This window comes from Poecilia reticulata, chromosome 21, assembly GCF_904066995.2.
Source record: "Poecilia reticulata chromosome 21, P_reticulata-male-v2, whole genome shotgun sequence".
Classification (NCBI taxonomy): Eukaryota; Metazoa; Chordata; class Actinopteri; order Cyprinodontiformes; family Poeciliidae; genus Poecilia; species Poecilia reticulata.
This window is the reverse complement of record NC_088850.1, coordinates 13,672,805-13,793,265: the sequence shown is the minus strand read 5'-3', so window position 1 is coordinate 13,793,265 and position 120,461 is coordinate 13,672,805. Positions and strand designations below refer to the sequence as shown.

General features: G+C 39.1%; 4 protein-coding genes across 8 annotated transcripts; 3 read left to right on the top strand and 1 right to left on the bottom strand.

Moving 5' to 3' along the window:
* The first annotated feature begins 29,019 nt into the window (after nt 1-29,019).
* sgk1 (serum/glucocorticoid regulated kinase 1) lies at nt 29,020-61,879 on the top strand. 5 transcript variants are annotated; one of them, XM_008397959.3, is made up of 14 exons: nt 29,020-29,411; nt 29,841-30,024; nt 34,129-34,368; nt 46,415-46,630; nt 49,268-49,331; nt 57,329-57,404; nt 57,612-57,687; nt 57,792-57,980; nt 58,092-58,223; nt 58,960-59,196; nt 59,298-59,393; nt 59,501-59,656; nt 59,751-59,840; nt 60,462-61,879. In XM_008397959.3, the coding sequence occupies exons 2-14, from the start codon at nt 29,893-29,895 to the stop codon at nt 60,627-60,629; spliced, it is 1,872 nt and encodes a 623-aa protein (XP_008396181.1). In that variant the 5' UTR covers nt 29,020-29,411; nt 29,841-29,892; the 3' UTR covers nt 60,630-61,879. The 5 variants fall into 5 exon arrangements, with proteins under 5 accessions (XP_008396181.1, XP_081458697.1, XP_081458695.1 ...); XM_081602571.1 differs by lacking the exons at nt 29,020-29,411; nt 29,841-30,024; nt 34,129-34,368; nt 46,415-46,630; nt 49,268-49,331 and adding an exon at nt 52,093-52,858; XM_081602569.1 differs by lacking the exons at nt 29,020-29,411; nt 29,841-30,024; nt 34,129-34,368; nt 46,415-46,630; nt 49,268-49,331 and adding an exon at nt 55,529-55,726.
* Nucleotides 61,880-69,398: 7,519 nt separating this feature from the next.
* Nucleotides 69,399-79,904, top strand: slc2a12 (solute carrier family 2 member 12). Its single transcript, XM_008397957.2, has 6 exons — nt 69,399-69,583; nt 70,323-70,462; nt 75,091-76,386; nt 77,243-77,365; nt 78,392-78,524; nt 78,624-79,904. The coding sequence occupies exons 2-6, from the start codon at nt 70,351-70,353 to the stop codon at nt 78,715-78,717; spliced, it is 1,758 nt and encodes a 585-aa protein (XP_008396179.1). The 5' UTR covers nt 69,399-69,583; nt 70,323-70,350; the 3' UTR covers nt 78,718-79,904.
* On the bottom strand, nt 79,471-87,087 carry tbpl1 (TBP-like 1). The gene is made up of 7 exons (XM_008397958.3): nt 86,930-87,087; nt 84,775-84,990; nt 84,570-84,652; nt 82,433-82,496; nt 81,719-81,822; nt 81,304-81,398; nt 79,471-80,566 (listed from the first exon to the last, which is right to left on the bottom strand). The coding sequence occupies exons 2-7, from the start codon at nt 84,907-84,909 to the stop codon at nt 80,484-80,486; spliced, it is 564 nt and encodes a 187-aa protein (XP_008396180.1). The 5' UTR covers nt 84,910-84,990; nt 86,930-87,087; the 3' UTR covers nt 79,471-80,483.
* Nucleotides 87,088-103,983: 16,896 nt separating this feature from the next.
* tcf21 (transcription factor 21) lies at nt 103,984-106,398 on the top strand. Its single transcript, XM_008397956.2, has 2 exons — nt 103,984-105,385; nt 106,197-106,398. The coding sequence occupies exons 1-2, from the start codon at nt 104,948-104,950 to the stop codon at nt 106,284-106,286; spliced, it is 528 nt and encodes a 175-aa protein (XP_008396178.1). The 5' UTR covers nt 103,984-104,947; the 3' UTR covers nt 106,287-106,398.
* Nucleotides 106,399-120,461: the final 14,063 nt, after the last annotated feature.

The window sequence follows — 120,461 nt, the reverse complement described above, 5'->3', positions numbered from 1 at the left end:
GATGAAATGGCTGAGTGATGGATCGGGTCTGGTGTTTTACTTACTGGAGGATCAGGATCTTTCAGATCTCATCTACCTTCTGACCCGATAGAGCTGCTGCAGGAACACACTGATCCTCTAACAGGATCTGCAGATCCAGGCATCGATGTCTAGTGTCCTGCAACATTTAGATACGCCTTGGTCCAACACACCTGAATTAAATGGCTGCTTAGCACAGTCAAGTTCTCCCTATAAATAATTTTAGGATATTATAAGGAAGTGCTGAGATATACCGTTTTCCACCAAACTAGCGTATTTGCCACTTCGGCACAAGCACAGTGAGAAATGTTTAGAGGATTAAAACACTAGACTGAGAGCAAAAAGATGACCCAGCTTTTACTAGCATGTAAACGCAACATCTACACACAAATCTGGGAGCTCCTTGAAGCGTGAAATGAAGTCTCAAAAATACTTGTGTACTTGTAACCAGATCTGTGTGTAAATGCAGTTTTGTGTGTGTGTGTGTGGGTGTGTGTGTGTGTGTGTACCAGGTGACTTGTGCTTCCTTTTTCAACATTTATAGGCGTAGGAGAAGATTTATTTTATTTTTAAGGTTTACAAATCCAGTATTAAACATGCACAGATATTTTTACACACACACTTATCCTTTTACACGCGCACAAATCTTTTTACACACGCACATATATTTTGAGACTATTTTCACTCCATAATGCCAAGGCAACAAGTCTATATTTGTTGACTGATGAATCTTTCTTAGCTACTGGAATAAAGTGTGACATCTCTTGCACAGCACTTGAACTGGTTAAAGAGATGCTGCAGAGTTTTACCCTGCCATTCCACAAAAGCCTTTAGTGGCCTATTCCAGGCTGCTCAATGGACTTGCCACCTGCTCTGGTTAAAATGTCTTAGGCCACTTCTTTACCTGCACCTGAGAGACAGAAGGACGGGGAGGGAAGGCAGGTTGTGTACCAAAACGTCCTGATGTGGTTGGAGACAATGACTGAGGTGGAAGCAGAAACTACTTAAGGTGTAACAGGAAAGCTGAGGGTCAATGACTGAGCAACAGGAGCATCCTTGGCCGAAGTGTAAGATGAAAGAGTTGAGGTGTGGCAGGAAAGCTGTAGGTCAAAGGAGGGTGGAGAGTCAGTTTGATTAGGGGCAACGGAGGAGTTCGTACGTGAACTGAGCCTGTTAAAGAATGTGTTTAGTTAAGTCTGTCCAGACTTCATCCTGCTTGAAGTCTGTGATCTTCCTCGTCGCTGACCATACATCTGGAGCATTCATTGCTCTGCTGGAGCCTGCTCTCTAGCTTTTCCCTCCACGCCAACTTTTTGTTTCTTATCTTGACCATAAGATGCTTCATAATAATTCCTGTCTCTCTCCAAAAGTACATTTATTACTTTCTTTTCTGACTCTCAGTTAATGATAGGGAGTTCTAGTTTCTTCTGATCTGAGATGAATGTGTGTTTGTTTCCTGCAAATCTCTGCTGAGATAAATTAGATATTAACATTATTTCAACCCTTCCGTTTTCTTTTAAACATGGGCTTGACTTGCATCATTGGCTATTGGGCTCAAAATATGAAGAAATGAACAGCTTCAAATCACAACATAAGGGACTAAAGAAGCAAAACTTTCTTTTCTCTTCCATTATTTGTTGTATCTCTTTTTGTTTTTGTTCTACATTCGTACTCGCATCTATTTTTTCAATCTCGTTCACATTTTGTTTTAAAGAGCAGTATGGTTTCCTGGCACTCCATTGGCCAGCTGGTGACACACCACCTCTGAGTACACAGTCGCCCAAGATCAAACATGGCTAAAAACATGAGAGGCTGACCCTTCCTGGCACATGATAGAAAAGGCGCCATGTTACCTCTCTGTCTGTTGACATTTGTTGACCGACAGTCAGTCCAGGCCGCTGTCTGACAGCTCTGTCTGCAGCGCTGCAGCACACATACAAGGAAACCATGAGCGTTTCCAATGTAATCACTTGGAATCACTTAAGCCTTGAGTTTTATTGCGTGAATAAAATCAATGAATCGTAAATTATCCACAGACCCATATGTAGGTCATCAAAAGGCATTTCTGTTTTATCAAACTACCTACGTTATCATCGGTACAAAGTAAATTCAGCTAGTCGTCCCAGATTCCCTCCAGCCTGCATGACTAACAGTTCACTGACCTTACACACACACACACACTCATGCGCACGCACGCACACACACGCACACACACAAAGGCTCTCACACCCCTCACCTCCTGCTCGTTCAAGCTTTTCGTGACAATGGTCGCCTGTCGCAGCGTGTTTCCTGATCCGCTGCTCAGAGAAAGGGAAACTTTCCGGGGATTCTTCTACTTCTTCACCGACCTTGTCAATTAAACACAATAATGGATGCACGTGCACGCATCTGTGCACAATGTACAGCCAGTCTGTCCCGCAGGAAAATTGAAACCATTTGATTCGATTTCACAAATTGGCAGAACGCCGTCACCAGTGTGCGTCCTTTGTAGCCAAACAATAACCTTTCTCCACTCCCAGCGCTGCACGATGGGTTGAATATCTGACACGACCGAAGCGGCCTTTCCTTTTACGTAAAGCACCTCACCACTCCCCTGTGCAACTCATACAATTTTTTTTGTCCAGGAATTTCATATTATAAGCAAACAATGATTAACTGATTTCCATGAAATGGATCAAGCAGAAGCAACCCTCACTGATTTGTAGTAATTTTCCAAAACTCACTCACAGGCTGCCATAAGGGGCCTGTGAGTGAGCGGTTATGTGACTGCGATAAATACCAACAAGGGGACACTCACAGTTATTTTGCTCCGATATGTCATATTTCATTAAAAAAATGATTGAGGCAAATGGATTTTAAAATCACAGTCATTGAAGATAGGGTGTAATATCCAGTCTCTATCAAAAAAATACAGTTCATAAAATTTTTATATTTCATCAGAATATTGAAGAACAAAAACAAATGAATTTATTCAATGTTATTAAATCTCAAAGGTGCAAAAATTGCCAAACTGGCAAGCCTAGATTCTTTTCATATTATTGTATATAAAATCTGTAGCTTCTTTGTCAACACTGATCAACATTTATAATCTCTAAAGTAAAAAAAATATTGCCATATATTTTATTAATCTCATGCGTACATTTGATTGTTTCCAGCTGCTTTTCTTTGTTTTAGAAACCATTTTACATTTTATCACATGTGGCATTCAAAGTAAAAATTAACAAAGAATTTCCTGTCTTCATATATCAGAATAACTGCGGGAAAATGTTGCGACTTTTTTGTTTTTAAAACTATTCATACATTTTGTTTCAGGTTCCTTAGGTTAACTTAACAAATCTTTCTCCATACTATCTCCATACTATATCAAACTTATAAAACACACATTTACTGAGATACAATCTGAATGTTCTTTGGACTTAACGACTTTGTGACTTAGCACTGACTACATTCACAAATAATTTCTTTTATGAGATCTCATAGGTTTATTATTTTATCATTACTGTCCAGCAAACTGAAGCCTCAAGTATTGTTGCATAACACCAACCTTTCTATCTCTTCCCATCATCTTTCTCTGCCTGCAGCTAATTGGATGATTTGGCATAAAGCAAAGAAGTGTGTGTGCGTGTGTGTGTGTGCATGTTAGGGTAAGTGTGTGCATATTGCATAATCTCTTATTTGAGGAATGCTTGAAAAGGAAGTCAAGCACTCTTCCTACAGGGTGCTGTCAGTCATGCCACTGAATTTAGCAGCGGGACTAAAAACAGAGAATCGGAAAGACACGATCTAAAAGAAAAGTAAAAATGAAAGCGTGCTGTGCGGATGCACAACAGGGAATCACAACACCCGTAGGCCAGCCTCGGATCGGCCCACTGGGACACGGCTGTCAGGACACAACCAGAGCGGCTGTGGAGACGGGGAGAGAGAAGGGTAAGGTACGGGGGAGGAAAGGAAGAGGCAGAGCTGAGAATTGAGGCGTCTGAAGACCTCTGAGAATTAAGATTTAGCGAAAAAGAATAAGATGTGCAAAGGGAGCTGAAATATCTTTCAATGCAGTGAGTCAGCACCTTTCCCCCCCAGCAGGTCACCAACAAAATCAGATGTTGAACACCACCCCTACTGAGCTCACATCCTGATAAAAAAGTGGTGGCATTAAAGTTGTGCATGAATGCATTCAAAGTTTTTTTAATTTTTTTATTTTATGAAGGAATTTCCAAACTACACAAAAGTATCAAAAGTATATCAAGATGAAGGGAGACAAGTACTAAGAAACTAAAGTTTATCTGAAGTTTTTAGGGTTTAGAAGACAGTTGTACTGCAACTTTTATGCTCATACTTGACGAACATGAATAAAGTCACAAATGAATTCGTTCACATTATAATAACGTGAGCGACCAAAACCGTGGCACCTGAGTGACCTTATACAACTGGTGCTCTGTGCAGTTGTTGTCCACAACCTGCTGCTCATCAAATTCTGACATGGCATTAAACATGTTTTTCCCACAGAAATTTCAATAAATTGATCTTTTTCCCTTCAACTAACTCATCCGACACACACCCCCCTCACTCCTCTTATTTCATTGGCTGAGCTGCAAAAAACAGGTCCTTTCTCATGGTTTAAGTTATTGCTTAACAAATCAAGTATTGTTTGTCTATGTCAGCTGAGGTTAACATATCAAAATGTCTGGAATTTATTTGATCTTAACCTGGTCTTTAAGTCATGAATGTCCTCTCTCTCTCTCTCTCTCTCTCTCTGTCTTGATTTTGTATCTAACTTGGCAACATGTTACAATGCATATTGTTTGAAAGTGATGATTAATCTGCCAAGATTGATAATGATCCTCTCCTGTTTACACAGTATTATGTTTATAGAGTGCCTTACAAAAGTGTTCACACATTAAAAACACACTTCTAGTGTGATTTATTGGGAGTCTATGTGACAGATCAGCACAGAGCATAGTTGTAAAATGGAAGGAAAGAATCATTGCTTTTCAAGGTTTATTGCAAGTCAAAATCTGAAAGATGCATAAAATATCGAAATGTTTTAGATAATTTTATATGACATATCATTTTAATGCCGTTGCCTCCAGAAGTAACCTGAGTTGTACATGGAATCCATCTGTGTGTAATATGACCAGAGTGTAAGTTCAGCTATTTCGAGAAGGCTTCAGACATTTGTTAGGGAATATTAGTGAGCAAACCGGATCACAGCAGGCAGGTAAGAGATGAAGTTGTGGAGAAGCAAACAATTATAGTTGGGCTACAAAAGTACATATCAGCTTTGAGCACAACTTAATCCATCATCAGTAAAGGGGTATAGAATAAGGCACAACTGCAAAGCCTACCAAGAGGTCAGGCAAAACTAAAATGACAGGCTGGGCAGGGAAAGCTTTTATTAGAGAAGCAGCCAAGGTGCCCATGGCAAATCTGTAGGGACTGCAGAGCAGAGAGTGTGAGAATCAAATCTGGCCTTTTTTGAAAGACTAGCAAGAAGACCAGAGTTGACAGAAAGCCATGTTTAAATTGTGCTGCAAGCCATGTGGGAAGCACAGCAAATGTGAAAGAAGGTGCCCTGGTCGGATCGCACCAGAGATGATTCTTGTTTTTTTTTTGTTTTTTTTTACGTTTTGGATGTGACCAATACAAACAGAGTATCCCTGGACAGTTAAAGAGCTCACGCCACACTTTTTTCCGTCCATGTCATAATGAACGCTACGTTGTGCTAGTCTATCCTGAAAAATCTTGAGATTCAAGTATTCGTTTGAATCATAATACCTTTACAAAAAACTGTAAGTTGAGAAGGCGTCAGAGTACAAAAACTCCCACGTCATGGACTCTCCTTTCTCATGCTTGGATTATTAACTTCTTTTAACCAACCTCGGTTGCCTCAACCATAAAAAAAACAAAAACAAAAGAAACTCTGTAAAAGCCAGTGCTGATGTCACTATTGACTTTGATGACGGCTGTGTATGTTCGGCACTGTGTAAAGTTGAAGGGGGGTATTTGGTAACAAATACAAAGGTGGAGAAAAAAACATCAAATACGAGGAGGAGGAGGAGGAGGAGGAAAAAGGGGAGGAGGCCTGTGTTTTGGTTTTGACGAGCACAACAAAAGTGTGTAAAGGGTCCGGGCCAGGACGGAGCCAGAGTATAAACATGCAGGAGGAACTAATATGCGTACGCCCCTTAATGAGCATGAATGAACACCAGATTACTATAACACAAATACATTCACGGACAATGGGTCATACAGTGTGCTACGTGAGCTGCTTTGATTGCCCTTTCTGTGTTGTACTTTTTTTTTTCTTATTTCCCTTTACATAGAAAATCGAAAATTTTTTGTCATGTTTTGCTTTTTCGGACCTTTTCAGTTCTTTTATACCCAAGTGCACAATTTAATCATTATGAGTATTTCACGTCTTTTATTCATAGTGTCTGTATTATCTACTTTAGGTACAACCACAAGATTACTGTACTGCAGAAAACGCTTTCCTATTTTATAGATTATGGACCATTAACCAACAAGATCTTCTCTGTAAACACCACCAAAAGAAATCATTGTAAAAAAAAAAAACCACACACACAAAAAAACATGTAATCCAACAGAGATAGCAATGTCAAGGTTCGTAAAATAACATTTGCATGAAATTGGATTTGCTTCGGGGTCCTGTTTACGACTTGAGGTGACATGCTGAATCCCTCCTAAAAATAAAAATGTCCAAACTATCTCGTTCGAAAATATTTAAATCATATTATTTACTCTACTCCATAATTAAACCCAAGTAACTATGCAGACAGGTGATACATGCTAACTTTGGTTCTGTAGAAGAATTTACCTGCTGTTACTTTTCCTCAAATCATCTTTAAAATCAAGCTACGCAATACATTGCAATCAAAACGTACCAATGGAGCTCATTGTTTATAAAACAGGGATGTCCTACTTGGATTTAGCACTAGGGATGTTCATGCCATCCACTGTGTGATCGAGTTTCTAAAACCACACTCGCCAATAAAGAGGGACAAGTTACTTGTAGGTTTAGAGTTTCCATTCCAAACTGCTCCACTTGTAAAAGGAAACTCAGAAATGCTGGGTGCTGACCCTGTGGATAGCTGTGGGAGCCGGCCAATCAGCCAACGGAGGGATCTTGAAGCACTGCATTGCACAGTGGAAGACATACTGTAAGTTACCCATTGATATTCCTATGTAAAGTTTATTTTTCCATTAATTCTACACTAGCTGTATGAACAGTTTTGTCCTGCGCCATGCTTTTTTTTTTTTTTTTGTACTAAAAAAGCAAAAAAATAAATAAATAAAAACCGTGAGCCAGCATCAGAATTGACTAAAATCAGAAAGCACTGATGCAGGAAACATTAAAAGGAAACGCTGAGAAGAATAAAGAGCCATCGCCTCCTCACAGACCATCAGACGCTTTATGCTTCCTGTAGCTTTTAAAAGAGCCGCACTGACCGTAAGGTTGAAAGAGGGCTTGTGCGTTCAGCAACACACAAAGGTTACTGACAAAATAAACAACCTAAGAATTTTGTGCATCATTTCTTTTTAAAATCTTTTTTATTTTTTGGCTTTTTCAGACCTGCGCTTTCATGTATGGCATTACATGGCGTGTGTTTGGCTTTGACCTGCAGGACACCAGCTCAGACTGCTGTCTCCATGGCGAGGGGCTGTTTCCTGTCATCAAAAGGCCATATTTCTTGTGCTATGAACACAGTTACAGTATAGTACACTCAACACTTTTCTGCATGACACGTAAATCCTCTCACACTCCATAAATGACCTGCTGATGTGGAGTTTTTTTTTTTGCAACTGAAGTGCTAAAATGAAGATTAGACTTTAAAAAATAATAATAATAAAAAAATAATAAAAACAGTAAACGTGCAGGTTCATCCATTAGTGGGGCAGCATGTCATACACACATCAGGCAGGAAGCCGTCTTAGCTCTAAAGAGGTTGTATGACTCACTTTCTGATCCTGATTAGACAAAAAGGGTGGAGCAGAGCTGAAAACTGGAGGCTGAGTGAAGTTTCCAGCAAAACTATGTGAGGAGGAAGCTTCTCAAAATAGCAAAGGCAGGCTCGTACTATTGTCTGAACTGCTCCAGTGTCTTTTCTTTTCCTCTTGTACACTTCATCCCTCCCTGTTCACCCCACCCCTGCATTATACTGAGTGGACAGCAGACACGCAGGCACCAGGGGGGAAGCAGTTTCTCTGCACGCTACTCTTTTTGGGTAACTATTGTAATGTATTGACTCGGAGCCGGAGGAGGGCTCTCTAAATGAGGTGATCTTGCAGATCAGTTTGCCAAACGTGGAAACCAATATCAGTGATTGCACTGGGTTGTATTTCCCAGTGAGTTCATTTTAAACTTGGACTCCAAATGGGCTATTATCAACATTTACAGTACAAGTATGCTCTTTATAAGGTGAATATTTATTAGAAAATGTGTAAGGAGTCTGACAATGTCATTCGCTTGGATGTGAAAGCTTCACATTCTCTATATTTTAATCACCAAACGAAGCATCAAAGAACATCTCATGACATTTTGACCTCAGTCTGCAATAAAGCTGACTGATTGAAAATGGTCATTTCAAACGCAGAAATGCAAAGCAATTCTAGATACATGAAACGGATTTATTTGAAAATATATAACCTGTGGTCAGAAATCTTTGCGCAAGAGAAATGTTTTGTCTTTCTATCGTTGTCTGTGATTTATTGGCCAGTTAAAAGTCCCAAGGCGTCTCTCAATATGCAAGGACCATTTCTAAAGATTTCAGATTTAAGACTGGAAGTTGTAAAGCTTCAGGCCTTCCTGTGTATACCACCGCATCATCAACATACAATGGAATTTTGGTGTCATAAAATGATATTTAAGCATACCCGCACCCATACTCCACTCTCAGCTCAGTGGACCCCGTTGGAGCAAGCTGCTGTGCTTTGGGATGAAGGTGTTTAGTGATGAGGAATGGATCATTTGTTGACCAGAGCCACCTACGTCACAAGAGCAGTCCATCTTCAGACGATGAGTGGATCCATACGACTCTTTTGCTGGATCCCTTAGTAGCCACTGTAGGGAAGCCAGACTGCCACATCAAAGTCTTACATTACAGGGAAACCCTCACCCCGAACCTGAAACCAGAGCAGCAGCCAAAAGCAGCCTTATGACGCACCTGTATTTATTTAGAAGAGTATCCAGGGAGAATCTGAGAAGCAGAGGAAAATGAAGCTGGGTTTTCTAATTCAAATAGAAATGAGATGACCCATTTTGTTATGGTGCAAAAGTTCTCTTTACATTTTACACCTATGTAAGACCTACCGAGAATATTTGTTCAAATGCAGATACCCATCGTCTGTCCCGTACAAGATAAAAGCACACACTGACTCTTATTGAGCTACTCTAGACTCATGTATGATTGTGTTGGCAGTTCTGCAATATCTGCAAGATGAAACTGCTCTTGTGACGGCACTTGACATTTCAGTCGTCATGATGCTTCTCCCTGCACTGCGAGGCAGTCATCGTCCTTACATAAGAGCTGATATGGATCAAGCAGAGCTAGGAGAGCCACACAGAGCAGTGAAGGTTTGGAGAAGGCCCAAAACATGTCATGTGTGGAGTATGTTTGGGTGAGCTTTTCGCCAGGGGATGTTTTATTCCCACTGTAACAACTACTCATTAGAGGTAAGCTTCTAATCAGAGATTACTCAGCAAAAAATATGAAAAAAATAAATAAATACAATTGAATTCAAATGTATGTATGCAAGATTTAAGGATTTTTCTCATCATGGATCTCTTTAATTCAACAGGCATGCACTCACACACTAAGCCTGAGTTATGGGTACAGAATGTAACAAAACAGCAACATGTTGAGTTGCACAGAGCAATGACCTTACGGCCGCCTATGTATTTCCCCTCCAGCCCACATTTAAACATTTGAAACAACAAACATAGAGTAACAGCAAACAGTATAGTGTATTACTAATTAAAATGTATAGAGATACAGATGATAGGGATTCATGTACTGTTTGCATTAGAATCCTCAAGCTTTTGCCATTCACAGTGTTGCCTCTCACAGTGACTTCCGATTTAAATATTTAGTTCAAAGTATATTCTTCAACAGTCAGCAACAAAGCAAAGCAGCCCGTAAACAAATCTTTCAATAATTAAGCTAAATATTCAAATTGCGACAGGGCTTAGAAAATAATACCAAAAAAAATAAAAAATAAAAAATTGACCAAAAGGTCAATTTGCTCCTTGCACTTGGGGGCAAGGAGCAAAAGGGGCAGGGGCTCAAGCACCCCTAGCCCCCCCCTCTGCACGTGCCTGAATTGCGTGAGGTGTTCTGCTCACATTTCTGATTTCTAGACATACAGAACGTAAACATGTTGACATTTCACCCAACAGTGAACCCAGCAGCCCCGTCACCAGCTGATCTCCTCTCTATGTGGTTATGTAACAATGAAGGTTAGGTCTAAGTTTGCTCCAATGACAAATTCATTTTACTCCTACTGCAACCAAGACAGTGATGTAACATCCACGTAAAGTAAAAAAAAAATAGCCCTTGCGCACTCATGAGTGCATAAACAAAAGTCATACAATAGTTTGCATGGTAATTTGACAATAATAATACTGAAAACATTGAAAGAATTAGAGAAGTGGATTAAATATTAGTCATTTGACGTTCTTTGTCAATAGGAGGCAGTGTTTCTTCCTCATTATGTAACTCTTGTGCATGAAGCAACTTGACCATTGTAAACAGAAGTTTTTATTCAAACCAAAGGTCATAAAAAAAACATTTAAAATAAAGAAAAATAAAACATTGTTGCGCTTAAAAGTCTTTATCGCCTTTTAAGATTACCACAACACTGAAATGTTACAAATCATAAGGGTTAATGTAGACAGTTATTATTATTTTTTGAGTTTTTGTAAGTTTAATAACATTCATGTACTTAAATGTAAAATTAAATCAGTCAACATTAAGTTATTTTCAGAAGATATCTATTGCACACTTTAACTTCACTGGATGACTGACAGAATAACACATCGACCAAATCTGTTTCTCTGGAATCTGCAAGAGATCAGTGTGAAGAATGAATAAGTAGATAAAATACAAGATAGTTAAAAAAAAATTAAATAACTGTATAGGAGGAGTTTGGTATTTTAAAAACTTGAGGCAGAAAGCTGTTTATAAATCTAGTAGCTCTGCTTTTGATGTTTCAGTACTGTTTGCCTGATGACGGCAGTTCAAAGAGTTCATGAGGACATTTTTAGGAGTTTTTGAGAAAGATCAATTCCCTCTTACTGCAGTTGTTCTGAAATAGATCAGAGAGTATGGAGGCTGAAAGCAAACTTTCAACTCCCTTCGACATCGTCTGCAGAACCCTACAGACGACACTCTACCATGTTGCAGCTAAATGTAAGAGTTCAGATCCCATTTTTACCTTAACAATCATTACCTTAATTTTTGCATAGATTCAGCAAGGTGGGGGACACATTCCTCTGAGATTTTGATCCAGATGCTAGCATCATGAAGTAGCTGTTGATTTATCATCTGTGCATCTACGGTGCAAATCTATCATTCTCGAAAGGCTCTGTTGGATGGAGATCTGCTTAGATCTGATTTGAGATCAAAACTCACTAAGAGCATATGGCAACAGCCATAAACTGTAGCAGCAGTAGCTTGAACTGTTATTGCAAGACAGGATAGATTTATGCCATCATGATTGTTTTATAAATCTGACCCTAAAATCTGAATGATGTCAATTAGATCAAAACTCAAAGAACACAGCAATTTTCTAGTTCTTTGTTAACTTAACTTAATGATAGGAGCCATTGAGTGTCTACAAACAATAACTCTTCCATGTATTTCAGGTTTGCAGTAAAAAAGTATCCTCACTTCTACAGTTTTATGTAACTTTTATGAAAAAGAAACATGTTTTTTACATATTTGTTAAAACTATTACCATGTCGTGCCAGTATGGTATGAGACACGTTATCTGGAAGTAAGTTATTTTCTCAGCATGTACACAAGGATGATTGACAACACTAGAGCCTGCATATTCTGCAGACAGCAATAGTAGCTCAGGGTGGTAGAGCTTTATTTTTTTTTCACAATTTGTCTCGTAACATACTGTCACGACATTTTGACAGTTTAAAAAAGTCTATATATTTTTGTAAAAGTTACATTCTGTGGCCCTAAGCCAGCTGTTTTATCTTTTTTGAACACCAATTATGCTGCATTCAGTGTACACACGAATAGGAAAGTCTATGTTTTTGTCCCTGCAATTTACCCATATATTCCACTTCTGTTTTTGTGGCTTTTGCAGGCAGAAAGTTTTGAATAGCCAAGCTCATTGTCCTAGTTCACACTGCACATCCACTGACTTATGAATGGGTACGTATTTGTTGGACAGAATCGCAATTGGCCAGAGAAACACATTTTTCTGTTAGCTTCAAGCAACATGCATCTCCAGGGAGGAAGTGTAGACTGATGAGGAGAGGAAGCTGATTTATGAGAGAGGAGATGCACAAATCAGACGAACTCGAGAAAAAAGGGGGGATAAAATTGCTTCATCATCAAAAAGGCTAATTAGAAGAATGACAGAACCTGGTAAAAAAAAAAAAAATTCCTTGTCCCTGACCATAAATGAAGACATTCTGAGGGCAAATCAGGACAACAGTGGGAAATGTAGAGCCAGGAATAGAGAGTAAAAGAGATAATTGATTAAATGTGGGGAGTTTTAAACTTGTGAAAAAGAGAGAAGAGGGAGCGTAGATGAAAACCACCAGCAGCAAAACTGTGACATCCCATTTCCTGTCTGCTTTCCCAGTGTCTCTGACCAGCCTCTTTGAGACAGACTTCTCTGTTCTGTATGCAAGGCATGTCCCCATCCCCTCATCTGCCCCTTTGTGTTCATGTACATGCACAGGCACGGTGCACAGGCACATCAAAATTATTCAGTCACCAAGTAGTTTCACCGGGCTTACCGTCCTCAGACCTGTCCCCTGTGCTCATTGGCTCAGGAGATACTCTGCCTCAGCCAATAGCACAGCGGCAAGATTTTATGGTCATGGTGGTTTCAATGTCAGTGTGTGCGTGTGAAAATACTCAGCATGAGAGAGAGAGGGAGAGGGAAAAAGACAACAGGACAGATGGTCAGAACGGCACATTAATCAACACAAATATGTGCGCGACAATTTTTGTGTCACACTCAGAAATGAAGAACAGGCAGTGTAACGAAACGTAAGAGGAAACCAAGTTCTTTAACTGAAAAATACAATTAAAAGTCAGTACATGTCCGTTTTTCCCTTCTTGCACCAGTTTATAGGAGGAATCAACTGGCTGTACTGGATTTTATTTAGGGGTGTCAACAAACTAAACCTACCAATAAGCTTTACAGTTATGCATTGCTTTCTTTCAATCTAGCACATAAAATTCTAACATTTGTATTGTAATGTAAGAAACTGGAAAAAAAAAAAAAGTTAACATGTATGGATACTTTTTCAATGTTATTTCAACGTTAACTGTAAAATCAGAAGTTAAATGTTTGCAATACCTTTTGATTACCTTGAGTAGGACAAATAAAATACAAAGTTTAATACCGATCAAGTTTTTTGCTACACATAGCTGTAATATATAAAAGTTCTACTGCTAAACTGTTTGCTTTGGTTGTGAACTGAGGAGACATTTGAACGCGTTTTTCCATGTCAGCAAAAACAGGTTTATTCTCTAATGGCAGAAGCAGCCAATCATTTGTGGGTAACATGTCATCAAGTACGCAAGAGCTTTACACAATTTACTAATTTGGCTTAGATTTATAGAGTTTACAGATAATGGATGCTTTCTCCCACTTTAGGTCCGTACGGATGAACAGCTTATTAGATTGTGTGTGTTAAATAGACAATAAATCATTTAGCCAATAGAAAAACATATTCTTTACATGCAGTGTTAGAAACATTTGTGCAAAATGAAGAAGCTGTTTTTCTGACTTAAACATAACAAAAAAAAAAGTTACATCACAAGCATGCTGTTTGCTGTTTTAAAAGAGGTGAGCACACTGCCCACTCATCCGTTACAGTTGCAGGTAAAGCAAATGTCAGGTCTATTTGATGTTCAGCAGCTCATCATGAGTCACGTTGCTCTGCTTCGCGATGCTCATTTTTAAAGTGTTTATCATTTACACATAAAATTATTCCATCAATGATTCATCAAAAACTGTGCATGTTTTAATTTAAAAACATAAAATAAATCCTGACATGGTTCCTCTTGGGAACAAATACTGCAGAGTGATTTGTTTTGAGGTGGCACACATTTCTGTGTCGTCTTTTCATTTTTGGGGGAATTCATTTTCGTATTTTCTCTTTCGTCGGGAGAATTCATCTCTCTCCTGCAGCTCAGAGTTCCCTCGAACATGGCTGGAAGATTTCCATTTCAAAGCACCTCTGTAGTGTCTGAAGTCTGAGTCTGGGTGTATTCGCACGTGTCTGAGTCCCCGTGAGGGGATGTGCTCATCGACGTTGGAGTTTGTTGTAAGCGTTGGTCGGCTCAACACTTCGATAAAGGCAACTTTAAAAAGAAATGACGCTCAAGTGTTCAGTGATATTGCTGTTTCCCTCTTAATCAATCGTAAAAATGTAGACGTGTATTTACAACTCAGAGGCATAAAAATGAGTGGCTCTGACTTTTGTCAAAAAAAGTAAAAGAGATGAGAAGTAAATAAAATCAAAACCAATGTAATCCAATTGTACTGACATTTCTTGATCTTGTAACAACAGCTTATAACGTTAACACCTGTAAGAGATGTAAGTAGACAACTGATTTATTGTGATGTAATAAACAAAAGCAGATAATTTGAGATAATGATGTTTTCTTATGCTATGTAGTTTTGAAGTCTTAAAGAGTTAGTCACATTTTTTTAAGTGATTTTCTGCTAAGTAATGTTTTGTAACTGTTCCCTAACCCTTAGAAGAAAATTGTAGCATCACCAGTAGTTTTTTTTTTTTTTAATTAGCTAAATCTTCAAACTTGTGGTCTAGTAGAAACATGAACCAGTTGCTTTAGTCCTCTTTAAAATAACTCAAAATGAAAATATTATTATAAGTGTGAAACAATTATAAATGTTGCTGTATTTTAACAAATGCCAACAATCTGCAAGATATAATTTTTTACATTTGATGTTAATTTACTTGGTGTAACAATGGGTTTTTAACTGACATTATCTTGGTTGAGCCTGCCTGGAAAAAAATAAGTTATTTTTAGCAGCCTCTTCCTCATTCTGGAACACTTTTACACAATCACAGAACAGTAATGAACACAGACTTCACCAGCGTGATGGAAAGCAGTTCATATCATAAAATAGTCCATAAAACACACTGTTCCAGAGGGAGAAAAAAAAAAAAAAAGTGTGCATTGCGCAACATTCTTGGCCAAGTATTATGTGGGATTTCCAGCAATCGATTTTCATCACCAGCAAGGACAAGCTGTTTACTTGAGTCACTGAGTTAATTGATGTCACACAGATAACTGGAAGTTCAGGGGGGAGATAACTTAACCGGCAAGTACAAACATTATTTAAAAAAAATGCATGTACCAAATATATGTTGGGTGTAAACTCTTGTAATGAACAACTTGAGATCTGGACGAGGATGAGGGCTGTTAGATCGAATGCATCATACTTTACAGAATAAACAATCACATGTCCACATAAGGTGGTCATGCTTTTTCAAGCTCATCATCCATGACAAACTAGCTAAAACAGGGCGAATGTGTTTTTTTTGTTCTATCCTCTTGTAACCTTATGAATTTGTCACAGTGCAAAATGCTTTTTTTATTTCGACTGGAGCACAATCACCATATCCAAGATATTGATTTGATGATTTAAACGTTAACTCGGAACATCATCGAATTTTCTTTCTTCCACGAGAACATAAAATACTAAAACAAAAAAGTGTATACTAATCAAAAAGAAGGAGCCAATTCAGACGGCAGAAATCTAAACGACAACAACTGAAAACTGGAAATTGTTAGTCATAATTTTTGGGGACAATTTAATTTATATAACACGAATTAGAAAGTGCTGACAATGCTCACAGTATAAAAGACGAATGTGATCTGGAGGACTATCGGCAATATGGGAGTATATGTAGGGGAAAGGGAGAGAGTACGTTATAAGAACTCTCAACTCCTCTGGAGATAACAAATCCATGTAAAACGGAGTGAAAAACAAGCCTGAAAGAGAAACAGATGAAAGAGAATTGGAAAGTAGCAGAAGACGGTTATTCTCACAGGAATGACATCTCGTTCCACTCTCCCCATGCCTGGAATTGTACAACAGTTTTGAACTTATATATAGTATATTTATCATTGTTTATTTAATGCATTGGCGTAGAAGAGGCTGTGTACAGTATGTAACTAACCAGAGGGGAAAGAAGCTTCACAGTGACTAGAATAGTCTAAAGCTCATTTGGGTGAGAAAAATATTCCCATTTCTCAACAGTTTCTGCCAAAACTGAATATAAGTGAAGAAAAGACACAAACTTACCCGTGCTTTAATTATAGGTTTGGTAGAGAATATATTTATATTTATACCACCAAATTACATCCGTGAAAAGACGTTTAATGTTATTTAATTTTAAGAAGTACTCACTGAATGCAGAGACAGCTAGATAGTAACAATTGACAGCTTGTTAATGGACTTTATCAATGCACTAGGCTACAACTGGCTTTTTAAGAAAATTCATAATCTTGATGTGATCCAAAATGAAAATGAGTTTCACATAAAATTCCAGCAATAAAAAAAAAGATGAACACATCTTGTGTAAATGTGATAAAATGTAAAAGAAAAAAAATCCTAAGAGTTCTGAGCACTTTTGCAACACTCTGTGTGCTGAATATCACTCTTGCCTTTGCACATGTATTGCATTATTGCATGAGCAAATCCAAGGAGGACGCTCACATGAGTGTGCTCCTTGCTGTATCATTCTGTGGGACTTATAAAGTTCATGCATTTCATCAAACCCATTTTGAAAGCTCAGGGGCGATTTTCAATTCTGTCTTTCATCTTGAAAAAAATGGACGTTTTCCACTCGCTGCTTTTGTATTTGTGCAACGAGAAACAAGAGCAATGTCCTGCTCTATTCAATCCTTTCATTAGCTGCTATTTGTTTCCTTCTCTATCCTTTCCCTCCGCCCCCCGTTTTTTGTCCTCTGCTCAGACTTTGTTTGACCTAAAGCTGCCTCTTCCTGATTCTTTGTATTGTGACCTTGTTTCTTTCAAATACTAATGTTCTCTAAGAAGAAGGCTTGTGCTGAACTGAATCACTAATATAACCTTATAAATGAACTAAAGTAAGGACTGCATGTAATCCATTATGCCAGAAAGCTTTCACTTTTATGTTGGCGTCAGAGTCAGAAAATAAATGCACTGAAAGGATAGAGGAATTAAAATATGTCTACCAAAAATAATAATAATAAAAAAACTTGATGTATCCAGTAGCTATGGAGCTAGGTTAGCCTAACTTTTACTGACAACTCACTTTATGTGTTATGTTTATGAGTTTGTGTGTGTTGTGTACAAGAAAAAGCAGGCTACATTCCTGGGGGGAAAAGACCAAGACTCATATCAAATGCTCTTTATGAAAGAAAACTGTCACCCCCTGTCAGATCTCTCTTTCTCCCTTCATCGCTCTCTCTCTCCTCTTTATATTCGTCTTGCTCCGTTCGCTCACATCTACTCGCTCCCCCCTCCAGTTCGCCCTCTCTGTTTTTCATCTGGCTCTCTGTGTCTTTTTCTTACAATCCGTCAGGATTTCGCTTTGAACCCGCTTTTCCACTCGCTCAGTCCATGTCGAGGGCATTCATGATGAAACTGAAATTTTTGCCTTACATCTGCCAGCCGGCATTTCGCCTTACTCATGCGTTCTACTTCGCACTGAGAGATTCATTCATTCTTCCCTTGGAATCTGCTGCAAGGCTTGATAGGAAGATAAATCAATAAATTGCATTGTTTGCGTAAAATCAACAATTTCCAGCTTTCATTTTACTCGTGACTTTGAACGTGACAAAGTCCTGTGTCTTTACATCAGCCTTCCTCATCTTTGCTCCCTCTGTCCTTGACCCTGTTTCGTGAACCACGGGGGTTTGCGGCTGGTCACTGGTGTGGCGCCAGACAGGAAGCAGCTGACCGCATGCGCAGGAAGTTGGACAATAAAGGACGCTCTGAATCTCGGGCATGAAGTGCGGGACTCTAGGTATCCACCGTGTGTCTGTGTGTTTGTACATTTCTGTGAGGTGTACACCATTGTTTTCAGTGGTGCCATGTTGCAATGGGCAGGACAGCTGCTTGGTGCACTTATCACATATTTATTAGTCCCATTAAATACATAAATTAGTGTTTGAATGTTTCAGATCAATATTGTTAAATGCAATCAAGTTACAACTGTGTTATATCATATTAATTGTCATTAATTAATTAATCAGTCCTGAAACAAAGTCTAAGAAGTGAATTCATTCCTTTTCTTTTCCAGTATTCAAGATTTATTTAAAAAACATAAATGGCCCCTTGAGCTAAAAATGTAAAAACTTCAAATCAAATGTATTATCAGCCACCTAAAATTGTATCACTACCGATAAATAAAACAATAAAATCACTTTGAACAACAGAAATGCTAATTAAAACCTATGTGCTACTTATTCAAAGAGGATTTAATAATAATGTATGAACTCAGAAAATTATGACACTGGCTTCCATTCATGCAGTTGTGTATTATAAAAATAATGAAAACTTGTTCATTAAACTGTGATGAACAGGGATGGTTGACAACATACTAATAAGGCATTGCAGTTTGAGTCAAGAATATATATATATATATATAAACATATCTGATAAAAACATGTCAGAGGTGTGAATCTGATAGTTGTTACTATTCTCAGAATCACAGAATCGCACTTGACTAGGGAGTAATATGAACATAAAAGCATCAATCTTATGGAAGGAAATGATTGGCATGCCACAAGCCACCTCAGGAACAAAGGACAGAAACAAAGCAGGTCTGTAAATAGTGCCGCTGTATGTCTGTGTGCTCCCAGTGGCTCCTGCTCGCTTCCTTATCGCAGGACCATCGACTCCATCGCTCCTGTGAAGTCCACGCTTCCCATTGTTCTTGGAAAGAGTGGAATTTTGCCGCTGGTACAATGGGACAGCTGGAGCAAGGACAAAGAGCGAGGAAAAGTTCTGACATGGACGTATATGGAAGGAGAAACGACAACAGGAGAATATCTGAACCTGGTATATTTTCTGTTTTGATCTACACTGTGTTAGCAGTGGATCAAAGAAGCTCACTGCAGAGCCAGTCCGACAAAGAGAGGCTTCCTCTGTGTCAACTTGCTTGGTCAAACCAAAAAGAAAAAAATTCAGAGATAAATGGCTGTAATCAATCAATCAATCAATAAAATTTTATTTGTATAGCACATTTCAGCAGCAAGGCATTTCAAAGTGCTTTACATAATTAAAATAAAAACAGCATGTGACATTGAATAAAGAGTGAGAAAGAAATTTTGAAAAAAAAAAGATTAAAAAAGATAAAAACATTAAAACCCGCGCCCCTTTTAGGACTTCAGTTAAACGTCGTTTAACTGGGACTCTAACCCTCTGGCACTTTAGTCAAAAACACCGTTTGACAAGGACTCCAACCTCTAGGTTTTTAGTTGAAACGCTGTTAACTGGGACTCTAAACCCCGTAGGACTTTAGTTAAACGTCGTTTAACTGGGACGTTTTCCGGAGGGCTTTACATCATTAAAATGTAAACAGTGAGAAAGAGAAATAAAAAGAAATTAATTAATAAATAAATAAATAGTAAAGATAAAAGCATTAAAAACATCAAAGACATCAAAACCTGCACTCTAACCCAAATTTAGCCATAAGCAACTCCAAACAGGTGGGTTTTAAGTTGAGATTTAAAGGCACCCAGTGTTTCAGCTGTTTTACAGTTTTCTAGAAGTTTGTTCCAAATCTGTGGTGCATAGAAACTGAATGCTGCTTCTCCTCGTTTGGTTCTGGTTCTGGGGATGCAGAGCAGACCAGAACCAGAAGATCTGAGGGGTCTGGTTGGTACAGCAATAACTTAACATCATTAAGTATTGTCAAGTATTGCCGTACCAACAATACTTGACATCATTAATTAGGCTTTCAAATTTAAAGGAGCATTATAGGCATCATGTGACACATCATCCATAACACTGATTTTTCATCATTAAACTCATTAGCAGAATGGCTTCTTGACAAAAGAAGGAAGAACAATAAATTTGCACAGCAATTAAGATAATAATATGATAAAAGATAGCTGCTGAAATTAGGGAGTTACTAAAAGCTACTATGTAGGTCGTGACAGAAATGCAGATATTCTTAAAATACAGCACCCAGCAGTTTGTATGTGGCTGTCACCAGCGCTTTCATGGTGGAATATGGTTTACAGAGAAAAAAATAGTTTCTCAAATGCTTTCTAAAACTGAAAGCCTTTGAATATAATAAAATGCTCTTTGTAAAAAAATTAAAAATAAAATAAATAAATAAAAAGTTCCAGATTCAATGAAGACTAAAGTTCAGAGGCATCTGTACAGAGAAGAGTGATGGTTTTGATCTCTTCGAGAGCACAAGACTAAAGGAAGGAACATGAAGGTCTGTCGTAAGGACAAGCTCTCTTGAATGTGTAGTTCTTATTTCACCCTAAAATTTGAACAATGTTAAATCTGAAAGATATCTACAGGGCCTTCCTGCAAAGGAAGTCAACTAAATATAACACCTTAAGGAAGATTAAACTAAACCAACCAACCAACCCTAATGTTAGCCTAGCCTTAGCACAAGGTTTTAGGGAGGAATACTTAGGGGTAGCAAAACTTTTTAAAGTAATCATTTTTGAGAGAGGAGATAAAATTGCACATCATCACTCAGAGGAAACTGCTTACGTTTTGTAAGGCTTTTGAAAGGAGCACTCAGTTATGACCCGGGCAAGTATGCCGCATGACGCAAACCAAATGGATTAGTTTTGAGAATAACAGCTAAAGAAGAATGTCATGACATCTCTGCAGAAATTGTGCACGAGTATCTGCATTCCATGTAGGTCTTTCTTGTATGACAAATAACTTTAAAGTAAGGCATATATGATATGAAATTGATATGAAATTGCTTCTGAATTATCATTTCACTTCTAGTTTTTAAAGTCCTTTTCATCAGTCAACAGTGTGTACCTATGGCTCTGTTGCTGTTCTTGTGCTTTTCATTTTCATGACAGATTGAACATTAAGATGAAAAAATATGATAAATTGCCCTTTGAGGTTTGTCCTTGGAGACACACAACTCATTTGCTTCTGTGCATGTGTGTGTGCGTGTGTGTGTCTGTATGCATGCGTGTACAGGTGATATGTTGCAGAGTCTCCAGGCTTACCCTTGTCAATCTTCCAGGCCACGACTGCATCAGTGAAAAGGTCAGAAGACGTCTGCAAAACAAGCAGACAGACAAAGCTACTGGTGAATATTTCATACAGTTACTGACACACACACACACACACACACACACAACAAACCCCAAAGAGCAGCAACAAAAGACTGAAAAGAATTTGTCTGTGTTTTTTTTTACAGAGCTAAGAATAAGCAAAGTGTGAATTACTTTCATATTGAAAGCTTTTGTTTGTCTAATCTTCCATAACTGTGCCAACCTAGATCAGCAAAACTAGTGCACAGCTGGTATGTGAAAAGTTGCTGCTCCGCATTGTTGATCTGCGCACCATGAAATCTAGGGAACTGAATGTTCTGAATGCCACTCAGTCTGGCCAGTCTGAACATTGCAGCTTGAACCACATACCTCAACAGGTATCGACGGCCAGAATCTCTCCCTCCCTTGGGCATCTTATAAACTGTGGCTAATGCTGTTTGCCAGTGGCAGTATGCAGTGGAGGTAAATGGGTAAGGCGGGGTTGTTACACAACATCATGAAATAACATGAATCTGATATTGTAGATTTGAATATGGCTTTATAAAAATAAAAAATAAAAAAAACATATATTTTTTGGCAGCATTAATTTCATTGTTGACACTAGATGCTTGACATTGCATGTGACCGGAATCAAATAGAATATGGAAATTGGTTGCTTATACTTCCTGTATTTGAACATTTTCAGCTTATTAATCCTGTAATTTATTCTTTACTGTGAAAAGAAAATCTTCTAATAATAAGCTAAAAAGTAATGGCTTAAATGTAATAAAAAGGCCTCTCAGGGTATTAGAATATTTTAATAAAGTAAATTTAAGTAATTCAAATCAAATGTGAAACTTTTATATAATATAGATTCCAGTGAAATGCTAATGATGTCATCTTGTTCTTCCTTCTCTTGTCAAGAAGCCATTCTGCTAATGAGTTTAATGACGAGAAATCAGTCATCCATGGATTAAAAAATTCAAAAGATGCATGATAAAAAATGTTTTATCTGAGAAATGTTATATTGTGGCCAAAGCAATGTTGAAAAACATTGGTATTTGACTTGTGCGTCCAGCAAACAGTCAATGATACTCTACCAAGAGGGTGTGCCACAGGTTGTACTGCTAAAGAAGCCGGCTGTTCACTCATTGACTTTGAACTGAAAGTTGAGTGGAAGAAAAAGGTGCAATAAATGATGGTTTAAAAGCAAAAGTTGCGTCAACCCGAGACTTGTTGAGAAGAAATCAACAAGCCTCCAGAGTTTGGAGGAGGAATGGAGATGGACAGAATCCAAGCTGCTTGAGGTCCAGTGTGACGTTTCCACAGTCAGTGATCATTTGTGCGGCTGTCTAACGGGACATTTCAGAGCCCTAATTGCTTACGTCTGCTGGCAAGCTTTATGAAGACGTTCTTTAAATGTTTCAGTAGGTCTTGGCACCTGTCCACACTTGTAAATGAGCCAGTGACTCCTTTAATGAGAATATTGGTATTATGCTATCAAATTTAAGATTGTCAAGAGGAAGATGACAGACCATGCCGAGCCACAAAGACACATTTCTCCATGCAGAGGAAGCTTTGACCTATAGTGTATATATTACACACTATATACAGTAGATATGCTTTTCAGTAGACTGACATTCCACTGGTGTTATTCTTTATCTTAGTTTGATTATGGGAGAAACTGACATTTGGGTGTCCATTGGTTGTAAACCATAGACATCTTAATGAACACATTTTAAATCATTCACACAGCCTATTAGTAGCCATGTAGTGCTTTTTAAATGAATAAATATAACCACATTTTCACAGTAATCTAACATAATGTAGCCATATGTACATCTATTGTTTGAATTTGCTCATAAATGGTATATTCTCTCTGTAATTATTAAAAACTGTTAATAACTTACTGCTGTAGGTAAGCCATAAAATTATACCTTTAGATATAATAGGGAAGCATGACGTGTAGAGAAATGTAACCTAGATCCACAGAGTAGCTCCACAGATTTAATTGGGGTTGTTTTTCAGAGCTGCATTTCCTTCTGGGTTTTAACTCTGCATGTGTGTGCCTGGAAATAAATGAAAGTGAAAAAAGCTAAGACATTGGTATTTTAAAAACTCGAGCCAAGCCTTCGCAATCCTTTATCTTTAAAAAAAAAACATCAAATGAATTCATGTGATGTCAGGAACTTTCAATAGACTACAGATATGTGCTGCGTGTGCATTTAAGACAATTTTGCTAAATGCAATAGCAAAGATGTAGAATAAGTGTCCGATTCTCTGCGTGTGCGGTGATATCACCCCGGCGATAACTTTGCATATCTCACGGCACGCGTCATTTCTCCTTCTTTCGCACACAGGTTACACACACTGAGCACAAACACAGGCGACACGTCTGATCACACATCACATCCAGTCATCAGATGGTGAACATCAGGTGTGTGAGCATCAGGTGACTCAACCTTCACAACTCCCATGTGACACCTCACACCATATTCCTTCCACGTGATTTTCTTTTTTAAACCCGACTTGTCCCAGTTCCTATCCACAGCTACCAACTTCTAGAACACTGTCAATCATCTCAGATTAGAAATGTTGTCTCCTAATCTACTCCCCCCCCCCCTCTTCTGCTGCCAACCACATGACTTGGCTTTTAAGATAAACACATATAAATGAGATTTTCTTTTTACTTCTGTTTCATCAGATGAATCCACCAACGCCTAAAGGGGCTGTCATAATTTATTGTCTGCAGATTACATGGTATTAGTTTATGTTCAGCACTAATTTTCACAATACAGTAAGATCATTTTACCAACCAGAATCAAATAACCCTATTTTAGACAAGTTTTCTTTAAGAAAACAAACTTCTTTAAACTAAAGGAACATTTCAGCAAAAAAGGATTTCCATCCATCCATCCATCCATCCATCCATCCATCCATCCATCCATCCATCCATCCATCCATCCATCCATCCATCCATCCATCCATCCATCCATCCATCCATCCATCCATCCATCCATCCATCCATCCATCCATCCATCCATCCATCCATCCATCCATCCATTCATCCATCCATCCATCCATCCATCCATCCATCCATCCATCCATCCATCCATCCATCCATCCATCCATCCATCCATCCATTAAAATGTAAAGGAACCCTGCATATGCATTGGTATTTACTACGTGTTATTCTGCAGAAACAAACACCTTTTGTTTTGTGTCTTCATTTTTAGAGTGAAATTAATTTTAACAGGACTCCTCGCTCCCAATAAGTACAGAAGAAAAAGATTAAATTCATGAGTGTCATGCCAAATAAAAACCTCACAAATGTAAAAAAATAAAAATAAAAAAATAAAAACTTTGGGGGTGGGAGACTGTCACAAACGGAGCTTTGCAGTCGCTGCTCTGGTTTTAGCCGAGCGAGTTCTGGGATGATTGTCAGCTCGTGAACCAATCTAATTGGCTCTTCAGCTTTTTCCTTCTGTCTCCTTAGCTCAGCACTGCAGCATTGTCAGTCCCATCGGGAGATCGCGGCTGCACTTTCTCCCACACAAAACAACACACTCGCGCACCAACACAGCTTGGGAATGTGGCCAGTGAATAAAAACAATTCCCCACCACAACCCCTGGCACGTGCGAGTACCTCTCTCTTTCCCCACGAGACTCAGACCATTTCTGTTTTTGCAAGTAGGTTCTCTCCAAACTCCCACATATCTCATAGACACACACACACACACACGTCTGCACTTGTGGCTGTGTGTATAAAGCTCATTAGACAATGATAGATTCAGAAAGCTCGAGCTTACACCCTGAGAGAACCTTGAGGCAGATTACACCTAATTAAAAGGTATGACAGAGACTGAAAATCATATCCACACACACACACGCACGCACACGCACACACACACACACTTTAAGCAGATACTGACACACAAAATTGTGCTCATCGCCCTATTTATTATTCAGATGTAGTTGTCAAAGTGAATAAATATTGTTTACTTGCTTGACTCAGGAAATTCTGCACTTACTCGCATACTGATACCCTCACACGTTTTTTTTTTCCTCCCTATACAACATGCCTCCGCTTCCTGTGTCGTTTCAACACCTTTTCTTTCTGCAGATCATTCACACCCAACCGAGCACTGTGGGTTTGTGAGGAATATCTCCTGTGCAAACCGAGTACTTCTTTTTGAAAACATATGCGTTTTTATTTTTGTTGTTGTTTTTTTTTCCACAGTAAGTCACATCAGATGAAATCAGGTTCTTTTTTTTTTTCTTTGGTGCAAAAGCACAGAAAGTATTGCTTCTATTTTCAGTGAGGGGAGAAAAACTGTGTATGTAGACCTTTTTTTGGTGCAGAGTAAAACTATGGTTAATTTATGACATTCCCTTTAAAGTGGAAGACAGTGAGGGGGTGGGGGGGAGGAATGTGTTTCAGAGAACAGTACAAACGGTATACAGTTGGAGGAGAGGGGAGGAGGGGGAGGGGGTCACATGGTCTGGGCATCACTGCCAAATTATGAGCTCACCACCGCATGTCAGTGGTCAGCCGGTTCGTGCCCAGAAAAGATTCACCCTCTGTGAGACGGTGCTTTTCTAAGCAGATGAGCAGAAGTCAAGGAGGCGTGGGAATCAGCTCTGATCTACACACCGCAGACACCTCAGAGGCCAAAGACAAACATATGAGAAACAACGGAAAGAAAGAAGTTCACAAGTTTAATTAGGCTTGCACTTCAAATATTTTTGTTTTGTTTTTTTCTCTTAAAATGAAAACTGTTATCACTGTAAGCAGGAGTGCTGCTGAACTGGCACTAGAGGTGTGGCATCCTGTCAACATTGCTTGCGCAGAATTTTCAAAACGAAGATGAGTAGCGTCAAATGATCTGGGCGTGAGCCTCTCCTGAGCTAAAACACCAGGCTTTTATCCAGGCTAAGAGGAAAAATGACAGGACAGTTGCGCCGCTAAAAAAAACAGATTAAAGGGCATTCATCAACCAGTAACACAGTCTGATCGCTTCCATGTCGCCCTGCAATGATGCAGTAATTAACGCTAAGGCAGACCAATCACGAATTGAGTGTCTTTACCATAAAGAGGATACTTTTTAGTAGTCTAAAATAATTTTGTACTGGTTTCATGTTACATTTAAGCTTATGGTTAGAAATAATCATTATTTCTAGTGATTATTTTTCACTACTTTGTTTTCATTATTTTTTTTCATTGGAAATAACCAATAATAATTCAAATAACACCAGAAATGTATCACTTTATGCGTAACGAATTAGTTTTGCTTCCTCAATTAATTTGAGAAATGAATTAACTTGTGATATTGTTATTTTCATTTCAGACAACTGCTTTGACTCAAAATGCACCAGCTTCACAAAAACCTCACTTGACAAAGAGAACAATCCTAAACTTCACTTTTTTTTTTGTTTTTGAGTTTTAAAGTAAGAGCACCACATTATTTCAACAGACATGGTTGATCTGCCATTTGTTTGCGCAGTTATTGTTGTTAAGCCTTTAAGTTGATTTAGTTAATATTTTTTTCCCACCAAAAAGGCAAATGAAAATAAGCTGTATTGTTGTTGTTCATTACATGATAGGCACATACCCAGTGGAGCTCATTAGCCGCCTCAGATTACAGGTCTGTGCCATTTCTGGCCATCAAACAGCCTCAGCCTCACTTGGCTTCCCAGACTTAAAATGTCTGGACATCAGAGTGAATAAAGCATCAGACATTCACACAAATCAAAATCCTCTCACATGTAAATGTAGCTTTCAATTTGTACCCTTTATTTTTCATGAGGCTCCAGCTATTTATAACACTTTATCACACCTGTATGAGTTTGAAGAAAAGCTATGATTTATTGATTTTTCAACTGATGTGTAAAATTTAGCAGAATCTGTAGTTAATTATTCAGTAGCTACTTTTTTTTATTTCATAAGAGCTGCAATGAATCTTTTCTGAGATCACAGAATTATTCATGTGCAATGCAGCTAAACAGTTGAGAGAGAATCTGTTGCGGTTATGTAAGGCTGTGCTGCTGTCAGACTATGTAATAGCACCCCAGAGCCCTTAGAGCTCTATGAGGAGACGCTATGGCAAAGTAGGTTGTTGTCTTCATCCTCCTGACTGGATTCAGTGATTCCACTGGTGTTTTTATGTGAAGCATGCTGGGGTTTTTTTTCTCCTTTATTCAAGTGACTTCATGAAATGAGGCACAAATTTAAAGGTGTGATTTTTCTTTTATTATTACTTCCGCTGTGTGGAAATTCCTGAGCCAGGTTTATTTATCATTTTCTTTTGAAAAAGTCCATCACTTTGGTGGTGATAGCAGAATTTAATGAAGCTATATAACAGCAGCAGATGAAGCAAATGTTGATAGTAAATCATAAAATGGAAATAAAAACAATAGTTCTTCACAATAAGCTTATTTTTACATTTAAAGTTATACTACCAGAGCACTGCCCAGTCAATGTTTCCACTCAAAAGGCAGGAATATGTCTTTCATATGAAGCTAAAGGAGATTAACTCGCCTAGCGAGTATTAAATTTATTCCAGTTGAAAGGTCAACACATGCTGCAGACTACTATTTAATTTAGACTGAGCAGAGGGACAGTGATTGCATTTTATTATTCCCCCTATGTCATCAAATGCAGTAATTCAGTTTCAGATAGTGCTAATAAAACATATTACGCTAATGTGCTACAATAACACAACAAAATCATTAAAAAAAAAACACGTGATGGGAACAACCCCACAACAGGTATACATAAAAACAATAGCAAAGTAAAACTTTGTGTCATTTTGTGTCAAACACTTTTAAAATAATATCCATGTCTACATTATCAGAGACAGAGACGCACCGTGGTATTAAATAAAGCATAAAAACACACTGAAATGAACACTGAAGAATGGGCTAAACAATCAATCAATATAAAATATTGCATCTTTAATACAACTTGCAAATACTGCTGAGAGTTCTGGCAAAGTGTGAAGGGTTAAAAAAAAAAACTTTACTTTTTTTGTATATTATTTGATCCTCAGCCAAACACACCCAGCACTTCTTCTAACATGTACAACCAGAACAAGGAATCATGCTCGTGGGATGTCGAATGAGGGAAGTTAAGTGTTACGTTACGGGGCCGGCGGCGAGAGCTCAAGCCCAGCTGGAGCAAATCAGATGAAGCATGATTAAAATGTTCTCTCTGTGCGTTAAGCCTTTGTGGAGTTAGCATGAAGAGCGGGCAAAATACAGGTCTCACTGTTCTCTGTAGTCCTCGCCTGGGACAATTTTAGCCAAGAGGAAGAAGACCTCGGAAGAACAAGGTGTGACAGAGCGATGGATGGAGAGGAAACGGGAGGAGCTAACCTCAACTGCAGAGGAATGATGAGTGGGGGGTGGAGGGGGAGCGGGGAGGGCGAGGTGGAGATGAGGAACAGTGATGAGGCAGGATGGAGAGAGAGAGGAGAGAAGGAGGGGAGGGGAGGGGAGGGGAGGGGAGGCAGCAGCTTCTCACTGCAGAGCCTTTCATTGATAAAGTAGCAGCACTGCAACTGGACACATCATCCTCCCCTCATCATGCACCCACACACGCCTCCTGACTTCTCCTTCTCAGATCGTTCACCCACGGTGCATCTCAAGCTGTTGCACCGCTGATGACACACACACTCACGCACACACACATTCCACTCAGTGGCATGTTTTCGTTGAACAGCGACCTCATCTCGTCTCTCTCTTCTCTCTCTTGGTCTGTCTTTGGGAATGAAGACGTAGTTGAGGCAGGAAACTGAAGGGGACACCTGTAACCTGACGAGAGGACTCGCTTCTCCCCGTTTGAGACTCTCCACACCAAAACAAAACAAAAAAGGCTGCAGTGGGATCAGTGGAATCGGCAGAAACAACAGCAGAAAGGTACAGAGGGAGGCGGGCACGACGGCACACTCCTGAGTGATGCGCCGAGCAAAAAAGATGCATAAACTTTGCACATTAGAACAGTTCAGAGATGCTTTGAGTGTGTTTGTCTACTTCGGTAAACAACGCTGCTTCCTCTCCATCAATCTCCATGTGTCTGACCAGTTATCACCTTCCCTTCTTCTCTCTGTTCATCATTTATCCTTGTTTCTTCCCATCTTTGTTGCTTTTCGAGTAATAGAACACTAATTGCAGCTTCCTGCCCCCCCTCTCTTTCATTCTGCTCCATATGCCTTTTCCACCTTCTCCTGTCTCACTCTCTTGTTTTCTTGTTGTTGTTTGTTTTATTGCCACACAGAATCTCTCCCATGTTTTGTCCCTTGTTCTCTCTCTGGTGCTTTAAACATTCTCTCTCTTGCTCCCTGCCAGTCCTCCCGTCACCCTGGGATCTACGGAGACAAGCGGCGTGCCGGTGTCGGCCATGAAGATGGTTAACGGGGGAGGAGGAGGTGGTGGTGGTGGTGGAGGAGGAGGCGGTGGAGTTGGAGGAGGAGGAGAGAAAACAGCCTTCTCCTTTAAGAAATGTTCCGCTTTTCAGTTTGTCAAGAGAAAGGTGAGTCGTTTTTGGGGAAGATTTTTATAAGTTTGCTATTTCAGGCACATATACATGCAGCTGTTCCCAATCCATCTCTGTCTGCGTGCTTGTGTGTGTGTGCGTGTGTGTGTGTGTGTGTTTGTGTCTGCGTGCCAGAGATGATGTCATAGTCAGAGCTAAGCCACTCTAATCGGGCAAAAGATTGGATTCCCTCTGTGTCTGTGTGTACAGTGTGTGTGAGGGTGTGTGTGCACTCCACAGTCACCGTAGGATTAACAAGTGTGAAAATCCTTCAGTTCAGCCTGTTTTGGACCATCCAGAACATGATGCTGCCGTGTTGTCCCGGTTTCCTCAATGTTCCCAGTCTGCATGTAATGATGTTTTAGTTAGTTGTCGAGAAATAGCATTAGCAAAATGTAGAATTTCTTCACAGTTAAATGCTAAAAATGATGGTTTGTTGAGCCCTCTTTAATCTATTGCTGCTGCTAAATTGTGGAAGATACCAAAGTAATTAGTAGCATCCATCTGTCTGTTAATCTCAACACAGAGCACAGCACATATTAGGAAGAGAGTTGTGGAGTTTAAAATGTAAAACAGGAATAGATCATGAAACAATGTTCAAGCCTTGAGCATCTCACAGAGCTCTGTCCAGTTCCTCAAACAAAAAATGTGAACAGCACAAACAAAACCGAAGATAGAAACAGTACAAATGCTCATGGTGACTCTGGAGGAGTTGCAGGGATCTGGAGCTCACAGAAGAGAATCGGTCAACAAGAAAAAATATTTTTAGCGTAATCTACCAGTTTGGGATTTAAGAACGAGTAGTGATAAGAAAGCCAGAAGAAGTCCTGTTTCCAGTTTGCCACAAGCCAAGAAGGAGACAGAGCAAATCTATGAATGGTGCTCTGCTTAGATGACACCCTCATCTTAATGCAAAATGTTGTACAAGGCAGAACTAACACTGGCCATCAGTCCCAAGGAGCCATCCCTAATGTGAAACATGGTGGTGGCATAATTATGCTATGGGAATGATTTCTTTTGTAACAAACTTGAGGCAGGAACCAAAACCGTCAGAACTGCAATGGGGAAGCTTAGATCAAAGAATGAAATAAATAACTGAGAACCTGATTATAGACTCTTATTATGCAATTAAATTCCAGTCCCTACATGTGCAAAGATGGTGAAGACATGCCCTAAAAAAGTTAAACTCATAAATGTGGGAACTATTCCGGTACAAAGAAATAACTCAAGAAAATTTGAAAACAGTTTTCTTTCCTAGTATACAAAAACTGTATTTATTTTGTGTGCGTCTCTTATATAAAAGCTTAATAAAATACATTGAAGGGTGTGGTCACAATGTGACAAAATGTGGAACATTTCAAGTGGTGTGGATCACCCTTGTGATCCCTGCTTATGTAAGAGACCAAATAGGCTTAGATGAGAAACAAGTGTGATGGCCATGTCACAACTTAAACGGATATTCAGAGAAAACATCAAAAACTTAGAAAAAATAAGCTTCAAATTTATATGACAGAACCATCTCATAATTGAGGACGCATTCTCTCTTTGTTGTCACATGTTTTTTGTTTTTGTTTTAAAATGTTGCCAGTGGTAAAAAAAAAAAAAGTCTCCTCATTAAAAAGTGAACCCAACCGGCTGTCCTCTGGATCCTCCGGCCGTAGCAACAACAACAAAATTACATTCTTTAGCTCAGGGTTTCAGGAGGGAAAAGATTAACAATGTGAAACTCTTTTGCAAAACCAAGGAAACAAACACATAAGAAAACCTCCTCATTATGTATTTCAGCTGCCATGACCAAATGCAATGATAGCTCCTTTTTTTTTTCCTTTGAGTCTTTCTACATTTATGGGATTCTTCTGTCCTCTGTGCTGTTTCTTAAACCAGATGATAAAATTTAATAGCTTGTTTCGGCTCTGTTGTAAAGACTTCGTGCATTGTAGTTTCTCATAAAAGTTTCATTTTGTCAGGGAGGAATTTGTTAAGTCATGCCATGTAAAATCTTATACAAATTCATTAAATAAACAGCAGAAGTAGTGTCTTTATATTTGAGGGTTATATATATATATATATATATATATATATATATATATATATATATATATATATATATATATATATATATTATGAAATAAACAGTGTTGACTGTCGAAAAAGTGAGGTAACACATTGGTCGGCCGGAGGCTTGTTTAGCTGATGAGCTGAAGAGTGCTGCATGCTGTAATTATACCGGGCTTGACAAGCAGCGCAGCTCTTGCTTTCCCTAATCTGAATAATTTACTGCTGAGATCAAACAGAGCTTCTTGACCTCAAGTGGTAATAGGAAGGAAGCGACTAATATTACTCCAAGCTTGTGGAAAGTGCATGGACTTGATGCATTCACCCCATAATGTCTGTTCTCCCCTGAGCAAACAAGAAAGCATGTGTTTGTCTTGAACAAGATCCCAAAGTGCATCAGGTCTGTGTGTGTCTGTCTGGCTGTCTGTCATCTTGAGGACAAAGGTAAAAAAAAAAAAAAAAAAGCCTGGAAGCTTTCAGCCAAGCATGAGCTCATAACGCTAATTAGGCACAAGGATGTGAGCAGGAGTCCAGACTGGATCCTCTATGTCTCTGTTGCAACAAAAGAGGAAACTATAAAAAGAAATCTAAAATATCAATATATCTGATTGAATGAGAATGTTTTCATTGGTCATTTTTGGACCTGGACACTTCAACAGACAGGAGGATGATGATGCATGTAACGTTAGAAGCTCTAATGAAGGTGATCAAAATTGAGAAATACTCCTGTTGAGATGACATCAACGATTTTGTCTTTTTTTGTTGTGTGACTGTGGTTAATTTGTTAGGTTTAAAGGAGCTCTATGTTTTGTTTTTCAAAAGTAATCAAAAAGTAAACCTTTTTTCCACAATTTGTCATGGTACAAGAACAAACTTATATTTATTTGATTGGGATTTTGTGTGTGAAAACTGGCTGAACTTGAGCAATTTTGCCTCTAGATGATAAAACTGGCAAATACATACCCTGAAACACCTGAAGCTGCTAATGGTACCATGTGAGCTAGGTCCAAATACATGCCACACTTTTAAGATTTCCACATGTAAAATGTTTTAAAAGCTATGGTGAATTTTCCTTCTACTTTACAACAATGCACAGCTCTGTGCAAGGTAATGCAGATCACCTTCTTGTGTATGATATTTGAAATGAAGGTTCAGGACTCATGCTTATGTCTTTCTGGAGATTCTTACATCAGTTTGTTTTCCTCGCTGCTCTAGTTGTTTTTGCTTTCACCTGCTGGCTTGTTTTTTCAGGATTGTTCTTCTTCCTCCAGACCCAACAGGTCTTGACATGCTGTCTGGCTACCCTTGGCTTTGGGCACTTAATCTCAGTGCATTTTGTGCGTGCGTGTGCGTATGTGTGAGTCTCAGCTGTCTGAACTTGCTCCGTCACACAGGCCACAGCCCCACGGTGTGTGTTTACTCAGTGCTCAACACGCACAGCATGATGAGTTTTCTCAGAGCCTCTTTCTAAAAGGCCTTTCTCTCCTCTGTCAGTCATGTGCTTCTGTTTTTGTCTGGCTCCTCTTCACTTCCATTGTGTCTTTCCTTTAAAACTGCACACACTTGCCCACACTCAACTATGCACTTTTGTTGGGTTGTTTTTTTTTTTGCGAGAAGTGGCAGCAGTTCTGGGGAAAAAGCTGACTCACTGTGTACTATTTGCATTGTTTCTCAACGACCGACCTGCAACTGTGCTGGGTATATACAGTTTGCTGGCAGCGCATGCCTGCAGATCCATTTGTAGTGTGGACCCAACAGAAATAATATCTAATGATTGTCAGAGTATAATGGTTCAGTAATTCATGTGTGTTTTTCCATCTGGCAGGGCATAGTCGCACCTCTTTCAAGTATGTCTGTGTGACCCTCCTGAGCAAACGTGTAATTTGAAATAGCGACTCCTTTGACCTTGATCACACACTGCAGCTGGCTAGGCTGACTGCGTGTGTGTGTGTGTCTGTGTGTTTGGGTTTGTGTGCGACAGGAGAAGACAAGTAAAAGTAAAATCAAACAAACAAAGCTGAATTAATATTACCGTTTCCTGCGTAGGTACGGAGGTGGATGAGGAACCCCAAAGTGAGCGTGGAGAAAACCCAGGGGAAAAATCTTCTCTATCCGTGTCCAAGATGTCCCCTGGCTGAGGACCTGTGGTACACACACTTCCCCTCGCCGTACGGCTGCTGCCACTACGCAGGCCTGCAGGGATGCCATTATTACCACCAGGAGCTCTGCTCCCCCTGCACCAAAACTGGACAACCCAGCGGACATGAGAAAGGCAAAAGCTGCAAGGTAAAATATATACAAACAGTGGACAACATTTGTGTCACCACGACTCTGTAGGTGTCACCGCCATTTCGTGATGTCACTCTGACATGCTATCGCTAGCTTTTACTTTGCTGGGTCATTTCAAACCACAGCCCTGAAGGCAGAACAGGATGTAATGTTTTTAAACTTCTTCTGGGTTTTTTACCACAGCATACCTGAAAACTTTCTGTAGGCTTCCTCCAATTTTCCACTAACCTTAGTGTTCTCATTCGGCGAGTTCATGTTTTCAGAAGAGTTTTGCACAAAATCTTTCATCGGCTATAGCTTAGTTTTATTTATTTATTTAGCCTTTTCTGACTCTTAATACAGCATATAGTCATTTGAAGCAACAAGAAGACTGAACTGTGAGTTCTATAGAATCCTTCAACTCTCATTTTTCTTCAGTGCCAGTAAAAAAGAATATACCTGCAGTCAAACATGGTGGTGGTAGTGTGATGCTCGGGGACTATTTTGCTAATTATACAGGAGGACAGTTCTCCAAAGCACACCAGCAAGTACAACTCTGATTGGCTCAGAACATATCACAGTGAAAGTTTTACAGAGGTCTGGTCAAAAGCAATTTGGGTTGAATCCGTGGTCACAATCTTTCATGTCAACTGGGCCAAGTTGCCATTGGAATAATTGAAAAAGGATGTAAAATACAATTAAACTAAATGATGGAAAATAGTATTTAAAATTATGACTTTATATTCTTTGAAATACTGGTACACAAACGTCCTGTATTGTCTACAGCAAATCTTAAAGTTCTGTGGGATCGGATTGCCTCGTTACAGTGACAGAGTGTAGGAAAGTGCTTGAATAAATATTTGAACTATGAACAAACAGTTGCTTACATTACACAATTTAAAAAAAACATTCAAAACCACATGCATTTTGTATTTAAATGTGCAATTTCTTATTCTTCTTAATACAACTATATCAAATTATTTATGTGATGCAGATTCAAATAGTCTCTTCTGCATGCAGTCTCCATCAAGGAGGTGAGGAGGTGCATAGCAGACTGTTTAATGTGCTAAAAAAAAGTGTATAATCTCCATTTACTCCAGAATGCATGTTGTGAGACTGCGGGAGGCAACAGCAGGCACAGGAACAACATGCTAAGTCCTAAAGATCTCAGCCAAGACTCCAGCTGATTATGCTGCTTTTTTTTTTTTCCAAACATCCCACTCCTCATAGGTGAATTAATCTTTGATGATGCCTTCTGATAGCTTTAGTGACCGCAGAACCTGCTGTACTTACTTTTAAATAATATTTAAAGGTACAGTCTATCAAGGATTATCAGGACATCATGCCCTGATTCATTGTCTGTGATGCAACGGGAGCGGCTACCCACTCACCTGCTGTTTGAGCACACAATAATTTTCCGCCTCTGGTCTGCAGGTGGAAAAGTTTTTAGCGCCATAATTTCAGTCGTTTCACTTTAACATCAACATCGCAGAAAGAAGCCAGGGAAGGAGTGGGTAATAAAAGGATTCTAGAAATTGCTTTGTTTCTCTTGGTCCTGTCTTTAGGCGGCACCATGATTGCTGTTATGTAATGCAAAAAAAAAAAAAAACAAGAAAAAAACACAAAAGCAAACAAAATACTGAGGTTTACTGCTGCCCTTAGTTGGCGAGTGTATCTAAAGTGGACAGCGGGACGACTGAGTCCAGCCAAAAACGCTGTACCTGTCAACAAATGTCTTGCTTTAATACACGTTACCGTTATGTCACCGTATTGTGGCTGCAGCTAACCTTCTGTTTGTCACTCACTGCACCCGTCAGCTCACTCCGCCTTTGTGTCTGTGTGTGTTTTTCCAGTTTCCTGGGCTTTAAGAGGGAATGAGTCATCACCGTCCCATTGAGGCTATAAGCATAACTCTTTCGGACTAAATACGAGCTGTGTTGCATGAGACGGTGTCAAGGTGTTCGAGGAAATCAATTTTCATTCCATTTTACTCCATTTTCCATTTTCTTTTTGTGGCAAGTGGGTAGCTTCTTCTACATCACACAGTACCATGTGTTTTACCAAAATGACAGTCAAGCATTTTTTTTAATGGGGCTCTGAATGCTACTAGCAGGTATGCTTGTCTGGCCTGCTGTAGATTCATATTTGCTTTTTTTTCTCAATCCAGACCAGCTGAAGCTAATGACTACATTGAGAGAGGCCAAAATCCAGAGAGGAATTTTCCCATATCAAAACAATTTGAATATCAAAAATTGCAGTAGATTTTTATGAATCTTTAAACAGTCACCACATTTTGTGGTTATTTTATTATTTACCAACAAAAGAGGTTGGAGGTAGTGTGCCTCCAATGATCTTAACGTGTAAAACACCACACTGAGGGGAAAGAAAACATGCAAAATATTTCCAGAGTGACTTCCTAGTGTTCAAGTAAAGTATCATAAAAAAAAAAGAAACAATGCTAATTCGAGGGGGTAGGTTAAGGAGAACAAATTCTGCTGATTTCTACGCTCTCTTATTTTTCTGTTAGTTAATTACTCGGGTGTCTCCTCTGCTTGTACTGTTCTTAGTACATGTTTTACACAAAAAGCTTCCACGTAAATGACCACCCAAAGCAAAACCACAAGGACAATGCTGACATTCTTCAATCTGCATTTGGATAAACGGCAACAAAATTTTTGATCTCTTTGTGGTTTTAAGATGGCCCTCTTTGGTGTGATTTCTGATATGGCTTACTATCTAGAGTGCAGTAGCTACTCTGAGATTGTTTAAAATGACGATTCATTCAAAATTCACCACTGATGCAAACTCGTTTGGATTTGTATTAAATAATAAAGGCGTCAAGCGAGTTGGAGGAATTATATGAACCGCTCAGAGCCTTTTGACAGATACTCACTTCAAAAATCTTAATCTGTCCCTTCGAAATGGATGAATCTGTCCACAGCGTCTCTTATCTGAGAAAATAACTTATGGTTCTGCAGAAATGCGGGGCGTTGTGTTGAGGTTAGAACAGCATGCACAGAGAACACATAGAACAAATACTACACGTCATATGTTGTTATACATCAACAGAGTGTTTCGTGAACATGATATTGCATCTTTGAATGTTCTGTCCACAGAGTCTGCAAGTCAACCTCCCCCCTATAAATAGTTTAGTAAACACCCGAGGAGCCTGAAAGTAACTTTACTTACATGTAAGTTTCTGCTTTGCCCTGATGGAGGCCACCCGCATCCTGGCTCAGATGCAAATGAGCGAGGTTTCATCGTGTGATTTATCAGCCCATCAAAGTGAATTGTCGCTGTCAAAAAGTTGTAGATTCAACAATGTTTCTGATAGACACTTGGTGATGAAAGCACATTTTTCTTTTTGTTTTTTATTACCTTGCTTTGCTCGGTGTGGCTTTTCTGCTTGTGAGACAAGAATTAGTAATTTTTTAATCAGCACTTGGCAGCAGATGTGCTGTTGTTGTGGACGGCTGCCAGAGGACCTGGGACCTGCATATGAACTGGAATTTAATTTGCCTCGAATCCACAGAGAGGAAGAAAAGAACTGATTAAAAAAAAAAACTCACTGAAATCAGAATTTTGGTGAGTTTTAATAAGCTTTTCATTGTTTGGAGAAAAAAAAAATTCTATTTACTCATTAGAAAGCCAATACAGCATCTTTTTCTTCTAAATACAAAGTGTCAGCAACATTAAAAGTTCGGAAAAGAAAAAATAAAAAATAAAGCTTGACCCTCTTTGGCCTTCACCCCACTGACACGTTTTGTGACTGCAGGGAGAAAAGGTTTGCTGCAAGCAGAGGAGAGGGAATGGATCATGACAAATAGAGAATAAAGTCTGGTTGTATCGTTAGAGCTGATGTGGAAGACGCACAAAGAGAAAACAACAGAAGCTGAGAGGACAGTTAATTCCAAACCAGAAGACGAGGCCGTGCCATCTGCCCTGTTGCTGCTTGAGCATGAAGAGAAATAAAAGCTCAGTAAAGCCTCCTGAAAGGAACAACCTGTGGTGTTCGGTGTACGCAGCAGCCGGACTGCCATGCACACTCACACTGCAAGCGTAGCCATGACATTAATCTCTTGAGTCAAGCCTGCACTGTTCCTTATGAGGACTTGATCAAAACGTAAAAAGAACATGAAATCTCAGTGAGAGCCGCTTGTCCCGACTTGCTTTCCCATCTGCGAGGAGTTTTCCTCAATTTTCCACAAATCTAAAGGTGCTGCCAAGCTTCACGGTCGGTGGGGTATTTAAAAAGAAAAGAAAAGCAACATGGCAACAATATTTCCATGTGAATGAATAGCACTTGACACATGTTAACAAGCAGGAGCACACTGACAGCTTCCAGGGAAGTAGTCCTGTTAACCTGATAAACATGTTTTTAGATTGTGAAAGGAATCTGGAACAGTCAGAGGAAACTCAAACCCCGACGGCAACGTCCATGTCATTGGCTTTAACTGCAGAATGTTCCCAAATTCTACAGATATTTTTACTTATGTTATCAATGACAGAGCCCTATGTAACAACGATGACTGTATTCTCATATACACAACAACACATGGAGTGACATACCGCTTATTTACCTGCACTGAGCTATTAGTCACTGCTGTTTGTACTGTAGACAATCTACTCCTGTTTATTGTCTGTACGCTTATGCGTATGCTTACAGTTTTAGCAAATAAAAAAAAATATTGTACCACATATTTTTATTCTACTCTATTGAAAAAAACAATGAAGCATATGTAAAAGCAATTCAATACGAAGAGATATGATTTTGACACGCATCGTTGCTTTGATGGATTTTCATCACGTCAGAGAAGATTCATCCTTTTCTACTGTAAACATGGAAGATAATTATTTTTGCATGAAGCATTAAACCTTAAAATATGCACACATTATGTCTGACTGAATTAGAACTCCTTGTGAGAACTTTTTTTTTTCTTTTCAAAGAAATTGCAGCAACAGGATGCTTGAAGTGTTAATTATCTCGCACTTTCCCAAGTGTAGCTCCTAGCCTTTCGACTATTTCCTATTTATAAAGTAGAAAAGGCTGCATTTTATTATATAAAAGCCCAACTAAATCCACCTATCATGTAATATCTTATACTGTACGTTATGTAAGGCCATAACTATTACCTAAGCTATCCAGCAGTGCCATTTGTCAGGCCATGCCTTTATAGCCTGGTGTAATTATTGATGGAGTGATGGTGTTAATCAGTGAGAGTACTTGGAAAATCCTGAACTTCTCTGGCCCCATTTGAGTTTGCTGTCCAAAAGTCAGTCATGCAGGAGAACGGAAGGAAGGCAAGAAGTGAGGCAGAGAAGATGAAGGCTGGAGAAATCCAGAGAGAAATATGAACCCGAGTGTGTCCAAGAGAAACAGAGATTTTTATCTACTCCCACGAGTCCCTGTGAGATGTGGATGACTTTTGATTCATCCTCAGTCAAAAGCAGCGATAAAAGCTCGGGTCTAAACCTAAAGATTAGAAAGCCGTGCCTCGTTTGTCAGCGAAGTTAAGCTCAATTTTGTTAATGTTCTGTGCGAGTCGGCATGATGATTTTGTACTTTCGTCCTCGTGGACAGAAACTGCCAGCTCAGATGAGCTGGCAGATGATCAGTGGGTCATGTCCATTTGTGATAAGTATGTCAATGAGTCAGGTGGCCACGTGTCTCGCTCTCCGCAGAGATAAAGCAGCAGGAGTTGCTCGATGGCAGCCGCCTCTGTTCTCCATTGGGAGCCACTAAAATCTCACAAGCTGAATCTTCAATGGACTTATTTGAAACAGGTCTTTCTTAGGCGCTGATTAAAACAAAACGATTCGACTCTAAGACTTGGATCTGAGTCTTTGTTAAGTCACAAAACTTGAGACTTGACATAAAGACTCAACTCTCACTTGAGGTCTGGGACTTGAGTCTTGCTGCTACAGTCAGGAGGAAACCCATTTATATGAGCCTTTAAAATCTATTGTTCACAAACAAACCCGATTTATAAAGTAATTCCTGGGATTTAACTTGAATCAAAGCCCTAGAATCAAGTCTTTGAATTTCCACTTAAAGACTTGACTCTGGACTTTGACTCTTTGTTCTTCAAAGAGCCGATACTTGATTTGGATTGTCCCTCGAAGAATAGAGACAGGGGTTTGGACTTATCGATCTAATAACTCTGTGTTTACTCAAACTGGCTCTAAAAGACTTGAGACTGGACCTGCATTCGGAAAAAAAAAAAATCTTGTTAACATCTCTGGATTAAGCAGGCAATGCTAGGGAGCTGAAAAAAAATAGTCAGGTGTTAAATCAGTCTTTATGTGTAAATGAGACCACAGAAGTATAAATCCCCTAATTCTTGTCTTGCACCCTGATTGTAAAGTTTTCCCAGAAAAAAGTTCCATGTTTCTGCAGTGCATTAGACTATATTTCTATGCTGTCAAGATTTGGTTCTTGACGTCATGAAATTAATCTGCATGTCCGTATCAGCAAGGAAGTACTTCTAGATGGAGCAAATGATTGACGCGTTTAGCGTCAGATTTTAGATTGCGGAGCTTTACTAGTGACCAATTATTGGACATTATTCAGGTAAGGCCGTGAACTCTGTACTCCAGTCATCACCTGTTGTAGGCTGAACTTTAAAAGACTGGATGGAAAATCATGGCCGATGTAGTTTTTCTAAATACAGCCAAAAGGATCACAGCTAAAAACTCAGTGAGCTTAGAAACTTTTCAAATCAGTTTCTGAATCAGTTCTTCTTTTTTTCACCTATCAGGTCGTACAGCCCTGAGAGCCACTCAGTTGGATTCAAGCTTTAGCGGCGCTTGCCATGAATTGAATTACTGTCAAAAGGGGTTTTAGTAAGCCCTGGGAGCGAGATGGCATTAGGAGGTATACCCCTCAAGGTCCAATTAGAGTTACAGCAAGAGCACAGGGAGCCAAAAATCCCTTTCCAAGAAGTTGCCTCGCCATGCATACTGTATCAATATCGGGGCGAAATGCCTTTCATTCCCAAATTCTGTTTGTGCCTTTGTGAGTGGTTGATTTAATTGGCTCAGAACTTCCTTTTTTGCCTTGTTACAAACCTCAGCAGCCCCACTCTTTCAAATCCTTTGCTTGGTAATAAAACAGAGGAGGTGCCAGCCTAGCTTCAGCGTGAAGCAGGCTTGTGTCAGTTTGGCCCAACTCCAGCTTCTGGCAGTGCTTGTAGGAGTTTATTGTTCAAACCACAGGTCTAATCAAAATCCAACTTGTATGCATCACAACGTTTATATTTTTGTATCGCTACTTCTTTTCTCGTCTCATTCTAACTATATTCTTTCTCTATTGATTCAGAAACCGGCTTGAATGTCAATTAGATAACTCTCCCTAGACCTGGGGAACGGACTTGTTTAACATTCATTAAACATAACGTTCATCCTTCATCCAGTTAAGTTTTCTGGCAGTAAAACGAATGTGGTTTGAGCAGTAAACTGAAACTAGCATCGCATGACCTGTCATTTTTACCCCAAGCAGATAAATATACACCAGCTAAATAAGGAGAGGCCATTCATTTCCATTGCTACTGCGGCATTTTACAGACAGACCTATTCTGCACCAAAACAGCAAAATAGCTCAGCTGCAGCTACCAGGCATTCCTAGGATATGAATAGATGTTTGTTTTAGATTTGTTTTAATGAAACCTGTCTTCAAAAAAACTTGCAAATCTCATGACAAAGGCATTTGATAGACAGTATGTATTATTGCCTATTGTGCGTAAAGATTATACGTTACAACTAAAGCATCAAACGTGTTTGTGGAGCTATTGTTTTCGAAACGTGCAACCAATCAAAAGGTCCAGCGTCTGAATATGGGTCATTTCTGACGCTGTCCGTCATTGCTGTCAGCTTGAACACTTTCAAATTTGGTTTCAGGTTTAGCTGCTTTCTCAATCATCTGTGGGATTGAGTAAATGGTTTGCCAGATCCTTTAAAGAATTTAACATGCAAGCTTTCTTGTTTTCTGACAGCTTTTGAATGAAAATGTCTGAAACCCTTTGATTTCATCATCGTCTGTCGCAGTCAGGTGAACTTTTCTCCTCGGGAACTTTATACCTTTAAACCAATTCAGTGCTCTTCTTTCTAAAGAACTCTTCTTTGACTTCCTTGTCCAACTGTGGTGTTGACAGCATCCTAAACAGTTGAAACAGGAATTTCAAGATCTATGGCAATTACATTTTAACGATCTCAACGGTCCTGTTTGTGGACAATAACGTTTGAAATTCTCACAGAGGCTCCAGTGGTTGATTTGTTTTGATTGGGATGCTTACTTCGAATCAGTCAAACAGTTGTTGATGCCTACAGTGGTTCATATTTGTAAGTCTGTCATTTGTTTACGGATTTCAAAGTCTCGGTTCAGCATTGTTCATTTGCATCAATATGTAAAACTCTTTATGTCACAGATGACCTCTGACCATGTTCCCTTTTCCGTACATCGTTCATTCCTTCCTCATGTCTGTCCATCTGCCATAGCCAAATAAAAAAGACAAAATGACAAAGAGAAAGGGCAGGAAGAAAAGGAAAAAGCCTAAAAGTCTCTCTCTTTTTTTGACAGTTTTCATTATGAGGGATTTTGGAAATGATTGTTGTCCTAATCTCCTTTGGGAGCCTATCTCCCATCTCCATGCTTCGGAGATGAAGCCAAAACTACTGTATCACTAAAGTGCAGGCAACAGCGCCCTGATTACCCAGTAATAATTTTATTTTTGTACTCCCAGAGACAAATCTACATAAACCGCTTGTGTGGTTTGGGTTTATCAAGCAAACTTGACGGCTGAGCTTGAAATTGACCTAATTTGCTTCCTTGTGAATTGCATGCTGAGCAGTAATCTACTGTAGCCGATCATTGTTAGCAGGGATTTCACTCTGATTCACAATAACAAGTTGTCTCACGCCCAAACGTTACTTACATTTAAAACTGCTGCATCTGCTTTAACATCCAAATGACATGCAAAGAAACCAGCCCAGTGAATGATTGTTTAAACATGGTTACCATTAAACGCGTAAATGTTAAAGAATACGCAGCTTTTTCACCAAAGACTCAACTATTAAAAACTTCATCTTAGTGCTTCCTGAGATTTAAAGATGAAGGAAAGTAATCATGTCACAAAAACAACCAAAGTCAGAAGCAGTTTTGATGCAATTTTCCCATCTTGAATTCGGAATCCTGCTCATCTGGTTATCCCTCTTCATCTGTCGGATTACATTTCTTTTTCTTTCTTGTTTTTTTAAAATCGATTTTTTTTTTCCACTGGTTTTTACCAGCATCTCTGCTGCCTAATCTCCCACATTGCACATGGTGTATTCACTGTCGCTTCTCCATTTGGACCATCTAAATCAGAGCTTATGCTTCCTCGCTTATCCACAAGAGAGAGAATGAGAAAGAACACACTGAGGGATGGGAGGTTTCAAACGAAGAATGATGGGATGAGTAAATGAAGGTACGTTACAAGGACAAATGCAAGGACATAAAAAAGACACTACTACAGAATTGAGGTAGAATAAAGTAAGCAAGAAAGAATTTAGAAAAGAATTAAAGAAAGGAATGAGTCAAAGAAGAGAAAGGGTAGGTAGAACACAAGGAAGGAAAGAAAAAGGAATGAAGGAAGGGCACAAGGAAGGAAGAATATGGTTGGGAAAAAATCTTGGAAATAAAATTTAAATATTTTTTAGTCTTATGCAGTATAAAAAGTAATAAATGTTTATTATTCTTTTTCATTCTGTTAGATAAGTGATCAAGCACTGATTGCTGCTTTACCCTGCACTGTTTTTGACTCTGTGTCCAAAAGGAGGTAAAGGTCAGACTTTTTACGTCAAGTGCTTTTACATCTTATGAGCAATAAAGACAGATAGACCTTAAAGAGGCCAGGCTGGAGAGCGCTGAGGAAGATATTCTAACGAAGTGCGAGTGAAGGAAATGTTTTCATTCCCTGATTTGTGAAGCCATGGGTCTAACGTGGACATCCTGGCTGTAGTACGAGAATTTCCTCTGTGTGTGTTGCATCCTAAGCTTGTGAAGTTAAAGGACAGATCTTGAGGGTCTTATGCAACTTAATCACTGATGGTAGCAGAAAACAAGGTCAAAGGACAGGAAGAAGGGGCTGACAGAGAGGGGAGTCTGTCAAACATGTTCAGCTATTCTCTCGCTGTCTGTTTGTTTTCTTGGCTCCCATTAAGGAATGTTGAAAAGTTTCCCTGAAGATTGCGTCATAAGTAGCCAATTAATACACTACCCAATGATTAATTCACACTTAATGCAGGAAACCTCTGCGGAACATAATCACACACCTACACATCACTCTCTCTTTGACATCCAGTCCTGTCGTATTTGTGTGCACGAGGGAGAAAAAGGAAAGTTTATAGCTGAGCTGCAATTCTGGTCTGAAAGGCAGACAACACACTATTCTCTCTCACTCCTACAGTATGCCGAGGCTATTTTAGAGGTAATGTAGAGGGTCGCCGGGGCAGCAGCCTTGATAAGACTGCAGTCTCTGGAGCAGTTAGCTCGCTGTGCCAAGGACACACTTTACCAAACATAAGAGCTGCTCTGGGTCACCGGCACATCCAGCTATGTAATTTGGTTTCCTCCAGAGCCATTCACACCTTGACCTCGGCTTCCGTTCTCCCATATTGTCCGGCAGATTCGTCTAATCTCTATTCAGTGCATGTGTGCGTTTCAGTGTGTGCTTAAAGGACACATTCCGTTTCTGCTCGTGATATGTATTCAGTCAGCATTGCCAGACACATGCTAAATGGTGATTGTGGAAAAAAAAGAAGGCTTGTGGGAAGATTGTCCTCTGGAGAATGTGTCACTGCAGCTGTCACATAAGAGCAGATTACTGCTGAGCCTGACACTGACTCACTCACTGCCTCCTGTGCAAAACAAATGTTGCTGTAAGATGTCTTATTCATGAAGTGGGGACGTTGACTCTGCTGGTATCGGAGATTTAAGAAATACATACAAACTAGCGAAACATCCCCATGTAATTTAGTTTAATTCAGTTCATCTTACAGTAGCAACTCACGATGTATGTCACTGTAAGGCATTTTACGAGACAAGTCCAATTTATATCAATAATTTACATTATTCCAGTTCATTTCTGTACTTTCAAATAATATTCTTGCTGTACACAGATTGCTCTGTATATAGCACACTATTGTCAAATTCAATTAATCACTTAAAGCCGACTTGTAAAAAGTTTTTTTTTTGTTTTTTGTTTGTTTGAGAGTCACTGGCCAGGTGAGTTTTCTATTGAAGGAAAAATTATCAACAGTATTAACTGAAAAATATGTGAACAAATGTTTATTCATAGTCACTCTGAATACTAAGCTAATTAAAAAGGAAAGTTTTACAAATATTTAACAATTTAATAAAATTTTTGTTGCACATTTGATGATTAGCAGTCCTAACATTATGCAACAAGCTTCAGCAAACACATCTGCCTCGTTTTCAGCTCGATCAAGTATATTATATTATAACTACTGTGAAAGTCTGGGTCAGATTATGCCGCAGCAATGATTAACTTTTAATTTATTGTCAATATAATTAGACATTTGCCATCTGTCATGATGCGAAATAAAGAGCTAATGGAAAATTTAATGAAGAGCTCTACTGCTCTATCTGCTGCAGTATATTGCACCGAGCATGACTGGCTGATATCTGTACCTTCAATAAAAGAGCAGGTGGACTGACGTTAATGGTAGGATATTTGAAATTGGATGAAAAATCATCTACCACTTTCACATCTAGATTTGTCCAGGATTGCACATTAACCTTTTCTTTCCCCTCGAAACTATTACAATTTAGGTAAATATCGAAATCACAGTGGCTGTTATGTAATGGGCAAATAATCATTCTTACAATAATTTTTTGTTGGCTTTTTGTATCCTACAAAATTATAATTATTTACATTGACCAAAATTGAGACACTTGTAAATAAATATTCCAAATACACCCGTTTTGTATTTTCCCAAATTTTCCAAAATGTTTCTGTTCAAAGCATTACAGCACAAACAAAAAATATAATTCCCCACTAATTTGCAGGTGCGGAAATGGAGGATGCTCTCTCGCCACCACAACGAGAATGCAGGCAAACCCAAAGAGGCGGAGTCAGACGTTCACATGGACGGCTGTCAGTGCTGGGCGCTTCACACCTCGCCCCTCCTGGCCAGCCCGGTGATCCTGGAGTGCTCCATCTGCAGTGGACCCTACATCAGCTATGCCATGGAGGACAGCTGGCAGCCCCGTCAACGCACTCAGGTTCAAGACACTGATTAAGTCATCCAAACACAAAAGTAGAGACACTAAAGATGATTCTCGATGGTAATATTTGAGTAGGTGTTGCTCCATTACACTGGAACATCTGTGAATGAATGTATTCTGTAATTACTCCTGAGCAGGTGTAGATAGAAATTAAAGGTTTTCTAGTTGATATTGGCAGAGCACCAAAACATGAACAAAGCTAGATAACATAAATGTATTAATGAAGAATATTGACCATGATCACTGATGGCGAGGAAACTATTCTTTCTACATAAAACTTAATCTTATTCAATAAAACTCAATAAGAGCCTAATTATACCAAACAAGCCAAATACATAATTCCAGGACAGAAAGTGTTGACGTCATCAGTCAACACCTCTTCAGACATTTCTTTAAAGTTAAATGCATAGCAAGCCAACATAGTCAAAGTTCTCTGGTCCTTAAAGTCATTGTTTTTACACTTCATATGTTAAAATACCAAACAGTAATATATTGGAACCTTTTCAAACCCATCGATTTAAACTACAGCTGGTCACCATGGATACTAGGAATGAAGGTGGGAGGAGAGACATGTCCTAAAAAGAATACATTCAGCAGATTACTGCTGAACATATTCAGCGATATATATTCAGTTAAACAGAAAGAGTCTTCAGTGTTTCTCGGGAACAAGCCAGGTGGTCGACTCTGCTGCAAAATGCATAAAATCCATGTTTCTTATAAAAGTGGAAGAATCTGAAGGGGAACATACAGGATCTCTAATTACATGTGATTTATTTCTAAGAATCTTTGTTAAAAGAGATACTGTAAATAATCAACCAAACATTCATTTTTCTGAGTTTATTAGAAACTACATGAAATCCCTTATGAATCTCTTGCTATTTGTTTAAGATATTCTGGAAGTTACAGTGTTACATCATTGATGAAGAAGTCAAGTGTTTATCATATTATGATGTTAAGGAAAAATTATTCACCTGAGCTTTGACATCAAAATATGAAATTAATCATAATCATAAAGGCACATTTTTCATTTTCTTTTTCTGTCAATCTCGCCAAAGGAAAAGAACTGCACAGGAAAAACATTTTCATCTCCTTTAGTGTTTTGCAACTTTCCCGGCGTTTTCTTGAGCTCTACATTAATCCTCATGCAAACTCTAACATGCACGCTCTACTGGCTCAAAAAAGCCAAAGTTAGTCTTCTTTTAGAATAATAAATATGACATGAAATATTAATGATTAGAAACTCCTAACTCTCTATCGCTATCTCTATGGATACCGCTCCATCAGACCTCTGCTGAATTGATCAACAATAAAAGAAAGAGGGCATGAGAGAAACCTGGGGTGGGGGTAGAGATGGAAGATCGTTAGATTTTCATGTAAATTTAAGGAGAAGAAGGAAGGCATAGATGGCAGAAAAAGGAGATGTGAACCAAAAAAAACGATAAAGGAATGAGGCTACTGTTAGCTACAGAGCTTAAACGGAAATCGAGTGATTGGCGGCAAACCACTGAATAAGTGAACAAAGAGATGAAGCTGAAGTAAACCACATGCACATAAACAGACAATACACATGCCTCTTCTGAGATTGTCTCAGAAAAAAGCCCCAAGGGAAACCACACAGAGTTGCTGGGGAGAATCCCAAACTAGGCTAACACTGTTTTTAAAACAAACACAAGGCACTTTGGAAAGTTGTTGACTGGCAGCAACATCTTAAAAAAATAATAATAATGTGTTGTGTTGTGTTGTGTTGTGTTATCGTAACCCTAACAGGCCAGTTTTATGGAAATGCCACTGATAATTCCCTGAAGGGCGTTTAATCATGTTGATTAAAAGAGGAAAGTGGGGCAGGCCTCAGTAACAACTGCAGTACATTGCTTTACATTTTTAATTCTGTGACTTTCTGAGAGCCACTTTCAAACAAGTATGCTTTATGTTTTCATTAAAATGAGTAAAAGATAAATTAGCTGTCAGATGGCTAGAGTTTGAAAACGTCTTTCATTTGACCATTTACTTGCATTGGAAACCCCTGGAGAAGCATCTGTTTTCATCATACACCGTTTGATCACTGAGTCAGGCTGCCATGTTGTATTTTTGGGATTTTTTTTTTGAGAAATTCCACAGCTTGAGCCTCAAAGCTTTAGCTCACTGTGTGTACCAAATTTATACGGATACTCAAATATCACAGCAATGACCTAATAAGAATTAGCAAAAATGACGAAAATTCACTCACCTCAGGATGCAGGATGCCTGAAAATTTTCTGATTAATTTGGATAATAACTATGTAACAACTTAGTATAGGTATTAGGGGATAAGGGTTATCTTTCACACAAAAAAGTGTTTTGCAATGGCTATAAAAGGACTATAGTAAGGCTTTTTTATTCATCCCAAGCCAAAAGCTCTTTACTTTTTCTCAGAGGAATTCAAACATTCACAAAACCATCTGTGGAAAACAGGAAAAAAATGTTCCTGATGTGTCTGGTCTTATGCATTTTTTTTTAATCAAGGACTTTTTCTAAGCAGAAATTAGGTTACAGTTAAACACTAAAATGCATTATACTGGGATAAGTATATACATGGTTAGTGTTGAATACTTTGATGAATTGTTTTTCTGAGAGTTTCCTAATTTCTGTCCCCAGGCAATGGACCTGTACTACCACAATGAGTCAGAGCAGGACAGCTACTGTTGCCCTGGCGACAGCAGTGAGTATTCTACAACAAATCCTGTTGTTTTTGTTCTCTAATTCCTCCTTTTCCTCCCACCTCGTTCCTTCCATCTGTCTGAAAGCTGTGTGTGACTCTACAGCCGTTTCCATTCCCCAAGTTTAATTACTTTTTTGTTTTTGCCTTGAATTTTAAAAGGATCCATTTATTTTGTTTTGCTCTTGTAATGTTGTTAACTTCTCTTCCAAATCCGATGACTGGATCTTACTTCACCACTTGGTCTTCTGAGCCAACGTCCAAACTGCTGGGATAATTGCTGTTGTCAAAAAACCTCAGATTACTGTTTGTTTTGTTGAATGTGCCAAAGCAGTAGTTTCAGACAGAGTGCTGAGGACAGATCATCTTGCACAAAGCACAGTGACCTTCTCTGTTTACAACCCCAGTCCAGCTGTTGATAGCGTGTGAACTGGTGTCATTGCCACTTATCCTAGATATGAGCGACCAGGTGAGAGTCCATTTCTGTTTATTGCCATAATGGCAGTAAAATCACTGAACTTTAATTTTCCATGGCACTCTACTTTAGGAGTAAATGACAGTCCACCATAAAGGACAAGAACTAGAGTGAAACACATTGGTGCTTGTGAATGTGTGTGATTATGAGTGTACTTATACTGCATCAGACGACTACATATGTCCTTATGAGTATGAAAGTACATTTCTAATTGCTGACTTCATTCGTAAGTGAAATATGTGTGGAAACAGTAATTCCTCCTTGGTAAATTGTACATTTTGTGAAACACTGAGTTCAATTTTCCCGGCCACTCGTTTTGCCCTTTGATACTTTTACGAGGTATCACTAATGATGATTGCAATTAAGAATATATTTAATTTTGCTGTAAAGTAAAAGTGTTGGCTAGTTGGTGAATCGTGGTTTCAAAAATTCAGTTTGAGAACCAATAAGAAAAATTTTTTGTCGTGCCATTTCTGCAGTTTAAACTTGTTTTAATACATGCTGGAAACTGTGCCGAGATTAATATAGTTATGGAGTATAATATAGTTTCCCCCTCCCCTACTTGTTGCTGCAAGTTGTTAGCTAGTTGTTTCTGATGGCAAAAGGAAGAATATCAAGTTTTTAGACTTCTAAAGTTATTTTACAAAAACTAAACTGTCAGAGGAGAAAATATTGTGCAAATATAAGTTAATTGCTGCTAAATTTTGCTTCATTGTTGATTATTCATCATGAACTGTAACAGTCAGTCTCATACGTTGTGAGTGAATACTACATTAGCAATATACATTGAAATGCACAGCTGCATTTGTGTCAGTGTTGATAAGCAGAAAACTGGGCTAGTAGCTCTGTGCAACTGCAGCGATTTTAGTTTAAGATCTGTGTACTCCTCATGGAACATTCCTAGGAAGAAATGTGACAAGAGCCACTTTTTGATCAAAGTGCTTCAGATTGGCCGTGGACTGCCAGTCAGTAAAGAGAGGTTTTTATTTTTTGGAGCGCAGAGAGAAATCCAAGCAATTATAGAAGCTGCTGACAACCTGCTCCTGTGGCCTCTGCAGTCACACCGCTACACCCTGTCGACCCTAGTTCAGCAATTAGAGGCTTTAGGAGAGCTTAAAAGAGGTACGGTGTTGCACATTTGAGTCATTTACAACAAATTAGTCATGAGTGTGACAATATGAGCAAAACAGAAACATAAAAAAATAACAGGATTTATGTAATATTCATTACATAGTAGCAATGAATATAGGGGCAACACATGACTGTATAATCTTACAGAATATTTTTTTCTGTAAAAACAAATTCTGTTAAAAAAATTATATATATATATATATATATATATATATATATATATATATATATATATATATATATATATATATATATATATATATATATATATGTGTGTGTGTGTGTGTGTGTGTGTGTGTGTGTGTGTGTGTGTGCGCGTGTGTGTGTGTGTGTGTGTGTCTGTGTGGGGGTGGGGAGGTAACACAAAGCTTTTGGTTAAAAGAACCCTTGGTAAAAGCAGCAGTTTATCTTCCAGCTGCAGTGCAATGAATCAGCATTTATACTCCAAACCTTGGTGCTGCTCTTTATCAGGCACTATTATTTAACATGTAATTAAGCCTGCATTTGACAGTGTGTGTGAGTGTGTGAGCGTGTGCGTGCGTGTGTGTGCGCGCGTGTGCGTGAGTCGGCTCGTCAAATTTCTTCTTACAACATTAGGCCGTAAAACTCACTTGTACTAGCCTGCCTTAACAGCTTAGCAGGCACACCTACTCAAATGCACGCACATATTCACAAATAATAGGACAAACATGTACTTTATAAATCCTTTAAAGATACTTCATGCACAAGAACACTGAACATTCTGAGGTGAATGTTGCAACATGTTATATGCGGTTGTTTGTTTAATGATGACGTCATGACCTGCCTTTGGAAAAGAGGTAAGATGTCAGCAATTCTTTGCAGCATTTCAATCTGTCTCCATTCTTTGCTTAGAAATAATGATGAAAAGTGTGGTTGCACTAATCTTCGGGTCCCCCGGTTCCTGGACTTTGACTAGGCCATTCAAACTAATGAATATGCTTAAATATGGATTTCTCAAGTACAAATGGGTAGCACAGTTTTCAAATGTTACTTTGTCACTTTATTAAAAAAAAAAAGTCAAAACATAAAAACCATGGAGAAATTATTTACCACTTTATGTTGGTTTATCACATAAAAAAGTTATATATGTTAAACTTTGCGACTGTAATGTGACAAGATGTGATAAAGTTCACAAACATTAAAGCAGATTTACATCAATTCTGCTCCTTCAAGAAACATGCCAACAAATATTTCTTAAAGAACCTCAAACCTGAAAGCTCCGACCGGCACGACTTCCCATCGAAGGAGTCGAGATGATAAGTAGGCCACGTATATATGTCCATTTATACAATAAAGCCTAGCTGTCCCCCTTAGAATAAGAGGGTTTTATGTAACGCTATCACTGAGGCTTATTCACATTCATCAGCAGAGCGTCTGATTCCCAAACATCCTCTTTATTTTCGGCAGAAAAAGCGGTCATTACCACAAAGATTTGATGGACAGATGCCGTCTGACTCAGACAGGGTGAATACAAGGACATTCTGAGTGAGTATAGTGAGTGGGATTTTTACTACAGTTCTCATGTCCTGCACCAAAGCAAAGCCTTTATGTCCTTTCGCAAAATGGCCCACAGAGTGTTATGGAAAGTGTGTGAGTCAGTGCCTTTGGTGGGTTTGAACACACTGCCACAGCTACTTGGTTATATAACCCACTCGTGCCAAGAGCACACATAATGAGGGGTAACAAATAATACACAGATTGAGTGTTTGTGGAGCCTCCACTTGTTTGAGGCCTGGGCACTGAGCAGCCTGTGAATGCAGAAACAAATGAGAGCCAGAGAGGAAAAACACTGGGAGAAATCGCCCCCTCTCTTCTTCCGCCACCTCCTTCTCGTTTTATTCGGTTCTTTGGTATTTGAGCCTCACACGCAAAACCCAACAGAGGAACGTTTACTCCGAGAGAGGTAATGTAGAGTCTTCTTCAACATCCTGTTTAACCTTCAGCTACATTCTTCTAAAGGTTTTTGCCAAGAAAAAAGAAGCTTGTCACCGCTTATTTCTTTGCTTTCCAGGTAGTTTTATTATTCTTTTTCGAGAAAAGAGGAACACTTGATGCTCAGCACGTGTTGTTTACCCTTGCTGATCTCAGTTTGTGTCCCATGAGGATGATGTCTTTGTTCCTTGTGCTGTGAAAGATGGCACCGCTGCCACCTGTGCTGTCTCAAGGCAAAAAAACAAAAACAAAAAAAAAACGTCTTTGTCAAACCGAACAGTATAAAAGTGTAGCAAAGTTTCTGGCTGTGTAAAGAGAGAGAGACATGAAGGACACCTTGATAGGGTTTAGAAAGAATGCCCTTTCGCTGTCACCGCTTTGGAAAAATGTATTCTCGGTTGTCTCTGCAGGTGTGCTTTTGTCCTCCAGCTTCTCTTTGTGTGTGTGTGCTTTTGACTCCTTGCAGGCTTTATTTGCCCCCTCAGCTTTGTTCATTTGTGTCTATGTGCATCAGGTGGCTGCAGCGGACAGTTTAATGGCAGCTTTGACCTGAGTTATTGAATAAGAAAAAAAAAAAAAAGAATAAATTGAGGGTCATTTTTAAAAATCCATCCGCATTAGTTTCCTCTAAACTATAATTTAGCTTTGATGTCTTGCCTGTCTTTGGATCTCTTTGTCTGTCATTTAAATAATAACTGTACAGAGTGCAGCTGAGACACAAAAGCATGAATTTTCACCTCCAACTCTGTGAACAGTGGCTTTCATGAACTGCTTTTAATAAATCATCAGAGGGTGAAAGTCATCAACTGGGATTTTGGCATTTTCACTACATGGATTTTCTCTTGGCTCTAAAACTTTGAGGTTCAAATTGACACAAAAGAAGACACAAAAACAGGTCTGTTCTTGGCATCATACAAGTTTTATGTTTGTGATTATTACTGTCTTAAGAGCTAATTGAAGAGTGAAAAATAAACTAACAAGTGAGCAAAAACAAATGCTGGACAGTTATAAGGATTTCAATCATTTCAGTCAGATTGAAAATTCTGTCACTAAAATGTATGTAAGTATCACAACAAACATCATAAAAAAAAGGATGACGCATTTATTTTGAAAAAATATCTTCCAAACACTATTTTTAGAAAACATTTGGGCGTGTGCAAGTAGTCAAAATATTAAAATAGCACATTTATCAGGAGATGGGGTTAATAATTGTCGATGGTACTCCTTGTCAGCTGCCAAACCTGAACCGCAAACCCAGTAAATTTCCAAAGCAGAGTCCAGAGCATGTGTGAACAGTCTCAGCTGGGAATGGTGAGAAGAAACAAAGCTGGGTGAAAGATCTGTTTTTCTAAAGAGGAAAGATTTTTTTCTTTTTTTATTACACTGACAAACTGGGGGAGTTGAACAAAGTCAATTTGTGTGCAGGTTGCATGCATTTTATTTGAATAAGTTCATATTTCTGAGTAGAAAATTGCGAAGGTTTGACAACTAAAAGGGTTTTAAAGAGCAAAGTGAAATTTGAACTGATTAGTCTTTCCACCCATGTTATTGAAAAAAAACATAAATAAGAAGTGTTTATTGTATTAGGGCATAAGACTTTGATGAAAAATGAGTAGGCCCCCTAAACCTTTCTAGATAAGATGGCATGTAAACCGTCTCCCTGCCTACCAAGTCTATACTCTATAAAACACTGGGTCAGCACACACAGATCACTTTGCTCCCATTGACATGACCTCAATTAGCTTGGACTGTGTGCCTCTCCACTTCTAATCCACACTCTGTCACTCTCTGAACACAAATGGTTCAGGAATAGGAGTAGCTACTTCTGTGTGATTGCTTGTGCAATATTTTTTCAATCTCAGTTTTTTCTTCCACTCAACCTTACATTAATGTGCTTGGAAACAGCTCTCTCTGCAAACAACTAGTTTCTTCAGCATTGGCTTTATTCACATACGGTGTGCCCAACTTCCCAGTTATAAATACAACAATAACATACACTGAGTCTGGTAACCAAAATGGTTGTCATGGCGTGCATAGGATGTGATGAAACTAGCTCATATAAACTTTTATTGGCTCTTCTTTATCTGATTAAACCAGTATCACTCACTGCACTGCGAAATATCAGTTTGTGGACATGTTGTGTTAAGGTTTTTAAAGCATAAAATGGAAAGAAATATATTACATTGTTATTGATATGTATTGCGCATATCAACAAAACAAATCCGACATTCATTTTTGGGATAATAAGTAATACACTACACAATCCCTGTTTATAGGATTTAGTGTTGAGCAAACAATGTACTCCATTCTTTAGGCGACGGATGGGATTTGAAGTGCGATGCGGATGCTGAAGCTGGACTATTGATTTGGTTTAAACAAACCCCATCTCACACTGGCTGCTCTGCTCGCTCATTGTTTCTTGTCATTTTATTAAAAGAATGAGAAAAACAAAGGCTTCTAAATTGTTCTGTTGGCTTTCTAATGAAACAATTGTGGATGCTGCGGCTGTTATGAGGGTTGAACTTGACAGCTGATCTCACGGGAAGCATTTGAAGGCTCCATTCATTCATCGCCCCCCCCCCCCCGCCCCCTCCCCTCCCTTGCGAAAAGTCATGCAACCACCCGTGAAACACAAAACTTGGAATGCAAGGAAATAGAGGCGGTGCGTCTCCGCCCTGATTAAAATGAAGGAAAAAAAAATGCTGAAAGAAGCTCTCCAAGAAGAGGAATGCGCTGTAGTTTGATTACACCGCTGCCGAGGAGCCCGCAGCCTCTCTGCTTGTTGTGACCCGGGAGTTAAAAGGCATCCTTATGAAAGACAAAACGGCCTCTTTGACTTGTAAGTATATAAAAGCATTATTCCTGGGGAAAATCACCAATCTCTTCTCCTATGGAGTAGCTAACGGCTCCTAACCCACGTTCTGTGCCCGACTGAGAGAGGGAAAGCGCAAGCAGACGTGAGTTACGAAACATTATTCGGCGACTTGGATTTATGATGCACTTATGGAAACTCCTCGTTGATAGGGAGTCCCGTAGCTAGAAGTGCCTCTGCAGCCTTGACAGCCGTCTCCTGTGACTTGTTGAACTCTCAGGAGCTGCTGCAGGCAAAGCGTAATGAGAACTCGTTCGGAGCTTAAAGGTTTGTTTGCGGTTTTGTTTACCAAATGCGGGACTTTTATGCTTCACTGTAATACTCAAGGCTACGTCTGTCACCGCTGTTTGATGTGACAGCGGTGAATCCAGTTCACCGCCGGTTTCGACCTCTGGGTCTTTATCCATTTTACGCACGGCGATCTGGTCCTTTGGACGAAACTTGGCAGTCGACGGCGATATCTTCTTACATACAGTTCACTCTCAGAGGGATGTAGGTTAAACTTGAGCCAGGCGCTTCATATCCTCACTTGACGCTCCAAACATAGCGCAAAGTTGCGTTTCTCTCCCCTTTCAATCACATTCTAATTGACTTATCGGAGTGCTGTGGTTCTTTTCTGAGAGGCAGCTGTTGCAGATTGTTTTTTCTTTTTTCTTTCTTCCTCTCAGACGAGAGGTGTTCAGGAGTATCTCACTCTGTACTTTTCCACTTGCAGCGGCTTTTCTTGGCATGCGGCCTCCCCTCTGCTCATGCTCTCCCTCCCCCCTTCCCTTCTTTTGTGACTCTACGGCACTTCTCTGCTCTTTCAGTGAAGAGCCAGGCCCGCAAAACCGATCAAATTATTTATTTTTGTCTTACAATTAAAAGTGTATGCCAGTATTGTTGTCACCTTAGTATAGTGAACTTTTTTTTTTTTTAAAGCAATACTCAAAACTGATGGAAACACATATATTTATGCTGTAGTTTGTATTTTAAAACTGAAATGTTAGAGGAATATTTTATTTTGCATTTTCCGGTTTGTGCGGACTTAAGATGTTACAAAACCAGAGTAGTCACGGAATTGCACAACCTATGCGCAAGCAGAAAAGTCCCAGTTAACTGTGTTTAGAAAGTTTTGGGTTTTTTTTTTTTTCATAAACGCCAATGACGCAAGCGCACTAGAAGGTACGGCACTGACGCGTCAGCGCGCAGATGCCCTCTATTGGTCTAAAACGGATCGATCACCTCATAATGTATTTACCAAAGCTGAGTGTTTCCACGCCTTCCAGCAGGCGTGGCCAGCTCCTCCCTCTTCAGGCCTCCATATAAAACCGGGACTTGGCGTACAGTTACAACTTGTATTTTGGATTTTGATGAGCGCGGAGCGGCTCTTGACGCTCACCATGACGATCAAAACAGAAACAGAGAAGCCTGCCTTGACTTACTCAAAGACGAGAGGGCTTGTGGAATTAGTCACTGGTACGGACTAAGACTTGACGCGTTGAAGTGTTTCGTACCCTCGTCAGTTTTTATTCTTGGAGTCTTATGCATTTTTTTTCACTCTCCCTTCTTCTTGTTATTGTTTTGCAGCTTTTATGAAACAGAGGAGGATGGGTCTGAACGACTTCATTCAGAAGCTCTCCACCAACTCCTACGCCTGCAAGCAGTGAGTACCATCTGACTCATGTTATTGTTCTGCCTCCACCAGAGGACAAAACGTTGGGAAACCCAAAGCTGAAAAATCATGTGGTTTGTCCTCTGGCGGAACTTTCTGACCTAATCAGACTCCCAAATCAGCTGTTTGATGTCACTTCAGAACAACTGATTATTGTTTTCGTTTGTGCTCAAACTTTCTGTTTTGTTTTTCCTCCAGTCCTGAAGTGCAGTCGATCCTGAACTTGACTCCTCCACAGGACCCCGAGCTCATGAACTCAAACCCCTCTCCTCCTGTGAGTAGTACACTTCTTTTCTTTTCTTTTTTTTTTGCGGGCGTCTTCTTGCAGCGATGCGTTCTGACTTAACTTTTCATCTGTTCGCATTTGCATCCTCACAGCCCAGTCCATCCCAGCAGATCAACCTCGGCCCGTCATCCAATCCCTCAGCCAAGCCCAGCGACTTCCACTTCCTCAAAGTGATCGGCAAGGGCAGCTTCGGCAAGGTGCTGCTTGCTCGTCACCGCACAGACGACCAGTTTTTTGCAGTCAAAGTTTTACAGAAGAAGGCCATTCTCAAGAAAAAAGAGGTAGGCGATGACGTGCCCGCATCTAGAAATACGCGCATGTAAACAGCCTGGTGCGTCATTAGGTGTGTTTGTGGTGAAGCTCTCTAAGCACTTGTTTTGTCTTCGTTTCAGGAGAAGCACATCATGTCAGAGAGGAATGTATTGTTGAAGAATGTCAAGCATCCATTCTTGGTGGGCCTGCATTATTCTTTCCAAACGGCAGACAAACTTTACTTCGTCTTGGACTACATCAACGGAGGAGAGGTGAGTTGTTCTGCTTAAGTGTGTCTCTAAGGGAGACTGAATTAAAAGAAGCAAAGATGGTAGAGAAGGGTGTGTGCATGCATTTCATAGTGGAAGTTGAGAAGGAGCCATACAATGCAAAATCCCAATAAAGCAGGGAGAATATTTTTAAGGGTGAAGTCTGGCAACAGATTTTAGAGAATGACTCTTGTCCCGGTGAGGCGCAGGGGAAATCCGGCAGATATTTCTTTCCTTTTTTTTACTGGGGGGAACACCGCTCAGGAAACCGTGGGGTGGGCTTGGACAGCAGGGACAGAAACTCTGCTCCAAAATTAGCAGCGCCACAGAGACTGTGTGTGTCTAATGGAGCTAATTTCCTGTGATTGTTGCACAAGCAAAGACAGTGCTGATTAAATATGAACCTCATCAGGAAGTGGAGCACATTTACTCTTCCTTTTTTTTTTTTCTTCTCTTCCCCTTCATCCTGCTGCCCTAGCTCACTGTCTCTCTCTCTCTCTCTTTCTCTCCACCTTTGGCTTTGGTTTCATCTGTCAAACCTTTTTAAGCTAGTCACCTTCCTGCCTTTTCATTTCCTCTCATCCGGTTTCCTCTCTTCGCTCTGTCTTTTTTAAATTGGTCTATTCTCCTATCGATTTATTTCTTGTTCTTTCTCTTATTTCTACATTGCAATTTCAGGAAAGCAAAGATAAAACCTTTTTTTTTTTTTCTTTTTTCCTTGTGTGTCCTTTTGCTGCAGCTGTTCTACCACCTTCAGAGAGAGCGCTGCTTCCTGGAGCCCAGAGCCAGGTTCTATGCGGCAGAGATCGCGAGCGCACTGGGATACCTGCACTCCCTCAACATCGTCTACAGAGACCTGAAGCCAGAAAACATCCTGCTGGACTCGCAGGGTCACATCATCCTCACAGATTTTGGCCTGTGCAAGGAGAATATCGAACCCAATGGGACCACGTCGACATTCTGCGGTACGCCAGAGGTAAGGAGACATTTTTTTAATTTTTATTTTTTTTACTTGTAAGTCTTTATTGCTGCTTTATGCCAGTGGTTTGAGTTTAATTCCTTTGTTTTTCTTCATAGTATTTGGCTCCTGAGGTGCTACACAAGCAGCCATACGACAGGACAGTAGACTGGTGGTGCTTAGGAGCTGTTCTTTATGAGATGCTGTATGGCCTGGTAAGTAGCTCCTAATACTTGCAAAGTCTCCCCTTTAGATAATACACACTCAATGCACAAACAATATTTAGTTGGTATTGAATGTTTTCACCTTGCCACCTCTGCAGCCTCCGTTCTACAGCCGAAACACAGCAGAAATGTACGACAACATCCTGAACAAGCCTCTGCAGCTGAAACCCAACATCTCCAATGCAGCCAGACACTTGTTGGAGGGTCTGCTACAAAAAGACCGCACCAAGAGGCTGGGCTGCACAGAGGACTTTGTGAGTATTCACACATGCGTTTTACTGTCCGTGTGCTCATATGTGTTGATGGACAATTTTGAATGTATTTTTTTTTTCTGTATGTTTTCCTCAGATCGAAATCAAGAACCACATATTCTTCTCTCCTATCAACTGGGATGAGCTTAATGCCAAGAAGATGACGCCTCCCTTCAACCCTAATGTGGTAAGGTTCTTAAAATGCTTTTTGATTTAGCAGACTATTAGGCATGGGCTGTTTACTGGTATTGAGGTATTACTGAGGTGTTTAACAGTTATGGCTCCGATATAGCAAAATACATTTTCCTCATGGTGTTTCTATGGTTTAATGTCCTTTGAATTAGGTGTCAGAGTTATTGTCAGTGCATAGAGCAATGCAGCATTCCCCATCCTGCACATGCTGCTTTGCACTAATGACCAGCTGGCTGAAAGATGGCCGAAACTTTTGCTCTGCGCACAAGTAAAATTTCAAATTTCCCTGCTAGGTATTGCAACTCCTTACAGAAAACGCAGATGGATAAGCTGCGAGGCCGAGGCTGTCACACACTTATTTAAGTGCAAGTCAAAAAGCTGCTTTCCAAGCTGTTTTAAATTTTGTGTTATCACCTTGACACCATTGTGAAAATGTCATACCAGCCCAAACCTAGTTACTTTATTTACTCCCTTATTTATGCTTACGCAACAAGATCAAAGGCATGGAACATCTGCTGTGTGATTCTGAGGATGTCCAGTTATGGCAAAGTGCTGGAAAGCATCACTAATCCCCTCTCTCTCCCTCTCTCTCTTCCCTTCTCTCTCTCTCCCATAGACGGGACCTAACGACCTGCGGCACTTTGATCCGGAGTTCACGGACGAACCGGTTCCAAGCTCCATCGGTTGCTCCCCAGACTGTGTCCTCGCCACTGCCAGCATCAAAGAGGCAGCCGAGGCCTTCGAGGGATTTTCCTATGCCCCGTCCATGGACTCCTATCTATAGGACTCAAACACAGGCACTCGGTTCGGACACTGGTTTTCACTCACTGGACATAGATTCACTGTGCCATGTCGGTGGACTTGCGTCTCGATTCCCGCCTGTTGTTTCCCATCAGATTGATGGTTTACTCCCAAACCAGGTCCTGTGAGAGCCCATCAACAGCACGTGTACCTGTCATCTTCTCTCCAACACTTGAGTGCATTTCAGACACTCGCAAAGAGGGAATGTCTGCTGTAATTAATAGGTTGGGATCGTTTTCCTTCATTCCCGAGTCCCCTTTGAGTCTTAAATTCCCACGCTTTACCTGCTAACGGAGGATTTTTGCACAGAGTTCAGGCAGCTGAACGGCTTCCTCTATGTCCCAACTGACAAGCACACAACAAAACTTCCACCTTTTGTCATAAGATGAAGGCTGGACAGTAAAACGGTAAAAATAAAAAAACCTGGAATAAATTTCCATTCCGTGTAGTGAAAACATCTTCCCTCCACTAGAGGGAGCTACATCCTTAGCTTGACCAGAGATGTTATACATTTTTGGTGCTTTTGTTTCTTCTCTTGTACTTTTTTTTTTATTATTATTTAAAAAAGGGAGTAAGAAGAAGCTAAATGTTACAGAGGGGGGCGTTCCATTTCTCTTAGAGGTGCCTGTATTTTCTCTCTCTCCATCAGAAGTCAAGTCATTTGGGGTTTTTTCTGTGTGGGCGCTGCAGTTTCATCTACTTAAGGCAGGTGAACCGAGATGAATTATCCCGCTTTACTGTATATGTATATTTTTTTGTAATCATCTGAGGATGTAGCACTAAGTTTGAACTTGTTTGACGTAGGGACTCAAATGATGTTTCATACCTTCATTTGCACATTACTGATGGAGAGGTGAAAAGAGAGCACTGCTGCTGGGCTGAGAATGAGGGGCATGTGTCGAGGAGTACTCTTCAGCACTTTTAGCTTGCCAGCCACGTCCCCCCTCATTTAGTCTTCCAAATTGCCTCACACTGATGTAACGACGGCCTGCAGACAGGCTCATAAAAATTCAAACTGAACATTCCACTTTAATATTGCTGTAATGCATTTTGGACGGTATTTAAGTTTCTTGTATATTTGGAGTCATGTGTACTAGTTTTAATGTATATTGAACAAGAAATTGACTAAAGGTATGCTTTAATATGTATATGTAACTATTCATGTTTAATGTACTGTAAATTGTAAAATTGTTTATGTGACCATGTTTGGTTTGCAATAAAAGTTTAACTTTATTACACGTTCTATACTGGCATTTTCTTTGTGTCTTATCATCTTTAGAGAATGTCATTTGAACGTAAACTGTGAATTTTCATTTTACCTTTTGAGGGGGTGGGGAGGGAATATTAGTCAATCAAGGTGTTTTCTTAAAGTTACTGTTTAAACTAAAGTATGTGAGGAATGAAGCACAAAGGGTGACATTTGTTGGAAAGTTTGACTAATGTCCCAGATTACAGCGGACTTTCTCCCCCTCAGTACGTCAGCAGTCTTGCACAACAATCAGTGTCATATCCAAGTGTTTGAGACCTTGAAGTGCTAATAAGTAGAGGGGGGGTTAAAGTAACTGAAAACATGCTTAAAGGACATTAACAAAAATCGGTCTAAGTCTCATCACATTCGATTGCGGAGTTCAAAGTGCTGAGATGAAATGGCCCCCCTTTAAAGTTCAGGTCCTCCAAACCTGCTTCATCCTGTTCAGAGCTGCATGTTTGTTGGAGCCCATCCCAGATGTCATTGACTAAGAGGCCAGTGCACACCCTGGATAGGTCACCAGTTTACCAGTTGCGTCTGTAGTCAGAATGTGGTTTGTTGCCACACACCGGTGTACGTATGTCTGCACCGGCGTTATGCATCTCAACACTGGATTTTGACAGTTAACCTCGGCTAAATAGTTCAAGATCTAAAAGTTGTGGGACTCTGGCCCTCAATTTGAGGATTGCTGTTAAATCTCTTATGTCATCTAATCATGGTTTTATTGATACTATGCTTAGATTATACACAAACTGGCCTTGTTTATTTTGTTGGTTGTGTTGGACTTTATTGTGATTAAATTTTTATTTATAAAACAAAACGAAAACCTTCTACTTTCCACTTCTGCACTACATTGTGTTTATCCGTCAAATAAAATGGAAAGTACCTATAATTCTGTAGCTGTGACATGAAAAAGTTCAAGCGGCACACATTCATTTGCAAGACACTGCTAATACACTAATGGGCTTCATTAACTCTACTTACATCAAAGAAATGCTAAAAACAACAAAATCCTACACATGCATGTCCCTCATCTTGCTAACATTTTATTATCACTTTCTAAAGATGCAATGCACATTATGCAGCCTCTGTGATCCACTGTCATCTCCTGGCTAAATCATGCAAAGGAGTCACGTGAATATTTCTTTGCACCTGACAACATTTTCCAAAACACAATGAAACTGAAGCTTGACTTTAAGCCGTGGTTTGTTTTCTGTAGGAGGCTCGTGTCTAAAACCGATAGCAGGAAAGGGTACAACTGCAGTAGTTGTACTCTGTCTTTTACACCTGAATGTAAATTTTGGTTTCTAACTTAAAAAAATTATGTTTCTTAGATTATTTTACATATGTCTAGGTTAAACACACTGTTGGTTTAGGCAGCTACAGATAGGCAGCTACATAACAGTGTATTATGTCAACTAGATGGAATCCCAAAAGGAAGTTAATAGGGAGTTAATTTAGCTTGTTTACCTGCTTTCTTTGGCATCACATTGTATATTATTAAAACAACATTTTTTTTGCTACCGTAGGTAAGCAAACCAGCCCTTAACATCGGAGGTATAACATCACCAATAGTCAGATGAACTTCCTGGAATGGATGTGGGGTTCAGGTTAGTTAGTGAAAACACAAAGGTTTGCTTAATGAAAATAAGTCTTACATTTACATGGAATCTTACAAACACCTTAGGTTGCAAAAACAAGCCTGGAGAAGAACAGGGTGAGAGCAAGGGTCAAAATGCTTCAAGCAGGGTGGATGGAAAGTTACAGAAATGGAAAAATTGCTGGGGGTAATTGTAGCCAAATTTATCAGAGCTCCAAGCAATAAAGGGAGAATTATGAAGAGTTTATAGAATGGCAAAATACCCTTTAGGGTTTTAGGAACTTGATGTTTAGTCTCAGATGCATGAACTCAACTTGTTCCAGAATTATTGGAACCACTCCTAAAGGTTTGCAAAATTAGTGCCAAAGAAGCTGTGATACAAAGTTTCACAGCCATCCTCCAACAGTGAAGAACTGTGTGTTTTTTTCTCTCTCTCATCATCCTGGTCACTGAACATGGTGGCCAGATAATTTGAGTCCTCCAGATTTGTTTTTCACTGTTACACTTGTTCTAAACTTTGTAATTATAGATATAGACATGTACTCTGGTAGATAGGTTTTGCTGCTGTTTTCAGGCATATGATGGTACTCAGACATAGGTACTCAGACATAGGTCTTTGGATGTTCTCCTGTTTTCCCTATTTTGAAGAGTGGCTTGGTGGAATAGGCTTCTGTGCTAACAAATGTAGATTAAACTTTCCTTTACACACTGGTCGACTTTAAAATTTAATAGAAATTGGCATAAATTACATACAAGTATTTATTGCATCATATCATTAGTCAGTAACTGACATTTCCCTGCCCATACCTACCCCTAAAGGTAATGCTAAATGTGCATGAAACTACAGATTTTTTTTTTCATTAAAAAAAAACATATTTTGATTATATCTTTAATGTTGGATTTGCTGATAGCTTCATAGGAACGCAAAGGAAAAACAATTCCACAAGGGGGCGCCATTCTACTTTTATTAACAGCATGACTTCATCACAGGAGCTCAGTTGCAACACAGTTGTTTTCAGCCTGTACAATTTAGCAGACAGAGTTAGGTAACAGGGAGTATTGCTGTCTTAGTACAAACCTGTGTAAGCTTGAACATCGCTGGTCTACAAATTCTGTACTACTCCAGTTTATTTTTTATTTTTTTCAGTTTCCTTCAGTTTATTTTTAAGATACAAATTCAGAACAAAAGTTGCCTCAGGGCACTTTATAAAATAAACAGAACCAACTGATGTGGAAGCAACCACAAGCAAATAATTTCTTAATTACGGCTCATTTACTTTTTTAGTTGTAGCTCAGAACCTTGCATTTGTTTTACCAAATAATATCCAATGTGACAAAGCTTTCTTTAAAGAACTAGCAATTACCAGTATTTGTAATGGTATCGCAATTTGACAAGATAGTAATTTCAGGTTTATGTTGGAGTACAACTACTATCAAGAGAAAAAAAGAAAGAAAAAACACTTGTTGCCATCTGACCAATAAACTTTTTGTAATTTAACGAGATGTCAGCTCTAATCTGCAGATATTCCCTTGTGCCTGATGTTAGATATGAACATGGTTTTTAATAATTATTTAACTTTATGAATTTATACTTTCATTGTCTCACTGACATCATAAACCTGTTGTATTTAAGATTCATGAAAACATGGAGCAACATCTCTCTCAACGCGGAAGCTAAATTAATTTGCTAAGCTTTGCTCGTCATCGTGATCCTGGTGACTGAGCAAACCTATTCCGTGTTACCGGTCCAAGAATTCCTAGAACAATAAAATTAGTGATGCTTTAGTTAAAGCACAACTGCAAGAGGCTTCATGTGAACATTTACTATGCTGAGTCAAGCACAGACTTATGCTGCCTGGCAAAATGCAGTATGATTTAAAAAAAAAAAAAAAACATTTTGTAATATTAAAAACTGAAACTTCATAGAATTTTAATTGAATTTTGATTTTTGTTAGACCAACATGAAATAATGCTTAGTTCTGAAGTAGAAGGAAATATTTTACAAATAAAAATCTGAAGTTTGATATGGATACTCTATGTATTCACTACCTCCTTACTCTGCTACTTATAAAGAGGATCATGTGGATGATTTCAGAGTAGTTCATATAAATCATCCAAAAATGAAAAAGGCTATGAAACACTTGCAAAGTTACTAAGACATGGCTCTGCACCTTATCTAACAAGCCAGTCAAGAAAACCATAAATGATTCCAGGATTTCTAAATATTAAATCAGATGTTCTGATCAATTACTCTGTACTGGAGAAGCAAAATAGATTTGTACTATTACTTGTGTAATTCCTTGAACGGCTGCATTTTACTTTTTACTTAAGGTAAAAATATGCTGAAGTAGTTCTGCTCTTACTTGAGCACTATTTTTGGCAATTCCACTCGCCTGTGTTTATGAGTAACCTATCACCAATTTTGATTTTCACTGCTAGCACTGTTTCTCAATCATTGATCTATGATCAAGTTGTTTATTATCCTCTTGTTATGGTCACTGTGACATAGCAGCTTTGTACAAACAGTCCTAACAATGATAACGCATCATTCATCTTTTCAAACAACAAACTGATTAAATAAATGCTTAAAAATATATTGTATGATCTAGTTAACCAATTAAGATGCATCTGGTATTTGTAGCCCAGCATGTACTTCATTTGAAAACATTTTGCTTGTTGTATTTTGTGCAACTTTGAGAGTTTTAACAAACACTGTCCTGTGTTGATGACTCACAGCATTAAATGTGACTAAATATATTTTTACATCAGTGGGCATTTGTTGAACTTACACAACAAATGATTAAGTGTTATGTAGTTTAGTAGTTATATAGTTGCTTTTGAACTTTAATACGGAAAAATGCAAGCTCTGGCAACTTTTGCTAAACTGCTTAATCCTTTGAGTGTCACTGAATAACATTGAGAATGATTAAGAAAATTTAAACCAGTATGAGATCAAAAGGGAATAAATAATAACTTTTCATTGATTTATTTTAAACTAAATGAACATTTTACTTTTTTCAAGATTAAACAAATAATAATTCCCCCAAAGTGACATGAATTTATTAAACTGGTAACTCTTATTGCAACATAACTTCATTTCTTCCCCGATCTATTAACACTATTTATCATCTGACATACATGCCCTACTCTTGAGGATATAACATTCTAAGGTTATTTTGCTGTAAAATTAAGGGAACTGATAGAATTGCCTTTAGCCTTTGAAATGAGCAGGATGATTGTGGCATAAGATATGACGCTGCTTCAAGGTCTGTTCCAAGTTACGTTACTTGTTTTCTTTACTTCAAGTTTCTGTTATGGCGGTGGTGCCTAAGTTTGTGGAACCACATATGGAGCTCATCAAAGCACTAAAAGTTGCAAATTACACATGAATAATTATAGGTTTTTCATTGCATAAACATATGACCCAAGAGACAATATTTTAAAGAGAAAAATGGGCACTTTCTGAATTGATGTTGTTTAGTGTTGGTTAATGTAGAGCTGGCTATTATAAAAAATCTGTGGTTTTCACTTTAAAGCACTTTGTTGTTTAGGTTTCGGGTCTTACAGACATTTGTCTGCTCAATGACAAATGTCTGTAAGCAATCTATCTTGAATTGCATTAGTATTCAGGTTAGAGGAACAGACAGGTTGTGGCAGGTTAATCAGCCTTTTCCAAAAAAGGAGTCTCCACCCAGTAAACTTGGCATAGCAAATGTTTTTGGCACCATTTTAGCTTCACTAATTAGAACATTTCTGAAGACATTTAAAAGGGACCTACCAAAGAGCAAGTCTAGGTTTGAACATGGGACACTGTAAACAGAAGCATTCAATGACATCTCGAAAATATCATTACTGTGAATTAAGACAGGAGATAGACATAAAAAACTAGGTGCTGAAACTACTAACAAACTACCATGAGAAATTTACTTATTATAATAAACAAAACAAAATGGTTGGGGTACCTGTGTACAGTAACACAGACAAACACTACGTGATCTGACTGTAATAAATGTGGTGTTTTTCACATAAGGTGAACTAAAACGTAGTCAGTAAAATATGGAGTATTATGTTAATTAGCATAGAATTATTCCATTTAGTATGATAATATAAACCAAGATTAAGCAAAATGCTAACGTTAGCTTACATGCTGTCAGTAGCATGTGTGGCATCACCAGGATGTTGATTTACATTGACTTAATACATTGAGTATGACAAATGTAGCAAATAAATCTAAAGTTAGCTGAAATGCTTATTTTATGTTGTTAGCATGAGGGCTATCACTACTATCAAGTGACTAGCATGTTGATGCTACCAGTAGGATGAGGTTTATAACTAGCATGTTGACTAACATAAAATTACTCCATTCAGTATGCAAACAAAGTGTAAGTTAAAATTAGCTAAAATGCTAAAGTTAGTGTAAATGCTGTCAGTAGCATGTGTGGTATGACCATCATGTTGACTTACATTGACCACATTGAGTATGCTAAACATAGTCACATAAAAAATCAGCTCAAATGCTTTTTCTTTTTTTTTTTTTTTTTTAGCTATAAGACCATTGTTAGCATGATGACTGTCATAATGAGTGACTAGCAAGTTGACACTATCAGAAAGGTGTGAATCATCACAAATATGTTAACTTACATAAAATTACTCCAGTCATTTTAACTTAGTTTTTTATAAGCTAAAATTTGTTCAAATGCAGCGTTTCGGACCGCATTAACAGTGACGTAACAAAAACAAATATTAAAGAGATTGAAGTGTAGAATAAGTGACTCCCATGTATTGCACTGCGCAGGTCCAAACACATAAACAAGCCATAAAAACATCCTGTCTACAGGAAGACTCTGCTCTTGCCACTCTCAGCTTGAGGGAAAAAAAAATAATAGTATATATATTTTTCTTCCCTCTTTAGCCCAAACCAAACACATGCACTGACATATACTCAGCCAATTTGCATATACTGATAGATCATTCCATTTATGTAGGTGTCAGGAGACTGGAAACATACCAAAGCCAATTTGAAATTGTTTTTGAACAATAAATTTAGGAATATGTTACACTGCATTCAAAGAACTGAGGCTGATAAGATATCTTTGACTTTCTAGTGAAAGATTTAGTAACTTAAGTATGCTGACACAGTAGAGCAGAAACTCTAGCAAGAAGGCCACCCCCAAAATTCTTGTCTATCAGATCATTACGTAACACGTGAACACATTCATACATACAGTCTTTATGTCTTCCATGGGAACAACTTACATCTGATTACAGCTAATGTTATCCACAACCATTACTTGTCATGGGTATTAAGGATATGTAGGCTATTTATCCCCTTAAGAAAAATGTTACCCAGTAGAGTTTCTGTGTCAACATCTCTAGGTTTCAGTTATAATACTTGGAGCATAAGCAATTATCTTGTAAACCTAAATGAGGGGGTCATGCTTTAAATCTCGCAGGTCAGATGATCTGTAGGCATCTCAAGTAGGTCAAACACAATGTCATTCCAGGCATGGGAAAGGCTACATTCTGTCATTTGTGAGACAGCAGGGCAGGTGTGACAACTCAGTCCTGAAACATTCAGGATCTCAGGACTGACAACAGTCATCTGAGTACCTTCGATTAACTGCAGGTGGCAAAATGTTTTTGTTTTCATTCCCTGTATGTGGGAAAAGCAGTATTGGTACAGGTGTATTTTATTGTTGGCTACATATAATGGCTATTTAAAAAAAACCATCTGCTACAATGGGTTGCACAAAGAGATCAAGTTAATGTATCAATTTCACTTTTGCATTTGTTTTCTTACAAACATAATTTCCCATGAACGCTATTAGCGCTTAGATACGCTCCGACCAATAGTAATGCACATTGGGAAATCTTGAGGTCAAACCGACTCTTCCTATTGGTTGAAAAAGACATAAAGGGGTGGGGTTAAGAAAATGCCTCACCATAACAAGAATGAACGCGTGCTCTGACACGAGCTTTACAGGAGTTTGCAGAACTCAGCCCGGTGAGGAGGACCGAGGAAAAAACACCAATGGCCCGACCAGTGCGAGTTTAAACCAACCGCAGTTTTGACAGCTGGGACTTTTAGGTAGGACCCTGTCGCTCTGAATAGCTGTCACAAACCGAAACACTTCTGTCTTCCACTTTTCAAGTTTAACTTAGACATACTGTCCTGTAGCCAAATCTTACATGTGCCTATTTTTTTAGTTTTATTTGAGAGTTAGTGAATAGGTTTGTATTATTAACACGCGAAGAAGGAGGGTCAGCCTCAGTTACAAAAAGCTTAGCTCTGGTTTATTGGCAGTTAGAAGAGTCCAAAAACTTACGCCTGCGCCTGCACTGGTCGTTAAAATAATTAACCCTAACCTTTAAAAAAAAAATAAAAAATCAAAATCAGGAATAGTTAGAAGCGGCTTTGATAAGTTGAAAAATAAATAAAAAAAGAAAATCCTACAGGGCAAGTTGGTACTAGTTTGATATTAAAGCCGTTTATGCAGTCATGATCCTTTTTGTTTTTAAAAAAAGGTGTTGTATGACTTGCACTAGAAAGCAGACGGCAGTAGTTTATTGTTCTTTTGTATCGATCAGCATGCTTACGCTGTATTGACAGAATCCACGTGAGGAACTAGCATCAGCTGTGATATCTGTTTACTTGTCTTGATCAGATTTCTGTTCAAATGTTGCAGAATTTACGTCACATTTCTGTATTAAGGTTTTTTTTAACACTTCTATTAACAAGACACTCTTACGTCTGATGTCGCCCAATTTAAAAGTCTGTTCTTTTGCTTGTTTATTGGAAATTAATACTGATTAATTTTGTCATTCAGACCTAGACATACTCTCTCTTCGTTGATAATGGACCCCAACAATGAGACCAAGAAGACTCGCACTCTGCTGCCAACCCCCACTCACCTACCAGGCAATCATGCTTCTGAAACCCAGAGGCTGACCTCACCCAAAGGACCAGGTAAATACACACACACACACACATACACTAATCATGTCTTAAGCATTTAAAATAATGTATATATTTTTTATTGAATAATAAATGAATGAATTATAATTGAGCTGATAACTCAAGATATCTTGAAGGGATCAGATTTGACACAAACATCCAGCTGTGCAGCAGTAATCTAACTAGGATCTGATGATAAAGAGGTGTAAAAACCAAAAGGTTTTTTAAAGTCTTGCAGAGTGATTCTTGTGCTTTCTACTCATTTTTTAAAAATTATTTATACATGACATTATACAATTTAGCTCTATCAAAGCAAACATGGCAGACATAATCAGTGGAAAACAATAAGAATGATTTTGCAAAACTGATTGCTAAAGGACCTTACACTGAAAAGTTGCTGAAAAGTTGCTGGAAAGTTGCCATCTCCTGATTTCTCATCAGGTCTTTCTTTCCAAATCCCTAACTGTGGTCTTTTTGTATATAGTGTTATCTATAAACATTTAGATAACATTTTAAGGCATTAATATTCATTATTTATAGTATGCTACATATTTATGAGCTGTTGGTTGGAAAAATAATAGTAGAAAGGGTGCTGATGTGCAAATAAAAACTTTGGAGGAACTTAAAATAATTGTGAGAACTATTATCAAAATAGTTTGAAACTTATTGCGTAAAAGACTGTCTCAAAAGGTTTTATGGTGGAGAATTAATCCTGAATTCTTGCAGTGGGTGTACCTGTTAGTTCAGTGGCGTACTACTGTTCTGCTGCCAATCGTATTAATCCATTGAGCCTTCATGAACACATTTGCGTAATATAAAAATGGTTGAAATGAGAATTAAAGTTTAAGTGTGCCAAAAGCAAAATAAAAAGGAGTTCAGATACAGTGCCTTAAAATAGTACAAATTTCCCTTAATCTTTTTCACGCTACAATCAGAATCCTTTTTTTTGTTGCATTTTATGTGACAGTAAAACAGAAAGAAGAGCGTAAGGGCAAATCCATAACCCTTGGTCTCCCTTGTGTCCAGTCAGCCACAAAGTTTGTGTCACATCTTGTCAACAAGTTTCAAACTGCTTCCGTACCGGGAGAAGAAGAACCTCTCCGAAATGATGAAGTTACATAAAAATGTTACTTAATTAAAAAAAAAAAAAAGAATAACAAATATTTAAAATGTTTCTTCTTCTAGATTGTATTTATATTATTCTGCACTCCCATTAGCTCCGACTAGCTTATCTGTCCCTGCTGGGGAAAAAAAAGAAAAAAAAAAAATCCACAATATGACGCTGCCACCACCATGTTTCATTGTGGGGTTGGTATGTTCAGAGTGAAGTACAATGTTAGTTTTCCAACACTCATGGTGTTTCGAAATAGATTAAAAAGTTGTATTTGGTCTCATCTGACCAGAACTTCCTCTTTCCAGATATTTACAACTCCAAAACAGGAGATCTTATGGTTTTCTTCTTGCCATTTTTCCATAGGACAAATTTAAGGATGCAACTTTAAAAATGGTCTTTTTGACAGATTTTCTTATGGGATCTGTGAATCTTTGCTACTTGACTGATTAGTGTTGTTTTTACCGAGGATGTTTTGTGAGTTGTGCAGCCATGCTGTCCATGTTCAATAGATGAACAGGACTTTATGAAAAAACCCAAAGTTTGGGATGATGGTTTATAGCCTAAACCAACTTTAAACCTTACAACAACTTTACTGCTAGCCTACTTGGTATGCTCTTTAGTCTTCAGGGTGTTATTTGATCATAAATGTTCTGCAATGAACTTCAGTGGCCTTAGCAGCCATACTCCAAGATTAAATGAGTGACTAGTAATTAGAAAAAAACCCTCCTATTGCAGTTGTTTAGATTCATATGACATTTTTCTTTGGTCTATCAGAGGAAAGACCAAAAAAAAAAAAAACACACAGAAACTGTGAAGTGTTTTCTTCCACTTCAGTTACTTCATTTTATGTGTCTAACTTTTAAAATTATTGTAAAATCCAAGATTGTGGTTAGCCTGAGTATGCAAAATATCGAGAGGTGTAAATATTTCACTCCTATCCAGTCTCTCTTCTCCTCCACCCCAATCATCACATCCTGCTCATCCACTCACTTAGCAAACCAAACAGGTAATGCAGTAGATGTTCCCGTTTAAATTAACGTATAAGAGGTGTGAGTTTGCAAATTGGTGATCACTGAACCAAAGACAAAATATTAGCTGCATGTGCAAATTGTCCGTGGTGAGTTCCTCCAAAAATGCTGATTTATGTTGACGCCAAAAGTTGTTTGACTTTTTTCTCACTTTGACCTTTGATGGAGCAGTACAAGCATTTTATACCTAAGATTTTTAAATATTAACTAATCAGACTTATATGAATCAACAAAACCCTCAACATTAGATGTATTTTTAGACCTTTTTATTAACTGTTACTTGTTACTTAAGACGTAATTTTATAATACTGACTGTTTAAACATATCATTTGATTTCATTGGTGCAAAAATTATGTAATAAGACCTACAATATAGGGTTATGTGCATATGTACAGTTACATTTCAATAAAAAAAACATTAAACACTGCTAAATCTATTTTAGAACATGAAGCTTCTGAAACATAGCTATTGTTTCAGAACAATAGCTATGCAAAATACCTTTAGTCAGTATATACTGCTTAGTGTGTAGAAAATTAGAACAATGGATCTTGTGTACAATCGATGAGTCTCACTTTAATGCAAAGTGTAAGTGTGTTTCTGTGTCTCATACATTTTGTTTTTTATTCAGTGAAGTAACTAAATTTCTGGCTATTTGAGTAGCCAAAAATCATTACTCAAATAACAGCAACATTGCTAAATCAAATATTTAGGAATGCGCCAATATAAAAATTTCTTGATTAAACATGCTCAAATTGAAGTCAGGTTTTTCCAAACAGATTTAAGTGTGACTGTGCCTTAAAATATGATATAACGTTACAGATTTTAGGCACCTTATAAGGGTGAAACAATGCTGCAGGTCACTGGAGGCTGGAAGCTTCGTCGTCTTTGCAGCCTCCAAATCTTTCTAGTCTCACGGCAATGATCCCACTTACGTATTAGGTACACACACAGCTGCTCAGAAGATTGCGTTATCATTTCTCCTGTGAACCTCCGACCTGTATTTCCACAAAGTCAGCAGGGTTAAGGCGATATGGTTTGTGGAGATCTAAAGCAAAGAAAGCTTCTTTGTTTTAAGAAAGACCGGATTAAAAAAAAAAAAAAAAACCCAGCAAAATGTGGTTTCATCATAGTCATAGCGCATCCTGAAAAGCAAATGGATTCAATTCAAATCCAATTCAGTTCAAATAAAGTTCAATGAATGCATTCAGATTCTGATCTGGTTACACATAGACCAGTTCAATCAGGTAACAGCAGATACAGTCAGACTTTATGAGTAAGAAACTGTTGACTGATAAAAACCGTTCCTCGTTCAGGAGTTCAAAATTTAGTAGCTTAACGTGACGATGTCAGGTTATCATGTTTCTCTCTGATAATTAACTCCCATAATATCTACAGATTTCATGACTTGTGAAAGGATTTATATTGATTGAGTGCTTTTATAGTTTTCAATGTTGTTTTTTTTTTTTGTTTGTTTGTTTTTTCAATTGGGGATACACCAATGCAGAATTACATCTGTAGTGGAGGAAGAAACATTTTCAAATTTTGAAGATAGAAGAAGATAGCTTTTGTTGAAAGCTCCATTTGCATTTTGATACAGCTCATACTAGAGATAACAAACATGTGGAAGAGGCAGTCTGGGTGGATGAGTAAAAACAATTCTAGCCTGTGTGGCAAAAACTTCACATATGTAGCACAATGCGACTACAGTGAAACGGAGTGGTGACTGCATCATGCCGTGGGGATTTCTTTTCTTTAGCAGGACAGGAGGAGCTGGTCATAGTTGATGAGAAGACAGATGGAGCTGGACAGCTCTGGTAAAAAAAAAAAAAAAAAGCTTTTAAAATCTGGAAAAGGCATGACACTGTGGTAGAGGTTCATCTTCCAGTAGAAAAATTACCGTAGACATTTCAACCAGCGCTAGAAAGCTTTGGTTGACATCAAAGCACACTTATGTGTTAAAATGGCTTAGTCAAAGTTCAGACCTACATCCAATTTTTAAACTGTGGACAGACTACATGATTTGTTTTTCCAGACACTCTTTGACTACTCTGACCATAGCAGTCATGTTGTTGTTTTTTTCCCCATACTGTTCAGACCATGTTTGTAGAATTAGTTTAGATAAATGTGTGAGAACTTACTAAATGACACAAAACATGTCAAGATTTTCAAAGCTAAACTGTCCCAAACAACAGGGACAGCTGTTTCTTTATTATCATGGTTTTCTGACATGAAATTATAATCTTTGTAATCAAAGATTACAAAGATTATAATCTTTGTAATCTCAGTTTGATGAGTTTCTACTCGTCAAACTGCACTTTGATGTGTAGAAGTTTCTTTGCTCCTGTTCAAGCAGCAGTTCCTGCAAGATCAGCACATGAAAAATGTTACAACTTAGGTCCTAAAAATACTGGGACCAGGAATAGGAGACCGGTATTTCACTAAACCCCGCTGTCCGATCCCTCTGACAACTCCTCTCTTTTCCCCGTTTCTTCCTTCAGGCTGCAGCTGGCTGGTGGTGATTGCAGCCGTGTCCGCCTCACTGAGCGGCTTAATGCTGGGCTATGAAATGGGCCTGACCTCTGGGGTCCTGCTGCAGCTGCGGAGCGTCCTCTCTCTCTCCTGCCGAGAACAAGAACTTCTGGTGAGCTCCCAGCTGCTCGGAGCTCTTCTCGTCTGTCTGGCAGGGGGCCCCCTTCTGGATCGCTACGGCCGCCGCTGCTCTCTGCTCCTGAGCGCCGCCCTGGTGGTCGGAGGGACTATCGTGCTCGTCGCTTTGACTTCTCTCGTAGCTCTCACGCTGGGCCGCGTGGTGGTCGGAATGGGGACGTCTCTGTCGGGAACCGCAGCGTGCCTGTACATTGCAGAGATCTCGCCGAGGGAGCGGAGGGGCCTGCTGGTCACCCTGTACGAGCTGATGCTGGTCGTAGGGGTGATGCTGGGCTTCAGCTGCAGCTACGCCTTCACTACTACGCCGCGCGGCTGGGCGTACACATTTGGACTTGTGATTCCTCCTGCACTGCTCCAGATGGGCGCACTCTTCTTCCTCCCTCCTAGTCCTCGCTTCCTTGTGACTCAGGGCAAAGTGGAGCAGGCGAGAGCGGTGCTGGCGAGGATGAGGGGCAGAGCTAAGGAAGACGTGGCAGACGAGCTGAGGGACATCCAGGTTGGACTGAAGGAAGAATCCGAACACAGTTTCTGGGAGCTGTTCAGTTCCAGGGCAAACCTGCGGTCACGGTTGGTTACGGGCATGGCCTTAGTGTTTCTCCAGCAGGCCACTGGGCAGCCCAACGTCCTCTCCTACGCCTCGCCGCTCCTCCGCAGCGTCGGCTTCGACAGTGACGATGCCGCAACCTTGGCCTCCACGGGTTTCGGAGTGGTCAAGGTAGTGGCCACGATCCCCGCCGTGCTGCTGGTCGACCGCGTGGGGACCAAGCTCTTCCTGTGCGTGGGCGCGATCGCAATGGGAACGTCTCTGGCTGCGCTCGGTACTCTGACTCTGCAAAGCCACACTCACCTAACAAGCCTGTGTAAAAGTCAGACTTTAGCGAACCACACAGATTCACCGTGGGATTTAAACGGAACCTCAGTAGAACTGGACAGCAGTGAGATTTTTTCCACTCAGCTCCCCAGCCACTGGAGCGCTGAGGAGGCACAAAGGACTGACGCCGAGACCGACAGGTCTTGGGGCTTGGATTCAGAAAAAACTCATGTAGAACTATCTTCCTCGTTAAAGTGGGCATCTCTGATTAGCTTGCTGGTGTACGTGGCTGCCTTCTCGATTAGCCTCGGACCCAGTAAGTGTCTGTTCATTGCTCTTTTTTTTGTTTATGTCCTCTACAAAGCATAAAAACAAAGTCACTGAAATATTAAGATATTTGTTATTTCCAAGCTTATTCATTATCACCATCAGTAAACCAGGTCTTTCAAATGTAATTATGCATTTTTAGAGTTTTATTGCAATTTGTCATGTTGCAACCCCTATCTTTAATGCATTTTATGTATTTTATCTCATAGACAGACACAACGTAGTGCACTTTCAATATTTGCTCCAGCAAAAATCTGAAAAGTGTGCATTTGCCTCCATCTCCCTTCAAATGAATACTTTGCAGAATTACCACTACAAAGTCTTTATGGCATAACTCTAAAATGTTTGGCATTGGGTACGTGTTTAGGGTGATGCGAACATAGCGTTTTACAATCCCACAGCATGATACTGACACCACCATGTCTCTCGGGGAGATGTATAGTTTTAACTTTCCATCTCATAAATCTTTTGCATTAGACTAGAAAGTTCAGAAACATCAGTAAAATTAAGGGTGCAAGGGGTATGAACACTTTTGCACAAACTGTGCTTTTATTAACTGGCTGATAAATGCTGAACAGGCTGAATTTTCTCCTTGGGTTTTCTCATCCCTGTAAATGATCTTTATGAGTTTAAAGACAGCTGTAAATTAGCGCATTGCACAACCGAGAGCAAAGTACAAGAGTTACAGTAAGAGTTGAACAGTAATTAGGATTAGGTAAATTATGTAATAGATAGCAACAGAGCTCCCCTGATAATGCAACATGAACCCTGACTACGAAGTTTCCACTAATTATCCTTTTTTTTTTTTTTTTTTTAAATGCGTCTTCCTTGTGTTCCCTTCTCAGTGGTCTACGTGGTTCTCAGTGAGATCTTCCCCATGGGAGTCAGAGGCAGGGCCGTGTCGGTCGTGTCGGCAGTGAACTGGGCCACAAACCTGCTCATTTCCATGACTTTTCTCACCATCACAGGTTTGGATGTTAGCGACTGTGGAGCTTTGTAATGTTTAGGTTGCACAAATTTTATTAGTAACCATAAAGCTGGACAAACAGATCACCACTGGTTATACAAACAACTTTCCTGCACAGTAATTGCTAGCAAACAATTGATTTACACACAACACAACTTTAATCTTTGACCTTTGCCTCAGGGAAGGGGAAAAATAGATTATTGCATGCAAGATCTGCAAAATCTCTGATTTCAAATCAGACTGCTCCATCCTAACCTTTATTAGCTACCTCTGCTACCTCTGAAATGAAGGATAACCTTGTTCTAATCTTTAAACAAAAATATACCAGGGACGTTGATTTTTCAATTTAGGAAAAAGTTAGGACACTCTAGACCTTAAGAGATAATGTTACCCCCGTTTGGTGGAAATAACTGTATTACGATCTTTTTTGTATCCATCTACCAGACTATGAGATCAGTCTGAGGAAAATTTGCCCCACTTCTCACTTTCAGCTCTGAGATTTTGAGGTGTTTTTTGCAGCCCATTTTAAGGGTGTAGTCACCCCCCCCCCCCGACACATTTGGGCTGCCCGCTTTACACAAACCAGTTTGTTTCCCCAGCTGGTCTGAACCTTTTGTGCAGGTGTGAATACACTCAAGCGAACCCAGGTGCGGATCAAACGGCACACTTTCTGAGGTGGTCTCAGTTCGCTTCCAAACAATTTCTTGCTCAGTTTGCTTCTAAGTGTTATTACAGACAGGCTACAAGCCAAAGCAACTACAGCAAATATACTGTAGATTTCACAAACCACCTCTGCTGGCCATTATGGTAAAAATGAGCTCTTTCGGTGTTGCTAATGCTACTAAAACATGATCTGGCGTTTTCTACTGAATGAGCTCCTTGTCTCATTCAACTTGCAGCCGAATTTGCAGACGGAGTTCTAAAATTAAAATCCTATCGTCTGCATTTCATATCAGTAGAGGGGAAAGCAAACCTGTGGTGACATACGTATCATGCATGTCTTGTATGGTTTTTTTTTTTTCTCCAGAAAAGATCGGCGTTCCCAATGTAATGTTTCTATACTCCGGTATGAGTTTTGTCCTGCTGGTTTTCGTCATCCTTTGCGTTCCTCAGACCAAAGGCCGGACACTGGAGGAGATATCAAAAGAGCTGGCAAGCAAGTAAGTGACAAACATGCTCATATTCTCTAAAAGGTTTATTTGTAAGCTAAAACTAGTAAAAACCCTTGTTTTCTGTTTCTGCTTTCCCTGAATTACCAGGAAGAACTTTGAGGTAAACCTCTTCAGACAGGCGCAGCCTCAGGAGACCCTGATCAGAAGGAGCCCGTCCACAGAGTGTCCCGCAAAAATCTAACACCGTTTTTTTTTTTTTTCTCCTGCTGTAACCGGAGACATTATCAAAAACAAAACAATGCCTTGAAAATATAGACCAGATCTTGGTCCCATCTGTTTATCCCAGCAGTGTTGGCTAGTCCACGTTATAAAATGCAGTTATTTGACTTTTGTCGCGATCAGATCAGAAACGGAAAGAAACCAAAAAGTGGAGAAAATGCATATTTTTCACTTCTTTTTTTTTTTTTCATTTATATTTTTTTTTGCCAAAATGTGAGGAAAAAAACAGAATAGCTGTAGATTTTTTTCTATTTAGACAAATTTTCAAAGCAAACATCAGTCAAGTTGGACACATTTATGGTTAAAATGTGTGCCGTTTGTAGTATTAAACCTTTGTATTTACGGATTTGGATATTCAAACCAGTTCTGCCGGTTTTAACAGTGGAGTAATACATTCTTATTTTATTATGGCAACAGAAATTTGAATTATTTTTGGTTGGGAGGTAATGCTAGGTTAACATCTACAACTACTAGTATTAGGAGTCTGGTGGGTGACTGTTTTGTGTAGAACCTTTTTAGAGCAATTTTTAATAGAACATGTAATATGAACACTAATATTTTTAAAGTCAAATCTAAAGTCTCTTGAGAACTCTTTCTAGAATAATTTCTGGAGAACAAAAAACTGTAGCTCTCCACATTCAGTCAGAAAACACAACTACAGAATACACTAAAGTGTCTTGCTTGAAACCAATTAAAACCAGGAAAAAAAACAGCAGTTGTTTAATAGCCTTTTTATTTTTATACAGAATACAAAAGTTTTAAGTGTCACAATTTTTTTTACTCGCCACTTGTTCAGAAAGTACTCAATCACACATAAAAGCAAGTTTCATTTCAACATCTTAATAGGAGATGCATACATACAATATAAGTGATGCCTCAGTGATGCAAAACTTAAAGCATTCAGATGTTATACAACCAGGAAAACACTGCTTTCTGTCTGGATCTTTTTTTTTTTTTAAATGCCACTTCAGTGCTGCCTTTATTGTATTTCACTGTAAAAACTCGTGAATGGAGTAAATCGTCTCGACAAGTGTTACTGCTGCCAAACATTTGTCCACAGGGTGGCTGCTGATGTTATGAGTTATGTACTGTTTCATATCAACTGACTTCTTTATTCCTGAATAATAAAATGATGGCTTTGAATTTTAATGAACCAAGTGAAAACCTGCAGTAAAATTCACATTTAAAAACATGTAAGAGATAGTTTACGCTAGTGCACTATCCAACATATGAGAATAAATATATACAAGTTTAGCAGGAGAGTGAAATTGTGAGGAAAGGACACAAAGTAACGCCTGTTCGTTTTTTGAACAAAGGGCAGAGAATCAAACAACGCTGCAAGGGAAATCAACATGAAGAAGGATGCGTTTTGTTTACATTCCTAATTGTTGTCTGAATCTGTTAGCTTAAAAAAATGTTACAACATGGGGTGGACATCTCATCTCTGTCTACAAATGGACGGAGATTCTTAAGAAAAAAAAAAAAAAAAAGGACTCGCTGTATATGCGGCTGAAAACGACAACTTTGCGATGATCAACACTGTCGAGCGTTTTTCCATGCAAAAAAAGACACCCAAAGCAACGATCTTCATTCAACTCCAATAAATAGGATTCTAACATCCGAGTCCAATCAGTCGGGTGGTTTCGACATTTCTTTCTGTTGTAGCATCTATCCAAGGATAAGGTGCTTCCTGATGATTCCCCTGGATCCTCTCTGTTCTGTTTTGCTTTATTTGCAGCGGGGTTTCTGACACTCATACAGTAGTGGGTAGATGTACTCCACTGCTGAGGCCACGCTCTGCACATTTGGTCCTAAATATGAGGGGAGTCAGAAATATGTGACGACATTGAAGCATGTTCAGAGAGCAACAAGATACAAAAACAAAAAAAGTTTAGTTTATTTAGACGATAATGGATTAAAGCTGATTAGGAAAAACAAATGCTCAACAGAAAATGTGAATATTACATAAAAAATGTTTTAATATAGAAAGTTTGGCCAACTGATCTCATCACTTCTTCATATGTGATAGATTTATCATATCGGTTAGGTCAGAATGGAGAAAAGCTCAATTAAATATCCTTCTGATTGAGGGATTTGACATTTCGTTATTAGCTACGGCTAAAGCCGTGTGAGCAGCTGCCAAGCCCTGGTAGAACTGAAATGAGCATTTCTAAAGAGCTTATTTTGCAGTCCACTGTGTCTACTGTGGAGACAGTGTACCAAAAGGAAGCGGTTGGGGCGAAACCATCAATCATCACTAAAATAAATCAAGTTTTCAGTAATCTAATTTTTTGAGGCACCTAAAATTTCTGTCAGTTTACCAGTGTGGATGACTCAGAATATAGCAACTTGTATATCAATACAGTATATTTAATATATTAAAAACGTATTCATAAACTTCTGGTAACAGGCTGTAAAAGTGTATCACAACACAACCTCAGTCCCTTAAGCTTGTGTGCCCTCTAGCTGTAGATAAAGGAGGGCAAGAAAGGTAGGTGTGTGTGTGTGTATGTGTGTGTGTGTATGCGTGGTCATGTGAGTAACATACCTGTCACTGTGAGGCTGCCAGTAGAAAACACTTGGACAGTAGCCTTCAGATTTTTGATTCGATAAGTAGCAGCAGGATGGAGTTCAGGTTCATAACTGGCAAACAGAGAAATAAACTTTTATCACACAGAAGAAATTAGAAGCATTGACGTACTTCGTAGTGCAAAATACAGCCACTAGAGGGCATCATTTACCAACAAACATTTTAAAATAATCCAAACAAATGACTTTGTTATGAAAAAGGGCCAAATCACTATTAATGTCAAGGATTGGTTGCTTAGAGGCAGCATTTTCATCTGGTGAACTAAATCTGGGAAAGTTTAGACTGAACTGTAGAGTCGAACTCTGCAGGCAATATTTCATTTGTACGGTCTACCTACAAAATAACAGTGGCCTCGTAATAGTGGATGTGTTACCTGGCAATGGGCCGGTTGTTCTTTGTGAAGTCTACAAGATGTACTGCAAACGGCATGGAGCACACAGCGAGCACGTTCACAACTTTGAACGCCGAAAACCTCACCTGCACCGACGAGCACATATGAATGCATTTACAGATGAAAATGAAATGTCAGGCACATAATTTTCATGTATAATAGGTTAGAACAAATGTCAACCAAATGTAAGTATACAAAACTTGGCAATCAAGAGATCTGGAACAATAAAGGAGTGGACATTTTATGGACAAGTATTTGTGCTGTAGAGTAAAAATCATTCCCACTCATATGAAGCTGAATCAACAGCTAGACAAGAACTTGTTTTCTGAGTTGGTACATTCAGTATGACACATAACCTGTTTGACGCAAATGATAAGGAAAAAGACAAATCATCATGATAGTCCTCAGTCAGTTGATGCATGTGTTTATTTCAGATTACGGTTAAGTGCTTTGCTTCCTGAGAGAGGGCAAATGGACTCTCAAATTGACTAGAGGACTGACGATAGGGCAAGTAATGGAAAATACAAACCACAAACTTGCACATGCTGTCTGATAACCGGCTCAGCATCAGCAGAACATTACACTTTAAAGCTTAACAATACAGTTAGAAAGCAAAGCTATCATCCTCTCATTACTAGCATGACTTCCATAAAGGCTTCACTGTGTCTGTGTGTGTAGTAAAAGGCAGGTTCTCACCTTAAAGCCCAGTTTCTGCAGACAGCGAGCTAACCTCCGAGCGCCCAACTTTGCCTCTTCCTCACTAAATTAGAAAGCAGAAATTATGAGTTTTTAGAATGCGTAAAACACAAAACAGCATATATGTACAGCACTTTGAAAGAACTAATGTTATCAGCTTTCCAATGCTGACACAAGAAATCATTAAGATACCAACAATGTCTGTACCTTAAAGATAAGGAAATGCTTGACTTTGGGTGTAAAGCAGTTACACCTGATAAAAATGAGGTATGGGCCAGTATGAAATCCTCACCGTATTAAAACTGAGCAAATATTACAGTATCTATACACTCACAAAAAAGTAGCATGATGTAATTTATTTTATTTACAACAGAGGAGCAACACTTGATCCTTTTGTGGGGAAAATAGTGGAAATTGTGGCTAACCTGTGTGTTGATACTGGAAACAGACTAATGAATAGTTACAAAAGAATTCAATTCTGAACACAACAATCCATAACCTGTAAGTTTTATATACAGGTCCTTCTCAAAAAATTAGCATATTGTGATAATCCCATTGAATATCATTACATTAGCATAATGTAATGATAAAAATTAAACTGTCATATATTTTAGATTCATTGCACATCAACTGAAATATGTCAGGTCTTTTATTGTTTTAATACAGATGATTTTGGAATACAGCTCATGAAAACCCAAAATCCCCGTCTCAAAAAATTAGCATATCATGAAAAGGTTCTCTGAACGAGCTGAATCTGAATCATCTGAATCAACAAAGTAACTCTAAACACCTGCAAAAGATTCCTGAGGCTTTTAAAAACTCCCAGCCTGGTTCATAACTCAAAACCGCAATCATGGGTAAGACTGCTGACCTGACTGCTGTCCAGAAGGTCATCACTGACGCCCTCAAGCAAGAGGGTAAGACACAGAAAGACATTTCTGAACGAATAGGCTGTTCCCAGAGTGTTGTATCAAGGCACCTCAGTGGGAAGGAAGAAGTGTGGCAGAAAACGCTGCACAATGAGAAGAGGTGACCAGACTCTGAGGAAGATTGTGGGGAAAGGCCGATTCCAGACCTTGAGGGACCTGAGGAAGCAGTGGACTGAATCTGGAGTAGAAACATCCAGAGCCACCATGCTCAGGCGTGTGCAGGAAATGGGCTACAGGTGCTGCATTCCCCAGGTCAAAGGTCAAGCCACTTTTGAACCAAAAACAGCGCAGCAGAAGCGCCTGACCTGGGCTACAGAGAAGCAGCACTGGACTGTTGCTCAGTGGTTCAAAGTACTTTTTTCGGATGAAAGCAAATTTTGCATGTCATTCGGAAATCAAGGTTCCAGAGTCTGGAGGAAGACTGAGGAGAAGGAAATGCCAAAATGCCATAAGTCCAGTGTTAAGTACCCACAGTCAGTGATGGTCTGGGGAGCCATGTCAGCTGCTGGTGTTGGTCCACTGTGTTTTATCAAGGGCAGGGTCAATGCAGCAGCTATCAGGAGATTTTGGAGCACTTCATGCTCCATCTGCTGAAAAACTTCATGGAGATGAAGATTTAATTTTTCAGCACGACCTGACACCTGCTCACAGAGCCAAAACCACTGGTATTACTGACCATGGTGTTACTGTGCTCAATTTTCCTGCCAACTCTCCTGACCTGAACCCCATAGAGAATCTGTGGGATATTGTGAAGAGAAAGTTGAGAGATGCAAGACCCAACACTCTGGATGAGCTTACAGCCGTCATCGCAGCATCCTGGGCCTCCATAACATCTCAGCAGTGCCACAGGCTGGTTGCCTCCATGCCACGCCGCACTGACGGCTGCAAAAGGGTTCCTGACCAAGTATTGAGTGCATAACTGAACATAATTATTTGAAGGTTGGCTTTTTGGTATTAAAACACATTTATTTTATTGGTCGGATGAAATGTGCTAATTTTTTGAGACAGGGACTTTGGGTTTTCATGAGCTGTATGCCAAAATCATCAGTATTAAAACAATAAAAGACCTGAAATATTTCAGTTGGTGTGCAATGAATCTAAAATATATGACAGTTTAAATTTTATCATTACATTATGGAAAATAATGATCTTTATCACAATATTCTAATTTTTTGAGAAGTACCTGTATATATATCAGAACTACTGACCTTGTTGCTCCAGTGCAGATTATTTTCCCTGAGGACCAAATTGAAGCGGTTATCATTGGTTTACGGAGTTTCATCAGCACTTTCTGAAAACAAAGATATGACAAGCATTCAGTGATCCAGAATGGCGCATTTTCCAGTCCTTTCTAACTTGGAAGACGCGTTTCCCCTCTGAGCTCAAAGGAAACGAGGCGCAAGTTTCACTTACCCCGACTTCAGGCTTGTAGATGACATTGGTTCCTTCTAAAGCAATCTTGCGCAAGTTGAGGTGACACCTGGTCCTGAACGTGGCCACCACATTTGTAACAATGATGTCGAGTGCTTCATCGTTGTTGGAATCCATGGAGAACTGTGCAGAGGACCGCTGTGGCTTTTTATTCACTCTTTCCTCACCATAACGTCAAGAAGTGTTGAGGAGAAGAGGCTAAAGACAACAACAACAACAACAAAAAAAGAGGTTTTCTGAAAAGCTCTTGTATTTGAGCTGGGAAAAAACAAACAAACAAAAAAAACATCTTCCATATTGAACGTTTATTATTTGTCTTAATGAGAGCTTTTACAAAAATATTCCACATTTAAATCCAACATTTGTGAGATAGTCTTAGAGCTTTACTCATTCACAAGAGAGTATAGAGAAAGAGGTGGCCAAGTTGGAAGCATTAAAGTCTGTCACTCTGAAACAAACTCAATAATTGTCTAATAAGTCAAACATGAAACATACCTATACACATAACCAAGTAGTATTTCGATTAATTTACCCTATGCACCATTTAGTCTTTACTCACTTTTATCACTGTATTTTGATAAACATTTTTTTCCCATTGAATTCCTAAAACAAAATGAATCATGGGATTCATTTGCGCTGTAAGACTTTAACCAACAGAGACGACATTATGGGCTGCCATGCATAACACACTTCTTTCCGTTCATCAATAATACACCCATCTAACAGTCCATACACCTCAGTCATCCGTCTATGTATCCACTACACAGTCATCAATCAATAATACTCATCTATCTACCCGCAATATATTCCAGCATCCAAAATTATCCACCAATCAATCACTTATCCACTTACTTCCTTCACATCTACCTATTCATCTCTGATGCACATCCATCTGTAACACTTACCATCTATTCGGCACATATACATCAAACAATTTTTGTCAATAATCTACCAATCCACATCAATCCACTACCATCATCGCATGTCACAAATCCACCTATCATTAATACTTATATTCATCTACCCATAACATACTCATAACAAACATTCATCAGTCATTCACTCATCTACACATCCACCCATTATTGAGTACACTTTTATTTTCATCCATTAATCACACGCACATCCATTCGTTCATCTAGTTATTGATGTTTTGTTTTGTTACCGAGTTTTGAGGACATGAAGCTATATATATATATATATATATATATATATATATATATATATATATATATATATATATATAAAGCACAGAAAGCTTACAAGTTTCTAAAGTAAACCAAAACAAACATTTGCACCTTAAGGTCAAATATGACCCCAAAATAAATTGGAAAAAAAAAAAAAAAGAGAGAGAGAGAGAATTTGTGTCTTGGAAAGTGTGAAATTTTAACCCTATCTAGACATTTAGGGGTGTCAAACTCCAGTCCTGGAGGGCCACTGTCCTGCAGTTTTTAGATGTGCCACAGGTACAAAACACTGGTGGAATGAAATGGCTTAATCACCTCCTTCTTGTGTAGATAAGTTCTTCAGTGCCTTATGACCTAATTATTCTATTCAGGTGTGATGCAGCAGAGGAACATCTAAAAGTTGCAGGGCAGTGGCCCTCCAGGACTGGAGTTTGACACCTGTGCATTAGCTGAACTAAACGTATTCATTCTGCCCTAAATACTCAGACACCGAAAATATATAAAATTAATAACTAGACGTGACTGGCAATGAACTGTCTAGCTTTTTAAACAAAACCAAGAAAACGATAATAAACCTACGGCTAAATAGCTAAGTCTGCTTTGTGTTGTCAGCAGTTTAGCCATGATTCAATTCGGTTGCTAGGTATGAAGAAAACACCGCGAATATTCGTCTAAATACATGCAAAAACTTAATAGTATCGCTGGAATTTTACGAGCTAAAACGTAGTCGGTGAAATCTAACTGCTAGAGCTCAACCAGCTAATGTTGTTGTTAACAAAGGTACAACAATGAGGAGTGCACAGGCTGCAATGAATGAAAAGTTGTTAGCAACGAAACATAGCTACCAGGCTAAGTAAGTGCTCAAAAAAGGCTAGCTTAACTATTTGAAGATAAATATGCGTGTGAAGAACAAGGCACAGATTTATACATCAGATAGTTATTTTATCTACCTCCTTTGCCACCCTGCTGCAGATATACAGGCTCCAAAAGAGACAATCGTAAAAAAGAAGAAAAAAAAATGTAGATAAACTAGGAAAACATCCCTGTTTCCGGTGTCACTTTTCACAATAATACAGCATTACGATTGCGTTTCCGGCTGACGTCACTTCCTAAAATGAATTTACAAAATAAAAAAATCTAATGCTTTTTTTTTTTAAATAGAAGCTAAAATAACATTTTTTAGACAACCTATACGCCAGTTTTCTTTATAACTTTCTGAAAATGGGCCTGTTTTATAAATATAATCAACAAAATACAAATGTTCCGAAAAGTTAGAAGCTGCATAGAAAATATAATAAAATGTTTTGTGAGATGCCTAAAAATGTATAGTTTGAAAACTTTAGTCCACTTTTCCACAAAAAAAAAAAAAAAAATCTAAAAGTGTGAGATATATTACTAGTGCATTTTTTTTTTTATATCTGAGCTTAATTTGTTTGCTTTGTAAACTACTTGAAATGAATGTGTCTTAATAAGGCGCCATATAAGTTTAATTTTTCTTATAAAACTGGTAAATTTGTAAACCTGTCTTGTTGTGCTCTGGGGATCAATTTAGTTTGATATTCTCAGCAATTATTTTTTTTTTATGTTATTTCTTTAGCTCGAATTCATTATTAATCGATTAGGAGGTTTTTGACTGCGTGCATCTTGCGCCACCTTGTGGAGATTTGTATAAAAGTAGGCAGAAGACTATTGGCATTTGTAGGACATGGTTCAACGGTAGTAGGAACCAGTGGGTTGAATCCTCAGTCTCTCTCAGCCCTTGGGCCTTGCCTACTTGTGGTCAAAGGACCCGGTGGTGCCTGTTCATAGCTTTTTTGCTTACCTGTCAGTCTGTGACTACAATGTACCAGCATGAGAATGTGTGTGAATGTAGTGTGAAGCGCTTTTGGTCCTCTGGATTAGATAAAATGCCATATGAATACATGCCATTTACCATTATAAAACAAACAAAAAAAAAAATCTCAGTCAAGATTTCCTTATTTTAAAGATTCACAAATTAACCCATGCAATTATCTAAGAGCAGCAACTAAAATCAATAAATAAAAGTCCTAAATGAACACCATTTTCACACAACAATGTGTAATTCTTTGAAAATATATCAAAGAATAATATTTAAGCTATGCAAGGTTAGTGAATTCTCCAGGAAAAATGACCACATCTGGCCAGTAAACACTTCTTTGGGAATTTTAAGCTTGCTACAACAGGAGAAGGAGTAAAGTTAGGAGGCAGCTGGGAATGTTTGTGATATCGGCAAGAGAATAAGCAGATGCTCCTGTGGCCCATGAATGAATCTAGTCAATGAATGTCATCCTGAGGGACCTGCATAGTGTAATATCCCACAGTGACTTGAGGTTCTTTAGGGATGAAGAATGACCCGTTGTGAATCATTTTTTTCCCCTGATTTGAAATGTTTTTAGTTGCATAGTACCGCATGGATATTTAACTGATAAAGTCGTCATCTCAATAAGATTAAGCTGTTTAAACCAAACTCATGTTCGAACGTGTATTTGTCTATGTGTGCGCGTTGATATGCCTGACTTATTTCTTGCTTATAAAGATACTAAATGTAGCAATCTGCTCTTCCTCTCAGATCCACACACTTCTCTCGCCTGGCCCATTCCCAAGCAAAACAGAAAAATAACTTCTTTATGATTCAGCCGCGCTGTGATTGTTTTACCTCCCTGGTTACCAAATTGTCTCTTTCCTCCTCTCATTAAATACTTGCGGGGTTTTCTTCTTGGTGAAATATATCCTTTTAGTTCACATCCACTCTGCCCAAGAGCCATGTTCCCCTTGTCCCAAGATGTTTACTATAAAAGTTTAGATTTAGAGCAGGTTAGGAAAGTCGGACCACTCGCATTAAAGTGTGCACGTGCGTGTTGTGAGATAGCTGAGGCAGGGTGCAGGAGTGTGTTTACAGTTTGTTTGTCAGAATATATCTGGTACGGCTTCTTCCCAGGGGAACAATGCTCTTATTCTCATTAGGTCATCAGATACAGTATGTAAACCCACAGATGCAAGCACTTACAACTTAAGAGATGCAAATATGTGAACGCGTAAACAGTCGGTACATCACTTTGAGCGTGTCAAAAAGACAAAACAAGCGAGGAAGTAATATTCGTTACACCCAGGGGAATTTTGGTGCCTGTTTGTATGAAAGTCTGAGCTCATCATTGAAGAGAGCATTAAATGTTTAAAAGAAAGTCAACATACTACTTTTTGTTGAATTTAGGGGAATGTGAAAAACGTACACATTTGATGGTTCACAGTTCATGAACAACTGGAAAGGAATTCTTATTGTTTTTGTAGTGCAAATTTATTAACAATTTTTGTACTCCTTTTTGCATGGAGGTAAAAATAAGTACAAAAATGGAGTCATCCGTGTCATCAAATCATCTTTGCAGAGATGCGCTGTTAGGGAGCGTTTGCTCTTCCCTGTAAAGTGGGTGTGCTTGTTAGGACCCTCGTGTTCTGTTTATGTTGGGCGTACATCACAGGTCCATTTTCAAAAGCACTCACAAAATGATGTTAGAGCTTTTGAAAGTTTCTGTTTGGCTTTTTGCAAAACTGACATCACTACTGGTTCGATTATGGAGTTGAGTCAGATGTTTGTTAGTTCTCTTATTTTTTAAACATGGAGGACAAGGACTGGTGTGTGTGTGTGTGAAAATTTATATAATAATATTGTCTAATATAGTTAAAATATATTTAATATGATGTATGTTCTATTTTTTTCTAAGATTTTATAATATATGATATTATGCCATTTTACATTATATTATTTTACCAGACAGTGTACCTATGAGTGTCTCTTTATGAGATAGAGATGAATGTTGTGTGAAGCTGCAGTATACAGAGAATCCAGATCTCTGGTAGTGCTGCTCCAGGGTCTCCCAGTATAAACAGAGACGTGGGAACGACCAGGCATGTTTATACGAGCTTAACTCTTACTAGGACCAGTCCACCAGGCAACAGGGGCGCATACCTGCTCCTGTGTTGTCACAGATAACTTTTAACAGATACGGTGTCATGAATATCTTTCTGTGGTTTTCTATATCTGTACAACAAAACGATCTGATCTTCACCAGGTTCTAAGATTATTTAAATATGACTTCAAATGCACAAAAGTGTTTCACACTCTCAGTTTTCCGAAATAAGGCGAAAGCAAAACGTAAAAAAATAAGAATGCATGAAAAGTACCCACTGTGACTTAATACTCAATACAGCTACCACTACATAACTAGAATTTCTTCATTATTCTTTTCAGTCTGCTACGTCACTGTGGAAGAATTTGGCACAATCTTATACTAAATTACATCACTGAATGCATGACCTACTTTTAGTCAGGCTTTAGCTGTCAGAGAGATGGCCCCTCTTTTGGAATATCAAAAAAACTTATAGACTGCAATGTGGGCAAGTTGCCATGGCTGCAAAACAGATCAAATCATCATCCCTCCAACACCATGTTTGATAGTCAGTATGAGGGCTTGGAGCCATATTAGCTGTCCCGCCATAACTTTACCAAACATGACACTGGTCACTGTGACTAAACACCTCTACTGTGGACTTACTCTTCAAAGAACATTGTTTCACAGGTCTTGTGAATGAGAAGCAAACCTAAGGTCGCTACAAAATTCTACTTACAAGCAAGAGCATATTGCATTATGGTAAGGGATGTACAGTAAGTAATATAATTAATAATGCTCTACAAAACTTATTTGTTAAGCATACATTGAAACCACAACTTGCTTCAAGACTACATGCTGGTCAAATTACATCAGCATTCACTGATCAGACAGTCCTCTAACCGTTTTCACTGCAGCTCCAGAGGTGAGGGCGATGTCGCACAGACAAAAAAAAATCACTCCAACACTCACCGTGCAAGATTTATGACCCAACATTAACACATCTGCAAAAATGTGACGGAGCTCCCTACGAAGCCATGTTTAGACTGGTTGCGAAAATGATGACATGAAAGCTGATGAAGCTTGGAGCTTTATCTGATTCCATTCTGGTCTGCAGGGAAAGCACCTGCTGTTTTAAGAAGAGAAGTGGAGAACTGCAGCACGTATGGGCAATGCAGTCCAGAGGTCGTGTTTTTGGGGATACTACATGCTGAAGTGGAGAAGAACAACATTTTACATTTACTCTATTTATTCTCATCAGTTGTTGTTATTGAAGTATAACACATTTTCTGGTTGAATTTCCCAAATACATTGTAATGAAATAGAAATAATACACAAAATGGGATAATGCATCCTATTTTAAAATGGAATTTATAATGCTCATCTTCATTGTTTGATGAGGTTTAATGGCATTAATGTAGGGTTTAATGGCAAAATGATTTTACTAATTTACTAATTTGCAAAGAGTAGAAACATTATTTCTACTGTCTTCTAAAATCAGAGTCAGGCCGAGGTTTTACGAGGCCCTAAGTGGAATTTGGAGGCCTTCTCCAACTACTTTTACTGCATGTATTATATATTCTAGAAATTTGGGGAGTATATAGCTTCATCTAAAATCAACTGTAGCAAAAAAAAAAAAAATGAAATTCCTGCTTTATAGTTTGCATTATATGTTTTAATGTGGACCATAGGCTTGCGGGTGCCTGTTCATAGGAGTGGCGAGTGAGGTCATTGTATCGAAAGTTAGAAGCACTTTTACCAAATAGGAGGCTTGAGTGTTCGAATGTTTTGGATTGAAAGGCAATTCATGTATTCTATTTGCAATATGTTTTGGAGCAAAGTATACAATATTGCTTTGGTATTTTTTGAGAACTGCATATTGAAACATCTGAAGCACATGTTGCAGACTCAAGTCAAACCAGCTGTTCAATCTTGTGTCGAAGACTTTTAGGATGAGACAAATAGGAAATAAAAGAACATTGCAACGTTGACAACAGTGACAAAACACAACAGCTTTGCTCCAGAACAGGGGGCCTGTGCAATTTGTCAGCACTTCAGACAGACACTGTTTGGATTGGAAAGGAGGTGCTGTAAGCCCCGTGGAGTGGATTCTTCCTCTCGCTCTAGAAAACAGATCACTCTCAAAACAAACTGCTGTAAGAACACGGAGGAGCATGGCCTGAACGGCACATAACAATCACAACCGAGAGCCGCGCAAGGCGCACTAGGGGCGGGGAGGGTGTCACTGGAGATGGCATTAACCATACACACAGTTGGCTCCAAATATTTGCATGCAGCCTAACAATTTTGACCGAAATCCATCTTGCTCTGGCTAAACATATATTCAGAAAATATGTTTAGGCAGGATACTAGCATGCAAGATGCAATGTACATTGACATTTTTTTTTTTGCGTTTTCTCTATTGTCCTACACATGCAGATGTGTGTGAGCAGCACCCTTCGAAGATTTATCCTGCCCCAAGGTTTAAATTTAGGTGGGATGGGGGGTGGGAGGTGTTGACGTGGAAGGATGTTTTGGGGTGACATTTGGGGAGCGAGTTGGGGTAAAGGTGTAGAAGGATGTCCGGAGATGGAGGGATGCGTGATAAGAGGGTCGTTACGCTAGCACAGCTGAGAGACTGTGTTGTTTGCGGAGCGAATCGTATTGCTGCGTGCTCGCAGACAAACACTTCCTAACTGACTTTGCGCACACTTTGTATCAGTGTATGCTAAAACAGGGCAACAGAAATCTTCCACTTGTATGGGAGTGACACACAGACCATGTACACACACAATCACACACACACACACACACTCACCCCCGCACACACACACACACACGCAGATATCTAAATTAATGGTCTCCTTGGGGAGTCATCCAAAGGCCACAGGCGTTTGGGAGAAAAGATTCTTGGAAAAAAAGACTTCATCATTTGAACATTTGCTCATTAGTAACCCCATCTTAGCCATTCGGAGAGACAATGGAGCACACCAACAACTTTCATGTACTTTTTAAGATGAACTTTATCTTTTCTAAAAATACAAAAAGAATAAAAAAATAAAAAAAGAGATCTAGCGATACATGAGAATAAGCTTTCGATGCGCAGCTGAGACAGGTAGTGACAGCCACGGCAGGTATTGTTTAAAGAGCGCCCCAAAATGAAATGAAAGATAAAAAAAAAAAAAAAAATGTTTTCCTCATGATTTACACTCCCTTTGTCCCCTTTGAGCCTGACTCTTTGCAGGAAGTCTTTAAAGTGTAAGCCAATAAAGCTCTGTCAGATATATTGTATTCCCAGTCCTCCATAAAGATATAAAATATTGGCCTCCCATTCACATCAGACTTGAGGATCAGCGTTTTACAGGTCCACAATGTCCTCCTTTGGAGGTTCAGAGAGTTTACTCAAACAATCAACTCTCTTGCTGTTGGATTTCAAACCAATTGTTTCCGTTTCTGTTGAGCATGACTCACAATAACAGATAATCTTGGGTAACAAGAGTCTTCAGTTGATTTCTTTTTTCTTCATAAGCCAGTGGCTAAGCTTACTGCATTAATAATAATAAAAAAAAATAAATAAATAAAATAAAATAAAATAATAATAATAATAATAATAATAATAATAATAATAATAATAATAATAATAATAATAATAATATATAAAAAACGTTTCAATATATGTGCAAGAAAAACTTGCCAAGATAAGCCACAATTCAGATATTTGATATGAACTGGTCTTACATGAATAAACTTGTTTTTGGTAAGACATAGAACATAAGATTTTTTATTTGCCATTGTGTTTCTAGAACACAACAAAGTGGTACTCTCAGTGATAAATAAATAAATAAATAAATAAATAAATAAATAAATAAATAAATAAATGCTGTCTCAGGCTCTGGTTGAAGAAGTGCAGGCTTTGCAGCTGAGCCTTCACCTGACTGCTTGAGGCAGATGTTAGGGATGGTGGAGTGAAGGAGGCCTGGATATTTTACTAGTGGAAAGGGAGGCATTTGTGAGTCACTGGTAAACTTTATCAGTGAAACGCAAAGTGAGATTGTAACAAATAGATGAGTCTAAGAAGGTGGAAAAGCACCACCTTTGGGCCACTGTATGGTTGAGGAAGCTGTGGGCCAGTTTCTCCTCCAAAGGCCCTGAGCACATTTTAAAGAGAAAAAAAATCTGAAGGATTTTGGAAAAAATAAGTTCAAAGAAAAGAAAAACTGAACTGGGCCTTTCAGCAGCCGATTTTTATTTTTTATAAACTTTTTGCAACTTTATGTTCATTGTTTCCATCCATGAAAAAAAAGAAGAAGAGACATTTAAACACTGATTACATGAAGGATTTATTTGGTTTCGGTTGGTCCCGGCTTGGACTGCGATCTCCTCCCCATGGTCAGTAATTTAACTTATTTGGAAAAATATGTAATGTGTTACGCAAACAAGGAAACCAGGGAAGACAGGCCGTCCCTGGTGCTTTCTTCTTGATAAGGCTTCTCTAAAATAAATATTGTAACATGTTTTAGTCTGAGAAAAAGGTTGGATAGATAGATAGATAGATAGATAGATAGATAGATAGATAGATAGATAGATAGATAGATAGATAGATAGATAGATAGATAGATAGATAGATAGATAGATAGATAGATAGATAGATAGATAGATAGATAGATAGATAGATAGATAGATAGATAGATAGATAGATAGATAGATAGATAGATAGATAGATAGATAGATAGATAGATAGATAGATAGATAGATAGATAGATAGATAGATAGATAGATAGATAGAGTGAAGAGTGTAATAAAGCATGATGGAAGCACAGAGAAGGGGGAGGGGTTAAGAGGCTAATCCAAACAGAGCTGTGCCAGGTTATTTTTACGACTGGCCTGCGCATCAGCCATTATCTGCCAGCTCTGTTATGGTTAGGAATAAATACAGACATGGGCAAAACCACGGAGCAGAAGATTTGCACTCTGAGTGAGCAGTAGAATCTGTGTGAATGATTTTGAGTTTGCGTAGCATCGCATAGTTTTCTGAGCTTGTAGTCTTAGTCATTTTTACCCCCCTCTGACTTGGCTCCACTACAGCAGCCACCAAAGGGAGAAGTTAGCCACAACCGTTTATCCCATTTCCACAGACACTCTTCGGGCCATTTTAAGCCTGAACGGACAGATCTTCACTTTTTATCTTCTTGCCCCGTGAAACTCTCAGGAGTAGCTTGCTCCTGAGTCTCTTAAGTCCCTCGGAAAACGTTGCACTAAGCGAAATAGGGAATGTTGTGTGGGAAATTATGGAGACAGAGAACTCAAACACATGATATCATTTTATCTGGCTTCAAGCTCTCATCTGTGCACTCTCCAAGCACCTGTGTTTAAGGCGTGGAGTGAAGATAAACGAGGGGTTTAAGCTTAGACATACAGAGGAATTACTTTGTGTGTGTCAGAGAGAGAGTGTGCGTGTGTGTATCTGCTTTAATGCATATGCCGTCATGTGTTTAAGAGCTCACGTTATGTATACGTAAAAGCCAGCAACACTATTTTCATCATCCGCCACTTATTTAAACTCGCACTTCACTTTCGTCTAGGTGAATCCGAGACGTACCGAGACGTTGTTGGGTTTACACCCACCTGCCGCCTCGGGGACCGAACGAGAGGGTGTGCTAAATGAGCTCTCACCCCATCTGGCCATGTGTGCTCGAGTGTGAGGGGAGCAGAGGTGACGGTGAGTTTGAAGCTGTAGAGAAATGATCCTGGAGGTTTATTATCTTTAATTAGCATCAAGAGGGAGAGAAATAGATAAGGACCACCACTTAGCTGATGGATCTGTTCTGTGTTTATTCCTTGTACTAAAAAAAAAAAAGAAGACAGATATCATCAGTACTGCAAAAGGTTCAAATGTCTCGAGCTGAGGCTCAATTTGCTTTTACTTTTGCAGTCAAAAGCACACTTAGTGTTTGAAATTGAATTAAATGTCAGAATTATTTGGACAGTTTTCTTTGGTGTCACTAACTGATTAAAGCAAACTCACACTCAGCTTGGGTCACTTTAATAGGTATAGTGATATAAATGGGCGTAATTTAGAGATCACATAGTGATGCTTCTTCTTTGCTCAGGTTTGGTCAGACTGGATAGAGGGAATTTATGGATTGAGGCAATGACCAGGGGTCTCCAGCCTACTCTGGAGCCGTACCATACCATGTAGTCCTTCCTTTTAATGTTCACATTCCATTCAAGAGTTATGTGTGAGATATTTAAAGATTTGTTGATTCTTTTAAAGCCTAAACTCGATTTTAAACCTTTCCATAACTTCACTACTGACCTGTGTGGTGTGTAGTGTTCTTTGGTCTTCTTGAGGTTGTCTGAACTAACAGCATTACTCAGTACATATTTTTGCAGTAGAGACGTTTGGAACAACGAAGAATAATAAGAAATGTTGGTAACACTTTAGGGCTGCACAGTGCCGCAGTTGGTAGAGCTGTTGCCTTGCAGCAAGAAGGTTCTGGGTTCAATTCCCGGCCCTGGTCTTTCTGCGTGGAGTTTACATGTTCTCCCAGTGCATGCGTGGGTTTTCTCCGGGTGCTCCGGCTTCCTCCCACAGTCCAAAAACACGACTGTCAGGTTGCGTGGCCTCTCCAAATTATCCATATGTGAATGTGTGTGTGAATGGTTGTGTGTCTCTGTGTTGGCCTGCGACAGACTGGCGACCTGTCCAGGGTGTACCCCGCCTCTCGCCCGGAACGTTGGCTGGAGATAGGCACCAGCAACCCTCCCGACCCCACTAAGGGATAAGGGTGTGAAGAAAATGGATGGATGGATGGGTAACACTTTATTTGTAAATAAGACTGACATGACACTGTCATGAACATGACATAACACCTGACATGAACATGAATAAGCCTTCATGAATATTTATGACTGTTGTCATAAAGCATAATTCGGTAAATTATGACACTTTTAATACAAAGTTGACGTTATTCAAAATGTCTTTGTTATGACAACTTGACATTAACCAAGAAATCATTACTGATATAAATTTGTTATAAAAGTATTACGGATTGCACTTTAAAAATTAGGTAACTTTACGTTATTAAAGGTAAAGTTTAAACAGTAATGATTTCTTGGTTAATGTCAAGTTGTCATAACAAAGACATTTAGAATAATGTCAACTTTGTATTAAAAGTGTCATAATTTACCGAATGACGCTTTATGGCAACAGTCATAAATAATCATGAAGGCTTATTCATGTTCATGACAGATGCTATGTCATGTTTATGACAGTGTCATGACAGTCTAATTCACCCCCCTTCAAATAAAGTGTTACCGAAATGTTACATCAAAGCACATGTTTCCTGTTCAATGGCATTAAGTAAGTAAATACAGAAATTAGCAAGAATGTAGCAATAATGCAAAAAAAAAAATCTAAATTAACATTGCTGTGATTAAAAGAAAGAAAGTTTAATTAACTATGCTCGTTAGTGTATATTGTCTGTTTAGACTAGTTTAAAGGAGTGGCAGCAAATTTAATATTCTGCATGTCAAATAATTGTGTTGATTCGAGACAGACTGATTAATTTGGTTGCTTCAGACATCACTTACGATATACTATTCTCCTCATACTGCTACTATTACGATGAAGTTAAATTGGTTGTCAAATGATGCAGAGAAAAGTGGCATTGTAAGAATTAAGCCATAATTCCACAATTTAGATAAATAAAATAGTAAACAGTATTTGATAAATACTCAAACAACATCCTGCAATTATGCCAAAAACAATATTCAGCAATGTGAGCCGACAATTTCACGCCACATATCTGCGTTTAAAGCGTTAAGGCGTGTTGCTGTTGTGTCTGCTCCTGATCCTCTAATTCAGTGTGTCTGTAAATTGCTCACTCACAAACAAATACGTGCACACACTAATGAGCCAGCGGCACTGCTTGCCTGCTTCCTTCCTGGATACTTGGGGTTCAGAGGACTTAAAGGGGGGGGAGGGATCTCTTGAGATTTGATATTTAGATGTGTGTGTGTGTGCGTGTGTGTGTGTGTGTCAAGAACATGTTTATCACAACTCACCTCTCACCTTCCAGTCATCTCCTGTTAGCCTCCGTTAGCCTTACGTTTTTCTCTCCAGGGACAGCTGATGGACAAACTCACACAGAAATCTGATTAGGCCGAAATGAAACCAGAGGGGGTGTTACAAAGGTTAGCCTTTTACAAACAAACAAACACACACACACACATACAAACGCACACTTGTTTCAAAAACATACAAAGTCACATTGAACCACACATAGTAAATGGGTAAATGTATTTAATTTTTTTCTATTAATAATTTAACACATCAGTCATAAACTCACCTGTGAAACTATGAGAAAATTTGAAAAGACATCAAATATAAAATGTCTAAAATAATTTAATGCACTTTTTGTAACTTAATAATTAATCCAGGTATTTATGGCTACTAAACTTTGTACTTCACTACAGGTTTCTTGTCAAAAAAGCTCAATTTCAATTAATTTATTGAAATATTTTTTTCATTTTTAATTACCAATAATAACACAGTCTGACACACGTAGAGCTGATTTCTTAAACCTTCCATTCCGTCATGCCTTCAGCTGGTTTGAAACCAACATGTCAAAGTCTCTTGGAGACAGTTATGAAAATACAACATGTCTAAACTCCTTAAAAAGCGTGGTCCGGCAGGGACGGCTGCAGACTGGATGGAAGCAAAGGGAAGGGAGGACGAGGATGTGTGTAATGTCTTTGCCCAGGGTAGCAGGAGTTTTCCTGCATTTTGGAGAAATCAACACGTCTCAATATCTGCAGTTCTGGATGGTTTATCCAGAGATAGCAGCAGGTTCTGGGGGTTTATCTGAGCCAAGCCTGGAGTTTGTTCCTGTAGACAAGAGCAGCCTGATACCCCCTTCCACAGAGAGTCAGGCAGAAATTTATGAATGCAAGATACAGCACGATTCATAGAGGAGTTTGTGCATGCACCAGTCCAACTGCGTGGACTCTTTGGGGACTAATCCTATCTCTCTTCCTGCTGTGTGATAGCAGCATCACCAATCACAGGAATTGCACAGCACACCACAGAAAGCTAAAGATAAAGCGTCTCTCTTCGTATCCGTGGGCATGTGTCTGCTAACTGAAGTGTTGAAAAAGATGAGATATGAAGGGATGAGATCATTTTATTAGCTCAGGAGAAGAAAATGAAGTTTACTTTTCAGAATATAACAAAAAAATCTCCACTGGAAGCATTTGCACTGAGCAACAACGATGATCCTATAATATGGGTGGCTCAATAAACAACATTTCTCATGTTAACAACTGAGGTACGTTTCCACGATTTGAGAAGTCGCCATATATCAACAAACACAACGCACACCTGTCATTTCCCTTTGAGTAGAACACAGCATTAGGCTGTGAAACCTCTGAGTGTCCCTAATGTCTTACAGGAAGTTTTCAACATGGACACATGTTGGTTTTGGTGGTTTGGGATATTTCTTCATGATTTGGCAATAACCACAGGTGAAGGAGCTGAGGATGATGATGTTCAGATGGGGAGTTTCAGGTGGAACAAAAAAAAAAGAAGAAAAGATCACAGGAAAGAATCTCATCCAGTGAAGAAAATCATGTGATGGTTAAGCCTCTCCATCTTTGACTTTCATGCTGATGGTCTGCTTGATCGAGTTAGAATAAAAATGGTGACTACTTAGGTGATTGTTGGTATTTTCCATTATTGAAAAAAAAAACATATTTTGCCCACAAGTCCCTAAACCTGCATTTAATTTATTTTTGAATATGCCTTTAATATGAACGGGGCAACTATTGCACAGTAAAGATAGTCAGAAGGCTCAAAATGAGCTCCTTTATTTTGGCAGTCAAAACAACAACAAATAGGCGAACAACAAGCAGTTAAAGTGTCCGAATGCTTTTTTGAAAACCATTTTCCTTGTTTTGTTCTCATCTGTCTTACAGTTAAGGCAAATATGCATGGCAGGTTTGAATACCTTGTAGTATCAGAGGCAGATTTCTTCTGGAGAAGGAAAGAAATGACAAAAATTGACCTGTGCTGCACAGTTGGCTTTATTAAATTGCCAACCGCACTCGAGTAGAGACCTAGAATGGAAACTCCCCATCTGAACATCATCATCATCCTCAGCTCCTTCACCTGTGGTTATTGCCAAATCATGAAGAAATATCCCAAACCACCAATACCAACATGTATCAATGTTGTAAACTTCCTGTAAGACATTAGGGACACTCAGAGGTTTCACAGCCTAATGCTACAGTCTCTCCTAAAACAGTGCGATGGACCAGTTGCTGATGCATTACCAGAGGATGCTGTTTTTTTCCCCTCCAGAGTCCCAGAAAAACTGAAGCGTAAACAGACAGTCAGCCTTCCTGAAAGAAGTGGTAAATAATTATGATCTAACACTTATTTTTATTGATGGAGGCATTAATTGATCTGTGTTGTATACAGCCGGTCACGATCAAAGAAAGGTGCTGTTTTGTTTAAACATGGTTGATGAAATCATTTTAATTACAGCCTTGGCTTCCTCCGCAGCTAGAATGAGTGACATCTGGACGTACGGCCGGAGATCTCACACCTTCCAGGAAGGGGCTTGGGTGGTGGACGGCAGAGAACAGTAAATTGTGCTTTTTGCTAAACCATGATACTGCTGCACAAAAAGTGATCTTATACTGACTGATAATAGTCCTGTGGCAAATAATATGTCTTTTTCTTTCTAATGTACTCAGGTAAAATGTGGTCTAATCAATGTCTATAATTTTTTGTTGGATATGATCTGATTGATGTGTCCTTAATCATTTACCTGTGTCTGTGTGCAACTGGAGGCTGCGTATAACCTTTTGTAATCATCATTTTGTTTGCTTGGAACACCAAAGTCATAAGTGTGTTTAGCGATTTTCAAATCACTGTGTGTGTGTGTGTGTGTGTGTGTGTGTGTGTGTGTGTGTGTGTGTGTGTGTGGGGGGGTCCGTGTGTGTGTGTGTGTGTGTGTGCGTGTGTGTGTGTGTGTGTGTGTGCGCGCGTGTGGGTGTTTTATTTTTACTGCTGTCAGCAGTCAGGAAAAAACTAAATATCTAACAAGTCTGTTCAGGGTAAGAAATTTGGAATTTCAAAATACAATGTAAAAATGCTCTTCAAAAAAAAAGCCTTGACATTTCATAGAGTATTGTAAAACAAAAATGTTCCATGCTGCAAGAGAGAATGTTGGCTTTTCAAAATAAAGCTCAAAGAGACTAGTCAGATTATTTCAAGGTTTGAAATTCCTCATGAATCTGAATCTGACGAAAAATGGATCAAGTCAATTCTCCAAAATAGTTGTTGACTGTCTAAAATGACCAGTGAACATTTCTTAAGGCTCCACATAACATGTTTATGATGAATCACCTTTGGCCAGTTGTTATTTCTCTGTGATGTGCGACTATTGTGAAAGCAAGAAACACAAACAAAACTATGTAAAAATGGTGAACGGCACTCAGAGTTGTAATTTTAATGAACTGGCACGCTGAATGTCCCTTTCGCAGAAACTCATCCGTTACACACACACATTGTGAAACCAGCACTTTCACCACAAATGCATACACTTGCACAGATAAGTGTGCATGTGCGCTCACATTCCAGAGGCCAATAGCTCACTTACACTGCAGGGCCAAGACTTCCGGGTCAGCAACCCACACAATGACAGAAAATTCATCTCGTTTCGCAGAATCCCTTTTTGTCTTGTCCCGGATGTTCCTGTCACTGAATATCAAAGGATTGTGGCTTTGTTGAAATACAGCGTGATATTCCTACTCCCATCATCTTGTACATAATTCTCTCTTATTGCTCAGATTGTCCGCCCCATCCCTTTGGCCCGGCTTTCTTCACTCCCTGCTGTGTGTTTGCACTCTCCGCAACCTCTCTGTTGGTTATTTTTGCTTTAATTTTTTTATTTTTTTTATCTTTTTTGAAATATTTGAACTGAGGTGAAAAGCAATTTGCGAATATGTGTGTAAGAGTGTGTGTTGGCAGGGGGAGTACAGCTGTGATAAGGGACAGGGCAACTGCACCGCTCAGACATAGATGGATGATGTTTTTTCTCACCCTAAGCCTGACTCCAGACTTCCAGCCCTGGTCTGGTTTGTACAGCTACCAAGTAATCAGTTTCTGCCTTTCATTTATTTTTTGTTGTTTTTCTTTTCACTTTGTGTGCAACAAAAATACATGGGAATGTTTCTCTTGTAAATAAATGGTATTTTGATTCGCACCATGGACCCCTTGTTCTTGCATTAATCAGCGGTTGCACACCCATTTGATTCCGTTTACAGCAAACGGCTAAAAGGGCTAAAAAAGCATCTTACATGACACTGACACCTAATCTCCAGCTTCCTCCGAAATGAATGGCTTTAACCTTTTTAAACATTTCTCTTTAGAGATAACTGCTCATAGGTTACCAAGATACACAGCACCAAGCAGATGAAGTTACAGTTTTGCTTGCATGTGATCTGGAACAAAACTAATAGGCAAAACAATGAAGAATAAAGGGCACAAAATCCATTCAGGATTGCACCTTTTACTCCTTTTGTTTTGCCATACTGTCTGTAGTTTCTTCCTGCCTCTGAAAAAAACAAGGCAACATCCCTTTATTTACAACGGAATTATTGGGCGAAGAACAATTTCACCAAAATTAGAAACCGCTGCTGAGTGAGACACAACAGAGCCTGGTAATTACACCTATTTGCTATAGGATGTTACAAAAATAATTCATCCAGCTTTCCAAAGTTTGGAAAAGATGAACACAGCAGTAGCCCAAGTAGAGTAGAGAAATAAAAAATGAGAGAGGAGGCGGGGGCGTCTGTTTTTGAACAACCAACACATTTATGCGAAAACATGACCGGATAATGACTGGGAGGATCGGATGCCCTCCTTTGCGGCCCTGCATGTGACCAACATCTGGAACCCTTCCTTTAATGGTGACATCACACAACCAGCCTAACCTTTGCCCCCAAACCGGCTAATTAGCAGCATGTCCCTCCATGACTGCCAGGGTCCCCTGTCTTTTCTCTCTCCCCCCTCTTCACCTGTTGCCTCATGTCACTCTCTGTGTGACCGCAGCTCTGAGAGAGGGTTTCCGAAACGCTTTATCAATCTCATAAAGGGTTGTTGCGAAAAAGAAAAGAAAAAAAAAATCACCCACTCACAAAACAGCAAGTACTTAGTTCTTTGGCTGGTGTTCTGTATCATACAGAAATTAAGCTGTATTTCAGCGCTGACGATAGTTATATTACATCATTTCTTATTGCTATACAGGGAATAGAAAAAGAGTCCCTTGACTTTTCTTTTATAGGCTATTTTAGTTTGGCTCCCACTCCATCTGTCTTCTTGTTTCTCTCATGTGTAGATCCATGTATCTCGGAGGTGATCATCAATCTAACAGACTCTATTATTACTTTTCCTCTTAGTGCTTTGATTTTCAGCCCACCCAGAAGATTAATCCCCGTCTTTGGCCTCTTTTCCCTCTTTATCCCTTCACTTATCTATCCCCTGCTTTCTGCTTAGTTTGGCAGCATCTTAATCTATTTTTGTTATCATTACAAATGTAAATTTCCCAGCCAGCCAATTAAGTATTGCTAATGTCCATTTATGATAATGTATTTAAAGCTTAAAGGAAAGGAATCAACAAAAAGGTAGCTTTATTGTTTGTTTCTCGCTGATCCCTGTTTGGATGGGCTGAGACACCGAAAACAAAAGAACTAGAGGTCAACTCTCTGGAGACACACTTTTTAACCCTGCATGCTTAAGCTGTGCATGCAAAGACAATGCGTTCGCACGTACTTGGGCAAACACGCACTCGTGTTAGAAATACCATCAACATCTCAGGCTGCGTTGAGAAATAATGCAAACAAAAAGAAAAAAAAGGAAAATAAAAAGGAAGTGCAAAAGAAGTAAAGGATTATCACAGGCCTTCAGGATTTCCTCTCGTGCAGCTCCAGAGAGGCTCCAGTTGTTTGGACGTGGCCCTGAGTGGGCTGGTGCAAAGAGCATCAGTGTGGAATGATGTGGAAGGCCAAACAGAGGATTGTGGGTGCTAGGTATCCATTACATCAGAGGGGACCAAGGCGCCAGTTTGCCATTTGAGAAGTGACACCCCCTGTCCTTGCACTTAACAGCCAGGAAGTGCAGAAAGCTCTGCAGAAACAGAGCAGAACAACACAAATACAGATTCTTACCTACAATAGCAATATTGTATTCAGGAGATAGAAATATAATGTCATGCAGAACATCTCAAAACTATTCATTTTGTCTTTTTTTTTAAATTATTATTATTTTGTAGCATTCATGTATAATTGAAATCGTGTGTGATGGACCTAAACACAAAGTGCATCACTGGGAAATAGGAAATGATACATAAAAAAATGTTTAGATAAATTCAACCCTGAAAAGTGGAGGGTGTATATGTGCCCCACCTCCTTTACTCTGATACCCTAAAATAAAAACCTTTGGATACAACTAACTTCAGAAGTCACCATCCTTTTAAACACAATTAAACTTAGTCTGAGTATTATTAATGCTGCTGCCTCAGAGATTTGCTAGCAAACAGATTAGGGACAATATTATATGGAAATTTAAAGCAGCGTTAGTATGCAAGTGGTCTCAAGCTACAATTTGAACAACATGCTACGTTTGTGTCTGCTTGATATATATTTTTCTTCATCTCAGTCAAATCAATTTCAAATGAGGCGGTTGAAAGTTCATTTTTGCTGAATCAATTCAATATCTGGCGGTTTATCTTGTTCCCAGTGACTCATCCAAGGTCCATCGGGGTCCTGGAAACTTTAGGGAACCGACTCAGATCAGTCTCCTCCCAGAGGTAACGCCCTCTCCGCTCATGGAGATAAAAAGTGTTCTTTTTTTCCCCCCCCCTGTTTCTTTCACGCTCACTTAGTTTGTCCATGAACTCCCAGGAGTGTGTTTGTGCACCCCGTTCGGTTCTGTCAAGAATCAACTCTGTCGTTCCCATGATTTGAGCCCGCTTCCCGTCCAGTCCCAGCATCACCATGTCCACCGGGTCTCTCAGCGACGTCGACGACGAGCTCTTGGACGGCATTCTCAAGTTCGGCTCGTCGGGGAAGGACTCCAACGAGAGCACGGAGGAGAGCTCCAACTGCGAGGGCAGCTTCGTCACCGAGGGCAGGAGGAGAGAGACGTCTGGCAAGAAGCGCAAGAGCTCGTCACGCAAAAGAGCGACCAAGGGTGTGGCGCAGCAGGAGGGCAAGCAGGTGCAGAGGAACGCAGCCAACGCGCGCGAGAGAGCCAGGATGCGCGTGCTGTCCAAGGCGTTCTCGCGACTGAAGACGTCCTTACCGTGGGTACCGCCGGACACCAAGCTCTCCAAGCTGGACACGCTGCGCCTGGCGTCCAGCTACATCGCGCATCTCCGGCAGATTCTGGCTAACGACAAGTACGAAAACGGATATACGCACCCAGTTAACCTGGTGAGACTCAAACCCCGAGGGGTTTATTCGCAGCGCAGATTGTGTTATCCACTGCAGGAGAGAGTTGAGGGAAACATGGCCGCAGGTTTCAGAAAGTAATGTATTTTTTTATTGCTATAATTGGCGCCTCCGTTTTCGAAAAAAGTGTCGTATTGTGCTGCTGTCAGATAGAGAGATGGAAGCAGAAGTCAGCGATGGATTTAAAAAATAGGATGAAGGTTAAAATGGCACAAGCTTAAATACAAGGCGTCATTTTCGATAAATATTTTTGAAATGTATATGATATTATAAAGGATGAAATTGTCCCACTCTTACCTATTTGTGGTGGCTTTAAATTTTTTTTGCAGGGCCTCCAAAGGCCCATCTGAAGCCTTATGGATGCAGTAGGTGATGGCGTTGCAGGGCAGGTGCATAACGGAGGAAGAAAGTCTTTTTTTTTTTATGACCAGTTCTTAGTCAGACTGTATATTACATCTGCAGATCAAATATATTTAGAGAATAGAAAGACTCTGATATTGATGCAACGGTTTGCTGTATAGGTAGTAGAGTTATTTTTAAGAGTCAATTGATGTCGCTTTCATATATTTAAAATGCGAAACAACGACTTAAACTACAGAAAGTCCACAAAAGATATCAAGAAATAAAGCTAGTTTGAGAATAAAATCAAACCATAATGACACGAGTTTGCTTCTGTGTTTTAGTCAAAAAGGCTAAAATAAAAAGCCACGATTCACACTCTTACGAGGATTTCTGTTTGACTTTGATTTCTGTAATAACTGCTGTACAAATTTACTCTGTTTCCCCTCCGCAGACGTGGCCCTTCATGGTCGCAGGGAAACCGGAGACTGATCTGAAGGAGATGCTCAACGGGACTCGGTTGTGCGGAACAACCGCGTCCTGATGCGATGAAGTGGGAGAAGCTTTTTGATTTCTCTCTCTCTCTCTCTCTCTCTCTCTCTTTCTCTCTCTCTCTCTTTCTCTCTCTCTCTCTCTCTCCTTCTCTCTCTCTCTCTCTCTCTCTCTCTCTCTCTCTCTCTCTCTCTCTCTCTCTCTCTCTCTCTCTCTCTCTCAAAAGACAGACAAACTTCCAAGTTTGACTAAAATACAGTCTCATCTCCGCAGGCTGTGAGTGGGAATAATAAAGGGAGCGCATCTCTCTCTGTCTCTTTCTCTCGACGTTCCCGTATTTGAAACGAAGATCAATTTATTTAAGTAGATTCCTTCACCTGCTATCTTTGCTGGTTCAAAGATAATCTTTTTACACTTTTTTTTGTACTTTGTTATAATCTGCAGGTGTTTTTTTTTCTACTGTCTTAAATTTCTGTACAGATTGCATGTATATAAAATATTTTCCCCACCTCTAACTCTCTGTGTTGGATGTTATTATTATTTCCTTTTTTATATATATATGTCGCTGTGTGGGCCAGTTCTCTGACCTGCTCACCTTTCCTATCAGTGTTCTCCTTCAGAATAGCAGAACCTGAGCACCGACAAAGCGTGGCTCCTGATAAGGCCCTCTCTGTTGTTTCTGAAAGATAACGGTGGACGTGGATACCGTTGCATAAACAAACCGCTCATGCTTTCAGAGATGAGTCCAAGTCCCGAAATGGACCTGCAGCTCATTCTGGTGAATCTGTTCAACTCGGGCTATTTTATATCTTTAATACGTTCAGTAGTCGCTAATTGGATTTAATTGGCCAAGGGATTATCTTTATTTAGGCGAAAGGCTCGATTGGTTATTCCCTCATGGATTCAGCCAATAAAAATGTGTGGATCTTCAAAGCAGAGGAGAACTTATCCCCAGTTTAACCCGCCCAGGCCAGTTGTTTTAATTTGCCCGGGTTATGACCGCAGTGTTTACATCATGCCGACAGTTATTTATGCACACACCGCCTCTCGCTCTCCCTCTCTCCTTTTTTTTTTTTTTCTCACAGAAGGATCCCAAAGAAAAAGTGTTTGCTTACATCACGGGTTTCTTTTTTTGTTTGTTTGTTTCAAAGGAATCCCTTCACTTTTATCCTAATTTTCTGGTGTCTCTTCCAACAGAAAATACCTTGAGCTGTTATCTGCTTAAATTAAAGCTACTTGAAATTGACTAGAGAACAGAAATGGATCAGAATGATCTTCTTTCCGTGCATTCTGCAAAAGAAAGAAAGAAAAAAAAGCATCTGTTTTACCGTGCATTTTTGAAATCAATTTTCCAATTTATTTTTTGTGTTTTTGACACATTTTTCTGCGTATCTACAGCCTGGATTTTGTCATGCATAGTGACGTCACTGCTATACAGCACGGACTCTGGCTGACAGTGTCGTAAAATAAACTAATATACGTGTTCTGGTTCCAACACATCAAACATTCAGATTTGTCCTTATTTTATATATACAGTATATTTCTTGTTATTGTTTACATGTGTTCATGGTGAAGAAGCAATGTTGGACAATACCATTAATTACAAAACACCTGATTCGTTTTTTTAAATTATTATTATTAAAAACATTGAATAAGCCTTTACTTAGTACAAACTGGAGAAGTATTAATTGGCTGATTTTGTTCTAATTGTTCACTTTAATTTACATTTACATGAAAAGTGTGTTTAAAATGTTTGTTTTATGAAGATATTTGTTTTGTTTATGTGCTAACGTGGTATGTTATATATGTTTTCTTAATGTCTCATTAGTAGCTCACTCCACATCCATCTGCAGCAGGATGGATGTCCCTCAGACTGTAATCACTTGTTACCTCACCTCGTCCTCTCAGACAGGACACTACCAAAGTCCTCTCCAACAGGAAAAATAAGATTGAGTGCTCTGGCAATAAAAAGAGTCCTGCTGACATCTCTTAAGGGACCCTCACCTAATACATCAGGAGCAGCATGGCAGGGGCCTCGCCGCCGCCACACAGGGACCACCGTGGAGAAAATAAACTTGGCCATCTCTCTGCTGGGGCCATCTGCGGAAAACCAGAGAGAATAGGGGAACGAGAGGAGGGGTTTGTTTAAGAGCACGACTGGGATTCCCATACTTGCTAATTGTTTTGTTGGACCGCTGCCCAAACTGGGATGTGAACAAAGTACTCTCACCGAGGGGAGGAAGGACAAAAATCCAATTTTCTTCCTTCTGATCCTGTCATGTTTCACATCTTTTTGGTTCTTGTTCTTTCAAAAAAACTTTTAACAAGTTGCCATTGCAGACAATGTTTCCACGGTAGCTCTGTTGTTAGCGTGCTTCAGCTACGTGTTTTACATTCTACCAATCATTCTGTTCACAAATGATGCCTTATCAAATTCTTCATATTCAACTTTTACACGTTTCTTTTTCTTGGGCTAAGAAAAAGTGCATATATATGGAAACAAAGAAATATGACATTCCTATAAATAAAATCTGAAATGTGTGGCTTGTATGACATACTGCCACAACTTTAAGGAACCCTGCTCTTTGCAGTTACAGCTGCCAGTCCATACCGATTTTGCATATCTTGAGAATAATAATTGTGCACAGTCTTTGCAAAGTAGCTGTTGCTCATTCATATTTGATTTGTGAGCTTAGTATTTACAGTCATGCTATAAACTCTCTATTCTTTGATCTAAGCCAATCCATTACTGCCCTGGCTGTATGTTTATTGACTCTCTCTTGTGGTTTAATGTCAAGGTTCTAATATCACCAGGATGGTTTGGATTACTCTGTATTTATCTCCATCTGGTCTGGATGATTACCACTGTTAATTTTATTTCGTAAACAGCATTTTTCATGTAGGCCAAAAAGTTTTTCAATAAGTACCTTAATGAATTGAATAGTTGCTGTGGAGACATATTTTTTTTCTTATAACCTAAACCTGCTTTCTACTTCTCCACAACTTTATCTCTGATCTATCTGTTCCTTGCTCTTTATGAAGGTGTTTGTTCACCAATGTTCTGCTCATACCGAGATTAAATTACAGACAGATTTACAGACTCATTTACAAATTGCATTGCTGCTAAAGGTAAATGTTCAAAACAGATTTTATTTTGGTGCATCGGATTGAGATAAAATGAATAAAATTGGTAAACTTGTAAAAACAACAACAAGACAAATAAGAAGACTGTACAACTTTCCCATTAACTTCCCAGTTATGCAACGTTTTGCATTGATTGATCTCATTGAATCAGAACAAAATATGTTGAAGTTTGTTGGTGTCACATGTGGAAAAAGGCGGAGGGATTGAAATAATTATGCAAGGCATTCATGCACCATTCAGGACGTCATAAATTCATTAACTTATGTTTTTTTTTCTCTTGTTCAAATCTAAATCTGAATAATCACAACTGCAACTGCTGCCGTCTGCAGGGAGTTGGAGATTATTTTTCTTTACTGTTACAACTCATGCCGTTTCTTTCTATGGACAGGAAGGCATGCTGCATCCAAATGCTGCCCTCTTCTGGACGCAATATATATTGCTAGGCTAACACAACTGTTCCTGTAAAATACATTTAAAAAAACTATTTATATTGCTTAGCTGATTTACTCTCAGTATGGGAGGAAGGCTCGTGTCAAGATAGGGTTCAAAAACTGTATTTGGCTATTTGAACAATAAGTGTATAGTATAATAACTATAGATATGTAATTTTGTAAAGAACTGCAATTATCAGGTCTTTTTTATTTCAAAAAGTCGGTAAGCTATTAACAACACTCCCTTCCGTTTGTGTATACATATAAATATGCATACAGACATGACAGAGGAAGGTGAACTCAGTTCTGCTAAAATCTCAATCAATTTTGTTCTTGCAGTTTAATGAAACCTGCGTTAATCAAATATAACAAAATAAACAACCTGCATAAATACTTGGTCTAATAATTTACAAACGACATTTTCCCACCGATTATCTGCTGCCTTCATTTTAGCCCTAAAGATCTGAATTTAAGGGCAATTGTTTGATTGTCAATGTTAACCAGTAGATGGCAGCAGAGGAGGCCCTATGATGAAATGTATTTTAGGCAGTGCGGTAGGTGCCAAAAATGTCAGAGATATGAGGGTTTAAAGTTTGGTACAAAGATGATATTTTACAACAATTGAACAAATAACAACAGAGTTATTTTCATCTCTTGAAACAAAAATGCTTTTTTTACTTCTCTATTTAGCATTAACAAATAGATAGATTTCACTCCAGTCTAACTTTATTTATAAAGCACGTTAAAACAACCACATTAAAATGCTGTACCGAAAAATAAAAACAAAACAAAATAATAAAGTATAATAACTTCAAGTTATTATTTAAAAAAAACAATAGCAACATAAACCCTCAGTCAGCTCAACATATTATAAATTGTGAATTATTTTATTGTGAAGGAAATGAGAACAAATTTCAACATGAATGATTTACATTTAGTTTAAAAGTACAGCTTTGGACTTGAACCTGAAGATTATGCCAAGAGATCAAAAATACAAAAATTGTGAATACACAGCATGTTGATCAGAGATTCTCTTAGAATGTTGCAGATTATGTCAATTTTTTGTTGCTTTGTCTTTCCAAGAAAATTGTGTTATTCTGCGGTGTGTCCCATTTGAAAGTGATTTCAATAAGATTCCATCAAAAGAAAAACAACATGGGATTATAACCGTGTTTAGGTCGAACTGCGACATCTTCACCCAACTGTTAACAGTCAAGGCCTAAACGAATTCCTTCTGATTTCTTTCTAATGAATTTCAGAAGAGAGCAGGTTTCAGTGTAGAAATCTTCTCTGCCGTGACATTTGCTTCTGTTAGGTAAGTACTTGGCACCCATGCTGATTCAGATTATGTAAAGCTGCTGAACTTGCACTCAAATAATTGCCAGATATATTAGCATGGCAAAAGCTGGATGACAGCTGCTGCTGGTGTCAAATCGTATCAGATGGCATCGCTGAACTGGCAGACTGGCACAGCAACAAGCAGAGCAGAGGAGATGCCAAAGATAGCTAAGGCCTGCCCAGATCACCAACCCATGTTTACTGGCATGCTCGCACTTGTGTCGTGTGTGCGTGTGTGTGTGTGCGTGGGGGTGTGCGTGCGCGCGTGTGTGTGTGTGTGTGTGTGTGTGTGTGTGTGTGTGTGTGTGTGTGTGTGTGTGTGTGTGCGTGTGTGTGCGTGTGTGTGTGTGTGTGTGTCTGTATTACGGCAGCTATCACATCATTATTATTAAAAGGAGCAGAGCAGGTGCCTGTAGTCGGGCTTATGGCCTTGTTGTCATTTCTTAACTATTACAAAACCCCTTTTTATTAGACAACACAAGAGAAATCTAAACTTCCCCCAAAATAACTTAAGCCATATGTTTCTATGTATTGCATACATGAGTAGGTATTTATGGTTTACAATTCAGATCAAATCAGAAGATTTAAAATGGATATTTTAAAAAATGACATTGTGCAAAGACAAAGAGGAAACAAGATTCTTTAGAAGTTGAAAACTGTCTCTCCTGGTCTTCAGCTTTGCCAAACAGAACAAATCAAAGTGTTCTTTAGGTGCTAAAGCAACATCAATTATTTTTCACCCTCTAAACTGCCTGTCTCTCTATACCCATTCACCTTACTATTAAATCTGAAATAATTAATTAACCAGCTGAATATCTGACAATAACAACTGAATGCATAGAGAAATCTTGAACTTGCTGCACTATGAAATCCTGTAGTGTAATTGGATGGATTAGGGCTCAGGGAATTATGATAACCAAATACATTCTCGGATCAAAGAGCAAGAAAAAGCTAAAGGAGGTCATGCTTAGACACATATGCACTCATGCACACACACATACCCAGGGTATAGGAGCGTGTTAGTGGAAGGAAGGGGCGCCTGACTAAATTATGTTTTCCCAGGTGGGCACAATTACCTGTGCTTGCAGCATGTGGGCGATTCTGCAGCAGGAGTGGCTCTGTGTGTGTGTGTGTGTGTGTGTGTGTGTGTGTGTGTGTGTGTGTGTGTGTGTGTGTGTGTGTGTGTGTGTGTGTGTGTGTGTGTGTGTGTGTGTGTGTGTGTATGTATAAGAATTACCCATGTGTTAGTTTTAGGGGATTCAGGTCTATCACTATTAGGAAGAAGCAAATCAAAGCCTGACTCCTATACGGTCCTCCTTAGCTCCAATCATAAGTTAGTTATCCCAGGATAGCACAAAATAAAAGTTGCTTTTTCTCATTATTATCACTTAAATTAATACCTCTAGACAACTGCCACAACTAAGCACCAACCTGGGTTTAACAAGTAGGTATTCATGCCTAAAGTTCTCTGAAATCCAGAGGGAGGATGATGGGTCACTGCTTAGGGGGGCAGAACACAAGCTACCACTGTTGTTGAATTAAAAAAAAAAAAGAAAACTCCAGCTGATCTTCCCTGCTTGTTTGTGCAAGTGCATGTACTTGGAGCACATAGACCAAGTGGCAGAACATTAATGTGTCAGCAGAACCTGCTTAAAAAAAAACCTAGCAAAGTGGATGTGAGAACACAAGCCATTACGAATGGACGTTTTACCAATTGAAGTTGCTTCTTGACATTAGACAAAATCTCTCACTTCTTCAGCTTTTTTTCCACCGGGATGTCGCATTGAGACATAAAAAACTAAATCAAAAAGCAAAGTCACGTCCTTCTAATAAAATTAAACAACATTCCAAGGGTTGTAGTCCAAACCCAAATAGAGGAAGAAAAAGAAATAATTTATCAACCTGCTATTGCCCCAATGGCTTCAACAACAACACGGGAACACATCTCGGCACACATGGATTTCATTATTATCCGCTGGAATTCTGCAAAAAGTAAAGTTGGCAATAAGGAAAATATTCCCCTAATCTGAGGTCTTCCTCATGCTGGGTGTGAAGGAAATTTAGAGGGTCCCCTTTTAATTAGCTCCAGATACGACCACCCTACTGAACACAACCAAATGTGTTTCTTTAGCGGGGTTACTTGGTTGAAAGAGAGGACTATTTTGGTTGTACGTGCATAAATGTCTGATTTTGCAGGAGGTGTTTCTTCAAACCAGACTGGACTAGAGTGTTATAGGAAGCATATGGAAGAGATGAAAAAAAAGAGCAAAACAGGTTTCCCAAGAAGAGGGATTAAGGAGGTTCAGGCTGAAATCAAACTTTGCTAGATGGATGAGAAGCAGTAATGTGAAAATGAAATTGTAAAAAAAAAAAAAAACAGCTTCCATGGATATAAATCTGCAAAATCCATAAATTAAACATATTTTTTTTAGTATCAAGCAAAGCAGTGAACAGGTTTGACACAGGAAAAATCATTCATCAACATACACCCAGTCTCATATGTTCAAAAACACTCAAATTCACACGCAGCTGTATTTTGACAGATTTATCTGGTGAATGTAGTGGCACAATTCCTGCTATTACTTAAACCAACAGGTCAGACGAGCTACCAAGTCATGAACAGTGAAATATCCACGGCTCCTAGGAGCAGGGTTATGTGTGAGACAGGCATTTTATCCATTCAAATATTTAATTGTATTTGTGTCTCATACAAAAGTGAAGGGAACATATAAGACATTTTTAACAGACTCTTTGTCAGGATTTTCACAGAGGTAAGGCAAATGCAGTTTCCAAAAGTGAATGTCTAGAACACATCCATCCATCCATCCATCCATCCATCCATCCATCCATCCATCCATCCATCCATCCATCCATCCATCCATCCATCCATCCATCCATCCATCCATCCATCCATCCATCCATCCATCCATCCATCCATCCATCCATCCATTTTCTTCCACTTATCCGGGGTCGGGTCGCGGGGGCAGCAGCTTCAGAAGGGAGGACCAGACTTCTCTCCCCCCAGACACTTCTTCCAGCTCCTCCGGGGGAACCCCCAGGCATTCCCAGGCCAGCCAAGAGACATAGTAACCTCCAGCGTGTCCTGGGTCTTCCCCGACGCCTCCTCCCTGTGGGACGTGCCCAAAACACCTCATCAGGGAGGCGTCCAGGAGGCATCCTTACCAGATGCCCGAGCCACCTCAACTGGCTCCTCTCGACGTGGAGGAGCAGCGGCTCTACTCTGAGTCCCTCCCGGATGACTGAGCTTCTCACCCTATCTCTAAGGGAGAGCCCAGCCACCCTGCGGAGGAAACCCATTTTGGCCGCTTGTACCCGTGATCTCGTTCTTTCGGTCATGACCCAAAGCTCATGACCATAGACGGGGGTGGGAACGTCGATCGACCGGTAAATCGAGAGCTTCTCTTTTTGACTCAGCTCTCTCTTCACCACCACGGACCGGTACAGCGCCCGCTTCACGGCACACGCTGCCCCAATCCGCCTGTCGATCTCCCGCTCCCTTCTTCCCTCATTCGTGAACAAGATCCCCAAATACTTAAACTCCTCCACTTGAGGCAGGACGACCCCCCTGACCCGGAGAAGGCACTCTACCCTTTTCCGGCTCAAGACCATGGCCTCGGATTTGGAGGCACTGAGCCTCATCTCGGCTGTGAACCGCTCAGTCGCGTCTAAAAAGTAAGCAATCTGCAGCTGATGCGTCTTTGTTTGTGTGCTTGCAAAGTTGATAAGTGTTCATCCTTCTATTGTCCATATCTACTTGTCCGTGCAGGGCTTCAGGATGGCAGCTGCCTATCTCAAGTGGTCATTGATCTGGAGATACGGTACACCCTCGGCAGTACACCAGTCCATCACAGAGAAACACAGGAGAACTCAGCCGTGCACACAGGCACTTATACGTAAGATCTGATTAGGGAGAGCAGTTTGCATAATATGCATGTTTTTTGCCTGAGGAAAGAAGTGAGAGTGTCTTAAGTGAACCACAGAGTACATGTAAACTCCTTGCAGAAAGACAAAGGCTGAGATTCAAACCCAGTACCTTCCTGCTGCAAGGCGGCAGTGCAAACAACTGCTCCAACTTGCAGGTCATTTTGAAAAGTATCAAGTTGCAAGTACCTTTTTAGTACCGGTACTGCCATTCTCAGGTGTTTTCTGATTCATGCATTCACCAAATCATTAGCTATCAGGACCTAACCCCGCTCCTTACCTCCTATGCTTACCTTAAAGATTTATTACATAAACTAGTCAGTAAATAATAAAAAGAAAAATAACTTTGGAGTTTTTTTCTTTGGGGATTTACCAATTGTAAGGAATGCCATAAGTAAACTGCAGTAGTTTTGAACTGCATGGCCTCTTTCTGACCGTACCAACATTAGTACTGAAATGCTTATCTTAAAGTAAGATAGCCTTTGTTGCTTTCTTAAAATTGTGAGAAACATATAATTCCTAATTCCTTGTAAATATGCTGCCTAATCCTCACTTAATGACACAAATCTTAGAGCCAGTTAGAACTCTGTCAGTCACTGCCGGTTTAGCCAGATTGGCTCCCAAAAAGGCCTCGCTTTGACTTCTTGAAATAATTTATATAGTGAAGTCTCTCGTTAAAGTTTTGCAGTACTTTGAAGATCTTATACAAGCATAAAACATAAACTGATGAGAGACAGCTAAAGACAATTGGAACTTTCTGAACTGAAAAACAGCGAATTTGTACTCGGCAACCACTGAGTACAGATTTCCATTCGATATATTTAGCAATTTTCACATGTGACTTTGACAGACACCAAAATGAGATAGTTTAGGCCCTCATGAGCATGTCAGGATTGAGCCAGTTTCAGAAATAACAACACTCAACTGCTCACCCTTTGCCTCCACCATCAACATCCTTCCCCCTTTCCGTACTTTCTCTCTGGATGCCATTTGTCCACCGTGGTACACTCTGATGCCCTTCCGGAGAGAGCCAAGTATCAGCTTTCTTCCCCAGTGGCCCCAAGCTCCCTTCACCATGCATTTTTAATGGACACACTCATGCAATGGACAAATGATTTTTATTTTTGACAGGGAAGGGTGGGCTCCAGTTACATAGGGATGGGGAGTCAGTGAGCGGCCCACGTACTCAAGCAAACACACGCACGGATACACATACTTGCACTGTTAACACAACTGAAAAAGAAAGTCTGAAAGATTCTGCAAGACACTAAGTATATGCAAACAGACAATGCCAACAGTTCCTTGAAGCAACATTATTACGTAACGGGGTTTCTTTTTAAGACATTACGAAATATGTTTTGACAAATCCTACAGACACAAACAGTTTTATTTAGGAAAAAACTGGTTGATGAGTTGACCACTTATACTGCGGATGGATTGAAGTACAGGATGATGAAAGAGGCAAGCAGTCTACTAAAGTGCCCTTCATTAAACTAGGATTAGAGTGGGTCTAAATCCATTAACTCTGGCTTAAAATCACGTCAGTTCCAATCAAATCAGAATTAACATTCGCACTGTAAGACCACATGCATTACGACACCAGCTTACTATTTGACAGTCTGTGTGGGATACTTTGAATGGATTAATTGTTAACACTGAAAAAGGAAAATAAAGCGGTAAAACTTAAAAAAAAAAGAGTTAATTTGTTACAGGCAATCAAACTAAGTTTATCCATAAATATATTAAGTTTATTAGGTTGTTGTGTAAAAAAAATAAAATAAAAAAAAATAAAATTGGCAAACTTCGATTACATGTAACAAATAATTTTTTTTAGTTTGTGTTCCATTCTCTTTTTTCAGTGTGAAGAGAGAAATGACACAATCTTCTTAATGGATGAGCTGCAGTGTGATTAAACTTTTCTACGTTTAAGTTTAATAACAGTTAGTGGACAAAAATACCAACTTGAAATTATCCAAACGTTTCTGAATTTATTGTGAAAGTTCTCTGCATGTTCAATGCACTCTTATGAAAAACTATATATATATATATATATATATATATATATATATATATATATTTAAACTCACCATGTTGTGACAGCATAATATGAAACAGATAATCTGTGAAAAAAAAAGAGCTCTTTTGCCTCTTTTTTTTCTGCCATTTACAGAAATACACAGCTTGGTCAGAAACAACCAATCAGATCCACTAGAAGGGCCTTAGTTTTGTCAATCATACTTGTGTACACATCCTGATACCCTTCCTCTTGGTCTCTGATGTGCTACGTGCTCCCCACACTGAAGTCTACCGCGAACGCTAGTTAGCATAGCCATCGAAAACTGCGAATAGGCAGTTTTCCTGTGATGGTAACTTGTTTCTCCACCGTTAACACAGTTGCAATTGCTTATTTATTGCCATGAAAGTAGCACTTTGAATTAACTAAATTTTCCAATGACATCATAGTAAAGTGCAATGGTATATATTAGTCTTCAATTTGTATAGGGAACTGGTGAAAGGGGTTTCGGCTCAACACCGGGTCATGCTGTCCCAAACATAAAACTAATACAAGCCACAGCACGCTCAAAACATTTTGTTACTGGCTGCTGTTTCCCTGCACAAGGATGCAGGGCCGTTTTTTGAGACTTTCTGTTGTTTCAGCCTGCAATGGAAAGCAGTTTGCTTGTAAAAAGGGTTTCATTTGAGCTTGGAAATCCAGAGTGAGGGCTTAGGAAGTTTATAACATTTCAAATGAAGTTCTGTTAGTCTGCAACATATTCATTATGAATCATGTCAAACATTGGTTGCAAAAGGGTGTTAGACATTTTGCAACCAATATGTGCAAAATGCAAATGTGTGCAATTTCACACATGTGCAGTGACGGTCCTCTTCCACATTAAATATTATATTGTCCATTAGCAAATTTGCACCTACCTTGTCAGGATAGTCAGCTGGTAGATAATTGATATTTCCCAATCAGCAGAAGTTCACTCAGAGTTGCTTGATGTAAACAATGGTCATATTTTCTAATACTTACAGAGCTAAAGAGAGCAAAACAGGAAACTACACCACAATATAACAAAATTGGGTGTGAAAATAAATCTTCTAAAGATTTACTTTACTAATGAGATCCAAGTGTTTTTGAAATGATTTAATACACTCATGTGTTCCTGTACAAGAGTAACAGATGATGAAGTTATGTCACCAATGAAAAGTTAAATATATTTCTGCTCATTTTTAACCATGGCTAAGTACTAAACTAAAATAAATACATATTTTTTTCTGAACAACATTTAAATCTAGGCCGAATACCTACTGACATGTCGGAAGAAAGTTTAATTGTAAATAATAAATCTGCTATATTCTTTCTGTAACGCGGTTCCACTTGAAAGCTGAAACAAAAATGGGTAAAAAAAAATCGATGTGTTTTCTTTCTTTGCTCGTCAAAAATCAGTGGAAATGATGGGGAGGGAGAAACGGTCGGGCAGGTTCGCTGAAAGAGCATTCCCAGGTGTGACCACAGCATTCCCTCCATACACTTTAACAGACCACTTTGTGTGTGTGTATAAGTCTGAGGTTTGCAGCCTGCAGCCAAACTGGAGCTAAACTCAACTCCAGCAGCCAGTAACAACAGCTTTACGGGCTCAAGACACGCACACACACACACACACACACACGCGCGCACACGCACACACACACACACACACACAAACACAACTTTGATTAAACACATTTGCACTCGGTGGAGTGACACGAGAGAGGGAAAATTATTTTCATTTAAAAATCCTTTTGAAATGCAGGGATGAAGTACTTTGATTGGATCACCATGTCCGTCATGTAGTGCAACATTTTGGGCGCCTCGCTGCAAGTCATACCCTTTGATTTGTATTTAAAAAACATGAGTGAGTCTGATGTAAAAGTTCCAATGCATGGGCATCATGAGGGTTTATCATTTGTCCTTCACCTCACTCTTTATTTGCTTCAATTTGCAGAGAAGAAAGAGATCTGACTTGATATCTGCGAGCGTAGCCGAGTGGGTTTGTTAATTTCATCATGTGAACTTCTGTTTTAGTTTGTGTGTGGGTGTGTGTGTGCGTGTGTGTGCTTGCACGTGTAACACTACCCTCTATTCAACACAGCAGTTGGTAGGTAGAGGAGACCAAATTACCGAAGCTCTCTTGGGGCCTCCACCTTGTGGACGGTGCTGTCTGTGGCACCGCATGAAGGTAGAGAACGATAAAGAGTGGAGAAAAAAACAGCTCTAAAATGATATTGTTGGTATGAAACATAAAGGATAAAAGAGCAAGTAGAAGAGAAGATTCTGTTAGCCAAAGCTTTATAAAATTGAAATCTAAACAGAAACAAATGTCGTTCTTATAATTAAAGTTGCAAGCATGAAGGCAAACTCAGGGGAGGGAAAGGTTAAATGCAACTCTTGCAGACAAAAACGGTGTCTGGGCATCAATATCTAACTAAATACTATTGATTGAAATGTCTTCAGCTCAAGTTGGAGACCTAATAGTCAAGCACCCTGACTAGACATTAAATCCGATTCTGCCTGCAGCTCTCTACAGTGGAAAGTGACAAAAAAAAGTCTTCAGGTAACAATCATTTCTAATTGGTTATGATCGAATTACTCTGATGTTCAAATGCAACACCACATATCTATCCATTCCCCCACCCCCTTTTAGACCTTATAAGTCTATCTACAGTTAGTTTTCTCACAATATTTCACTTATAGATGTCAATAATGTGCTGAATGAAGGAAAAGTTCAAATGTACAATTTAACTGTCATGTTTCTGTACTGCGGCAGGAAGCTGAAGTACCTGGAGAGAAGCCTCCTGTAAACTCCATGTAGAAAGATCCCAGGCTGGGATTCAAACCCAAGACCTTCTTACTGGAAGGCAGCAGTTCTACTAACTGTGCCACCACGTAGCCCTGTAAATTTAGAGAAAGTTAATTATTTAATTTTTGGAGCTCTTTCTCTATCCTTTTTCTGTGCAGCCAATCAGCAGCTAGACTTCCATACAACACATTCCTGTTAGAAATGTCTTTTATTTTGCATTGATGTCCCAGGTGACATCACGTGTTGTAATGCTGTTTCATTTTCCAGGAGAGACTGTGTTCAGCAAAATATTTTAAAGTTCAGTTGGGATTTATTTGTTTAACATTTCCGAGTAGGTTTTTGGTTTTCCACATGTAAAAAAAAAAAAAGAAATCCTAACTTTTGTCCAATAAGATTAATCATTTGGAATGCTGGATCTTGATTGACCACTGTCAAAGAAGTTTCATTTATCCTGTCTAGATAATTAAAATAAATATGAAAAGAAAAGAATAATGTTCAGTATATTTTTACCTTTGTGGTTTAATACCA

Coding starts and splice junctions, on each gene's coding strand:
- sgk1 (XM_008397959.3), top strand. CDS start 29,893: ATGAAGATGGTTAACGGGGGAGGAGGAGGTGGTGGTGGTGGTGGAGGA. Junction 57,981..58,091: donor CCATTCTCAAGAAAAAAGAG/GTAGGCGATGAC, acceptor TCTTCGTTTCAG/GAGAAGCACATCATGTCAGA. Junction 58,224..58,959: donor ACTACATCAACGGAGGAGAG/GTGAGTTGTTCT, acceptor CTTTTGCTGCAG/CTGTTCTACCACCTTCAGAG.
- slc2a12 (XM_008397957.2), top strand. CDS start 70,351: ATGGACCCCAACAATGAGACCAAGAAGACTCGCACTCTGCTGCCAACC. Junction 77,366..78,391: donor GACTTTTCTCACCATCACAG/GTTTGGATGTTA, acceptor TTTTTTCTCCAG/AAAAGATCGGCGTTCCCAAT. Junction 78,525..78,623: donor TCAAAAGAGCTGGCAAGCAA/GTAAGTGACAAA, acceptor CTGAATTACCAG/GAAGAACTTTGAGGTAAACC.
- tbpl1 (XM_008397958.3), bottom strand. CDS start 84,909: ATGGATTCCAACAACGATGAAGCACTCGACATCATTGTTACAAATGTG. Junction 84,653..84,774: donor TCTACAAGCCTGAAGTCGGG/GTAAGTGAAACT, acceptor CTTTGTTTTCAG/AAAGTGCTGATGAAACTCCG. Junction 81,823..82,432: donor TGCAGAAACTGGGCTTTAAG/GTGAGAACCTGC, acceptor TCGTCGGTGCAG/GTGAGGTTTTCGGCGTTCAA.
- tcf21 (XM_008397956.2), top strand. CDS start 104,948: ATGTCCACCGGGTCTCTCAGCGACGTCGACGACGAGCTCTTGGACGGC. Junction 105,386..106,196: donor ATACGCACCCAGTTAACCTG/GTGAGACTCAAA, acceptor TCCCCTCCGCAG/ACGTGGCCCTTCATGGTCGC.